This window comes from Coenobita brevimanus, chromosome 64, assembly GCF_032717465.1.
Source record: "Coenobita brevimanus isolate Jiangsu-jjx chromosome 64, ASM3271746v2, whole genome shotgun sequence".
NCBI lineage: Eukaryota > Metazoa > Arthropoda > Malacostraca > Decapoda > Coenobitidae > Coenobita > Coenobita brevimanus.
The window spans coordinates 9,793,207-9,932,809 of record NC_137017.1 but is presented as its reverse complement, the minus strand read 5'-3'; the positions used below and the strand labels follow the sequence as shown (position 1 = coordinate 9,932,809).

At 42.0% G+C, this 139,603-nt stretch overlaps 6 protein-coding genes and 1 non-coding gene across 7 annotated transcripts in view; 3 read left to right on the top strand and 4 right to left on the bottom strand.

The window, feature by feature from the left end:
- The window catches only part of LOC145404659 (uncharacterized), an 18,693-nt gene extending 5,612 nt beyond the window's left edge, over positions 1–13,081 (top strand). Inside the window, exons 2-8 of the mRNA XM_080276198.1 lie at positions 6,157–6,266; positions 8,038–8,088; positions 9,798–9,919; positions 10,283–10,402; positions 10,787–10,987; positions 11,240–11,449; positions 12,248–13,081. Of these exons, the coding sequence (XP_080132324.1) occupies positions 6,157–6,266; positions 8,038–8,088; positions 9,798–9,919; positions 10,283–10,402; positions 10,787–10,987; positions 11,240–11,449; positions 12,248–12,415 (982 nt within the window). The 3' untranslated portion in view covers positions 12,416–13,081. The remainder of the gene's footprint in view (positions 1–6,156; positions 6,267–8,037; positions 8,089–9,797; positions 9,920–10,282; positions 10,403–10,786; positions 10,988–11,239; positions 11,450–12,247) is intronic.
- A 6,773-nt stretch (positions 13,082–19,854) lies between these two features.
- On the bottom strand, positions 19,855–36,792 carry LOC145404639 (uncharacterized). Its single transcript, XM_080276161.1, has 7 exons — positions 31,529–36,792; positions 31,106–31,252; positions 30,713–30,792; positions 28,327–28,456; positions 27,600–27,740; positions 24,081–24,192; positions 19,855–20,345 (listed from the first exon to the last, which is right to left on the bottom strand). Exons 1-7 carry the CDS (start codon positions 36,065–36,067, stop codon positions 20,260–20,262), a joined length of 5,235 nt encoding a protein of 1,744 aa, XP_080132287.1. The 5' UTR covers positions 36,068–36,792; the 3' UTR covers positions 19,855–20,259.
- A 57-nt stretch (positions 36,793–36,849) lies between these two features.
- Positions 36,850–69,692, bottom strand: LOC145404638 (uncharacterized). The gene is made up of 3 exons (XM_080276160.1): positions 69,468–69,692; positions 36,992–38,829; positions 36,850–36,924 (listed from the first exon to the last, which is right to left on the bottom strand). Exons 1-3 carry the CDS (start codon positions 69,523–69,525, stop codon positions 36,850–36,852), a joined length of 1,971 nt encoding a protein of 656 aa, XP_080132286.1. The 5' UTR covers positions 69,526–69,692.
- Positions 69,693–75,442: 5,750 nt separating this feature from the next.
- Positions 75,443–75,560, bottom strand: LOC145404787 (5S ribosomal RNA). The gene has a single exon (XR_013898242.1). It is a non-coding gene; the product is annotated as a 5S ribosomal RNA (ribosomal RNA).
- Positions 75,561–90,520: 14,960 nt separating this feature from the next.
- On the bottom strand, positions 90,521–94,143 carry Gmer (GDP-L-fucose synthase-like protein). The gene is made up of 6 exons (XM_080276287.1): positions 93,995–94,143; positions 93,276–93,390; positions 92,757–92,885; positions 92,207–92,398; positions 91,562–91,709; positions 90,521–90,846 (listed from the first exon to the last, which is right to left on the bottom strand). Exons 1-6 carry the CDS (start codon positions 94,132–94,134, stop codon positions 90,611–90,613), a joined length of 960 nt encoding a protein of 319 aa, XP_080132413.1. The 5' UTR covers positions 94,135–94,143; the 3' UTR covers positions 90,521–90,610.
- Positions 94,144–99,798: 5,655 nt separating this feature from the next.
- LOC145404637 (uncharacterized) lies at positions 99,799–110,351 on the top strand. Its single transcript, XM_080276159.1, has 6 exons — positions 99,799–100,199; positions 100,725–102,261; positions 105,648–105,893; positions 106,534–106,602; positions 107,718–107,899; positions 110,165–110,351. Exons 1-6 carry the CDS (start codon positions 99,934–99,936, stop codon positions 110,349–110,351), a joined length of 2,487 nt encoding a protein of 828 aa, XP_080132285.1. The 5' UTR covers positions 99,799–99,933.
- On the top strand, positions 109,575–132,987 carry Abcd3 (ATP binding cassette subfamily D member Pmp70). The gene is made up of 16 exons (XM_080276286.1): positions 109,575–109,653; positions 116,055–116,195; positions 116,705–116,777; positions 117,158–117,318; positions 118,866–118,935; positions 119,507–119,604; positions 120,121–120,301; positions 121,075–121,287; positions 122,207–122,276; positions 125,028–125,119; positions 128,688–128,874; positions 129,653–129,858; positions 130,657–130,758; positions 130,903–131,076; positions 131,379–131,540; positions 132,832–132,987. Exons 2-16 carry the CDS (start codon positions 116,071–116,073, stop codon positions 132,907–132,909), a joined length of 1,992 nt encoding a protein of 663 aa, XP_080132412.1. The 5' UTR covers positions 109,575–109,653; positions 116,055–116,070; the 3' UTR covers positions 132,910–132,987.
- The last annotated feature ends 6,616 nt before the right edge of the window (positions 132,988–139,603 follow it).

Genomic DNA, 139,603 nt, shown 5'->3' with positions numbered 1-139,603 from the left:
ACTCATGAGCTCCATGTACTTATTGATTATGGACGGTGGGTATTAGCCCTGCAGTGGTGACATTTGAAAGTGTGTGGCACGTACGAGGGCTGCTGGGTCTAAACCTAATGGAATGAGAGGTTAAGTCTATGGCCAGAGTGGGTCAAATATAATAATAATAATAATAACAACAACAACAATATTATTATTATTAGTAGTAGTAGTAGTAGTAGTAGTAGTAGTGGTAGTAGCAGTAGTAGTAGCAGTAGCAGTGTAGAAGTAGTAGCACCAGCAGGAGAAATGTCATGCTTAGGCTAAAACGAAGCCTAACGGACGATATTCACTGATAGCATGAGACGAGCGTGTGAACTTTGTCAGATTCGGTTGTCTTTTTAGGTTATAAATAGTTAGTTTAATAGTCTTAGTATATACTATTAGTTGATGAACCATATATGATTTGTACATAGCTAAGACTACGGTTGAGAAAAATTTTAGGACCCAGTTGGCATAGAGTTCAGTCTTCTTCGGCTCATGAGTGTGCAGTGATCAATTATTATTATTATTATTATTATTATTATTATTATTATTTGAGCTGGAATGGCAATAACACAGGGTGGACCGTAAATACCCTCCACTAAAAATTGATCTAGCGGTATGACTTGTGAGGAAGGCCCAGTCTGCTGGTGTGGGTATGAAAGAAAAATAATAAACCATGCAAGGTGGACACTGATGACAGTTAATGAATCGTCACTTTAAGGTGTGAGAAGTAGCCAGGTGGAGTGTCAGAGGAGCCTTATCTAATAACGGACCACCAGGTATATCACAATTAGTTCAGAGCCAAGGACGCATAGAAAGATAATTTAGCACTGTTTTTCACTGCACCTTTTCCACCTTAACTTGGTCCAAATTTTCCTCTGTTTGCAGCCTAGTCCACGCAGCTCAGTGGCAGAATAAGACAATGCTACGGTTCTGCTTTCCTTCCATAGCATTCCTACAGGACTAGCATTATTTCCTAGTGAAACTCTTACAACTAAGCATTCAAGATGGACAGATGGAAATTGCAGGCCAAGTTAGAATTCAGTAGGAATACAATAAGCCTCTGTTTCTAGCCCACCCATGTCTAAGAATTAGTGGATTTCTCAAATTTCGTTCTTTCTTTCTTTCCTTTGCATTCTTTTCACAATTTTCTTATCGACGCGGGCATTGCACAATCGACCACACAACCTGATGGATCATGATATTCGAAGACTCATCAGTACCTCTACTGAGGGCACTAACTGGCCACATTAGAGTTGTCTTTCCACACAACTTTGTACACAGTTGGTTAATATAAAGACAAATCGAGGAGACAGCTTGAAATTCTTGAACATGATGCAATTAATACCATTAACCCTTGAAGGAGGCGGGTATATCTAAATGAATACGGTAAAATAGTGTGGTGTCAGCTGGTTGTAAATCCAAATTTAAATTCATGGCAGCGTGATAATTGGACGTTCTTCACATTTAAGCAGCGGTTGGTTTCTGAGCGGAATAAAACCGCTTGACGCTAACAAGTTTCGTAGTACTCCAATGCTGCTACAGAATTGTGAAGATATTGCTGAAAACGTCGGGAGCTTACCAGATTCATTTCAGGTGGCAAAATTGGTATTAAACATTATTTTTATTCTACAACACCGCTGTCTCGAGCAAAAGTAAATGATTTGCCGTAAATGACGATTGTGCTGTCGATAGATAAAAAATAAATAAATAAATAAAATACGTCATGTTTCAAAACTCTTCTCCCTCTGTCCGGAAATGGTCCCTCACCCTTTATCGTTATCGTTTTTCTCCTCGATTCACTATTCCCCGTTTCCTGTCAGCAAGGTCCTGTGCGTGTGGAGGGGACGAAGGGGGGAGTGGTGTGTGTGTGTGTGTGTGTGTGTGTGTGTGTGTGTGTGTGTGTGTGTGTGTGTGTGTGTGTGTGTGTGTGTGTGTTTTGCCATTTTTGGGAGAAAATATTATCGTACAGCAATTTTTTCCCAACTCTCTTCCATTCATTTAATGCCCGCGAATCTATTTATCCCTGTCACACGTACACACCTGTTAGCCATAACGTGCGCACACACACACACACACACACACACACACACACACACACACACACACACACACACACACACACACACACACACACACACACACACACACACACACACACACACACACACACACACACACACACGGCAGAAATGTGTAGAGTTTAATTCCAAATCCATCTCTGACAGATGGAAATGTTGCCCATCATTCCGATTTACCAAGAGATCCAGAAATGAGCAAAAATACTTGTGTGTGTGTGTGTGTGTGTGTGTGTGTGTGTTACTAATACAAGATCGAAAGAGACTTTGACCACTGCCTGTTAACTACAAGAGGGCCATTAATACATTCAATCAGTTTTTGCTAATTTTCCGTCTTCTCCTCTAACATGACCCGCAACGGTCGATGTTATTTCACGGTCCCTAATTATACAGATAGATTAACAGGGACGGGAGGAAAAATTAACATCTCACCGGCCAGGCAGTTGAACTTTGGTTCTATCAGTTGCGAGGTGGACATAATGGTCAATACACCAGGATCTCCAAATGTCGTTATTGGTATTGTGGCCTCGGACTCATAGTGAACACAGTGGACTGCAGTCTGAAGTTTCCTGGCTGCAATAGTTAACCATCTTCTTTTCAGGGGATAGGAAGGAAGCTGAGGAACGTCTGTGTAGCTGGGCAGCTCCACCGCCTGATTATATAGGTGCCACGACGTGAAGGCTTCCCTTTCCAACACCACCTCCATATAAAGGGCATCAGATGGAAGACCTTGTACCTTCGATAAAAAAAGTATGGGCACCCTTTCAGTGTGAGACATTATGATACACGGACTATGATTTACGGGAAGTGACACGGATATGGTGGTGCTGCTGTTGTGGAAGAGTTGCCAGTTAATAATATCAAACCCCACACGATACGGTATCTCATTATAATTAGCATTGTGCACAATACGCACATGTGTGATTAACAGTAACCAGAGACGAAGCATTTCACATCTTGTCCGACCCCAGGATGCCGATACTTTTTTAAATCGAGGGTAGTGTACCACCGTCTGTGTCATTCCATATTAAGTCCAATACAAGACCTGATCTTCACCCCGCAGGAAGGGTGAAGAACGGATGGGGAAGAAAGACCTCAAACAGAATGCCAAAACGACGACGGTGTAGCGTAACAAGGCTCGTCAGAACTGATGTGTATTCAAACCTCATGACCTGTTTTGTGTGTGTGTGTGTGTGTGTGTGTGTGTGTGTGCAAACTCATGACTTGCTTTGTCTCTGTGTGTGTGTTTTGCCTCGGCGCGGTGACCTGTTGAGAAGAAACACCGTTGGATTCTGCTCGCCTCTTACTACGGTCCTCCTCCTCCTCCTCAGTATCATCATCATCATCATCATCATCATCATCTTAGCCCTATTTATTCCACTAATGCACGGAGGAGATAGGATCCAGAAACAGTAGCAGAACAATCTTATCTCTCTATAAGACGATTAAAAGAAAAGAAAAAACGGCTTTCACTCTTCCTTCCACATCCAGACATCCTTATTCGATTTAGGAGTGGCTTTGAGTGTTGAAAATAGCCTCCAATATCCGTCTGACAATGATAGAAATTTCTGTCTATCTGTCTGTCTACAGTATAGTCAAACGTCTCATCTCCGTGGAGGATGGTCACAGACAAATTGCTTCCATGTCACCCTCTCCTTCGCCGTCATGCTGTCCTCCCTCTAGCACACGGCATCATCGTTCATATACCTTCTATCTCATCCTCGGTCTCCACCTTCCCTTCCTTTCTTCCATCGCAGTTGCATACACTTCGTTAGTCTCTTATACTCCATTCTCTTCGTATGGCCAAACCATCTCAGGGTATTTCTCATAGCATTTTCGATTTTATCTGTCTACCTATCTATTCCTCTTGAGAGAGAGAGAGAGAGAGAAAGAGAGAGAGAGAGAGAGAGAGAGAGAGAGAGAGAGAGAGAGAGAGAGAGAGAGAGAGAAATAACATGTTAATAGAAAGTGTAAATGAGGTTGGTGATGTGGCATAGAGTCCCGTTCTGTCACCCACAAAGTACGTTGCCAAAGCGGAACTAATTTATGCAACGCTGTTTTGTTGTGTTAACGAACTGTTGTGTAGGGATGGGGGTTAGAGAGAGAGAGAGAGCTCTGAGTGGCACGATGTGGTGTTATGTGCTATGGGTGTGGTATGGTAAGGTGTGGTATTGTGGTGGTGTGGTAGGGCAGAAATTTGGAAGATGTGGTAGGTGATGTGGTGTCAAAGTGGTGTGGCGTGGTGTGATAAGTGAGGTAGGGGTGTGGCACGCTTAGTAGACAGATGTGGTATTTGTGACTGCGATGTGGCAAAATGTGGGCGCGTGATGTGGTAAGTGGTGTGGTAGGGGTGTGGTACTGATGTAGAATATGTGTGGTGGGGGTGCGATAGAGGTGTGGTAGGAGTATGGTTGGTAGAGGTGTGGTAGGGGTGTGGTAGAGGTGCAGTTGAGATGTGGTAGAGGTGTGGTATGAGTGTGGTAAGGGTGTGGTACAGGTGTGGTTGAGGTGTGGTAGGGGTGTGATAAGGGTGTGGTATCGCTGTGATAGGGGTGAGGCAGAAGTGTGAGAGTTGTGGTAAGGCAGGAGAGTGCATTGCCAAAGTAATACCAGCTCTTTACCTCGCTACCTGCCTCCCTGCCTACCAATCTAATTCATTGCGTGTGGTAGTGATACTCGTATGTTGTGGCAAAGGTGTGGTAGCTTTGTGGTAGGGGTGTGGTGGGTGTGGTAGGTGTGGTAGGGTAAGGCATGAAGGGGGGGTTGCATTGTAACAGCATCACCCCCTGCACCCACACCCTCTGCCTACCTCCCTGCCTGCCTGCCTGACCCTGTCTATGTATTGATTCAGGCTTCCTCAGGTCCTTCCCTCCCTCTCCCCTCCTCTCTTCTTCCCCTCCCCCACTCCTCTCTTCTCTCCTCTTCCTTCTCCGCTTCTCTCTTTTCTCATCCCCTTCCCCCCTCTCCCCTCCATATCACGCTTTCCCTTCCCCTCCTAACCCCTCCCCTCCTCTCTTCTTCCTTCCCAAACATCCTTTCTCTCTTCCCTTCTCTCCTCACCCCGCTGTTCTTCTTTCTTCCTCTTCCCTCTCCTCTCCCCCTTCTCATTTCCATTCTTCCCTCTCCAGTCTCTTTCCCTTCTCCAACTACCTTGTTCTCAACCACCTGCACCTTCCTCCTCCCCCCCTAACCTCCTCCTCTCTTTTCTTCTTCTCCTTCCTCTTCCCTCACTCCTCTTCATCTCATCGTTTTCATCTCTCATCTTTTTCCTCTCTCTCTCTCTCTCTTAAATTATTCTTGCCACCAGAATTGAGTGTCTGACTTCCTTCCCTTTTATTACATAATTAAACTGCATTGAGAGAGAGAGAGAGAGAGAGAGAGAGAGAGAGAGAGAGAGAGAGAGAGAGAGAGAGAGGAACATACAAGTTTCATTGCCATCGGAATGTGTAACTGGACGGGTGTTGCATGCCCGCAGAAAAAGGAAAGGGGTGCTGGTAGAGAATTAGGGTAGGGTAGGTTATACTGCAGATAGGCATACATACAGACAGACTGACAGACAGACAAATAAATGAATAAATAAAATAAAAACAGACAGATAGATAGATGTATGGGTGGATGGATGGGCAGATAGATAGATTAGTAGATAGATAAATAGATAGATGGATGGATGGATGGATAGACGTAGGTAGGCAGACAGGCAGACTGACTGAATGACTGATTGATTAAAAGATGGATAGATAGGAAAACAAACAGAAACTGATTGACTGATTAATTGTTTGACTGATTGATTTAATACGCCATGATGTTGATGATGATGATGATGATGATGATGATGTGCATTTACAGACTAGTGATGTCGAACGAGTGAAGGACGGTGCAAATTCTGATGATGATGATGATGATGATGCACGTACAGGTTCACATCGCTGCCACCGACGATGATGATGATGATGATGATGATGATAATGATGCATTGTTTACCTACAGGCTGGCGATATTGTGCAGGCCACATACACCGTTACATTGATGATGATGATGATGATGATACATTATTCACCTACAGGCTTGCGATGTTGAGCAGTCGAGGGGCGGTGCAACTTCTACTGCTGGTGGTGGTGACGGTGGTGCTGACGTCACTGGCAGTCATATCCTTCGATGTATCTCCTGTCTTGTGTGAGTATTCCACTGTGATCTACTGTTTTCACTCTAACTTGGCCTAAATTTGCCTTCTCTTCGTCTTGAATCCTGAACTGTTAGATTTACTTTTGAATATTATACTGGTACAAACATCAGTGGCAGTCATATCATTCGGCGTATCTCCAGCGTTGTTTGAATATCGTACTGCGCAATGCCCGTTTCGTTCTAACTTGGCCTAAATTTGCCATCTTTCCTTCTTGATTCCTGAAGTGCAGCAAGAGGTCAACACTAGAATATGACACTATACTCTTTTCACTTTAACTTGGCCTAAATTTGCCGTCTCTCCTTCTTCATTTCTCAGTTGTAACAGGAAATCAGTACCACAGTATGGTAATATGCCCTATTCACTGTCATTTGGCCTAGAATTGCCATCTCTCCATCGTGAATGCATTGTTGTAACTAGATATTAAAACCAAGTATTGCATTACTTTTTCATTTCTTTCTTCATCTTGAATACTTAGTTGTAACAATGCATTACACTAAGCTATGATACTAGTCACGAAGAAGAGCTAAGGAAAGGATGTACAGCTGGGACATTGACTTTTTCTGCCACTGAGCTGTCCATAATATGTTGCAAAAGGATGAAAATTAATCTGTACCAAATTAAGGTGAAAAGAGTTTAGTTGGTATGGAAGGTAAGCTGGTTGTGGTGCTGTGTTAGTTGTGATATAGCTTTTACAGAGATAGTCCGAGAAAATTGTGCTTGTGATGTCAATTGTTGTAGCTGTTGTGATTTATCTGGTATGTTTAAGCACTATGACAGCTGTGGTACTAGTGGTGATAACTTTGGTAGTCATACGGCTTCCTTTGACTACTGCTTTAGCTTAAAAAAAAAAATAATAGTAATGCTAAACATGGCCTAGGCGTCCACAATAGCAATCCGTTCCAGAAGACAGTTAAAAAAAAAAACTCAAGGCACTGATATCGAGATGTCTGGACATATTGCGTTTAAAAGACAGCAAATCACAGTCAAAGAGAAAGACAGACTGAGGAAGACAGTTTGAGTTGACCATTTGTTTCCGTAAAGGAGTGAGAATATCGGTTAACTCTTCCATTAAAAAGTTGGGCAGAAGTGGATGAGAATTGGTGGCTAAACAGATGTTGCTTGGCTGCCGCTATTGAGGAGGGATACAATAAAAAAGTTAAGAAGAGCAGTGACCAATGAAATAGTTACAGCAGTGAGACATAAGGTTAACGGGAGTTAATCGACGAAAGGGAGTTGATAACCGAAAAGTCCTTGATCCCACCCTGTTTAGGCCAAGATAGGCTGTATGTGGTGAGCTTCCGCCACATGAGAGCCGTACTCTAAGTAGAGTCAAATAAGATCCTTGTACAGAATCGGAAACTGTGCAAGGTTAAAAAAGCACGTTGTTTTAACACACCCACTCTCGGAGAAGCCGATTTCGCAATAGATGTAATCTGGCCTTTAGAAAATAGATCATGAGAAGAGTAGACGCCATAGTCATTAAGAGATGGAGGACTGATCTGTGTACTGCTGAGGGATAGTCAGGTAGAAGACTGCTGAGCTGATTGATAGGAAAAATATGAGCGTAAGAAAATTTGATTGCCTGCCAGTATAATCTTTGCACAGTCGACAGACGTAAATTTAACCTTCTGCCCAGCAGTACAGTAAGTGAAGTGGATGTTAAAGGACTAGTTTGGATGATGTTCTTAGGGAAGAATGGGACTGTCTGCTCTGATGTACCTTTCACACATAAATTCAATCCATAATTCTCTTCAATTGCAGCCCAGGTTATGAACAGAATGGAGGACATGGAGAAGAACCAGGTGGCCATAGGTAAGCCGCAATACAGGGTGGTCCACATATTACGCATTACAATTCTCGTGTGTTGCTGATGCGGCACAGCCAGTGTTACTAGCCTCAAGCCAGCATCATTTTCTGCTTCCCATAATGAATTTTCTGCATGTGGTGCCTGCTCTTCTCTATGCTAAGTCGCTTGCTGCAGTCTAATTCTCGTGCGTTGTAGGGACGGCTAACCCAGCGTTACCCTTACCAGCACGGCATCGTGTTCTACTTCCCATAATCCGTTTTCTGCTTTATAGTGTCTTTTTTTTTTTGTAACCACACACACACACACACACACACACACACACACACACACACACACACACACACACACACACACACACACACACACACACACACACACACACACACACACACACACACACACACAGAGTTGGTCTCTTGCTGTGACACCTGACACGTGTAGGACTGTCAGGTGTTTTTACTCTCTCTCTCTCTCTCTCTCTCTCCACCGTAACAGGTGTGTTTTGATTTGAGGGAAAGCTTTTCCTGAATAATAATGTGTGTGTGTGCATTTGTGCCTAAAAAAAGAAAGAGAGGGAGGGGGAGGGAGCGCTGCATGACACCTGTGTAGCCCCCCCAATACAGAGAGGGAGGCTCATGACACCTATAACTGCCGCCTCCCTTTGCAACAGATGCGTGTGTGGTTGGGGGTTGTGATGACGTGGCGTATGCTGAATCACACCACAGATGTTGACGATATTGAAGAAATAGTTTGGCAATTTTGATAAAACCTGGTACTTTGAAGGTAGTAACAATGTTGAGGAAGAGTTTGCTATTGTCAGAAGAACGATTTTGTCAGACAGCGATTCATAAAATATATATATATATATATATATATATATATATATATATATATATATACAGTAAATATACCGTATGTGAGGAGAGAGAGAGAGACAGACAGAGACAGAGATGCAACCGGGGAAAAAAATGTTTCGTAGCTGCAACAAAGAGACTGCATACACGTCCACATCACCGTACACCTATTACATATTTACACATATTTTCGATCATACGCTGTATGCATCAGTGCTTATATATTATTCTTCCGCTTAAAGTTAACATATTTTTTTATAAATCGGCAATGCAGAGTTAGTTTCAACCCTTCTCATTTCGTTTTCTCAGTATTTCACACATGCACTCATACATGATACACTTCTTTCTCTAACTTGGCTTAAAATTGCCATCTCTCCAACTTGAAGGCTGAGATATACCAATAGACAGCACTAGAATGTGATGGTAGTAAAGAGGAAGTGATATGGAATGAATGCAGAGCGGTATTGCTTTCTGTCATTGAGAAACGAATAATAAGCTGCAAAAGACGAAAGTCTGGGCCAGGTTAGAGTAAAATGGGTATAGTAACTCTCACCCAAAGTATAGGTGCTTAAATCTTAATGCTCTGACTCACGCACCTCGTCGTGCACCTTGTAATATTCACCATCATGCACGCTGTACCATTCACTCTGTCTGTCTGTCTGTCTGTCTCTCTGTCTCTGTCTCTCTGTCTGTCTGTCTCTCTGTCTCTGTCTCTGTCTCCCTGTCTGTCTGTCTGTCTGTCTGTCTCTCTCTCTCTCTCTCTCTCTCTCTCTCTCTCTCTCTCTCTCTCTCTCTCTCTCTCTCTCTCTCTCTCACTAGAAACATTACCTAAGCCTCTTTCTTCTTCCCTTCCCCGGCAGCAGCCCCCCTGGTGGGAGTTGGGGGCAGCAACCCAGTAGGCCCTGACGAGGTGGTGGTATCGCTGGAACAGATCATGAAGGCGCCGGTCTCTCTCAACCAGGATGATCCAAGACTTATTAGGGTAATGTATATAAATAAATGAATATATATATATATATATATATATATATATATATTTATATATATATATATATATATATATATATATATATAGATAGATAGATAGATAGATAGATAGATATATATATATATATATATAGATAGATAGATAGATAGATAGATATATATATACGTATATTTATAGTGTAATGAATCCCGCCATATTCTAACGATAATCTTTCGCTATAGCTCAGAATTCAAGGTAGGAGCTTGGCAATCTGATGCCTAGTTAAAGTGAACAGTATAGTCAAATATCAAGTCCATCAGGCAATTTAGGAAGAAGCTGGCGATTTTGTCGTTTCACTTTGCCTTTTCCTCCCACCAGAGAATCAGAGAGAAATACCTTCATCCACCGGCAGACAAGCCCTACAATTTGGCCGAGGAGGATGACGATCCTTCTATGGGACAGTCTAAAGAAATAAGGCATATTTTTGGCGACGATAAGGTGAGAATATTGGTGCTTTGTTTCTTATATACTCATACTTTGCTTTATGTTTTGTGTGTATATGTGTGTGTGTATGTGTGTTTGTGCGTGCGTGCGCGTGCGTGCGTGCATGTGTGTGTGTGTGTGTGTGTGTGTGTGTGTTCGCGCGCATGCCTTGTTTTGCTCTGAGTTGCATGTGTTGTTTATGCTGTGTCTGTTCATTTTGTGTATACTGTGTGTACATTGTTTGTGTTATGTGTGAACATTCTTGGAAGGTATGCGTTGAGCCCAAGGAAATACAGCTTATTCTGCGACATACTATTATCGTCATCCCTATTGTTATTATTATGATGATTATTATTATTATTGTTGTTGTTATTATTTTCACGATGCAATTTTTAACAGGTTCAAAAAGGGGGCTTCTTCGTGGAGTGTGGTGCCCTCGATGGTGAGACTCGTTCCAACACCCTGGTATTCGAGAAGAAGTTTGGGTGGAAGGGCGTCCTCATCGAAGGCGACCCCAAGAACTTTGAGCTGGTGAGGACGAAGAACAGGAAAGCTTGGACTGTGGACGCTTGCCTCAGTACTCAGCCCTACCCCAACACTGTAAGTTATAGTCCCGAGATACCAGGAGTCTTTCCATAGGCCTTTCATGTTAACTTGGCCCAAGTACTCGTCTTCTTGCAGCTTAATTCTCTCAGCTCTGTGGTGAAAAGAAAATTACGACTCTTGGTTTCCGTAGCACCGCCTTGTGACTAGCATCATATTTTAATGTTGATCTTTCTTTGCAACTCAACTTTCCGTATGGAGTGTGTGTGTGTGTGTGGTGTGTGGACTGTTTACCTCCGTCTCTTTCAGGTAATGTTCAAGCAGAGTTTCAACGTCGGGAAGATTAGCAAGTTTGAGCCAGGACGCAAAGTAGCAGGCCACGCAGAGGTACAGTGCCTGCCCTTCTACTCCATACTGCTAGCCCTCAATACCACCACCGTTGACTACTTCAGCCTCGATGTGGAAGGGTCAGAGTTGGGAGTCCTCAGAACCATACCCTGGGATAAAGTTGATATTAAGGTGACAACATTTTGTGTATACGTTCTGTGGTGATGTGGCTTTGCTGGAAAGTGTTAGAAGTACCCTGTGGTGATTTAGCCACATGGAGAGAGTGGGGATTGTGACACTGACTTTACTTCTCAACAACCAGCTTGACAGTAGAGTCACTCCTTCTCCTAATAGTCACCTTTGATTGGCCAAGGTAATTTTCTTCCTACTGTGTCACATAGTATGTTCATATTTATTTGTTAATTCACACTGACCTTCAATGAGTCTCGGATTGTAGCTGTACGCTTGGAGCTCGAACAAATTGGCTGGCGCGTAGTAAAGGAGAGTGTATGTAAGTAAGGTGGAGAAGGAGAAAGGTAAGGAAAGCCTGAAGATGAGATGGAGCGAGGAAGTGAGAGGCATGTTAGAGGGTAGTGTCATTTAGAGAAAGTACAGCCAGATGGTGAAGGACAGGATGATATCCCCCCCACCTTTCTGGAGGGCTCATTGGTGCACAGTGGGCACCTATCATATAACCCAAAATTTGAATGGGGGGGAGCAGTAGAAGGAGCAAGGGTCCAACTTGTGAGGTCCACACCCTCTTCCCCCCTTGTCAAAACCGCTGCCCTTTTCTTACTTCCTGTACACTAATCTGTTATCTTAAGTTTTCTGCAGTCATCTGTAACGTTTTTAGTCATCTATCTAACGAGCTTAACCAAAATGTTTTTTCAGGCATGTAACGAATATTCTAATGAAAAATTTATTATTCTTAAGATATCATTATCATCATCGTATATCGGGTGTGCTAATGAAACTTATATTCTTTCCCAGACATTATCGGTGGAGTTCATACACGGTGGGGAAGGCAAAGCAGCCCTGAAGAAATACATGGAAGACCACGGCTACAACGTTTACACTCAGGTCACGCACCGAGGATGGCTGGCCAATGACTACATTTTTGTCAAGAAGGATCTGAAGCCTAGTACAGCAACGCCTTAAAGTTAATTACTGACATCTGCCTGAACTGAAGGGCGGGTATTTTTTTTTTTTTTTTATGAGTGTTGTGTGTATGTTTGTCTGTGTTTGTGTGTGAGTTATGGCAGGGTTGTTGGGTCTGCTCATAATTTTTGTGGAGAGCAGCCATATTTTTGCATAGTTTGACACATCTGCCATCGTGAGACGGATTATTTTTCTAAGCTATAGTTGGTGGTGTTTTTACTTGAAAGAACTGGGCTTTTCGCGCATCTTCGATATCAAAATCGTGGTTGCATGAAATCTAATGAGACTTAGTTATAAGTTAGGAATGAGAGACCTTAGTTACTAGTCAAATTCACCCTCCAGTGAGACTACACTTGGCCACCAGATGTCCTGAGAGGGGTAAGTGATCTTTGTCAGGTTAAAACGAATGCACTATAGAAGGCTTTGACGATTAGATAACCTCGTTGATACTTCAGATTTTTAGATACAAAACTTTTTGTAGTATGGAAATATAGGATAGATTATTTTTGTTAAAGAATGTTATTTTGATTAACCAGATTAGAGTGTTGTCAACGGGCAATAAATTTCACTGTAACATATAATGTAAGGCTAATTGTGTATGTTTAGCCACTTCACCGCAATGGCATTTTCATTCTATATTTGCTAACTTCAGACGATTTTCATCAACTTGGGAGAGATATCTATTTGTGAAGGAGTTAATGAAGGGTGTAGCTAACCCTTTCGTTTCGTAGCATCTCTCCTTAGGTAGGTAAAATTGCCAGATGACTGTGAATATAGAATAGTTAATACGCCATTGCATTGAAGGAGTTTTGCTATCGAGTGGCATCTTTTGCTTTTATTGTGAAAACCCAAGCCATATTTCAGGGCCGATATCACTTTGCCTAAGCCTGAATATGTGTACATTTCTGTGATGTGTAGTGATGCAAAGTAGGTAATATTATTGCAGGTGATATTTAAGTAAGATGGTGATATAGAAAAATACTGTTATGGTAATTTGACAACAGTTTTATACAGCTAGTCTTTCATCATCCAAACATACATTTATTACATTCAGAATGCATTTTTACTCTGCATGGTTACTCGCAGTGTTGTTGTTGTTGTTTTTTCATCATGATTATGATCATCGATTTCGTTTTAACGCCTGTTTTCAAAAATATATATATATATATATATATATATATACAGTATATATATATATATATATATATATATATATATATATATATATATGTCTGTACTTTTTACCACATGAAGCATCTCGCTTCATACTGAAGGCAGACCAACCAAACCAAACGTAACTCCCTTGCTCTGTGGCAGCAGGTACAACATTCAAGATCTGATTGCATAGGAATATACGGATATTTATTTTACAATGCTCACCTTCCAAATAACTCAGATATTTGTTTGCCATTACCATGAAGCATAGTCATAGCTTTAGGTTGATCAAGGAAGTTTCTTGCATAATCTCAGTCACTCCAGAGATTCTATCATATATATATATATATATATATATATATATATATATATATATATATATATATATATATATATATATATATATATATATATATATATATATATATATAATATTAATTTAGTAATTACTGAAGTGATAGAGCAGGTGGAAGGAGGTGCAAAAAAATAGACGAACATGGTTATCCTCATGAATCGGATGACTATTGTTAGTTATGTCTACCTATAACCAGACGATTTTATAAAACTATTGAGATATTTATCGTACAGGTATAGACCTTGATTCACCTTTAAATTACTGATAAATCTTCCAGCTGATATAAAATGGCTCGGTGGTACTCCGAATTACTTGAAAATTATGTCATCGGATTGAAGGAACTGAAGCAAGCATTACTTTAGTTTTTATTATTATTAGTAGTAGTAGTAGTAGTAGTAGCAGTAGTAGTAGTATTTATCGACAGTAGCAAGAGGAAGAGACTTATGGAACATATTAAGGCCAGCATTGTAGGTTTCGTAACACCTTCTTGGCGATCTATTGCTCATGCAGGGATAGAAATATTACCGACATAACTGCAGCAGTAATACACGAAGATAAGAAATATTAAAAATAATTCGCTGAGAAAGTGGTGTTACGAAGTGTGCCACCTACAATACAGTCATCAGTCATATCAGTGTTTGAGTCAGATCGTGAGCAGACAGAACATTTGATGAATGGTTTGGTAACATTTTCTTTGGAAGAATGAGGGACTTACACACATCAAACTTTTACAGACGAATTTCCACGACTGTTTGAGAATGTGGGAGGACGTGCGTGTGTAATGAGGCTGCGAGATTATCTGTGTTTGGTGGTGTTTGCTTTACTTTTGTGTGGTGGGGTTATGTGAATGTGTGTGTGGTATTGCTTTCCTTTTGGGAAGTTAGGTTCCGTCGTTTTGTGAGGGTGTGTGGGTGGATGGTTTGCTTGCTTGTTGTCGTGGGAGATAGTGCATGTTTGTGTGTGGTGTTCAGTGCTTACATGTGTGGGTAATGTACCTGTGTTCATAAGGTACCGAAATTAAATGTTTCTAACCATTCCATCATCATCATTATCATCATCATCATCATCATCATCATTATCATCATCATTATCATCATCATCATTATCATCATCATTATCATCATCATCATTATCATCATCATTATCATCATCATTATCATCATCATCATCATCATCATTGTCATCATCATTATCATCATCGTCATCATCATCATCATCGTCCCGCCTATTGCCACCCATATGTGAGATGAGTTAGGTCAGGGAAACTATAAAAAGGAACGATTTATGACAGCGAGAGAACTATTGGACATCATGCCTAGTGATATGGGCCACACACTCATTCACTCACCATTCAAGCTTCAGCAATCCTGGCACCACATAAGCCCTCTTTTCATGTGTCATTCTTTACACCATACTGAATGTGCCATAGTGAGATGTACAGTAGTTTATAAAAGCACTGCAACTACATTATGTTTTCTGAGATATTGTGTGTCTACGAATTATAGTATAGTGTTAATCATATTAGAGTCCTGTTATTTATATATTTTTTTTATCTCAATTGCTTGCTTCTGTGTCCGATAGTTGGAAAACTTTACACTTTTATTATTACTGTAATTTACTGACATGTCACTTCCATTTCATCTTCACTTTTGTACATAGAGCTATGGTGTATGAGAGAGAGAGAGAGAGAGAGAGAGAGAGAGAGAGAGACCAGCCTATCGAAGGGAATGGAAACTTTCTTCAATCACATAATGGTCCTATATTAACTTGCCAACCATTTGAAATACCAGCCTGAGTAAACCCTTCACTTTCATGACATTTTACGTTTCATTCTTGCTGCCACCTGAAGATTTTAGCTCCGGAGGGATGCCTAGTACTGGCAGGGTTACATATAAGCTTCATTATAACCATTTTGCTAAGAAATGAGGCCCCTTAGACAAATAATGTTGTCTGGGAAGTGTAGGTGCTTCTAAAAGGAATTACTGTATGGAATGGGTTAAGACTACAAAACACATCTGATATTTCAAGGAATTCTGAACAAGTATGGAAATATCATACAGAATCAGTAGCCTTATTAACAAAAAAAAAAATCGCTTTCAAAATATCACCTTCGAAATATAAGAATCCACACTTGGGTGACCATAGTTCAAATAATTGCGTTGTCATGAAATTGTCAGCCACCTCAGAGGGTTTGTTCAGGCTGGTATGCATTTATAGGTGAGGAAATTAGGACCTGTAGAGACTCCAGCCAATATTTAAGCCTTTCAGTCCCATGACGTATTTATTAGCTTATTCTTGCTAAATCCACATGATTTTATTCACCTATGGATAAAATTTTCGCGCTGTGAGGGTTACATGCGGTCTTACGTTAACCTCTTCAAGGCAACAGATCCATCCTAAGTTAAGTCAGATCCTCTGGTGGTGGCAATAATGATATACATAAATACGTCATAGGAGAGAAGGGTTAAGAGGTAAACCAGAATTCTCATAAATGCCACTGTAACCAACTATTGTGACCGTGTTTCTTTGTACGTTATCTATCTATGCACTTTATCTATCCGAGCACCTCCATATCGTCACCTACCATGCACAAGCCCTCAGTGTGTCAAATGCTAGAGTTGCTTCACTAGTTTTCAAGAGTAACTTTTTTAGACAGTGCAAAGTGTAAGATACGGTGACTTATTTAGTACCTCCTCGAGAGATGTATTTGTCTATGCAGATTAATATTTCGAAAGATGTTATGTATAATATGTCTATGCAGATAAATATTTCGAGAGATGTTATATGTATATGTCTGTGCAGATTAATATGTTTCAAGTTGTGTGCTAATATTCATAAATTAAATGTACGACTTGTTACTTCTGTTTTTTCTGTTGTATAGCATGTACTAAGAACGCCAACTTTTAAAATCTTATGTTGTAATTAAGGATAGGAAAAAATCTGTACTAAAGCTATGTTTTAATCAGGTATCTATAATATGGCTTAATTATTCTGCAGTGACATTGTTATTCAGTGTGGCAGATTTGACTACCTCCCTGACCCAAGCAATTGAGTGAGGGACAGTAAAAATTTGATTCCATTCTGACATACAAAAGCACTCTCGATCAAATCAGTTCTGGTGCACAGTTTGCTAGAAACGGTCATACCACAGACGATGGCTATTACAAAAAGCCCGAAAATTCTATCCTACAACGATAAATCTGCTTAAGAAGCTATATAACGCTTGCTTATAACGTAGTCAATAATGCTGTTATATGCCAGTTCAGATAATGATAAATTAATCTTGAGACATTACTATCTGTGTCAGTTGGATTATTACTGGATCCCACCTGCGTGATGTTTTGTTGATCGAGTGTACTTTATTAATACAGAAAATGGTACGAGACTCATCAAAATGTGTTAGTGTAAAGATTAAAGATGCTATATTAAGCGAACTATATGAAGACTTAAACTGATGTTATTTACAGTTCACTCAGTCCAAAATGAGTTACCGGTTGTCAGTTAACTGGTGGCAAAGTAACGAGAACTTTTGTAACTTCATCTATAATGGATATGGGGTGAAATTCACAGACATATTAACTATCGATTATCTGAAGCAACCGTGATATTTTTCCAAGGCAGCAGTAGCAAAAGAGAGTACATAGTCTTTCCATGTCTCTTGTTGTTCCTACAAAATCAAACCATTTTTAACAAAGGAAAAATATCGTAGGTTTATAATTTGTTTTTAGCCGGAAGGAACGAGAGGGGAAGTGAAAAGTCCTCCCATGGCTCTAATTCCTCCTGGGAAAAAAAAAATCTTAGTTACTGACAGGGAATCCATTGTACATATGTTTGTCATCCAGATCCCTGTGCTCTACAAAGCGACAATTAATCTGTTCAACCGGTGAGCATGCGTTGAGGCTGTGTGGTTAAGGCACCGAGATCTAACCCGGCATATTGCTGTGGCATGTCACTAGTCACTCTAAATACAAGAGGAATTATCGAGAAACTGCATAATGCCCTTGATTACATACTGCAGCAGTACTAAAATACTGCACTCATCCCCTCACACATCAACTACAGTATAACACAACTGTACTACAAATTATGTCCTCATATCAGCAATCTTATGAAGACTAAAAATGCCCCCCTAATATCATTACGTTCATTAAGTACTGGAGACAAAACAAATGCATATTATGGCTGAGGTATTCAATTATCCAGCAGAAAGGGGATGGGTAATGTCGATTATAAAAGCTTGAACTACTTGAATGCTAAAAATGAACGTCTGCATCGCTAGACTTCTGTGCCCATCACGCCCCTCCCTCTGTCATTGTGGTAGTTGTGGTTGGTGGTGGTAGCTGTAAGTTAGTGGTAAGACTGGTAGGTGTGTGTGTGTGTGTGTGTACTGGTAGGTGTGTGTGTGTGTGTGTGTGTGTGTGTGTGTGTGTGTGTGTGTGTGTGTGTGTGTGTGTGTGTGTGTGTGTGTGTGTGTGTGTGTGTGTGTGTGTGTGTGTGTGTGTGTGTGTGTGTGTGTGTGTGTGTGTGTGTGTGTGTGTGTGTGTGTGTGTGTGTGTGTGTGTGTGTGTGTGTGTGTGTGTGTGTGTGTGTGTGTGTGTGTGTGTGTGTGTGTGTGTGTGTGTGTGTGTGTGTGTGTGTGTGTGTGTGTGTGTGTGTGTGTGTGTGTGTGTGTGTGTGTGTGTGTGTGTGTGTGTGTGTGTGTGTGTGTGTGTGTGTGTGTGTGTGTGTGTGTGTGTGTGTGTGTGTGTGTGTGTGTGTGTGTGTGTGTGTGTGTTTTGTAATTAGTTGTGGTTCCTGGTGGTATGTGATTGTGGTTTAGAATACTATGACGGTGATAGTGGTCGCTTACGGTGTCCTGGTAGTAATGGGAGAAGCGGGGCGACTGTCTGGCCATGCAGTAACTTAGAACTATTAACGAAAGATACCTGTAGTGCCACAGGAAAAATCATCTACTTCATTCCTTCTGTACTGTGCCAGGATCGAGTTCCATGGTGTCAAGTGAGAGTTTGGGGGTTTAATCACTGACGCAGCACAGGTGGATCAAAAGTAACTGAGACATTTCTTGTTGGTTTAGGAGGCTCCGTGACACCTTCCGTAGCCATAATTTCATGACGCCATCATCACACCTCAGCCTTCTCTCTGTACATTAATTGCATTGTTATAACTACAGACATAGCTTATCAAAGTAACGTACTTATACAGGTGTTCAATTTATCACATACGAGATAGACAGGTAATGAAGGATCGTTTGGGAGCCCTCTAACCTCAAGAGAATACTAATCATTCACAACAATAACTTTCCTAATGCGTTACAAAACTCTTACAAAAAATTTTCATCAAAATCAAGCTGAGATATTGAGACTGATCTAAACAATTTTTTTTTATAGAGATAGCATTAATGCCCAAACTGGTTTTTTAAATGCTCCATATATCCCCGACTTATTGACAGTGGGAATACAAATGCCCTACACATGCACAACCATTTGACTGTAGAAATGCCCGAACTCTATTCACCATTAAAATAGAGGGTAATGATTTCCCTCAGTTTAAAATATTCTGACGTCCGCTAAAATGTAATGCCTATAACTGGACCCATTTTCTCATAACGGTTTCAGCCCGAGGACGTCATTTATATAATTCTTTCTTCATGTCATTTCCTGGCAGTTTTTTTCGGGTTATAAGACATTGCTTGAACTGAAGGGGTCAGATAAAGCCCTCATCAACATCTTTACCACTGAATAAAATCGTCTAGTAGCAGTAAAGCTAAATGGATATAAAGTTCACTGGCTGAACGTATTTTTAGGTCAATTTCTCACCATTCCTGGAGACCTACTTGTTTTTCTACACAGCATTAAGCATGAAGCGAATGTGGAGAACAGTCTTGATCAGTCAACTGTGGATGTGTTGATCTACTTAGAACACAGATCAGCATCCAAATCTTCTCTTGGATATATTTTTTCCTCTCCACCTTCTTTTTCTCCATCACTTTTTTCCTTTCTATCCTGTATGTCGTCCTTTCCCTCCCTTTCTTCTTTTCCTATCATCCACGTTTCATCCTTTCTGTCTCTTATCCATCTTTTCTCTCTGTTCCTTTTTCCTTTCTCCTTTCTTCATCCTTTCTTCTCTTTCTTCAAGTCGTCTTCCCTTTCCTCTTCCAATTTTCTCCCTTTCTACACTGTTCTTCTATTTTCCTTCGTTCCTTTTCAACTTTTTTCATTCTTCCTATTCCTTCGGCTATATTTTCCCTTCCATCAACTCTTCTCTCCCTTCCCTCAATAATGCACCACCAGATACTCGTAATTATTATCATTCCTTAGACTTCGACAGCTACAGCCTATCCCAGCAGTAGTCTCCTGATGTGAGGGTAGGCGTTGGACCTCATGAAGGCTGTGTAGTCGCGGGCATCAAACAGATCGATCACTGCAAAAGAAAAGAAGATTAAATAAGCTTGCTGTATAAGAGTATGCTACAACAATATAGAATACAGGTTATATAATAAAGAAACTACACATTGCTGCCCAAGATGTATTACCAGGCTACATCAGTATAGATCAAAGGGTATGAGAAGACCAAAGTTGTCCTCCTTCTTCAGTCCACCATCATCCTTTCAGGAGCTAGTAATGGAATTGATGGACGTTTGTATAGCAAGGGAGCTCCATCATTCGGTCATATTGGTGCCACTGAGTTAAGGCGACTTTCCCATTAACTAACAAGACTAAATCCACCGAAACATCGTACTGAACGGGTGAAATTTTGAGTATCATTTCCTTAATCTCTCCGGCCTGTGGACGTCTTTTTAAAATTTTACTTTGGCTTACGTCAACCCATTAATTCAGCGTAAAAGATATCCTATGTAGAGTTAATGAAGGTGATATTTAACCTCACCAGTTTTAGCAGAATAAAACAATGGATAAAAGCTAGAATAAAACAATGAATAAATAAAATAAAAGAAATTAGAGGAAATAAAATGCAACAGAATAAGTCGAAAAATCAATAAAATAGAAACGTAAGGGTAAAAAAAAAAAAATAAAACGGAAGAAAACTCATAATACGCCCTCCAGCCGAAGTGGTAAGATCGGAGAATGAACGCTTTACAAGTACGGATCGCCATGAACCCTCTTGTTCGAACCTGTTGAATCACAGCAAACCCCGCAGCCTCCCCAGTCTTGGTGATGGGGTGAGAGAGGCCACGTGGAAGAAAAACTGGTGAATTCGTTTACATCAGTGTTAAGCTTGTAATTAGTTTTACGTGAGTGTGTTTGTGTTTATAGCTATTTAGTTTCAGTACTGACATTGGTGAGAGGCTGTAACACTGGTAAAAAGTTACCATATTGTTAACACCAATTTAGGAAGTTGCTTGACATCCACTGGCCCATCACTTCGAGCGACTGAATGTGAGACAAACGATTGCAGAGCAGTGGCCAAACACTCTCCCCTGTGGATGCGGTTCGTGGGAGAGATGAGGACGGGAGAAGGGTGGGGACGGGAAGAGCAGGTGGAGACGGGTAGGAGCTTTCACTGGAGACGGAGCATATAGCGTCACTGGACAAAGTACTGTATTATGAATCAAGAGGTACAGTTGGCCGCACTCCCGCGAGGGCCACCTTAGTGTTGTCAACGCTGGCCGAGGTAGTAACCGCGAATCATTAGTAGTGAGCTCTGATCGAAGCATTCACAGGACTGAGGGAGGGAGCGGGTTTGAGGTGGGTAGGTGGGTGCCTGTACACGAGAGGCGAGATATGACGATTGTTGAGGCGACAGAAAAGTGTAATATTTATTAAAAGAAAAATTTATTTTTTCGGTGTTACTTTTGCCATCATGAAAAGTAAAAAGATCAACTTTAAATATTATACTGCAAAACAAAGACAACCGATCAAGATTCATAATTGTAGACTTTAATCGTATTTTATTTTATTGTCGTTTCCAAGCAATGGACGCTGTAAAATACAGACAAAAACTGCCTGAAAATAATGAATCAGAATGCTGTTTATTAATCACATGTAACAAATGTAAGTAACTTCATCCGGAATGTGGCAGCTGCTGACACCACTGGCACATATCAACATCGCCCATATCTAGCGTTACCTAACAAGCAGTTTAAAATCGCATCATCGCGTCATCGCATCGTGGAGTTATCAGGGCTCCCATTCACCTTCACATGATAGCAGATTAAATATATATATATATATATATATATATATATATAGATCAGGGGTTCCCAACCTGGGGTAAATTACCCCAAGTGGGGTAATTTGGTCTTTTGTGAAGGGTAATGGGGGAAGTAACAAAAAAAAAAAAATCTAAAAATCATACCAGTTATGATAGACTTTCAGACCTATACTAAAATTCAGAGATGAATGTTTAAAGTCATGTTTATTTGGTATCAGTGTTAATAATAAAAATAAATTACTCCTTGCAATAACTCTCTTGGTTTTAGCCTAACCTTTAATTAAGTCCTACATTCAAACTAAAATCTAGGCATCAAAATGTTAAGCAGCTAAAATGCAATTGTGGAAACATAAGCAATGAGGGGTAATGAGTGAAGGGAGGTGTGGAAAATGGGGTAATGGGTAAATAAAGGTTGGGAACCCCTGATATATATATATATATATATATATATATATATATATATATATATATATATATAGAGAGAGAGAGAGAGAGAGAGAGAGAGAGAGAGAGAGAGAGAGAGAGAGAGAGAGCAAGAGCGAGAGAGAGAGAGAGCGCGAGAGCAAGAGCGAGAGAGAGAGAGAGAGAGAGAGAGAGAGAGCGCGAGAGCAAGAGAGCGAGCGAGCGAGCGAGAGCGAGAGAGAGAGAGAGCGAGAGAGAGAGAGAGAGAGAGAGAGAGAGAGAGAGAGAGAGAGAGAGAGAGAGAGAGAGATCACAAATTGTTTAAAGCCTCATTGGTCAAGACGCCCATAATTTCATTTTTACAAACAACCATCTGTTGCCATCGTGTCCGTGCCTCTTTGCCTATCTCGTACTATGTAAATTTTTACATAGCAAAATCTGACTATAGCATTTAGCGTTTAGTATCATTAATCAGAATGTAGAAAAAAATTAAGTTTCATCCTATACGCTACAGACAATACTCAAGGGTACGGTGTCTTAGCCCTGAACAATGTATTTTACTGTATGAAAGTTAACACATTCGGATACATTACAGTCAATTAGGTGCTAAAGAAATAGTAATAAGTTGTAAACAAGCTACTGTACTGTACGGTATCTAGAATATGACACTCCTGTTATCATGCGAGAGATAAGCGAGCCAATGTTGTCGGGTGTTAGGAAACGCTTGATAAGGAGGATACGGAGGTGTGTGCTGGGGGTGTCAGCAATTACCGCATGCAGTATTAAGGATTCACATTTGCTATATTCAATAGCATTATGCTTTATGGTTTCCAAGCATTAACTGTGCCACTTTTCACAGCGGTAATAACTTGACAATAAAGGTATTAAAATATATATGATTTGTTACCAGGTATTGTAGATTTATATTATATATAGCTTCCAGCCTTCCACTCATCTGTTACAGACTTCATCCCTCACCTCTCGTGCATTGGTATCCCCCCACTCTCCTCAAACCCCCTTCCTCCCCCCTAAACTCTCTCTGTACGACTCTCTCTTACTGGCTGTGGATGCTTCGAACGCATCTCTCTACTAGTGTTTCAGAGTAAATATCTTGGCCAGCGTTGACAACGCTGTGGCCCTCGCGGGAGTGCGGCCAGCTGTACATTTTAGGTTTTGCACAATGGATCGCACCAGGTCCCCCAACCCTCTTCCTCCTCCCAGTAATTCATGAGTGGTGACAGGACAGGGTGCGAACATTAGGCAAACACGTGACAGTACGGATTGCCAGCATAAAATTCTTAATGTTCGACACAACTTGAGTTGACTTTTAAACTCGGTGGCATACGCGGATCACTGTACGAACATGCTGCCATCGATGCACGGTGGTAGACAAGAGAAAATAGTAAAATGTTTGTTTATACGCTGGAAATGAAAGAAAATCTGGACCAAGTTAAGATGAAGGACCAAAGCATCATGTTCCTGTGCTAATCTATTGTTGTAAATCAGCATTCAAGATGGAGAGACTGCAGTTTCAGGCCAAGTTAGGGTGAATAAGGTATAGTTACTATCACCACACCAACTCACCCTCGATATCTGCCTCGAAGCCCGTGGGGAAGGACTTGTTAGTATCCCCATCGTCGTACACTGTGATGCGGACCTCAGTCTTGGCGAAGATCACGTGGGGTCGAGAGCCAGCCTGGGGGTAAAGAGACTGTTTGAGGGAGGTAAGGTGAGTACAAATCTTACGACCTTATTTCCACTGGCATTAGAGGTTCCGTAGCACTCTTCCTTAGTGATTTATTTTCCATCCAACTGTATATATTATTATGTTATGTATACTCCTGTCTGTTTAATCATGTGCGGTCGACAGCCAGCCTTTGAGACATTGAGACTGAGAGGTAAGTTGGCAATAATCCGCGCTAACCAACTTACCCGTAGATTCACACGTTCTGGAAACTGTTGCCTCTTATTAACGAATATAAGTTTCTTTCTAATGATAAAATGGTGATTAGGCCATATATATTCGTATATTTCACACTCTTCCATGCACCTTTGATGGTGGCTTAGAGGGTATGACTCCACAGACAAGGTGGCTTAGAAATATACTGTCTTAACATCTGAGTCTTTTGCTTGTGTTGTAGATGACATAGGAGGTTTCGTAACGCCTTTTTCTAGGAGATGAACTCCGCATATTGCACTTCAGCATCCTCTTGTATGCTCGATATATCGCTTTGAAACCGACATATTTTGCATCAAAAATGGATAGCCGATATTGAGGCAGTTTTGAGAATATGTTGCTAAGGAAGAGGTGTCACAAAATCTCCCGGGCGAGTTACAATTCATTAGGAACTAAACTGATAGCTGAATAAGACACATTAGAAAATTACCGTAATGAATATAAAGGTGAATTTATAGCATTTCTCTTAATCGTCTTTTCTCGAGGGGACGATTTATTTATTTATTGTACTCTTGATAACACTAGCTATTGTACTTTAGTTAACGTCAGATTATTATATTCAGTTAATCCCCAGAGTATTATTCTTTAGTTAACCCTAAACTCTAGCTTCAGCCAACGTCACAGTGTTCTGGTTTAGTTAATCCCAGACTATTATACTTAAGGTAACCCGAGACTATTATATTTTAGATAATGGTAACCTATTATGATTCAGTTGACGCCACACTATTTAACTCTCAGCTGGAAGTCTGAGATTAAGAATCGATCTTAATTCATATACTTTAATGCTGCTTATGAAATGCGGTTTTTATTCTGAACGTTTGTGGATGTGTGTTGAAGGGAAACGATTTCTATTAACTTATAATAATAATAATAATTATTATTATTATTATTATTATCATTATTATTATTATTATTATTATTGTTGTTGTTGTTGTTGTTGTTGTTATTGTTGTCTTTGTTGTTTTCTTCTTGTCGTTTCTGTAACCTCTGATGATTCTGTCGCAGAAAAGTGGCCGATATTAGTAAAAACCTTCGGCTTCGTCATTACACTGAGAATGCATTATGACAATGGGATGCTAGTGTTGATTATGAAAGACTGTTCGTAACATTCACTAAATGTAAGAGATAGATAGGAAGGGAAGCAAGGAGGGAGGCAGGAAGGCAGGCAAAGAGGGTGGTAGGAGGGCAGATAAGCAGTATTGTAAACAGGCAAGGAGAGAGGCAGGAAGGCAGAGAGGCAACAAGCAGTAAGGCAGACAGATTGGTAAGAGGGGAAGCAAGGAGAGAGCTGGCATACAAGGACTAAAATAGGCAGACAGATAGGCAAGCAGACATACGTACAGGTAGATAACAATAACAGAAATAGGCAAGCATCAAAACAGACAAGCAGGAAGGCAACACGTAGGTACTGAGATCAGGACACAAGCATTTACGGACACGGACAGGCAGATAGGATGACAAAGGAGCAAGCAGACAGAAAGTGTGATGCATGAAGGCAGACAGGTCAACAACGTATAAGCACTGAAACAGGCAGGCAGACAGGCAGGCAGGCAGGCAAGACGGAGTGATAAACAGGTAACTCAGGCATAGACTACCGGTAGGACGGGTCTAGCAAGTGAGGGGCTAGTGAAGAACAGAAACATTGACCTTATGTGAGCGATAATTACGGTCAGTTTATGGGCAGGCAGATGGGGAGTGGGTAAAAAGAGGATTGTTCTTAAAAATGTGTAACGAAAATAAAAGTAAAAGAATATACTACACAAAATTACTATTCCACTGGAACCTTTTTCTCTTCATTTATTTTCTTTATTTTTCCTATCCTCCCATTCTCCCATCTCCCCTCAAATTCCTTCCGATACAGCGCAATATTATGACCTACGCTGCCGATTCTCTCTCTCTCTCTCTCTCTCTCTCTCCATTTTTGTTCCTTGTATCTTCTTCATTTCTTCTTTGCACGCCCTTTCTTTTTGTCAGTTTTCATTTCAAATCTTCCCTTTTTCTATCTTTCCTCTCTTGCTTCTTCATTTTTTTTTTCCTTTCCTCTTCCCTACTCCTCATCCTATTCCTCTTTTGTACGCTTCCCCTTCTTTCTTCCTCCCCTCTTCCACCCTCCTCTCACCACTCTTCATTTTCCATTTTTCCTCATCCATTTATATTCCTGTTTTCGCCTCTTCTCTTCCCTCTCTCTCCTAGCAGCTGACCAAATAGAATTCAGCATAATTCATTTAGTTAATTTTTTTATTTTTCCATACTATCTCATATTGTCTTCCTTTATTGTCCTATCATTGTTTTTTACTATATTGTCCTCCAAGCTTTTCCTGCTGTTGCATCCTAACAATTGTCCTGGCATTTTGCCCTGCCACTGTATCCTTCCATCTTGCTCTGCCATTTTCTCCTACCATTCTCCCCTGCCATCATATCCTGCCACTTGTCGCGTCCTCTCCACCACCATACCATGACGGCACCAAACACAAAACGACACGACGTAAAAACCCAACACGACGTAAAAAGACGACTGGATACGATGCCATAACTCTGCTACCTGAGGGGTGACGGCAGCAAAATGTTTTGATCTGGATTGTAGACGATGAACTCTCACATTTTTACTGCCTTGGAGGAGTTAGTTCTTTTAGCACAACCTGTTAAACTTGCTTCCTGTAATAAGATGTTTCAAGGGCCGTGTGTAGGAGCTTCGTTGTATCTTAATTCGGTCATAGGAGCATGATGTACCCTGTGCTAAAATTCATGGCTTCCAAAATGATCAAGTAAATAGGACGCAGTTGAAGGACAGACTCTGTGTCACAAATGACAAGCACCACAAACTCTTGTGTTGGTGTTTGAAAGATATTCCAAAGTAGGGTAAAATGCTCGGGCCGGAGGTAGCCCATGGAGCCAATAAATGTTAAAATTTATATGATAATGAATTTGTTATATAAAAACACACACATACAAACAAACAAACAAGGAAGCAAGCAAACAAATAAACAAATAGACAAAGCAGCATACACAAGACTATGCTGTGATGAATTGTACGTCATAATAAAAGGATACCCAGGTTACCAGAAAAGTAGCCTTCAGCCAAAATCCTTAAAGGTGTTTAAGATTTCTCAGATTATCAGAAAAATGAGATGAAGAAGCATACAGACCTGTGAGACCCTGTTGCCACACCACCTTGCATCGTATCCGTTGTTCTCGCGTTCCACCTCGATGTAGGCCCCGTGGCAGTCCACTGTGTACGGCGCGGACAGGTTGTGGAATGTCATCAGCAAGTACAAGCCCTGCTCAGTCTGCGGAGAGGCGTGGATGAGAGTCAGCTTGATGGATGGTTACGGGTTAGTTTGCAGAGAGAGAGAAAGAGGGGGAGGGGGTATCCCCCTTGTAATATGATTTTTTTCCCCTTAGTTTTTCAGCCAAAATATATAAACTTTTTTTTTCGTATGCCCTTATGATCAGAGGAAGATTTTTTCTTAAAATGGTGATATTATTAATATACTTTGCGGTGGCTGAGTGGTCAGCGTTGCTGACTGGGAAGCTGCCGGCCCATTAGTACCAGAGTTCCCATCCTGGTGCGGGCAGCTGGAGTCACTCTGCTCAATTGTCCACCCACCAGTTATGGGTTGGTACCGGTAGTTTAACTGAGTATCTAAGGTAACACTTAGAGGAGGTAGCTGGTAGCCTAGATGATGCAGTGGCCGTGTATCCCAAGATATTGAGTGAAAACCCACCACAGGCTTCAAGGCCTAAGTTACGGATTTTAGCATCATGGCTAAGCGTCTCGTAATGTCTGTCCTCACCGTTACCATGATTCTGAGAGGGAAAAGGAATGCTATCATGATTCTTACGTAAAGCACAGTGAGCGTTTTTACAACTTACCTTAATGTTCCACTCGCAAAAGATCTGCTCTCCCGGGCTCGTTGTCTCTCTCTTCCGTCTCGTCAGCGGGGTGCTAGGACTAGGATCCAGGAACCCACGTTGCATAGACGGAGACATTTCGCTCAGGTACCTAAGAAAAGGGTGGGAAAAGTATGACATAGAGAGAAATGGAGGAAGAAGAAGGCTTGGACTAATCCCTATCGTCAACGCGAGAATCATTAAGGTCTGTAGTTGATTATGTACCGAGGCTCCATCTTCGCCTAAAATACGTAAGGCAGATATCGAATTTATACCAGAGGTAACCAATTCTTACTGATGGGTGAACATATAATGGGAGACAGGTTAGGTCTGGTAAGGTTAGGACATATTTTAATGGGGAGAAGGGTACTGTAGGTATTTATCAGTAGTGGAGGAAAATGAATTGACAGCAACGAAATGAGAAGAAATATCTATATATTGGTTTTCTCACGGCGGAGTGAGAGACGGGGGGGTTCGTGCTTCCCAATGTCAGACGATTTTATTCAACTTTGGAGTGACCTCGATTACAGTGAATATATATATTTATATATAACTCCCAGTGCATCCATTTTCTTCAACTTGGGAAACCTCTCGTAAGCAAGAATCTGTACTTGTAAGACCAAGGCCTATGAGTAGGATGAATAGAATCGTCTGGTGATAGCCGGAATTAAAAGAAGAAACAAAAGACGTTACCTGGCTGAAGTTTTTTTGAAACTGTTTTTGAGAAGTGTTTAGTGAGCGGCTATGACCCCTCCATCAACCCGTACCGCCAGCCCTCCAATCCACCATCTGCCTCACAGGGTCAACAAATTCACACCCGCCTACCCCCTCCCCTCCCTTTTTACCCCCTCAATCCTCTTCTCTTCTTCCCATTTTTCTTTCCCTCCGCTTCTTCCCACATTCCGTTTCCACTCTACCGACCCTCTTTTAGTCTTTACAACCTTTCCTGACCCCTCCCCTCTATCCCACCCCTTCCCTCACCCTTTGCCGTTCCCTTCCATGGTTTTTCCTCTCCCCCCCTATCCTCCCCTCCACTTCCGTCTCCCCTCTACCTCCCTTCCCCTTTCCCGCTCCCCACCAATCCCCCATCCCTCCCCTCCCCTACTGTCTCCTTCCTCTCCCCTCCCTTCCGTCCTCCCCTCCCCATCACTTTGCACCTGCTCTTCAACAAACCCTTTCTTCCTCAGTAGTAGCAGGATCGATACCGCTAACGCACAGAATGTATAAGTATCCATTGATTTTAGCTTAATAATTCACCGCTGCAATGCATTTCACTGATTAGTTCTTAAATCCAGTCAATCAGTCATGCATTTCCTGTAGCACCCCACGGGATGCATAGAGCCTCGATGAACTCTCTCCACCAATATTTGTCTCTTGCCATCTCCTTCAGGTCCCACCAACACTCCTCTCCCGCTTCTCTTTTCATTGTCCTCAACCATGTTGCCCATACAAATTTATTCTGCTTCTGGGAGATCAGTCATTGTGAAGGAGTAAATGAAACATAAAATCGTATAGCTAGCCTCCGTGGGAGTTAAAAAAATTACCTGTCGGAGGGATGACTAAAATGACAACAACATTATCGATGAGAAAACTTTAAGACAAGCAGTCATTAACCTGCTGTTCGATGACGTATTTATTTTTAATTATTATCGCCAGATGACTGTATTTAGCCTGTGAGACACTTGGTAACGACGTATATATATATATATATATATATATATATATATATATATATATATATATATATATATATATATACATATATATATATATATATATATATATATATATATATATATATATATATATGCAGAGAGAGAGAGAGAGAGAGAGAGAAAGAGAATCGGTGTTTGTTTACTTGCCGTGAGCTTGTGTTCATTTTGTATTTGCAGAGATGTGTGTGTGTGTGTGTGTGTGTGTGTGTGTGTGTGTGTGTGTGTGTGTGTGTGTGTGTGTGAGGACAGGACATTCACCCACGCATATTATTCAACAACAGGTGTCCAGTTGACACCCCCCACCCCCACTCTGCACACTCTCTCGCCTTGCTGTCATACCTAATCCTTCACTTTTGTCTCACTCTTGACACTATACTGCACACACACACACACACACACACACACACACACACACACACACACACACACACACACACACACACACACACACACACACACACACACACACACACACACACACACACACACACACACACACACACACACACACACACACACGGTCATAAAGCACACATAATAAAACTCCCACACAATATTAAAACTGAGACCACCTCTATGCACCAAGGCTCAGTCGTTGCTCCCTCACCTCCCTCTGAGAGAGAGAGAGAGAGAGAGAGAGCGCTAGCACCCACCTGAAGAACTGCGGTCCTAGTACATGGTGGTCTGTCTGTGGTCGATTTGGTCCACGAGTATGGCCATTATTTCCAGCGATCTGCAAGAAGGATACACACAGTTAGATAGTGATGAGGGACTTGTTTTCTCTCTCTTTATAAGTGTGTCAGTATCTATCTAGCCTAATTTGATAACATTTCAGTTACTTGTTGAATAGGCTATTAGTTTCATTATTTATCTATTTGTCTATAAATCTATTTACCTGTCTAATTGTCTAAATGTTTGTTTTTTGCACTTTATTTGTTGATTCTCTCTCTCTCTCTCTCTCTCTCTCTCTCTCTCTCTCTCTCTCTCACACACACACACACACACACACACACACACACACACACGCACACAGCTTAATCTCTCACCTTCCTATAGCCAAAGTCCCTGGGGTCAAATCCTGGAATTTCCATGGGTGAATAAAATGCCCTGTAGACTGGTTCAGGGGTGACGTCAACCACCTTATACCTTGGGTCCTCTGGGGGTCCCTCATGACGCTGGGGGAACGACCACAGCTGGGGGAGAGGGGGTGTGGTTAGATCTGAGAGAGAGAGAGAGAGAGAGAGAGAGAGAGAGAGACGTGCCAGACAACTTCATATTTTCATTGTTTTACTGATTTTAGGTAAGTATCTTAGTATTTTATGAGAGATAATGATGGGTTTTGACTTTCAAGTGAGTGTCTTGTTCTCCTGAATAATAATTTGGCCTGTCATGCTGAATAAAGTCTTGCTCCGTCAGTTAATCCGAAACAGCAATGAGAAGGTTATACGAGTAAAGTTACATATTCTTACTTGCTGATGCGCTTCGAAGTCATATGGTGGTGACGGGTCCTCGTTTTCTATGATGGCTCCCGTCTCATCGGAGAGGGGAGCTGCAGACGAAGTGGTCGTGATTGTAATGGTGGGCTTTGTAGTGGACGAGGTTGGCACGGCTTCGTCTGAGATCCTTAAGGGCGCTGCGGATACCTGCCTGATGTCTGTGTGGACGATCCCGCCTATTGTCCCGCCTGAAGTAGATAGTACAGGTGCTTCTATGACCTTCGGGGGATCGGAGGAGAGGGAGACTATGGCATTCTCGTTGTCGTAGAAGTATTCCGGGACGTAGTCGGAATCGTAGGAGTCGTCGAAGTTGGAGGCCGGGATGGGTGAAAATTCCATACTAGCTGGGGTTTTGGGTGTGGATGTCTGGGTGGAGGTACTGGTGATGTATGACGAAGCACTGCTTGTAGTGGTGGTGGTGGTGGCTTCTGTGGTGGTAAGAGGGTCTGACTCCGCTGTGGCTTTAGATCGAGGTGGATTGGTGGTAATAGGGAAGGGTGTGTACTGTGGATTCATGCGCTCCTCCATAGACGGTGTTGGGGGCTTAGTGCTAAGGTCGAATATGGGATTGATGAGAGAAGTCAAATTAATCCCAGTAAATGAGTCATGGATATAGTAATCCCCGGGGTACAGTATTTCCTCCCTATCTCCTATGGGCACGTCCTCCACCACCCCTTTATTTGAACCCCCAGACTGGGCTCCAAACCCTAGCTTACCAGAGACTCGAACCTTGTACCCGTCGCTCGAATCGCCCGGGATTCCAACAGCACCAGGAGACTCAGGATTGCGGGATGGATTGTGGCTGCCCAACTGCGGCGCCTCCATCAGGAAAAATGGATCTGGTGTCTTTACAACAGGCTGGTGAGGAATGAAAGTCTGATCCGTTCCATGCTGAATATTTCCCTGCTGACTTGATCCATGCTGACTCGTTTCATAATGACTAGTTCCCTGTTGACTCGTGCCATACTGACTCGTTCCATACTGATTCGTCTCCGTCTGGCTCTCCCTCTGGTAGTTATTGACGGCCAAAGAAACGTCATCCAGGATACGATAGATTCCGGTCATAAGGGAACTAGCCACAGAGTCTCCTTCTGTTGGCCTCTCTGCAGGGAGTTTTTCTTTCAGATCTGTCCTTCCAAGCGAATCCTCAGACACAGAATACAAACTCTCAGCGTCTCCACCTTCGGTCTGACTTTTTTCAGGGACACTTTCTTGCTGATCAGTCCTTTCTCTCATACCCTCAGTCAAAGCATCCTTCCTTTCTCCTTGTGCTCCTAATCTAATTGGTGTTGGTTCCTGAGAGTTTCTACTGCTGTCACTTGAACCTGTTTCTCCCTGATTGGTGTTGTGCTGAAATTTATCCAAAGGTATGTACTTGACCTGGACCGGTTCGTATTGCAGGAAGACTGGCACAGCGTTGGGACTGCCCGGTAGCTTGATGAAGAAGGGAGAGTCTCCGCCGTAGTTATTCTGTCCTTCGTCGTCCTTTCTGCTCATCGCCGCCTGTCCTCCATGGCTGCCTGGTTCTTCCCCTTCTGGTTTATCCTCCGTGGGATCATTGTTTTCCTCTGACATCCCTTCACTGTACTCCGGTCTGTACTCCGTGGCATCATCTCCATTATACTGAATTCCTTCGCTGTTTTCAGGTCCACTTGCGCTGTACTCCGTGTTAGCATCATGTCTTGAGATGTCTTCACTGTATCCTGGTATGCCATCATATTGTGGTCTGTCTTCACCATAGCCAGGCCTCACACCACCATATTTTGAAACACTTTCGCTATATCCTGGTATGCCATCATACTGTGTTTTTTCTTCACCGTAGTCGGCCCCTAGACTGTCATACTCTGACTCTGCTTCTCTGTACCCCGGTCTGACATCATACCCTGGATTGCCTTCACCATATTCAGAGGTCACACTATGATAATTTGGGTTGTCTTCGCTATACGCAGTCCCATCATCATCATATTCTAAATTTTCTTCACTGTATTCAGATCCTACGCTATCATACTCTGGCTTTACTTCGCTATATTCAGACTTTGTGTCAGCATATTCTGACTTGACATCACTGTACCCTGGATTTGCAACATATCCTGGGATGTCCACAACAGGTTTGGCATCATATTCAGTCCTATCTTCGTTGTATGTGAGTCTGACATCATCGTATTCTAGATTTTCTTCACGATACTCAGATTCTTCACTGTCGTACCCTTCACTATAGCCAGGCTTCTCATCGTATACATACTCATACTCGATTTCTTCGGGATCAGAACTTCCTGCTGCGTACTCTGATCTAACTTCACTGTAATCTTGCCGATATTCGTCAAAGTTCGGGCTGTCGTCATTTACAACTGAGCTCCCTGATAGATGACCAAGGCTGTGTCCATGGTCACTGAGTTCCGTCCTTTCATATGGTGTTGGTTCTTTATATTCAATGTTTCCCTCGTTCAATGAGGGATTTCCATGATCCACGCTTCCTGTTGCACCTTCTGTTGCATCCCTGTTTCCAGGAGTTTTTTTAACGCTGTAGTTTGGTGGCAGTTCGATCACGTCTGAACCTTCTTCCACACTAGTAGCTGTAAGTTCTTCTGACCCTTTGTGATTATGGCCCAAATACTGAACAAAAGAGTAAGGGATGAGTAGGGTAGCTAGTTCAGTTTCGGTAGTGGTGACCGTCCTTCCTGCCTGTGACGTTTTTGGGGTGATTGTTGTAGTTGGGACGTCTTTTTGTGGTTGATCAGTGGTTGAACTTGGCGTGGTTTCGGCTTCATTTATAGAATCTCTGAGGCGGCTAGATCCCTCGTTTATCTCCAAGCCACTGGGACCAGGGAAATGGCTTGCTTCTATTGGAAACAGCTCTGTTTTTTCGCTGTTCGATTTGTTTGGCTGATCCGTAACTTCATGGCTAGATTGAGTAGCATCCTTTTGGTCACCTTCTTCCTCCTGAAGTTCTTCCTTGTTACTAGTTTCTTTGAGGCTGCTTGGTGCTTTACTTGTCGTTGGAAGTCCTGTCGCCTGGGTAGTCATTCCTTCTTGTTTGATGTCATTTGAAGACTCAGTATTTATTTTCGTTTCAGGATCGGATTCACTGTCACTTTCTTCTTTATGTGTGGTAGTTAATATGTTATTTTTGTAGGAAATGAACACAGGAACTGGACTGATGAGTTGCGCTGTGGCCATAGAAGTATTAATGTCACTTGACCACTGAGTTGTAGTGATTCCATCAATTGGGTCTTCTGTCGCAGAGGTGGCAGAGTTAATAGACACTCGGCTGCCCTGCTCAGTGATCACCACCTTGCTGCTCTCCTTATTTTGGTTGTTCAGCAGGTTGTTCAGCATTTCCTGGTTACGCAAAACAACCAAGGGCACAGAGAAGGCTGTTGTAGAGTTGGGAGTAGTAGTAGTAGTATTGCTTGCATCATCATCACTACTGGCTGTAGTAGCGGTGGTAGTAATGTCTTTAAATTCAGCAGGAGTCACTGTGGTAGCTTCTTCCCCTGTTCTGACACCACTCTGGAAGTTGATTGGGTGATAATTTCCTTCGCTCTCACCTTTACCGGACGGAGCAGAGTCACCTGAGGTAGACTCCAGCTCTGGATAAACGTAGCTAAACACTGTAGTGGGGGCCTCTGTATGGTACGTGATGGTTGTCGATTGTGCTGTTCCACTGTTGTCCTGATATGGCCTATCCTTTGCCACCAGAGAGTCCACCAAGTCTTCATAGTAGTCGTAACCCTTAAAGTCCTCCTCCTGCGTAAGTTGTGGGTATTCATACACAGGGGCCTCCGTTGTTGTTGCTGGTATCTCGGTAAGGTCATCAGTCACACTCAAAGTCGTGGTCGGCAAGTCATCTGCAGCCATCGTTGAATTCGGATCACTGGTACCAGATCCCCCATTTGGTAGCTTCTTACGATGTTCAGCTGGAAGCACCCATGTGGGTGTGTTTTCATTGTTTACAGTCAAACCCAAATCACCAACACTTACATTTACGATGTCGTTGAAGTTCAGGATTCCAGCATCTGATTCCGACTCCTGTGCTTCTGTGAGAGGTTCCTGGAGAGCTGCTGTCAGTCGGTCTATGATGTTGTGGAAAATGTCCCCTGGGTTACTGGGAAGGACTGGGGCTGTTGAAGGCTTCACTGTACTGCTTACAATTGCTGGATCAGTCTGAGAGTCTGCTTCGGGATATGCATCTTGAGTCAGAGCATCGGTTGTCTGTTGGCCATCGTCGTGGATGTAAATTGGACTTATGGTTGTTGGTCTTTGTTCTGTTGTTTGACCATCTGGGGATTTTTCTCCTTTTGCTACTGATCCAATACCTGCTCCTCTCGTACTCGTGTCCACAGCATTGTTAGTTTCTGTGGCATCGATGTGCTCTGTGGCGTATTCTATGGCCTCGTTTAGGATGTATATGGACTCGGTGGTGGTTTCGGCATTGTCTGAGGCCAAGATTTCAGTCGGGCTCTTCGGTATTTCTGTTATCGCTTCTGTGTTGCTTACAGGTTCGGCTTCCATGGCCGAACTCTCTGTCGTTTCAGAAGTGCCACTAGAAGTTTTTGTAGCTCCAGGTATTTCTGTTTCCTTGGGGATGTCTGTGACAGCCAAAGGCGTTTCAGGACTGGTTGCTTTAAATGTGTTCTCAATTGCTTCGGTAGCGCGTGTTGCAGTGGTGGCTCCTTGTGATTCAGGAGCAGGTGTTTCGGTAGCATCCCTTACAGTTTCAGGGGTAAGAGTTTCGGAATCGATGCGTAGACTTTCAGGAATTGACGTTTCAGTGGCTTCTTTTTGCCACAGGGGAAAGGGTGTTGCATCAGCCTCCCTTTGTGTTTCAGGAGGTGCTTCAGTAGGCGTATCATCGGCATCTCTTAATATTTCGGAAACGGATGTTTCGGTAGGTGTTTCAGTAGCATCTCTCAGAGTTTCAGGAGCATTTGTTTCAGTAGCTTCTCTTTGCACTGCGGGGCTGGATGTATCAGAAGGTATTTCAGTAGCATCCCTTACAGGTTCGAGGACAAGCGTTTCAGTAGTTTCTCTTATAGTTTCGCGACCGTATGCTTCAGTATGTGTTTCAGTAGTATCCTTTTGAGCTGCAGGGGCAGGTGTTTCAGTAGTCTCTCTTAGTGTTTGAAGATCGGATGTTTCAGCTGGTGTTTCAGTGGCGACTCCTAGTGTTTCGGGAGGGGGAGCTTCAGTAGCGACTCTTAGTAATTCGGGAGGAGGAATTTCCGTATGTGTTTCAGTAGATGTTTCGGAAGATGGTGCTTCAGTAGCTTCTCCTAGTGCTTCAGTTTCTATTCTTAAAACTTCAGGACTAGGAGTTTCAGTAGTGGCCGGGAAAGTTTCACTAGGAGGTGCTTCAGTTGCAGCATCTTCTAAGGTTTCAGAAGTTTCAGTTGCACCATCGTGTAATGTTTCAGATGATTCAGCTGTCTTGTGTACTGGCTCAGAAGCTGCAGCTGGTTTCTCTGTCGCTTCAGCCGTTTCAGCTGTCTTTTCTACCTCTCCAGAAGTTTCAGTGGTCTGTAACCTTTCCCTTACAGCCTGAGGAACTAGAGTTGTTGTTTCAAGTTGACTCACTCCCTCAGCGCCTTCTGGTCCGTGTGTTTCAGTTTCAGTCTCTGGTATACGGAAATCTGCGGCTGTCGAATCGTGGGATGATCGTATTGTGGTAAACAGGTCTTGCTGTGGTGAAACTGTGGTGGTTTGATCGTGATGTGGTGGAAATGTGATGGTCGAGTCTCTATGTAATGGCATAATGGAGGTTGGAGGGTCTGCTGGTGGCGGGGTTTTGGTTGAGGAGCCTTCGTGTGGTGACATATCGGTGGTTGTAGGATTTTGTGGTGGCGTAATCGTGGTTGAAGATTCCCTGTTTGATGGCATGATGGTGCTTGAAGGGTCTTTTTGTGATGGCAGACTTGTAGTTGCAGACTCTTTATGTGATGACATAACTGTGGTTGGGGAGTCTATAGGTGATGGCATAGTGGTGATTGAAGAGTCTCTATGTAATGGGATCATGGTGCTTACAGAGTCTTCGCTTGATGGTGGGATCGTGGTTGCAGAGTCTTCGTGTGGTGGGAGAATTGTGGTTGCAGATTCTTCATGTGATGGCATAATTGTGGTTGAAGAGTCTCTGCGGGATGGGATCATGGTGCTTTCAGAGTCTTTGCTTGATGGTGAGATCGTGGTTGCAGAGTCTTCGTGTGATGGCAGATATGTGGTTGAAGACTCCCTGTTCGTTGGCAATATATTAGTTGCAGAGTCTTCGCTTGACGGTCGAATGGTGGTTAGAGTCTCGCCATCGTAATCTTCAGCTAAATAAGGATTATCGGGAAAAGAGGCTTGGCTTGGGTCGTGATGGTGAACGAGAATGCCAGCTACAGTATTTGGCGGCAATACTGTCTCCTCCTTGTCGTCCTTAAAGTCATTCTCTCCATGTAGATAAGGATTCTGTACTTCTTCTACTCTGTCCGGGTCGTGGTGGTGGTAGTCGTCCGTCTCTTCATCCCCAGCCGAGAAGTCGTAGATGATGGAGTCGTCCAGGAATACCGTGTTGACGCTGGGTCTCTTTTCTCCTTCGACTATTTTTTCAGTGTCGAAGATTTCTTGTTCTTGATGTTGTGAGGTGCTCTCCGTGGCTTCTGTGGTGGTATGGCTGATGTGTTGGTCCTCTTGTTGGTCCGTTTGTTGTTCCTGTTGCTTTTCTTTCTGTTCTTGTTGCTGTTCCTCCTCCTGTTGCTGTGTCTCTTGCTGCTGAGAATCAGTGCTTTCTGTACCTTGTCTAATGCTGCTACTATCTGTATTTTGTCCCTGTTGTCCTTCTTCCTGCTGACTTTGATCCGGAGACCCGTGTCCATCAACAGCCCCTCCCTCGCTACTCCCTACCCCTTCCCCGCCCACTGAGGGAGGAAGTGTTGTGATCCTGGTGCCAAAGCCGTAGTAAAGATCATTTTTAGTCTCCACGTCCCCGTTTACATCCCCATCCTCAGTTCCGGTTCTCAAGGTGTTGCTGTCATCGAAGTGCCCAGAGGATGAGGTACCGCCCCCTATTCCATCCCTAATACCAACCTTATCCCTTATCCCGCCTCCCTCACCCCTAATACCACTCTCTCCATCCACTAAACCACCCGGTTCATTGCTCTGTCCCTGCTGGCTCCCCCCTTTCTTGAGCTTCGATATCACGTCCACATTGAGCAACTCGTCCTCGGAACTCCAGAACCGCAGCACCTTCTTCTCTCCGCGCTTAATTACAATCTCCTCCCCACACTTGAGCGACAGACCTGAGGAGGAAGGAGAGGAGAATATTACTGAAATGATTTTGTTCCGGTAGAGTGGGAAAGGAAAGAAGTTACTGACACGAAAAGACTGGGTAAAAAAGTAACAAATATTGTGGCATCGAATTCTTAGCATTTTCATTATCATCATCATCATCATCATCATCATCCTTTATCCTACTACTGTGAATATATGGGGATGGATTCAGAAACAGAGAAAGCAAAAAGCCAGCTCAAATAGTCTACACCTTCATTCAACTATCATTTAAGCCGGCAGGAAAATCTGGAATTCACACAGATATATAATTAATTCAGGGATATGTCATGAAATTTGAAAGTTACATTATATTCGACTGACACTTAATTGGTTTCTTAAATACTAGTCCTTGAAATGCTTAACTGTAAAAGTAAATGTTAGTCGTTCTGTGTTCATGTAGGTTGTGTGTGTGTGTGTGTGTGTGTGTGTGTGTGTGTGTGTGAGAGAGAGAGAGAGAGAGAGAGAGAGAGAGAGAATCAAACATAAACAAAGATTAAGACTGACAATCAGGGGTAAGGCTAAATAGGCAACGGACAGGCGTGTGTGTGTGTGTGTGTGTGTGTGTGTGTGTGTGTGTGTGTGTGTGTGTGTGTGTGTGTGTGTGTGTGTCTGTGTGTGTGTGTGTGTGTCTGTGTCTGTGTCTGTGTCTGTGTGTGTACTTCTGTCAGTTTATGTGTTGACTCAGGTGTGTAAAGGGATGTGTGAACAGGGATGAGAGAGAGAGAGAGAGAGAGAGAGAGAGAGAGAAAGCGTGACACGGTAAGAAAATATGTTGCCAGACAAACAGGGAAAACGAAATAATCAGACAAACAGACAGAGGCAGACAGAAACAGGGATGGGATAAAACAGAAAAAGTAAGGAAGAAAGGAAAAGAAAGAATTTGGTGGAGAGAAAGAGGGACTGTGTTAGGTTTTGGTCATTTCCGCGTCATGTTTCCATTGCCCCTGTGATTCCTTCGTTTGTTTTAAGTTACCGTGAGAGAGAGAGAGAGAGAGAGAGAGAGAGACCCTTTGCTTACTCAGTCGTGGGTCATCAGTCACATTTCCCTGGTTTTCTCTTTGTCTCTTCAGCCTTTGTCTCTCTCTCCCCATCATTGTTTCCAGGTCCCCTTACAAGAATTCCCTTCTGTTTTTAATGGTTTTGCTAATTCTTTATATTAATACTCTTTTTAGGCCTTTCGGAAATATTGTGGAGGCAATGTAACGTCTCTTCCTTGGCGATTTACTCAGCATCTTATACCCTGATATTCTTCTGTATGTTATTTAGTATCTGCAGCACCAACAAACAAGGGGATATACTGAGATATGAGATGCAGAATAAGCAGCCAAGAAAGGTGTGTTACGAAATCCCCAGGTCTTTTTCATTTCCAATTGTTCTATCTTCCTGAACTTCATTTTCTCACTAACACTTCCTTCCCTTCCTCTTTCCCATTGATTATATAACGTCCCTCAACCCATTCAAGCCGTTGACGCACTCATGTAGGAGAGACTTATCGAATACGAGGGGTCTGTTGCAGCCTTCATTAGCCCCTCCATGACAAGGGGTGTACATTGAGATAGACAAAATCATCTGGAAATATAATTAAAATGAAAAAATCGTCGTGGTGAAAGGTTTGTCAGTGTCACTTTCGGTGACGTTGTTGTGGCACTACGTTCACATGAAATGTGAAGCCGATGGACTAAAGGCTGAAATTATCCATTTCCTGCAGTCCACCATCCTTCCTTGGAGGATAGGGAAGTAGCTGTGAGACGTTTGTGTAAGCAGGTAAAGAAGTCGGCAAGTCATATTGGTGTTATCACACAAAGGCCATCCTCTGCAGCACTCACCAGCAGTGTGAAACTTCATAACATGCCATTACCTTCAACTCTGTTTTCTGTTACTTTTAAAATCACTCTCAGCCAACTTCCCATTTTCATCCCTCCCGTTGTATCCTTCCCCTTCCTTTCCTCCTCCCCTCCCCTCCCTTCCTGTCCCGTATCTTCCCATTCCCCCATTTCCCCCCTTCCTATCCCTATCGTCCTTCTTCCCTCTCCTTACATTCCGTTCGTCTCCTTCATTCTCATCTCTCCTCTCCCTCCTTTTACATCTCTTCTCACTCCATCTACTTCTCCTCTCCTTCCCCTCCTACATTCCGTTCCTCTCCCTCTCTCGTCTTCTCCCTCCCCTCCTCCTACCCTCCCTGACTTCCCTTTCCCCCGACATTCATCCTCTGCCGTTGTTTTACCGTCTCCAAACACTGATCTTTCTCCCTCTCCCAACAATGAACCACAGAGGTCTTGGGAAGTCAAATGATCGGGAAACTTTTTGACCGAATTGCTTCCACAGATCTTTGTTATTCCTAAAGTTTAAATTCCACGAAATTCGTCTTATAAATAGTAGAAGTAAAATGCCAGTAATTAGATGATGGTGATGATAATGATAATTTTATTGTAGACATTTAGAAATACGATCAAAACGACTGGAGTATTAGGATTTAACTATACCTACTGTGAGAAGGGGTCTTAACTGAAAAAAAATCACACCCATAGATGGTTATTAACTTCGCCCCCCACCTCTCCCCCTCCCCCTCTCTCTCTCTCTCTCTCTCTCTCTCTCTCTCTCTCTCTCTCTCACACACTTTTTTTCTTTTTTTTTTTACTTTTTTACCCATATTCTGTTCGGTGTTTTGTCTCCTTCGCTTCACCTCCTGTGCTGTCATCCGTAACCTCTTCTTCCTCAGATTTTTACTCACTTTTCTTCAGTTCCCCTTCTTCCACTTTCTCTGCGTTTTTTTCCCCTCAGTTCGTTTTCTCTCTCTCTCTCTCTCTCTCTGCCCGCAAGTCAATATTAGGAGTGTAACAGGACTACCCAGTGCAAACACCTCGCAGTAAAAGTATATTAGTCACTGTTTTATAACAGTTCTCCTTCGCTATGTTTGTTCATCTGGGAGTGTGTAGGTGATGAGTTTGTGGCAGAGTTTGTGCTTTTAACTCATTAATTACGATACCATATTTTTTTTTCATTTTTTTTCCACCCAGCATCATATTATTTTATTCAACCTACAGTAGGACAGCCCTCTTGTGGCGAAGGGGTTAATGAAGGCTGTGTTGAACCTCCTCTGTTAAGAAAGTTTGAAGCTGAATAATATCGCATGAGGATAGCCGGAAAATTACGCCATTAGAATGAAGGATAATATTTCTACTGTTCTCCCCCACCCCTCTCTCTCTCTCTCTCTCTCTCTCTGTTTATAGGATACCAAAGAAAGCACTGAAGTAGATAAAACTGTGCGAAATTGTACTGTCTGATAATCAGGAAGGCAAGCAGTTCACAAGCCCTCAAGAACAGGTTTATCTGGCTTGGTTGAAGCTGGTAATATTTTGATGGTGTGCTTCCTGTCATTTTCTCTGATATCACTATATTTTTAAGACCATGTGTAGACCATTGCAGACGTATTATGGCTCGAAAATTGTTTAACACTTTCGGTCCAATGACGCATTTTCAGTTTATTCTTGCTCTCCAGACAATTTTATTAAAGATGGGAGAGACTTCTCGAAATGGGGATTAGATATAGCCATCGTGAACCCTTAATACTTATTGAAATTATTCCGTAGTTGAATATGGTTGTCTCGTCAGAAAATTTAAAAAAAAATGGTTAAAGGTGACAGCGTCCTATTGATTGGAATTTTGGGTGATGGGACGGCCATAGAAAGAACCCTATTTGGCTAAGTTATATCAATATTCTTTTTGCACTATCCGTTTCGTGATTCCTGCCATTATCACCTGATTTGCTCATAGAGGTTGATCCAACCGTATACCCCCCCCTCCCCCCCTTTTTTTTAGAGCGCGGAAGACAAGAAACGACTTGCGGGGGGAAATGGTTAACAGCATCTCATTATCCGGAAACGAAGTGATGCTAAAGCCCCCAAGTACAGTTCTATATTGATGATTTAAGTGATTCACCATCAGTGTTCTGTGCCTTCTAATAAGTAAAATATGGTTAACTCTTACTTGATACTGCTAATTTGGGCAGTATATGATGATCTAAAAATTAACAGACCAGAGAGCTCTTAAAAACAGCTTGGTATAGGCACTTTGAGGCTCTTTGTAGTACTGAGGGAGGACTGGACTGACTTGGGATGGAGAGAGATGTAGGGTGGATGGAGTGTGCTTCCCTGCTTTTGTTTCTCTGTTGTCTTGGAGTATATATGTCTGTGCGGTCATGTGTGTGTGTGTGTGTGTGTGTGTGTGTGTGTGTGTGTGTGTGTGTGTGTGTGTGTTTGCATTTTGGTATGCGTGCTTATTACTGCGCGCACGCACACACACACACACACACACACACACAATTAACACTAGAAAATTCAAACTCTCTCTCTCTCTCTCTCTCTCTCTCTCTCTCTCTCTCTCTCTCTCTCTCTCTCCAACAGTTACAATTCTTATTTCTTATCTAAAGTTTTTTTTTTTGGTAAACATATTACATTATTTAACTGTGAAATATTTACATCCATGAACGTAAGATCTCTGAGTGTGGAGAGTTTGTGTGTACATGTGTGCGTGGAAGTTTGCAGTGTGTATACATAATCAACAGAGTGTGTATACGAACTCATGTGGCTTGAAAGAGAAAATGAAAGGAAATGGAAGAGAAGAACGAGAGACGGAAGGAGATGGAAGAGGAAAAAGGGAATGATGATGTTATAATAAGAAAACGAAAGAAGGGAGAAGAGCAACAAGAAAAATTATGATGAAAAATGTTGTAGAAAATGAAAGACAGAGGAAAGGAAGAAGGTGGGTGTATCGTGGGAAGAGGGGTCGTTACTGAGTAGGAATATTTTGCACTCACATGGTGGGTGTCTGCTGTTACAGATATTAATGTCCATGGCAACACTTGATTAAATCTTTCACCATTAGGCTATCTCTGAGAGGAATAAAATAGTTTGGAGTTAGCCTGAATGATGTAACTAAGAACGTCCTTTTCTGGGCAGGTCGTGGTAGCTGTTCAAAATCTCACAGGAATTCAGTCAAGGTAGGTTTCAACTGTCATGTTAGCCCCCTTCTAAGTATGCCTCTTCCCCTAATCCTCTCCTTTTGCCCATGTTCCTCTCCCCTCCCCATGTCCCTACTTACTCCCTCATTCCCCTCTCCCTCCCAGTAATCTTCCTCCATCTCACCATGATTCCTTTCCTAACTCCTCCTCCATCTTACTATGTATCTCTTCCTTCCCTTGTCCTCCTCCTCCTCTCCTTTTCCTACATTTTGCAACCCATTCCTCTCCCCCTTTTTTCCTCTCCTTTTCTCTTCCATTTTCCTTTTCTCTTCCTCATTCTTTTCCATCTCCCTCCCTCTTCTCTACCTCCCCTTTTCCCTCCATCTTTCCAGTGTTCCTCCCTCTGTCCCCCTCCCTCCAGGTGAGTCTGGTGGCATTCCTGTGGCTTCACCTGTACAGCTCAGATTGGATCATCTCCCTCTAGTCTTGGGCTCGTATCCTAGGTGGCTCAGGAGGCTTCGAAGCACCTTTTCTTCATCGATTTATTTTGTCCCTGATGCAAATAATGTCAATGTTAAAGTAATATAATTAACACACGAGAGATTACTAAATCATTACTAGAAAGGAAAATAAGTCGCTAAGGAAGAGGCGCTACAAAGCCTCTTATGTCATTAAATAATATGGCTTTAGGCTTAGCGACGATCAAGTGTTAATTTACACTGACACAAAACTACTTTAAATCTAACGAGATGCTTCTGTACTGTCCTTTTTCTTCCCTTTCTCATTCATTCCTGCCTTTCTTTCTTATTTCATCTCGTGTCTTGCTAATCAGTCAGTTTGTCAGTCTTTCCCTGCCTTCCTCTATCTACCTTTCATCCCTTCCCTTCTTTCTTTTCCCCTCCCTTCTTGTTTCCCTACTTTCCATCTTTTTCCCTTTTTATCCCATCCCCTCCCTTCCCTTCCTCCCTCCCTTCTTTCTTATCATCTTGCAGTTTGTCCCTCTTCTTTCCCTCTCTCCCTTTTTTCCTTCCATCTTTTCCTTCCTGCCTTCTATCGTTTCATTTTCCCTCCCTTCCTCCCACTCTTCCCTCGTTCCCTTTTTCTTTCCAGCCCTCCTTTCTACCCTTTCTTCCTTACCTCCCTTCTACCTTTCCTTCATGCCCCAATTCCATTCCCTCTATCCTTCCCTCCTTCCAATCCTTCTACCCTTTCTTCTTTCCCTCCCTTCCCTGTCTTCCGTCGACCTTGAGCCTTATGCCTTGTGAAGACGACTTGGATGCGTTCTTCACAGCGCATTTGTTAACTCCTCCCCTTCCCATCATCATCCATGCCTGCCCCTTCCTCCACTCCCATCTGCTCTCACACCACCATTATCTCTTCTGTTGTTGTTTTTGTAGGTAGATCAGTAGTTAGCCTTATCTATCTGTATCTTCTCTGTCTATCTGTCTATTTATCTGTGTCTTCCTGCCTCTATATGTGACTACACTTCCGCTCATCTAAAAATTCCTAGAGGGAGAAAAAGTCTCAAGGTGATTTCCCATAAGAACACCTCGGCCTTCTTGTAATTTGTTCTACATCCGGGTTGAGATCCGGGAACAGAATCGGATTTTAGGTGACATTGGAGGCTTCGTAATGCAACTTCCACGGCGATTTACTTTCCATATTACCCCTGAGCATTCTTTTTTATGCTGTTTATTAGGGCTTTGATGTGCCTCCTCAACAGCAGTTTATTTTGCACCCTATATTTCCAACCTTTAGTAATATTTGTTATATATTTTAAAGTTGCCATGTTGCTTCAGTAACTTACAAAAAGGTAAAAAAAAAAATGGCATAACAAGCGAAATAAGTCACCAAACAAGAAGTGATAAGAAATTTCGAAAGCCTCTGAGATAACAAGCAACAGATTTACAACTTACAGTAAATTTCCTGCCTTAACTCAGATTCTTTCTTTTTTTTTAGGACAAACAAGAGGCACAATGATTCTGCTCTCTCCTTCCCTGTATTTCCTGCAAAAAAAAATCTCACATACATACGGAAACTGACTTCACGATTTTCTATACCTTAATTCTCTCTCTCTCTCTCTCTCTCTCTCTCTCTCTCTCTCTCTCTCATACACACACACACACACACACACACACACACACACACACACACACACACACACACACACACCGCCCTGAGCCTGAGAGATGCTTGCCTGTGTAGGTCCCAAGCTAACCGTGTGACCTTGCCTTCATAACCAGCCCATTACTGCCTCGCTCTCATCCCTCCCTCTCGCTCTCTCTCACTCTCCCCTCTTTTCCGCCTTCTTCATCTCTTCCGATCCCCCCCTCATCTCCTCCGTTCCTTTCCCTTCTCTCTCCTCTCCTCTCCTCATCACCCTCCCCTTCCCTTTCATCTCCTCCTTCCTTTCTCCCCGTCACTGCCTACTCTTCCCTCCGCCGATTCTCACTTTTCTCCTTCCTCCTTTTTCACCTTCTCCCCCCTTCCATTTCTCTCACCTTTCCTCTTACCCCTCCCTCCCTGAGCCTCCCTTTCCCATCTCCCCCTTCTCACCCCTTTGCTCTCCCCCTCTCCTCCCCCTTCCCTTATCTTCCCTCTCCCCCTCCCTCACTCTCACTGCTCCTAGATTTATGTTTCCACCCACCTCGATTAGCGTCATTTCTCACTTTTCTCTTTAACACCAAGACTCCCCAGCACGACCCCGATGAGAGAGAGAGAGAGAGAGAGAGAGAGAGAGAGGTGGGGGGGGAGAAGGTGAAGAACCAATGGGTTAAAGAAAGGAAGAGAGAGAAACAGACGGGAAGAGAAAAATGACGCCCTTTTTAATTTTAATATATACTCTTCCAGTTTAAAATTTTTCTCCTAATCTGAGTCAAGTTTCCTAGAGATGATAAGAAGAAAATTCGAAGCGCCAACGTAATGAACAAATTAGAAAATAAAAAATAAAAGTACTTCACATGACCCGTTATGGCGTTGCGAGTCATTGCCATTATCTTCACTAATTTCTCGTTCCCTCTGCTTGATTGCCCCGTCTCGCTCCTTATCTCGCTCTCTTCCTTGTGTTTGGGTGTTCCTCTTCCCAGTCTTATTTTCCCTTTTCACTGTGTCTTTCATTGCCTCTTTTTCTTTTCTGTTCCATCCTCCATTTTATATCTGATTTACACATGGAAGAACTAGAGTTTTATTCTAGGGCCGATCAGACTGACAGACTCATTTTGTTTCACTTGTCCCTGTTCACCCAGCGGGACAAATGAGGACACAACCAAATTCCTTCCTTTTCTTCCTTCCCTACCTGCCTCACCTCTCTCAGTCAACCTTATCCCTTCTTTCCTTCATTTTTTTCACCTTTCACCTCTTCTTTCCTTTCTTTTTCTACCTTTCTCCATATTCCCCTCTCCTCTTATATCGTCTCTTCTTGTCTCCCTCATTCCTTCTTCCATTTCCCCTCACTCCAGTCTACATTACCCAACCTTCCCCTCGCTTCTATCTCCCCCTTCGTTTCCACCCTTAAAATTTTGTCCTTTTCTGCCTGCCTCCATATCTCCCCCAGCCAACCTCACCCCCATCATCCCTTTCATCTCTCACCCTCCTTTCTTCCTTCTCTCCCCCCTTCCCTTCCTTTTCCTTCTCATTTCTTTCCTTCCCTCTCTTCCTTTCCTTTCCTCCTCCCCTTCTTTTCCTTCCCTTCCCCCTTTCCTTCCTTCCTTTTCCTCTTCCCTTCTTCTCTCCCCTTTTCCCTTCCGTTTCCCCTCCTTCTTCTACCCCAGTCCAGTGAAGAAGAGTTCACAGACGACGATGACACTGCCTCCCCCCCTACCCAAGGTCACATGGCCCCCCTCCCACAGCCCCCCTTCCTCCACCTTGTCCCCTTCCATGCTCAGGTGATCTCGCTCCCACCCCACAATCCTCAACTGCCTCTCCTCACCTGCCTCCCCTGGGGGAATGTTAGCTGGCCTTCCCACCCTCAATAAGAGCCAGATTCAATCATCCACGTCAATTGCTTGAGGAGGAAATGGAGGAGAATGCTAACGTGAGGGATTTTTTTTTTTTTAATGCTTTCGTGCATTAGCTTTCCACTTGACTTACCGTGGGACTTGTCTAATTACTTCGATGACTGTGGGATTAATACAGAGGCTGTTTTTCCAGGGTGTTTATAAACCGATACTAGCCTATACTGAATAAAGTCATCTCAAGGCTGCAAAACTTGATCAAAATGATGCCATTGTAACTGATTACCACACTGATTGCTGGGAGAACGTCTGCCAATTCAGTGACGCATCACCTTTTATACTATGATTATATATATATTTTTTAAGTCTTGCTACCGCCAGGCAGTATAATAAGCTCAGGAGGCATCTCTTAGGGACAGGGTAATCAACAATGTCCATTAACCACTTACGAACGATGATTTACATTTTATTTTCCTTTCACTGCTATTTATTTTCTTTCACTACCACCAAACAGCATTAACACTTATTAACACCGCATAATAGACCTTCTCGTAGTGAATGAGTTAACAACACTCTCCATTAACCTTTTATGTGTGGTGATGGATTTTTTTTCCCCGCTCCCACCAGACAAAATTGTGGGAGGTTCTTACTGATAAATATATAAGGATTTCTAACCTCAAGTAGTAACGTACACTCATGAATCACAGTTTTTGCGTACCCTCTCCCTACCACTAGCAGGAGGGAAGCTGTAACCAGGTTTTCACACCGAACAAATACCTGCTGTTTAGAGACAGTGTCATAGTTTGAACTTTGTCTATACTACGCGAGGAAATACTTCACGGTGACACTGGGACTCATGAGGCCTAGAGAAGTTTCAAGTAATAACAGATCTTCGTTCGGTAAGAAGCCATGGCAAAATTAAATAAATAAAATGATAGATGAGTCGATGTATAGATAGACAGACAGACAGATATTTAGAGAGAGAGAGAGAGAGAGAGAGAGAGAGAGAGAGAGAGAGTGAGGGGAGGGTAATGGGGAGGAAAAAAAAAATTTTCAGCCAAAGCTAGTAGTAGAGACTGAGCAGCAATTATAGCTTACATGTGTACAGCAGTGAACCCTGGAAGGTGCTTGGGGGACGGAAGAGGAGACGATGGAGAATGGAAACCTGTTAACTGAAAAGTGCCTGAGGTGTGACTGGGAGGGGTACCTTGATAGACTAATGGACTTTGTGTGGGTATGGGAGTGAATGGTGTGTGAGGCTGACTATACTGATTTTTTTTTTCACATCTTAGCCTAAAGTAAACATCTCTCCACCTTGAATGCTGAGCTATGACAGGAAAATAACACAAGAACATAGTACTAGACACGAAGAAGTGCCATGGTTAGGGTGCATAGAGTCGACTTATTGTCTTATTCTGGGGGGTCGGAAGAAGAAAAGCTAGATCAACAAAAAAAGTGTGGAAGTGGATATGCATAATATTCTGTAAGCCTTGCTTATGGGGTAGGAAGGATTCTCCTTGGTTAACTGTCAAATCGACCTCCAATCAGACTCCACCTGGCCATCAACCGAGCTGAGAGGGTTTAGCGATCTTCGTCAGGTTAGAACAGACACGGTATATCTAACAATAGAAATACTTGGAGATTCTATATCAAAGCCAGTCTCATCTATGTGCGGTCGGACAATAATAGAATACACCGAAATAGAAGAAATACCTTACCTTTCTCCAACTTCTAATTCCTACTTTATGCTCCTACTGCACATTCCTACGCCACATTCCATCGTTACGTTCCAACATTCTTGTGTTACATTCCTACTGCCCACATAATATTCCAACATTTTTACATCACACTGCAGCATTTCTGCGTCATATTTCGACATTCCATCGTCAGATTCTACCATCCTCACGTCACATTCCCACGCCATATCCTGCCACATACCTGTCGAGAGGGACAGATCAGACTGAGGCGTGAGAATGACTGCGTCTGGCCCAATCATTATCCGCACATCACGATGATCTCATTACCTCTCACCCACACATCGCTCTGAATTCCCACACATCACTCTGCTCTTAGTAGGCTTGTGAGAGACTTCACAGGAATTCCTCCTAAGCGATTGATTTTGCATGCAGGTTAATATCCTCCTGAGTGCTAATTTTATCTTTTAAATATCACCATAGTTTCCATAAGGATCATACAAGAGGATTTTAAGATCTAATGGGCACAAAACATATGTCTTTGGAGGAGGCGTTGCAAAAACTCCAGAGGACACAAATATACAGACAACCTCAAATCGTAGCACACATTTCCCCCCGCAATACGTCTCTCTAGCACTACTAACCTAAGTAAAGTGACCTACTAAGGAAAATCTGTTCCATTACTTTGACAACATTTCTCTCGTTAAATATACTGTAATAAAAACAGGAAAGCTGAAAGTCTGCAACAGGTATTCCTTTCAGACGGTGTAGAACAAAATAAAAATAAAAATAATTTCAGAAGACGTACAGTACAGGGAAAAATACTGTTCCGGAATTGGCTTTTTGTTAAATGAAAGACAGAACAGATGTTAGTATGTTTTTTTGATAGAAAATTGGATGAAGAATATACAGGAGAGAGAGAGAGAGAGAGAGAGAGAGAGAGAGAGAGAGAGAGAGAGAGAGAGAGAATGTGTAAAATGTCCATGTGTGCGTGCATGTGAAAGGTTTAGGCAGTAACACACACACACACACACACACACACACACACACACACACACACACACACACACACACACACACACACACACACACACACACACACACACACACAGACACACACAAACACACACACACACACACACACACACACACACACACACACACACACACACACACACACACACACACACACACACACACACACACACACCACCCTAATCACAATAAATATTCTCCACTAATGGCAAACTATCATCACATTAATTAACGGGCAGAAAGTTAAATTGTTATATGCCTTCCAATTATACGAATTTTACGGATCGGTTGTCATGGTAACGGTGAGGTATTTTTGGAGGTGGGACCAAGGTGTAATTAGAAAGGTAATAAATGATAATGACGATTCTGAAGAGTACCGTAAGAAAATCCAATTAGCCTACTCGCTCTTTCCATTTTTTATTACTCTTTTAGTTAACGTAATTGTTGAGAAGGCGTATAGTTTAAATTTTTCGGATGTAGCCAGATTTATCATTGAAAAATGAACGTATTAACTATATAAGATTAATGAGAATACACAGGCATTACCATTTTTTTTTTTTTTTTGTATGGGAACTTGCCTAAATATTAATAATTATTTACATTTTCGCAGAATTTCGATAAGAGGATAGCAGTGTTTAGGATTAGCAAAATTTATTGGAAGGATGTGATAGAATTAAAGCGACTCAGTAAAGTGCAGCAAGAGCAAATTGTATAAAAGAAGGGTGGGAGGAGAGAAGTAGAGAAACTGGAGGGAGAAAGGTGAGGGAGGAGGGAGAGGCGTGAGAAGGGGAGAGATAAACTGGGTAACAGAAGGTCGGAACAAAGGTAACTGTGGATTTTAAAAAATGAGAGAGAGAGAGAGAGAGAGAGAGAAGGGGGGAGGGGGTAAAGGAAAGAAAAGAGGGAGGTAGATGAATAGAGGAGGTCAGAATGCGAGGAAGGACGTGTTGTATGGAAAAAAATTGATGGAAGAGTGGAAGAAAGAAATAAAAAAGAGAGGGAATGAGGGTGAAGGGAAGGAGAGAAAAGGGGGATGGGAGGAGGGAAGTGAAAGTGAGAATAGGGAAGAGGGGAGGAAAGGACAGGGGGGAGGTGAAGGAGGGTAGACATGGGAGGGAGGAAAAGGAGAAGGGAATGAGAAGAAGGGAGAGAGGGTAGGAAAAAAACTTTGATGGGAGGAGGAAGGAGGTATAAAGAATGTGGCAGGTCATAACAAAGAGCCTTGAAGGTCATGGTCGCTGGTACTGCCCTTGTCCTTCCATCCCATAATACCTCCCTCCCTCCATCTCTCCTTCAGACGACCCTTTCTTCCCTCCTTCACTCTCCCTTCGTTCTCTCACGGTCCTTCCCCCTACCGTCTTCCCTCTCTTCCCTTTTCTCCTTCCTCCCCCCTATTCTCATTTCTTTTCTTTCCATGTACTCTCCACCATCCCCCACTTTCCCCTTCCTCTTTCAGATTCTACCATTCCTTTCTCTCCTCACTATCTTTTTTCCTTATTTTCTTACTATCTTACTATCTTTCCTTCAACTCACAGATTAGACCCACAGCCATGGCTTTGCTGTTTGCTTTCCTTTGTACTCCCTCATACTCATTCTTCTCGTCTCCTTCATTTTTTCCCACAGTCTCCTTACGTTTCTCGGTACTGCCCTCTTCCCCCCCTCCCTCCATCCTCCAGACACCGCCCACCACCTGTTCTCTCCTTGTTCTCTCCGTCTCTCCACCTTGCTCTTTTTCTCTCTGTCTCACTCTCACTCTCACGCCCTATCACTTTCATCTTCACTCCCTTCCCTGTATTGTGCTGGTGTATTGTACTTTACATTTACGTCTGGGAATAGATTATTTTTTGTTATAAATAATGTACAGTTCCCCTCCAGCCAGAGTACATTGCATATATTGTGGGTACCGTCAGACTGCTTAAATTCCTTTAGTCCCAAGATCTGTTTCCTTCCTACTGATTTTAAGAGTGTGCCACAGTACTAAATAGGCTAATGAGGGCGATCTGTACCTCCCCAGATTCAAATGGTCTCTCCAAAGATAAATCAAATCGTCTGGAAATAACAAGAATAAACTTAAAATCATCACCGGGCAGAAGGGGTTAATCACTTTAGGAGAGCCCGCAAAAAACGACACATGTGAGTGCTATAAGAAATTTTGGATTCCCCGCTTCGTAAGATTTGATAGGCAAAAACATCAATGTATATGTCCTCGTATGACCCCAGCGTTTTAGATTCCTGTGGTTTCACACATCGTCTTCAATGCTCTCTCTCTCTCTCTCTCTCTCTCTCTCTCTCTCTCTCTCTCTCTCTCTCTTTCACACACACACACACACACACACACACACACACAACAAGACAGGCATTTAGTATCATTTGGAAAGACAAATATCTCGCTTTTTAGATTCCTGGTTGTTTTCTTTTTCTTTTATGAGGAGTAATTTCTGTCGTGTGTGTGTGTGTGTGTGTGTGTGTGTGTGTGTGTGTGTGTGTGTCAGGAGGAAACATTTCCATTATGGGAAAACACTTACACATCTCATGTATGTGCAAGTATATACACAAAAGTCAGAGAGAGAGAGAGAGAGAGAGAGAGTATACTAACCCTCGCAGTGAAGAATATATCACTAAAGAGAGAGCGAGAGAGAGAGAGAGAGGAAGATGAGAAGGGCAAAGTAGAGGATAGTATTACATCGGAAGTTAATAAAAAGAGGAATGTGGTTAGAGAGGCGGGAGGTGACCTAGCGAGGAGGGGAAGGAGTAATGGCAGTTTTACACACACACACACACACACACACACACACACACACACACACACACACACACACACACACACACACACACACACACACACACACACACACACACGCAAATATACATACATACATTAGGAAGGAGAGGAAGAAGGAAGGAAGGGATGGAGAAGAAAGACTTATCTCTGAGAAATCTGATGCAGAGTATGCTATGATAAAGGAAGGAAAGAAGGAAGGAAGGAGAGATAAAGAGAGCTGGTAGAGGAGGAAGTACGAGAAGGAGGGAAGGAAGGTAGGTTTGAGGTTATGCCAGGACACGGTGGGTTGGGATGGTGGTGGTGGTAAGGGATGGAAGAGTGGTCAAGATAAATTTGCTGTCAGAGAGAGAGAGAGAGAGAGAGAGAGAGAGTGTGGGGGTGGGGGTAGGTTCAGTCACCCTTGTTTAGTCACCTTCCTCCCCTAGGCCTGTCTTTTGTAGTCTCATGGTCACCTGTCATCATAAACACCATATTTTTCACTTACATTAAGCCTAACAATATTCCCGGATACGCAAAACATATACCTTTATTTATTTATTTATTTATTTATTTATTTATGTAAAAGTCATACGCTCCCTCAGATTTCTCAGAGATAAGACCCCAAAATATTATATTGAACTCAGGAATATGTTCATGGAGAGAACTGTTGTAAATAAAACAGAGACGAGTAGACTATAATCATGTGTGTGAGTCTGAGCGTGGATGCGTAAAAGCCAAACAAGAAGACGGTAGGTGGATAATGTACCGTAAATGTGCAAATAAACGAGGTGTAGAAGTTAAGGATGTGAAGGAAATGACAGTCGGCAGAAATGAATAACTGAATTAAGGATGAAGACGCACATAGCCAGGCCTCCACCCCTATTTTCATTTGGCTTTCGACCCAACTGCTCTATGTCACGGGAAGTATGAAGCGAATTTTTTTGCTGATCATTTGGCCTGTGGAGTTACAGAATTTCGAAGGATTCAGTGTTGAGTGTATGAATTGTGGCCTATTTTTCCTTCCTTTTTTTTTCATTAGTGATACCTCTTCTACTTTTGTATTTTCTTTTTTCCTGTTTTTAGATCCCTTCCACCGTATGTGGAGAGAGAGAGAGAGAGAGAGGCGCAGAGAAATCACTACTAATTCGTGTTTAATTTAGAGGTAACCGACTACTCGAAAAAAGTATATATTTTTTTTTTCCTCGATATGCTTTTTTTTTTTTTTTTTTTTTTTTTTTTTACACGCTTGTGATTTCCGTCTCGGACGATGAGTATTTAACGGTGAGATCTTGGCCGAACGGCAAGGAACTGCAGGGGATGACCAGGGGAATGTTAAGATGCCTCACATAACACGGAAGATTTAGGAGACAGAGCGTAGGGTTGGCGTGAAGACTGTGTGAACGAAGGATTACGGAATTCTGAAGGGCACTCCTAGGGCAGAGTTCTGAGATGTTAAGAGACAGTCTGGGACGAGTATGGTGTAAAATATAGTGTGAATTAAGAAAATTTCAGTTATCGTCATCATCATCCAGACCACTTTTCCCACTGAGGCTGGGATATGAGGTAGGATCCACAGAACAAGAAAAAATATAATAGAATAAGAACTAGCAAAAGTCTGATTAAATTGGCCAGGCTCTCAACTACTCACCATTCAAGCCCTCGGAATCCAGAGACCACAAGAAAAATCATCTAACTTTTATCCACCTGTACTGTGCCGGTGATCGAACCCAGGCTCTCAGATGACGGCCAGGCAACTTTTAGCTGACCGTGGTACAGTGAACCGCTGCCCGACTGCCACCTGATAGCCCAGTGTTCGGTCCCCTGCACAGTACAGGAGAAAAGCTAGCTGCGTTAAAGACGACTTGTGACTGAGTTGGTACTGAGGCTTAAGGACTTCGTTGGTAAGGCGATTGACTCACGTAATCATTGTTCCTTGTCAGTAGTTTTCTTTTCATATCTTTATTTTTTCACGTTCTCGTGTTTTTTTTTTTAACGTTTTTTCTTGCACTATAACTACTGTAGCTTACTCTTATATGAAAGAAAACTGCTACCTCCATATCAAATTCTGAGTGATTATAGGAGCCGGATAGTAACGTTCTTTGCTAGTTACGACGAAATGTTAAAGAAATGATCCATTAGCCTTGTATAATCTAATTCTGCCATTAAGTAATAGGTAATCAGCTAGGAGGGGATGCAAATCCGTCAGGTAGGATCAAAATGACAATAGTAACTGCCAAGTACATTACATAATACTGGCTGTTACAGTTTCTTCGCCACCACTAAAGAGTCTAAGTTTCCTGTTTCAACCTTCATACAATACAAACCAACTGGAATAGGCTGTGATATTTTGAATCCCATCCCTGACTCAAGATAAGGATGTGATGAGTATGGGTGACGAATAAGGTGAGTATGGCTGGCTTTCTCTGATTCACGAGGGATGTGACGACCAGCTAAGCTTCCCTCGCTGTATAATTTCTGGTTAAGTTTCCAGTGAGAGAAGAAATACGATCGCCTGTCAGAACCGTTAACTCTGGGAGGATAAAACTGTCATGAGGAAGTGTGTGAGTTCGGGAAAGACGAAAATGGCAAGACAAGACATTCTGGGGGAGCTGAAAGTATGACTCTCAGGAGGAAGAAACTGAAGAGAGAGAATTGTGAATTAGCGTGAAGAATCAGTTACAGCGGTTTGGGAGGACAGGCGGGCGAACGCAATAATAGGGGGGACTGGAGGAATTTGCGGAGGCGTGGGGAGAAGAGGTTAGAGACGAAGGAGGGAGGAAGAGAGATTGGAAAGGGAGGGGAAGAGGAGAAAAGGAATTAGAAAGGGAGGAGCAGAAGGAAAGTATAGAGAGGAAGGAAGAAGAGAGGTTAGAGAGGAAGGGGTAAGAGGGAAGAGTTAGAGAGGGAAGTGGAGAAGGAAGAGGGTGAATCAGAGAGGAGGTAAGAGATATTGGAGGAGGAGGAGGTAGGAGGACGAAAACGAAGAGAAGGAGGAAGCGAAAAACGGCTGGGTGGTCAGAAGTAAAAACCAAACCCATACGTATCAAGTCACCTTCCCTCCGCCGACAAGGTGAGAGTAGGGGAGGGGAGAGGGAGGTATAAGACGGGGAAGGAAGGGTTGAGGAAAAAGAGGGAGGGAAAGGAAACAGAGCCAGGAGGAAAAAGAAAGGAAGAGAGAAAAACGAAAGAAATGGATGGTAATGCAGGCAAGGGAAGAGGGAAAGTAAAGCCTGAAGAGGAAAAAAATAGAAATATTAAAATTAACAAGTGGTATCGAGTTTAATTGTTCATGCAGAAGGCTGCATTTAATAATCCTCGCTTCGTAGAATTTCTCCTACGTAAAAAAAAAAAAAAAATCGTATGGCCTGTAGCACGAATAGATCAAATAAGGGCGTCTTACTGCTTGAGGGGCGAAAACTGAGAGCGCAAAGCTGTGTGAAAGCCCTCGAATTCTGCCTCTCATTTATGGTACATATATGAACACTACATATGGTTAGACTGTATGCCAAGTTTCGGAGCGCATTCAGTTTCTAAATAGCCCCCCTCCCCCAATCTCTCTTGCAGGGGATGGAGGATTTTGATAATAATGAAGTTTGCGATGAGGATGATTAAGACAAAGAAGATGACGACAACACTGATGACGATGACAAAAGGGCAAGAACAAGATATCAGAATGACAAATGCTGAAGAAATGTTAAATGCCAAAAAAGGATATGGAAACAAAAAAAGGGAAATGAAGAGAGGAGGGCCGTAAAGGTCACCGAAGATAAAAGAGACAGACCGAGCGCCTATGAAAACAAGGATACGGAAATGATGCGAGAAAAACGAGAGGTAATAAAAATTACTTGAAGGAACGTGGGAGTTAAATACATATATGTTCGAGAGAGAGAGAGAGAGAGAGAGGAAGCTGGGTCATAAAATACTTATCCGGAGAGACAGGGGGTGAAGGAGCAAAAGAAAGGAGGCAGTATACTTACTCCCTAGGCATGGAGAGAGAGAGAGAGAGAGAGAGAGAGAAGAGAGAGAGAAAGAGAATTCTAATCCTCACCACGCAGCGACCGAGAGGAAAAAGAGCTACAAAACACCTCGGGGAAAAAATTTCGGATAAAACACAAAACGCCAGGTATGCAGACATCGCGGTCAGTGAAGTGAACGGACATGCACTAAAGGGAACGGTCAGGCGCACGCAACCTCCTTACCGTATTTATAAAAGATCCTAAAGAATTTTTAAGATAATGGTGCCTTCAAACCAGTTCACCGTTATCACAGATCGATTTGTTTTTCGTATTTTGCAACTCTAATATTCAATCTGGTTTGGTTATGAAGAAGCATGGTGGTTGTGTATACGGACACAGATTTAGAGGATTCTTACATATATGTTAATCCTACAATAATCTCAATTATTGTTACAAGCAATTTAAAACTGCATTTTGATTTGGTTGCCTAAATAATTTTAGTGGAAATTCCTCCACGAATCACACCGCTGCACCTGACTTTTCCAAAGTGCTGGGTGCAACCCTGCTGTACAAACATTTTTGTGTTAAAACTTAAGCTTAGGAGAGTTTATACATAGGCTCTTTATGTCCGAGACCCCTCGATGTTTGAGGAAGTCTCTGGTCCGTCTACCTGCGACATTTAAGGCTCTAAAGCATCTCTGTCTTCTCAAGACCCGCATAAAATTGTCATAACTAATAACACAGATTTGGAATATTGTTTGAATCTAAGCGATTCCATTGCAACCATCGAAATCTAGCGCAATGTAAAGGTAAATATCTTTGGATCTGGCGTCAAGTGATAAATTGGCATGCTAGGTTTCGGCTCGCTTCCTGTCCCGGTCCCCCTCAACAGCCACTCTAGGTAGCGGTCGTACATCCTGTTTTTGATCGTCACAACCCGCGGGCCATCCCATCCAGCTGCTCGAGAAACTGTGAAATTAAAGTTACGTGTGTTTGCTGTGTGGTGATGTTTTAGTGGCGAATGTGAGTGGGGGTTGTAAAATTCGTTCTTGTTGGGTGAGCTTGAGGAGGAAAATAAACACTCAATATCGTCATTTATTTGTTTTACTCGACGATATTTAACTCTCTCAGCATTCTAGATATTCGTTGTATTTTTATGATAATGTTAAATATATTACTATTATATTGCAGGTGATGGCATTTTTATTCAGAGTACTGAAAGTGTAAGATTTGAAAGCACTAGCAGCATCACATGTTTTATTCCCTCTTCCTTTGACCTTCACTGTTCATTCTTTTCCTTCTCCCTCCTCCCCTTCCTTCTTATCTCCCCACCTTCCCTTTTCTACTTTCTTTTTCCTTCCTGTTTCTCTTAGTTTCCCTTCATTTTCTCTCAGCATTCTTCTTGTTCCTCCTCCTTCTCCTCCTCCTCCTCATCATCATCATCGTCATCATCATTATCATCATCATCATCATCATCATCGTAGTAATAATAATAATAATAATAACGATGATGATGATGATGATGATGCTAACAACAAAGGAAGACAGAAACGCAATAAAGCCACGATTTACCTCAGTTCCTTTATTACTTATGTATGTCCACAAACTATCTCGAAGAATTACAGTCGAATTTCGATTAAATTTTCTGGAGAGGTAACCCACTGGGTAAAGAAAAGTTGATCAGATTTTGAGGCGGATCCGGATCAAGATGTGGATCCAGGATTTTTTTTTTTTTTTTTGGTTGGTTGGTTAACATTGCGAGATAGGGCAGTTTTGCGTTCTTTTTTTTTTTTTTTTATGTATATGAAGAGTTATGTTTTTGTCATGGCTTAGCCTGAAAACTACAGCCTGATTTCAAAAGTTTTGCTTACAGTGGCGTTGGAGGAGGTATGCACTCTCTGCGTGCTTTATAGTTAATGTTTATGGTGTGTGTTGTACCGCGGTCCGAGGAAATGACTGCAGGCATTTGTAAAAACGGGTTAGGATAGCATTTACCAGTTTTGTTCTGTGTGTGTGTGTGTGCGTGTGTGTGTGTGTGTGTGTGTGTGTGTGTGTGTGTGTGTGTGTGTGTGTGTGTGTGTGTGTTTCTTCAAGCATGTGCGTGTCCTTATGTATTTATTACTGTGTCCGTGTATACGTGCACGTTTGAGAGAGAGAGAGAGAGAGAGAGAGAGAGAGGAGACTGTTTTGTAATGAAAATTTATTTCTTGTACGTTTCCACCTTTTAGTTCTTTGTTTTGCATTGGAATGTACATAGGCCTATATGGGTTGGAGTACAGTACGTCAGAAAAGACAGGAACAGACAGTCAGATAGGTGTGTGTGTGTGTGTGTGTGTGTGTGTGTGTGTGTGTGTGTGTGTGTACGTAACGGGTGTGTTGAGGTGTAGGTGAACTAAGTGAGTGTGGTAGCGGGGGTGTGGATGAGATATACCGTACCCAGGGATGCCGTGGCGGGGAGGAAGGCACGAGGGGTACAGCACCAGACAAAACAGTACTTCCGCGTCCTCGTGGCACACAGCAGAGGGTGCAATGTACACTCAGGGATAAAAGTTCGTCTTCTCTCCCCGTGATATCTGATAGTATTTAGCTGCAACTTGGTCATTCGTCAAATGTTCCCCCACTTCAACCGTTCACCTTCCTCTGCTGGCAAATATTCAAATTTTATCCTAATGTTTCACCTCCTATACTTCACACTTCCCTTGCTGACTCGTGTTCTTAAGCTGAGAACAATGTAGTAGTTTTAATGTTTTTTTTTTTTGTCACTTCCTTCTAGCTAGTGTTCCTGAGAGAGATTTGTTAGTTCTCCAATTGTTTTATCTCTTCTATTTTTCACTTCCCCTTACCAGAAAATATTCCTATGCTGAGAGAAATTTGGTAGCATCCCTAAACTTTCATCTCATCATTCTAACTTCTACGTTATAGTTAATATTCCTATGATCAGTGAAATTTGGTAATTCGGATGATGTCTTTTTACCTCTGCCACATCTTAACTTGCCATCTGCTAGGTAAAGGATAGATAACAGTAAGAGGTGAAGGATATATTACAAACACTAATCAAATGCCCATCACGGCTTGGGGTAGACGCACAACACTAGACGTCCACGCTGTTACTACAACTTCAAAAAGACAGCGAAAAACAGAAATTCAGTAGTGTGATAACTAGGGAAAAAAGGAAAATGCAAAATAAGTCAAGGGATGTATTTAGCGAGAAAAGTGAAAGGACGCTCACAGACGGCACAACCCCCAAACCACAACTGACGCTTCAGGGTTTTGTGGTAATGGTGGACTTCTGTTTGTGTGTGTGTGTGTGTGTGTGTGTGTGTGTGTGTGTGTGTGTGTGTGTGTGTGTGTGAGAGAGAGAGAGAGAGAGAGAGAGAGAGAGAGAGAGAGAACAAAGGACGACAGGTGGTGAGTCCCAGTGAGGCAGGTGAAGAGGAAAGCAGGGAGGGAATGAGGAAAGTACATGAGCACTGTAGGTAGACAGGTAGGTAGGTAGGAATGTAGGTAGGTAGGTGGGTACATGCGAAGGCAGATATATAGGTAGCTAGATAGATTAGACGGAGGTAAGTAAGTAGGGAGAAAGATAGGCAGACGCACGTGGGTAAGTAGGTAGATAGACAGGTAAACTGAATTAGTAAGCAGGTAGGAAGGAGTACAGATATGGAGGGAAGTAGCAAGACAAGAAGGTAAAAACTGACGGAGGTAGGTAGGTCGGTGAGAAGTTTGGAATGTTGAAAATCAGGTACATAGGAATTTGAATAGGGAGGTAGGAAGATGGACTGAGACGGGGGTGAACAGGGAAGGCAGGATAATGGAGACCTGTAGAGGAGGTGAATGAGGTGGTAGAGACAGAAGAAGGAAGGTGAATAGGAAGGTAGGAAAATGGTGTGGGACGAAGGTAGATAGACAGGCAAGGAGAACTGCCATAAATAATTCTTTTACACGTTACTGAAGCCTTATGAAAACCCAGCTACATCTTGCTAAATTAATCGGTAATAAACATAAGCGGGTTGGAAGGTGCTGAGTACGGCAATTTTAGTCCCGACCTCGGACGTGTTAAAATGTTGTTGACTGTGGCTGTACATGAGAAAGAAAGAGAGAGAGAGAGAGAGAGAGAGAGAGAGGTAGGAGAGAGTGGGTAGGGCAAAGGGAGGAAGGCAGGTAGTTGGGAGTTGGGAATGTAGGAAAATGGGTAGGAAGGTGGGCGGCTGGATCAGCAGGCAGGTAGAGAGGTGAATGAATAGGTCGGTAGGTAGGTAGAAAGACAGGTAGGTAGGTAGGTAGAGAAATAGGTAAGAAGGTGGAGGGTGGGTAGAGAAGCAGGCAGGTGAATATGTAAATAGGTAAGGAGGTAGGTAGGTGGGGAAGGAGAGAGGTGAATAGATAATAAGGTAAGATAGGTAAGGGGACTGGTTGATGGGAAGGAAATCATGTGTACAGGTGAAAAGGTCGATAGGTAAGGAAACATGACCAGGTAGGGAAGCAAGCAAGTAGGTACGGAGGTAGGTGGTTAGGGAAGGAGGGAGGGAGATAGGAAGAGAGGCAGGTAGATACGCAGGTGGAGGGGAGGGAGAGAGTGAAGAATGAGACAAGCAGGTGGGAAGGATAGTATGTGGACAGGTAGGCAGAACAACTGATAAAGAGGGAAGTAAGTAGACAGCAACGAAGAAGGAAGGAGAGGGAGAGAAAAGAGAGGCAGAAGTAAACAAAAGATCAGATAGAGTGGTGGGTAGGAAATAAACGGAGTCAGGCAACCGAGGCAGAAAACAAGGAAAAGGGAGTGAAAAAGTGGCGAGCAGGTGCTTAGCTAGTAGGGGGGAGGGGGAGTAGCAAGTTCTGGAGGGGAGAAGGCAGGGAGAGAGAAGAGAAGCAGGGAGAAAAGAGATGAAGAAGGGAGGTATGAAGGGAGGAGATGAGGTGGGATGAAGGAAAAGAAGAGAGAAGCAAGAGAAGAAGAACAAGGCAGAGAGAGATGCAAGCGGTAAGAATGAACAGGAAGAGGAGAGAGGCAAAAACAAGGCAAGGAGAGACGAGAGAGACAGTGGGAGAGGCAGGAGGGACAAAAAAAAAAAGAAAAGGCAGAAAGGTAGATCAGAGGCGGTGAGGGAGGGAGGGAGACCAGAGAGAGAGAGAGAGAGAAAGAAAGGCAGAGAGGTATAAGAGGAAAAAAGAGAAAGGAAGAGCAGATGGGGAGGAAAGGATAAGCTGGAGAGAGGCAGCGAGGGAGGAAGGAAGAGGCAGGAGAGAGAGGAGGAGAAGAAAGAAGGCTCGAGAGAGAAAACGCGGGGAGAGATAGGAGAGGTAAGAGGGAGAAAGGAGAAAAGATATACAGGTGAGAGAAGAGAGAGGAATGAGGCAGGGAGAGAAAAAGGAAGATGGAAGGTTGGTAGGGAAAGGCGAGGGAGAAAGCAAGGAGACATGTGACAGAAGAAAAGTGTGAGCAGAACAGAGAGAAAGAAGTGAGCAAAGGAGAGGTGAAAGAGAAAAAGAGCAGCCAGCAAAGAAGTAAGGAAAGGCTGGTGGGAAGGAGAAAGGAGAGAAGTTGGAGTCAGGGAGGCAGGAGGAAGACGAAGAGAGTGGCATGGAGGGATGGAGGGAGTGAGGCAGGGAGAAAGAAGAAAGGTGGGAGGCATGGAGAGAAGGGAGGGAAGGTGGAAAGGACACGCAGTGAAGGAAGGAAGCAGAAAGAGAAGAAAGAGGAGAGAAATCAGGGAGAGAGTGGCAGTGAAGGAGAGAGGAGATTGGCCTGAAAGGAGGGAGAGATGAGAGAGGCAGAAGGGAGAGATGAGAGGGAGGGAGGAAGGGAGAGATGAGAGGGTGGGAGGAAGGGAGAGATGAGAGGGAGGGAGGAAGGGAGGGAGGGGGGGCATAACGGTGTGGCCTTATACGCAGCCCAGCCGGGGCATGACTAAGACTGACCCACAGGTGAGCTGAGGAGAGGGAGGCACCTTGGTCACTGGAGAGAGAGAGAGAGAGAGAGAGAGAGAGAGAGAGAGAGAGAGTGACAGACAGACAGACAGACAGACAGAGACAAAGAGAAAGAGAAAGAGAAAGAGAGAGAGAGAGAGAGAGAGAGAGAGAGAGAGAGCAGTAGTTCAGATAGACCCGGTGACCGCGAGTAGGCAGATGCTAAAGGGTGGAGGGGACGAGGGGTGAAGGGAGTGCACATACCCCAAGTTGGCAGTGAGTAGGATCGACTGAGAGAGAGAGAGAGAGAGAGAGAGAGAGAGAGAGAGAGAGAGAGAGAAAGAGAAAGAGAGAGAGAGATCCTTTAAACTGATATTCATAAAGGACATGTTACTGAATGCAAATTTCGAGTAAGTACAACAGTCATTGCATAAGTAAACTATATAAAAATTAAGCCAAGGAAAGTTGTAAATATGAGGCCATTGATCGTCGTAGACTGAACAGAGATGAATAAAAATCACATAAACAAGAAAGAAATAAGCAACATTAGGCCAAAAAAAAAAAAAAATGAAAGCCTTCAGCGAGAATGCTTAACCAGAAATCTGAAAGAGAAGTAAGAATGTCACAAATGAAACTTTTTTACAAGGCAGCGGAACGAAAATTACTGGGAAGGAAAAAGATATTAACCCTACCAGAGGTTTTCTCTGTAGCAGTATAATTTGGTATTAACAACAGTTAAGTATTTATGTCATCAGTATTTTTTTTTTTTTTTTGTTAAGATAAATACTTAGGTCATTAGTAATTTCTTGTGATTTAATAACCAACAGGTGAATAAAAACTTGTAAAAGTAAGCAAAGAATACTAGACACGAGTAAAGAAAAATTATCAAGCTAAAGTAAAGCAAGGAGATAACTTATAGTTACAAGGCAAACAGAAGTGTCAAAGGAAAATATATTTGATAATAAAAATAAAAAAATAATACCGACCGAAGGAAATGGCTGCTGGAAGAAATTAAAAAAACATTTCTGACTAAGCCAATCACAAATAGGAAAAGCAATGAGAAATTATTTTCTAAAAAGTGTACTAAATTCCATAGAAGATACTAGTCATCACAAAACAAAACATAAAGCCAGATCAGGAGGAACTCGAACATTCCATCATAAAAGGTGGGCTACATTTGAAGGGTGATATGAAGCCCCTCTCTCCCTCCCCCCCGTGTGTGTGTGTGTGTGTGTGTGTGTGTAAGAACTGATGTGCATATATGTATGTACGTATGTATCCATGAAAGGTGTAAAGGAAAATCTCAAGTAAATGGAAAAAGAGAAAGTATCCTACGTGGACAGTGAATCAGAGAGAAAAAAGTCTGAAATGAATGAAAGGTGAAACGTCGGTCAAAAGAGGTACTGTACATAGAAGGGAGAAAGAAAAAGAAAATAGTGAGACACATTAAGGATCAGAAAATGAACAAAATCAGCAGTCCATAAGTGGGTGTGAGAAATCCGAAGTGCTTGAACCGTAAGAGAATGAGAAAACAGTGGAGAAAGAAAACAATATAAAACAATGCATGATCGGTAGGGTAATGAAAAATTGAAAAATAAAACATGAGAGTGCATGAACACAAAGCGAAAGAGAAAATATGAGCATGCATGAACAGTAAGAGAAAGAGAAAACTAGAGGCCCCCCAAGCGGGGAATCACACCAGCAGCGAGCCGATACATATCTAGCGCGAGTCGGAATGTGACCTTGACCTTGACCTATTTTTTCCAATTTCGAACGCGTAGAAGATTTTCATCCCTACTAAACACCTGTAAAATTTTGTGATGACATCTTGAGCGGTTGCGAAGTTATCGTGGTAAAGGACACACAGACCTTGAACTACTTTCGCCAATTTCGAACTCGTGATCGATTTTTTTCCTACTACACACCTGTAAAATTTTGTGGTGAAATCTTGAACGGTTGCGAAGCTATCGTACTAACAGACACACACACAGACAGACAAACTGAAAACAATACCAGCTTCGCTATCGTGGCTGGTAATAAGAGACAATGAACTGCAAGAGAATAACAATGATAGTGCCAGAAGTGCATAAGGAAGATAAAACAATCAGTAAGAGTGCATGAAGGTTAAGAAAAATAATCAGAAGCTCATGATGTGTAAAATAAACCAGGAGTGCAAGGAAGGTGAGGCAGAGAAAGTATTTAAAAAGTAAATTATAAAAAAATACTAACAAGCGAGATACCGGTATGTATATATATGTAGGATATGTAGGTAGGTAGGTACGAAGACAGAATGATAGGTGTATAATCATGTATGTATTGTATGTATGTATGAATATATATGTATGTATGGATGCATGTATGTAAGAGTGTATGTACCGTCTGTATGTACTATAACAGCCAGCTTGCAAATGTCTGACGTAGGTGGTCATCTTTATTACTAACCCGCAAGAATTCTTTTACGGATTTCAAGGACAAGGCCGAAGAACACCATTTCTGTCACTGGAATAACGACATTCTCCAACTTAATGCGGGCGTAGGTGTGAAAGTCTTTTTGAATCTAAGGTGAGAAGTGCATGCGTAAGTTCGTTTTCTTGGAGTGGCTGTGTTGATGATTGAGACTATATATCACCGAGGGAACCTTGGCAAAGTGCAAACCACGAAAAAAAAGAAAAGAAAAAAAGATGAGAGGGGGAGAGCACAGAAAGTTGCACCTTTATAATAAAATGGGACTGAACTCAGGTCAAGGATATTGGCATGAAGAGAGAAAACAGAAAGGATAAAGAATGAGAAGGAATGCATGGTGGACAAGATGTATGGGAAGGTTTATGTGAACGTGATTATGTATGGGAAAGATCTGCGTTGGCGGGTAGAGCATGTGTGTATCTATGTATGTACAGGAAATGTGTGCATGCATGTACGAGTGTATGCCATGGACAGGTAGTGGTGATGATAGATGTGCTCACCTGCTCTAAGTCAATATTATCCAAGCAAATAGATTTTGGAGTGTTATTCAGAGGGGAGAGGAAGTCGAAGAAAGGGGCAGGAGGAGGAAGGTAAAAAGAAGAAAAATATGGCAGAGGAGGAGAAAGAAGAGGAAGAGGGACAAGAGTAAGAAGGAAGATGAGAAAGAAAAAGAACTGAGAGAGAAAGAAAGAAGAGGAGGAGGAGGGTGAGCAGGAAGAGAAAGAAGGAAGCTGGTGAGGAAAATAGGAAGAAAAAGAGGACGTTAAGAAAACAGCATAAAGAGGAGGAAGAAAAAGAGTCGGTAGGAAGACAGGGAGCAGGAGAAGGGTGAGATAAAGGAGGAGAAGAAGGAAGTAAGGCAAAGAAGAGGAGTAGAAAGGTAAGAGAAAGGAGGATAAGAAGGTAGGAAGATAAAGAGGAGGAATAGAAGGGCAAGGGGGAAGAAAATTTGGGGGAAAGGAAAGTAGAGGAGGAAGGAAAAGAGTTGGAAAAGGAGGAGAAGGAGGAAGAAGGCGATGGAAGTAGGTGAACAGGCAAGAGGAAGAAAGGTAGTTGCAGGAAGGGGAGACGAAAGAAAAAAAAAAGAACTGAAGGAAAGATGAGTGTGTGGGCAAAAGGTGAAAAGAGTTGAAGGAAGGGGGAAAAGAAATTAATATAAGGTGGAGAATAGAAAAGAGGAGGAACATGAGAAGGGAGAAAAGAGGCTGTGTAAGGGAAGAGGAGGGACATGAAAAAGGAGAAAAGAGATTAAAGAGGGAGGAGAAGAAACTGAATGAATGGAAGAAAAAGGGGAGTTAGAGGAGGGCTAAAAATAATAATGATAATAATAATAGTCGGTGGTGTTTGTAGTAAAGGAACTGGAGTAGTAACAGCAAAAGGAATAACAAAGGAAAAAAAATAGGGTGGAAGAGGCAAATTAAGAGGGGAAGCAAAAGAGAAGTCAGATGAAGAAAGAGGCACATAAGGAAAGGAAGAAGTGCAAGAATTTAAAAGAGGAACCAGAGAATGTAGTGAGGGTGCTAGATCATTGCTCAGCTGCATCGAAATCTCTCGACAAAGGAGTTCAAGTCAACAGCTTGCGTTTGTTTATCCTCGAGAACGGCCTTTTTATCAACCCTCTCGACGTGATCTCAGTTGCAAAATCCTCCACAGGCGCAGTTTTTCTCCTTGAATCAATACCTCGAAGGTAAATTTGGAGATAGAGTCTGAATATATTCGGTGTGATTTTTTTTTTTTTTTTTTTTTTTTAGAGAGAGAGAGAGAGAGAGAGAAGACGGCAAACTCTTATTTCATGGTACTATTTTTTTCCCTCAATCCTTAGGATTTCACTCCATCTAAATTAAATCGTCTATTGCTAGCCTAAATACAGGCCTTAGCGAATATCTAACGGGAGAGGTGAAATGAGGTGAGATTTGTCTAGGTCAGATTGTTAGTTTGTTAGGTTAAATAAGAATAGGTTGCTGTATGTGAAGTTAGGGCCTGGCTAGACAAGGTTCAGTTAGACTAGGTTAGATTAGATACTAGAAGAAAGTTATATTTTGTTAAGTTAAACAAAGTAAGGTTGGGTTAGAGTAGTTTAAATTGGGAGAAAATTTGTTAAATTTATCAGTTTATTGTCAAAATCAGCCAAGTGACGAGGGTTCCCTGGGGCCAAACTCTTCCAAACCCGAGCCTTTGATGTGGGTTTCATTAGAGCGTAACTGATGGCGTATTGTCGGCGTGTGGAAGAGTTTAATCTCATCCAGGGTTCTTCGTTCTAAACCCTCTTGTGGTGGTGAAGCAGGTTAAAGTGAGGTTTAAGCTTTGAAAGTCTTGATTGCCTTTTTGCCTCTACTTTGTTTTCATGAAATATTTGGCTTCCTTGCTTATATTTCTGTGATTTATTTTCTGAGTGATTGTTAAATGGCTACTATTGCAGCCCATGAAGCATGAGGATTTTGTTTTTAATTCCTCTCAATAAATAATTTTATTCATGTTAGGAGAGACTTTTCGAACTGGAGGAGTTAGATGTAGGGAGGTGTACGTTGAATTAAAGTAGCAGCAAGACTGAAATACAGGGTGGCCAGAATATAACGCTCCTCAACAAACTCACCTAAGGGTATGTTTATGTGCTGTGGGGACGGCTCAGTCTGCTAGTGTGGGCGTGGATGTGGCAGAGAAGAGTTACATATGGGCCACCATGTATTATATGACGTCATTGCATTAAACGGATTAATGTTGGCCTTTTTTACCTTTTTGCCTCTTTCGTGTTCGTGAACTTTGTCCGTTACTTATTTTTGTTGCTAAGAAAATTTTATTGCGCAGTCATGTAATGGCCAAGTAATCATTTTTTTTTAACTCTCTTGTGGTAAAAAGTTCGTGAGGAGCAGATGACAGCTTTGACTGCAATTTTCCTCCGTATCGTGTTGGTGGAGAGACTAGATTTCGTGTCTTGATGATGAGATTAGGGTTCGTTCAAGCTCAGACTAATGGCATGGGGTGATGGGGAGATTTAACCGAGAAAGTTAGATTTTTTTTTTTATTAATATATGAGGAGGCTACAAGTTACAGCCTCACATTGCCGCTCTTTATCCGCTTATCTACCTTATCACTCAGTATCTCTGCATGTCAGTTCGTTTGTATCTTCGTCTAACCATCCATCCACCTATCTATCTATTTATCCACTCGCTTATCATCTAACCATCCATCCATCCATCCATCTGTTTACCCTCTAACATCCATCCATCCACTTATCCAGCCATCCACCCATCCCTTCACCCATTTCCCTATCCCTCCATACCTCAGCCCCGAGACATGAGACACCAAATCACAGCCTCACCCTATCACAGCTTCTCCTTGTCAACTTACCTTACACTCATGCCCTCCTCTCTCCTCGTAGCTTTGGCTGTAGATGTGAAAGTTAAATGTTTCTGAAGTAAGGGTAATAGGACGTTTCTGTACCTAAGAGGAACTTCTCGATCTCTCTTTCTTAGACTTGAGATTCTGTTTCTAGTGTGGAATATCCAGTAAGTGGTAATCTTCTTAATTTGGTCTCTGAATAAAAAAAAAAAAAGGGGGGGGGGAGTGGATACTTGCCCTAATCGTGTGACTAGCATGGGTCTTCTGCTGCTGAGTAAAATCGTTTAGCTTGAATAAAATTTGTAACAGTGCAAAAGTTGGAGAAAGAGTTAACTTACTGTGCTGAAGGTCTCCCTCAATTGCACTAACTCATCCAGCGTTAGCCTGCGAACCGCATGCAGACAACTGACCTTTTGTATACATTACTACTCTCTTGTTGTTGTTGTTGTTGTTGTTGTCAAACGGTTTCATTCAGTGTGAGAGAGACCTATGGGACTGAGTTTGTGTTATGTAAGGAGTCTGATGTGTTTAATACTGACCGTAGAGCGATGTGGTGAGCAGTGCAATGATGAGAGCAGTGATCCCCCACCACTCCATCCCGACGGCCAGTCACCTGCCTGGTCCTGCCCGGGTCATCTAGGGGTCAGGGGCAGGGTCAGCGGTGGGCGGCGTCTGGGCGGGAAGCTGGTCGGTCGGACGTAGAGGACAGGGCGGGCAAGCGTCCTGTGGCGCGATAGGAATCCTTTTCGCGTGAGCTGCCTGGTCGTACTCCCGAATTTTTATCAGCTTTCACAATTTTTTTTTATTGCTTTTACGTCCTAAAAGAATTCAGAAACCTTTTCACGCTAATTCTCTCGATTTTTTATAAGTCTTTACACAAATCTTTGTTGATCTTTAATATTCCATGTTAGGGAAAGAAACTCCTGTGCAAACTCTTTGGTCCTGCTTCCTACCTGCTTTGCAAGTTTTCGCTTATTTTCCCCTTAACTTATTGGAATCTTATCAGCACCCATGGCAGCTCACTCCAGATTATTATTTTTTTCTAACACGATTGCATACACAACAGTTTTTCAGGTTATAAGATTCTTTTTTTATTCAAAGTAAGAGTTGTAAGTTATTAGATCAGCTTTTCAAAAGGACTGGCCAACACGTCACTGTTCTCGTTGGTTTTACCAATACAGGGACAAACACACCGGCCGGAGCTTTTCGATCGGTGCCTGAAATACATAAGTGTGGTTTTAATCACAGTCAGATACTTTACACTGATTTATTATGGAGAAATAATGAAAGAGGTGAAGGACACAGAGCCTACCAAATTCAAATCATAAATTGATAGTGGTTATCCGCCTTAATGACCTCTGTACAATCGACAGCCATAGTACTGCTTCAACTGACTTCAGGAAATGTATCTGACTTCAAGCTGGTCATTTCGGTAGTAATTATATGAAATCATTACTAATTCTATGGGTCAGTATTTAGTAACAATACGGAATATATCGACTATATCAGAATGCAGCCTATGGATTCTGATATAGTGCTTGTAGTACGTAGAAATAAGCCTTCAGCATTGCTTTGAAACTTCTATCTTCGATCATAATAAAGAAATAGTTTTGATTCCGCTTGCAATAGAGAATACAGTTTGATATATATGAACTCAGCTTAACCCTTTCACTACGAAGATCCTTTTTGTATTTCATATCTGATACAGCCGAATGTTTTTATTCAACTTACTGCATCCAACGGCGTGTTTCGTAGCCACCAACCTTCACGCATTCGAATCTACTTCAAACACAGCTCAAATGCAAACGCTTTTTCGTGATCCTATCTTAGGCCACGAAGGAAAGCCTGATGGAGCGTTTCGTAGCCAAGGGATGCAGTGCATTCGCTTCTGCTTGGCCCTTTTGCTGCAATGGGCTTCTCCGCTAAGGAAAATCTTATGGAGTTAACTGAAAAAAAATAAAAAAAACAGCCCTACTACATCTTTTATATCATAGGCTAATCAACATCAGACGATTTTACTCACCGTAGGAACGACTAAGGGGTCTGGTGGGGTTAAATCTAGCCCTTATTAACCACCCCAGTAACAGGTAGGCTCTTATAAGCTGAAGAAAATCGTTTGGTAGCAGCAGGAGTAAAATACAAGAAGACGTCATCACACTGAAAGGATTAAGAGTATTTCCGTTCCGTAACTCTCTCTCTCTCTCTCTCTCTCTCTCTCTCTCTCTTACACTCACTACCCCCAGACAATTTAATTCAGCTAAATAGAAGGGTTGGAAACAGGCCTCTCTAACCCCTTCAGTACCATGACGTCTTTCAACTTTAATTCTTGATATCTGCAGACGATTTTATGCAGCTTGTCAGAGTACTGCTAGTCTCAAATCCTTAGCTCTGAAGTGAAGTGTTCTGTTTTAACCCTCACACGGAAGTATCACATCTCAACCTTCAGATACCAATGTTCCATCTTAAACCACGCGTATAATCAAACTTCAGATCATAACCTCTGACAATGACACAAATCCTTGTTAATACGAGTATACTTTTGCAATTACCAGACGACACTATTTAGCTGACAATTAGCATCTTGTCTATGGGATAAAAAAAAATTCTCCACAAACCTTATAACGAGGATAGATTTCTTACAAATCAAGACTGTATCTAAACTGGACCAAAATGTAACTTAAACAGGCCGAGATAGTAACTACCCTTTCCAAAATCTGGCAAAGAACGAGCCAGAGCAGTCACGAATGTTGTTAAAATTCCAAGAACGTAGGTAGAACGACCAAAAACGAAACTTAAACAGATAAACGGATAAAAGATAATCTAGAAGAGACGGTTAATAACACTCAATAAACAAATAAATAAATAAATAAGTAGCAAGAACGTAGTAAATTTCCAATAACAATGCAGAACAACCAAGAACGCAACTAAAACGGCCAAGATCCTAAGTAGAACGGCTGGGAATGGGTGAACGTACAGGTGACCGTGGCCGTGGCCGTGAAAAACAGGGGAGGCCACAGAGGCGGTCCGTAAGGGAGCGCGGCTGAAGGTAAACTGCTGCCACCTCTCTCTCTAGGCTCTCTCTATCTCTCTCACTCTCTCACCTGTCGGGAGGGAGGGCGAGAGGGTTGGTTGGAAGGATGGTGCGAGAGGGAGAGGCAAGAGGAGGGTGAAGGAGGAGAGGAGAAGGAAAGGGACAGAAGGGAGGGAGAGTAGGGGATTTGAGTGGGTGAGGAGGTGGGAGTTACAGAAACTGGAGAGAGAGAGAGAGAGAGAGAGAGAGAGAGAGAGAGAGAGGGAGAGATTAAATAGAAACAAAGACAACATAGACCTGGTCTCTTCGGATTTATCTGACTTTGATATTATAAAGACTTAATTACAGACGTTCAACAACACTATAGCAAAGCAGAAAGGTCTCGCTCACCTTCCAAACCCTCGGGCAATAAGCTGAACTTACAAACAGGCAGAAGCAAAATCTTGTAGGACTGGAAGGGGTATGAGAGAGGGGAGGGGGGGAGATGCGTGAGAGAGGGAGTGGTGGAGGAGGAAGTGGGTGGGTATGAGAGAAAGAGTAAGAGTGGTGTAAGAGGGGTTTATGGGCAGACAGACAGACAGACAGGCAGATAAACAGAGGATGGGAAAGAGTGAGAGAGATCAGAGAGAGAATGCTAGTTATGTGGGAGGTGAAGAAGGTGTGGCGAAAGGAGGGAGAGCGGGAGGTGGAGAGGAAGGGGGAGAAATATGTAGGAGGGAGAGCAGAGAAAGAGGGAGGGATGGGGATAGGGGAGTTGAGAGGTGGGGTTCAGGGGAGAGGAAGGGAGAGAGAATGTAAATGAGGGACGGATGGAGGGAAACTTATGTGAGAGGAAAGGTATGAGTTCAGGGAGTAAAAATGAAAAGCCAGCCAGCAGCTATGAGGAGCCAACAGCTTGCCAGAGCCGGGGTAAAGCCACATGAGAAAAGAAAACTACATACCAGCTCCGCAAAGAAAGCCACAGGTAGGAATAAATGCTGATAAAGAAAACCACCTGAGGCAATACCATTTTCAAAAAGGCTATTACAAATAATTAACAAAAAAGAAATCACTGGAAAGCAAGTCATCAAAATTAACCCAGCGACCGAGTACATCCACTCGACAAGGAAAACCAACCTACCCAGCACGCAGAAAAAAAAAATAAAATAGACATAAACATCGGAAGATCATAATTGTAGGTGGAATTAGAGGTTTCAGTATGTAAACAAATAGTTGTGGAAGAAGTGATACGGTATCTGTGAATCGTTGAAAATAAACCCTGAAACCAGAAAAGAAAAGCTACCCACCAAAATTAAAGCCACCCTGAGATAAAGCCACCTTGTCCTTCTCCCTGATTGTGGTGGTGGTGGGTTGGGCTTGGGTTCCCTGACCAGTTCCTGCCAGATCTGGTGTTGGTTGGGGGGGGAAGGGGGGGAGGTTTCCTTTTGGGTTAGCTGTTGCTTTTAGGATTGTCTGTGCCGCATTTTAAGTCATTTTTATCTCTTAATTTCATTGTGGTTCTCATCAATTCTATTCTTTACTACAGAGACATGAGTAGTTTATTTTTGTGTCTTTATCTTCATTCCTTTGTGTTGTTCTGCTTTCTGTAGCTTCCTTTCATCTTTTGTAATTTCTCTTCGTCGTTCGTTTCGTCTGCATCTTGGCCCATATTGTTATGTATCCTTCCTTATAACTTGTCATCATTCAGTATCTCGTATTATTTTGTACTTACGGTACTAAAGTTTTGCATAGTTTTGTAATGGTTTGGATGATGGTGTGGTAATTTTACATACTTTCTCATAGCTTTGTTTATTTTGTATCGTTTTTCTAAACCCCCATCTCTCTCTCTCTCTCTCTCTCTCTCTCTCTCTCTCTCTCTCTCTCTCTCTCTCTTTCTCGTTTTGCATCTTTTCTCACTATTTTTTGTTAATTTGTGTCGTTTCTCAGATTTACTCCTCGGTTTGTATCTTTTTATGTCAATACTCGTTTTTTTTTTTTTTTACAGTCTCTCTTCAGTGTCTGTTATTATCATTTCTCTTACGTACCCTCTCCTTTTTTCTCATAATTCCAAAATAACTTCATATTTCTTCTTGCACTTTATCTCCTACTTCACATTTTTCTTCGGTCTATGATCTAGAGAGTTCTTGGATGCTTTGTGTCCAGAGTGTTTCGTATTTATGTGGTATTTTGTCTTATTCTTGTCTCTCTGATTTTCGCTCGGTTGCAGACGCCTTCCTGATATGAATGCTTAACCTTTCCTCCCCCCCCCTTCTCTCACTCTCTCTCTTAACCTTCTTCGGTCCTAACTCTCCCTCCTCTCTTGCCTCTTTCCCTCCCTCCCATCTATCCTCCATTTATGTATTCCCCCTCCCCCCTCCTTTTCTCTCCCTCTTCTATTTCCTCCTCACCTCTCTTTATCTCTCACCTCTCCCCTTCCGCCTTCTCTCACCCCTCCTATCTCATCTCCACCCCTCCTCCAACTCTCTCCCTGCCAATTTTCTCCTCCCACGCTCTCACTCTCTCTCTCTCTCTCTCTCTCTCTCTCTCTCTCTCTCTCTCCATTCTTTGTACTCTTCGTCTTCCCTTTCTTTCATCTTTCCCTTTCTTTCGTCTGCTCAATTTTTTTTTAGTCACCTATCTCATCTTTAGTTATTCTTTGATCGATTTTTTTTTTTTTTTAATATTCCTTTCTGGCACAACCTAACACACACACACACAAAGAAAACACTTAAAACTCCAGTCCCTTTTCCACGAATTTCTATCCGCCATAATCATCATCATCGAACCCTTTTTTTTTTTCCATTATCCTCAACGCAGTTAAAAAAAAAAAAATGAAAGAAAGAAAGAATTATAATCATTAGTTTGTATAATATTTAACCTGAGCGAAATTTTCCATGTGTGTCCATGTGTCCGGTATGTCTAATAATTCATGGTCTCAAGATACTGGGCTTGAGTAATATTTCTCAAACTGGTTCGTAATATTTGGTTGCTGGCTTACTTGAAAATGAGCCAAAACCTTTTTTCTGTTTGTTTACTGGTACTGAACTTGAGCGATTTTTTTGTATTACTGGATATGAGCAATGGTTCATGATGTCCTTCAGTCTCTTCATTATACAGTAAATAACTTAATAATTAACTCGAACTCTTTTACCGGAGAAAAACTGATGAATTTCTTTGGGATTCCCACGCCATGTTTCACGACCAGCTCCATGAATCATAATTTCAGCATAATCACCACCATCATCATCATCATCAACCTAAACATTTTAGCGATTTTGACGAAACGTGACGAAGGAAAAAAAAGGGGGGTCAGAACATACCATAGCATACGTACTTGGAAAATACATATGATAATCAGCTACTATAAAGTTAGCCTTCAAAATGTTATTTTTTCATTCATTGCCAGACGCCATGTATCCCAAACGGGGTGGCCAAGGGCTTAGAGTTAATTGTTTTACAGGGAGGGGCACTAATCCTCCACCAACCCCACTTGACACGTAGGGATGCCAACAGCATCTGGTGTTCCCAGGCGGTCACCCATCCAAGTACTAACCAGACCCAACGTTGCTTAACTTCGCTGATCGGACGGGAAGCGGTGTACTCAACGTGGTATGCCGTTATTACTGGTGTTATTTTGATTACCGCCATTATATTATTTCTTAACATTATCATTACTACTAACCATACCACTAACATACAGTACGTGAGTTGGGGGGATCCAGAGGTGAAGAAGGGCGAAAAAGATGGAGAACTACAGTATCAACAGAATTCCTCGTGAAATGGGTAATATATTCCATGTTCATGTTTTTGAAAATCCTGGCTCTACTTTACAGGCCATATAGGAATAACACACACACACACACACACACACACACACACACACACACACACACACCGAAAATAGTGATTCCAGAATAATCATCAAAATGGGTCACATTCTATTCACTTATCATCCATTGTGCATCATCATCATCACCTTTCTCCATTTTTTCCCCCGTCTCTTCCAGTTCTGATACTCCATCTCTTTTTCTCTCCTCCCTCCCTGTTTTTGCCCTCATTACTTTCTCTCTCTGCCACCTTTTCAGTTTTTCCTCACTCTTTCTTCTTCCTTTCTCCCTCCTCCCCTCCTCTTCTTCCCTCCCTTCAATCCTTTTCTTCCCTCTCTCTTCCTTCCCTCTCCATTTCTTCTCACAATCTTCTTTCCTTTTTTCCTTCCTTTTAATCACCCTCTCTTGCTCTCACATCCCCTCCGCATTTATTTTTCCTCCTTCCCTCCCTCATTCTCCTTCCGCTTACTTCATATCCTCTCCCATTCTTAGCGAGAGAGAGAGAGAGAGAGAGAGAGAGAGAGACAGAGAGAGGGAGTCAGGGAAGATGGCGACAAGCATCTTTCCCTCTCTTTCGTTTCCCTTTTCCCTCTTCATCACGTCTCTCTTTCTCTCTGTCACATCCCTTACATGTCTGTATTTTCCTTTTACCTTCTTTTGTTATGACTGCACCGAAAAAAAAAATGGATGGCCGCCATGCCTCCGTCAGAGAGTGAGGGTAGAGGGGTGACTCCCACACCGGCTCCTGGGGTAGAACGCTGAAGGTCGTGAGAGAGGTCAGCTTGAGAAGAGACGGAGGGTGGGGGGATGTAGCAGATGGAATAGGAAGGGTTGGTATACTGTAATGAAGAGAGATGGGGGAGGGGGAGCGCGCACACACACACACACACACACACACACACACACACACACACACACACACACACACACACACACACGTCTACCGCTCCCTTTTCATCTCATTGTTCCCGATTGTTCCTTAGCCCTCTCATTTTCTATATTATTTCTCTCTTTTCTTCTTCCTCCTTCTCTCATTACATCCTTTCATCTCCCTCTTTACTGCTTTCATCATTCCTCTCTCCTCTCTCGTTATCCACCTTCCTTCTTACCCTCCTTGCCTTCCTCTCCTCGTCACCCTCCCTTCCTCCCAATCACATACAGCGTAATTTTTAGGTGGCACAGGAGGCTTCATAATACCTCTTCCTTAGCTATTTATTCAGTATATTACACCGTAGCATTTCTCTCGCACAAAGTTTATATCATTTTATTACAACACGTTTGTATCAGTATTATCCAAGAAGATACCCAGATGTAATATGCAGAATATATCGCCAAGGAAGAGGTTTATGAAGTCTCCATCTAAAATATAACCTTTATGCTTCATCTCTGTTATTCTCTTATTTCCAGTACTTCTATTAATTCTTCCACTTTTCCCCTTCCTTCCTTCCATCTCTCCCTCTTTCCCCCTTCCTATTCCAGCTTCTTTCTTTTCTGCTTCTCACTTTCCTTCTTCCCTTCGTCAGAATTGATTTAAGTGATCCTCCACCTGACCTTGCAATATGTCATATGAACACCACTATTACTGCCATCACACCAATCCTGCATGAGACATCCGTAGCTTGGACGGTGGATATTAGTGCTAAAGAGGTGACAAGTGATGATGTGTGGCACGCAGGACTGCTTATCATGAGCGTCCGACATATACATAGAAAAATAGAAACACTTTGCCCTCTACTTCCTCCCTTTTCACGATCGACTCATTTTCTCTCCCCCCTCTCTCTTCCTTCGCTCTCCTTCTCTCTTATTCTTACTTTCTCTCTCATTCATTTTATTCTCTTAATCCTTTTCTTCATTCTACTCTTTTATTTACCTCTCTTACTTTCCTGTCTCTCAGTCCACTCATTTACTTGCCACCATCCCTCACCCTCCTCTTCTCTTCCTTCTTCTATCTCTCCTCCTCCTCTTCCCTCCTTTCCTCTCTCTCACTTTCCTCTCTTTCCCTCCTCTCCTTCTCCCCTTCCCCTCCTAACTGCTATTTATCTTCTATATTATGTTTCTCTCTCACACATTAACTCTCACCCTGTTCCCCCCCTCCTCTCTCCCCACTCCTTCACCTTTTCCTCTTCCTCTTCTTTACCATAGTCCATTTTTCTGAGCATGCTGTCTCTTCTTTCCCACACTTTTCCATTTCCTTCCCGTCTCCTTCCTTCCTTTCCTCTCGTCGTCCTTCCACTACCTTCATTGTTTTCTCTCCTCTTTCCCTCCATCCGTCTTATCTTCCCCCTCTCCCTCCTTCTTTGTGCTTCTCATTTCCCTCCTCTTTTCCCTCCCTCCCTTTCCTCCTTACCTCTCTTCTCCCTCTTCTTTCCCTCCCTTCCTTCCCTCTTTTCCTTTCATCACCATCCACTTTTCTTTTCCTTCCTTCTTTTGCACTAATCTTTCCTCCTTTCCCTCTCATTCTTCTCTTCTTTCTCTCCTTTTCTACCCTTCCTAATTACTCCCCCCCCCTTTCTCAGTACTTTCTTTCCTCCTCTTTTGCTCCCTGTCTTTCACTTTCTATCCTCCTCCAACTTTTTCTGTCTTTCCTGCCGTTCCTCTCATTTTCCTCCTCCTCCTCTCCTGTCCCTCTCATCTCCTCTTTCCCTCACCTCATCCATGCATTCTCACATTCTTCTTCTTCACACCCTCAAGCACCTTCCCGTTTTCCCCGAGGGGGCTAGAGAATTCAAGGGCAAACACTCGAAAAACTCCGCTGTCTGCAGAGTGACGAATGGGTTACAACTGAGATCTCGCTCCCTCCTCTCTCTCACTATCCCTCGTGTTTACCATGCAGGAAAGAAAAGCTGGAAACGTGACCGGCGAATCTCGTGAATGGGCTCTCAACGGGTAACCACAGCCGAAGACGTTATTCAAGGGGCCGTTTTTATAAAGGATCCAAACCAACTCAAAGATAAACAAGTTTCTATATTATTTAGGTATTATCAAAGATCGTTTTACATTTCGTATCTTTCCACGTTAATGTTCACCCTGATTTGATTGTCAAGTATTTGATAGCTTTAGAAATGAAGACAAACGTATATGCAAGCGATCTGATACACGACCTGAGTAAAGGAAGGTTTGTAGATAGAGTCCGTGGTGTTGGTTCGGCGTGAGATGACGATTTGGCATCCATACATGAACTGGATGGAGTTTTTGTGGCGGGAATTATTGCTTTTGACTCCTGTGGGATCCGGCGGGAATGAGGAAATGGTTGGCGTGGGAAAATGGACGCACAGAAAGAGTTACTAAAGAATTGGTTTGCCGAAGGAGGACGCTTACGGTGAACTTATGTTTAACTCTCAAACCTCAGAGTGTTTTCCAGTGGTGTATAAAACTGTCTTTCCTTTATCAGAGTAAAGCAAGTAAGTCGTCTCCCGAGAATCAGGAGTTAAATCTGGAGTTCTTAACCCCCAGACCTTCAGAGGTTTCTCGGTGATTGATATTATCGTTTGTAGTTTAGTGATGTAAAATATATAAGTTTTTCCCCAGGTTTGAGTTTAGGAATTGTTTATCTGAGATAGCCTTTAATCCTTTCGATGGTGGTGGTAGTGAATTTACCACCAACAGTTTAGGGCAGCGAAGTCAAGTGGAACAATTTATGACAATGAAATCAGAACTACTGTAGAGTGGATTGCAGTGGCGAATAACGTCTATGTTAAACAGTATAAGTGCAGGGTAGTTCATACGTCACACTCTTCTTGCACTCTGTCGAACAACATTTCGTGTGTTCGGGGACGGTTCCATCAGCATATTTTTCACCTTCAACCGAGCATCATCTATTCATTTCCTACTTAAACGACCACACCCACGCAACCGAGCTGTTCCCGCAGCACCGGTACCCCAGGTGAGTTTCTAGAGAGGCGCTGTTTACGGACTACCTTGTTAATTAGTTGTTCCCTAAAATTTAGAGAGTTAACCCTTCTACTATTTGACTATCATAATTTCGCTCACTTGAATAAAACTGAATCAACTCTGACTATGACACCGATGTTCTCTGCTTCTCTTCTGTATTCTATTCAGCATCTTTAGTCACACCATCTCATACGAACCGTAAAGCCTGTGTGATCTGTTTAGTATATGCATCCGTCTGTCTGTCTGTCTGTCTGTCTGTCTCTCTCTCTCTCTCTCTCTCTCTCTCTCTCTCTCTCTCTCTCTCTCTCTCTCTCTCTCTCTCTTCCTGCTGTTGAAGAGAATTGTGACTAGTGATGCTGCGGTTCTCATAATCTCCTTGCACCACCTTCTTTGTCATGCTGATTATCTCTCTCTCTCTCTCTCTCTCTCTCTCTCTCTCACACACACACACACACACACACACACACACACACACACACACACACACACACACACACACACACACACACACATACACACACACACGTGCTTAAGTTTACGTGTCAGTGGTCAACTAAGGTTCCCTAATCGTGGGGTCAGAGAGAGAGAGAGAGAGAGAGAGAGAGAGAGCGAGGTTGACAGCCTTGCCTTTGGTGGTCTGGGGCTGGGCTGGTCAGACTCAATCACTAGTCAAGCCTGCCTCTCCCGTTACACTTGGCACCCTCTCCTCTCCTCTCCAGTTCTCTCCTCCTCCATTCTGCTCTCTTCCTTTCATATCCCGTTTCCTCGTCTCACCTCACATTCCATTTCCTCTCCTTTCCTCTTCATTTCCCTCTTCTTGTTCTTTCCTCTCCTCTCCTACCTCTTGTCTTCTCTCCTCATCTCGTATCCCTTCTGCTCCTCCCTCCCATCTTGCGTCTTCGCTTCTCTCCTCGTCCCTCCCTCCCCGTTTACTCTCCATTCCTCTCTACCCTTACCCTTCCCTCTCCTCTCCTGTCTCTCTCATCCCCTCCCCTCTCCTCCTCTTATCCATTTTTCTCCTTTTCTATCTTCCCTTGCTCCTGCCCGAACTCTCTTGTCCCCTCCCCTCACATCTCACCTTATCTCATCTCCCCTTATCTCATCTACTCCCCTTCCTTCTCTTCTCCTCTCCCCTCCCCCTCTCCTCCTCTCATCTCCTTCTGTCCTCTCCTCTTCTCTCGCCTCATATTTTCTCCCCCTTTTCCCCTCCTCACCTCTCCTCTCCACACTCAGCTCCTGCATTTCACGTGTCTTGACCTTTATTTTTTTGACATGTATATTAAGCCTTTGATAACTGCATATAGTGTCGTAACCCTTTCACATGGAAGACATCTGTTGTAAATTAAATAAAACAATTGTTCCCGAATATAAGATAATTTCCTCGCTAAATAATATAAATAATGGTTACTTATATTTATTGACTCGTTTCTTGTCACTTGAATTGTATTTTCGCTCATCAGCTTGCGAACTTGTTTTCTTAAGCTGAAGAAGATCGTCTGATGTAGGTAAGCATAAAATAATTAAGATGTCCTTGATCATAAAGGGTCAGTTACCTCCAAACACTAATATTCATGCCATCAGTCAGAGTTTACGGTATACTGTACACTTAAGGATCACTCCTGGGTTGAATACAATACTCTGTCCTTACTGTAACCTAAATGCAAGACCTGAATTTAGCTTGGCTTGGAGGGGTACATGGTTAGTTTTCTTCTGTTTTAAATCATTTAATATTTACGGAAATCTTATTCTTGTTTAGCCATTGACTTGAAATATAGATCAATTTTTTCTTGATTTACTGTTCAAGACCAATTGACCTTTTCGACAGTACGATGAAACTTTTTTTTTTCTCTCTTTCTTCCTACTGTCACTAGACCATTTCATTCAGTTAACTGAGACCTCTCATAGTAAAAGGGTTGCAAATGATCTCCGTCCAATATACAGTATTTAGGGGAGATCATATAAAAAATAAGAATTACATCATTTTTCTCAGTGTTGAATCTATTGGACATTACTTCTGACTTCTTCTGTTTGGAGGACATATCATTCTGAAATGTAATAATCCCACATCACATCAGAGCAAAAAAAAAAAAAGTAATGATATTGAACGGGCTAAAACACTAGGCCAACACAGAGGAAGAGTGTTTGTGTTATTCTTGTGCCTGATGTATGAGCAAATATGACTGTGATCTTTGGGATATTGAAACTTTTGTTGAATGAAGGTGAGGGTCGATAGAGTGCACTTGATTGAAAAGTAAATCTTTCTCTCTCTCTCTCTCTCTCTCTCTCTCTCTCTCTCTCTCTGTTTAATATATATATATATATATATATATATATATATATATATATATATATATATATATATATATATATTCATGTATCTACATCATCATCATCACCACCCTCATCATCATCATCTTTGGGTTATTGTTCAGTGAAGTTACTGCAGTTATCCCTCAGTTTCATATTTTATCAAAGACGTGACTTGCCTTAACAACAGCCCTACAATCAAGATATGAAACCTGGAAACCACATTTCTATACTGAGTGATAACACACCACACCCTCAATCACTTTCAAAATCTTTCATTAGGTGTGTCAGAATTCTCGAGAAGGGAAAGCATCATGGTGAACTTGAACTTGGGCGTGATGTTGGTGGGAATAGGTGGCAGGTAGTTATTTTTTTCCCTGTATGTCCTGAAATTGGCTAACTTTGCAATCATTCCATCTCAGTGCTAAGCTTTAAGAGAAAATTAACATGAAAGTATGATACTATACTAATAAAGAATAAGTGCAATGCAAAAGATTGTATAGTGTTTTAGTACCGTCTAATTCTGCCACTGAGCTTCAAGAAATTGGCATAAAAGGAGGAAACTCTCCACCAAGTTAACGTGGCCGTGCCTTAAGTGTCAGTGAATACATCATTACTGAATATACTGATAAGATGCAGGAATAAGCTAATTTTGCGAAGAGTTGAAGAATATCGACAGGGATGCGTTTCCCCGAATTTTTTGACAGGGGCTATTTGATCCTCTCAAAACGTGGTAACTAGAGACTTGTATTCTACAGTGGGTCTTTTTTTTTTTTATTGGACAGAATGGGGTCACTCCCAAAACTTGGATATGTCATGGTTGCGTAGGATTCGATGACCCTTAGTTATGAGGCAGAATGAGTATCCCTGGTTGCTAGTCAAACTGACCCTCCAATTTGGCTACACTTGGCCATCAACAGAGCTGAAAGGGTTTGAGATCTTTCCCAGGTTTCAGTTAGCGGGCTGTAGTTACTAATAGACAGTTATGCTGTTTTGTAGCAGTTTCCAGTCATATACAATTGAAACAAAAATTCGAGTTCTAGTTCATTACTTCATAGCTCAAGCCCTGCCTCCGGAAGTACATAGTTACGGTATTTAATTTTGGTACAGATGCATGTGATGTGAGAGGGGGGAGGTGCACTTTCTTGAGGTGTGGGTGGAGTGTCGGCAAGAGGAAGAGTGTGAGAGAAAGGAAGAGTGTATGGAGTCTGAACAGAGGGAGGGTGAAGTGTGGGCGAAGAGAGGGTTGAGGGTAGGGTGAGGGTAGGATGTGGGTAAGGGGAAGGGTGTAAGGTGTGAATGGAGTATGAGGTGAGCGTAGGCGATGAGAAGGGTGTGGGTAGGATGTACACAGTCAGAATTCCATGTGAGGTATGGGTAGGAGTCTGGGTAGGGAATGGACTATAAGGGTAAAAGTGGGTTGTGGGGATGGGGTGAGAAGAAGGATGTGGGTTGTGTGTGGGTGGTGAGAATAGGGTGTGGCGAGTGTAGGTGAGAAGGTGGATGTGGGTGGTGTGTGGGTGGGATGTGGGTAAGGCAAGGAATGTGTTCTGGTTGTGGGTAGTCACGATAGGATAAGAGTGGAGTGTGGGTGAGGGGGAAAGGTGTGGGTAAGGAGTACGTACAGCAGAGCGTGGAAGAGGGGCGCTGGCAATATGGATAGGGTTAAGCAGGGTGTGGGTGCAAGAAGAAAGTGTATAAGGTGTGAGTACGGGGTGTGCAAGGAAAATTATTTGGGAAGGGTTTTCGTTGAGAGTACACAAGTGAAAAATGTGTGAGGAGAGTATAGAAGAGCATGTGGGTTGGATGTACGTAATGAACTGACGAGGAAAGGATATGGATAGCATATGAAAAGAGTGTGGACGAGAAAATGGTTGTGGATTGAGTGTAGGAAAGAAATTTTGTGTTTTGGGTGGAGAAAGTAAAAACAGACGAGAAGAAGGTTTTATACAGAGTGTGAACAATGTAGGCAATGGAAAGGGTGTGTTTAGGGTGTGGACAAGTCATAAGCAACGAGGGTTGCAGATAAGATGTAGAAGACTGGAAAGGTGTGTGTGTGTGTGTGTGTGTGTGTGTGTGTGTGTGTGTGTGTGTGTGTGTGTGTGTGTGTAATTCACCGGGTCGGTCAGGATCACTTGATGGTCGTGATAGTCAGCTTTTTACCCTCCCGGAAGCGAGCTGAGAGCTCATATAGTCCGGTCTAAGGGCAAGGCTGTGACCTTCACACACACACACACACACCCGTCCCCTTGCTCCAGGGGGACATTAACCACCCACTTCGTCAGTGAAACTTTTCGCAACCTGAGCGAGGCGCAAACTCCTGTCCACCAGTTGGCAAGGGAGAACGTTACCACTGCACCAGCGAGCGGTGTGTGTGAGTGTGTGTGTGTGTGTGTGTGTGTGTGTGTGTGTGTGTGTGTGTGTGTGTGTGTGTGTGTGTGTGTGTGTGTGTGTGTGTGGATGTGGGTGTGGGTGTGTGTGTGGGTGTGGGTGTGTGTGTGGGTGGGTGTGTGTGGGTGTGTGTGTGGGTGTGGTTGGAGAGAGAGAATATGAGCAAGATAGGTGGGGTTGGAACGGTTCACTGAGCTCCTGTAGGCGTGACTCCACACCTGACTCACACATTACTATACTTTTTTTGACAGCAACAATGAGCAGTCTCGTATTCAAACCTCCTTCTGGCTCAGTCACCCCCACTTTGTCTCTGAATTCTGCTGGTAGTTCTTTTAACTCTGCAGTGGGAACGTGGAGGCTTCCTGCAAACTGTTTGCGACATGCTAGAGTGATATACTGTGACTGCAGGGAACAAAATTAGGGTGGATGTACTGTAAAAGAACAAACTTAGGGTCCACAAAATTAAATATACATTGTTCAGCAGTCCTGACTATATTGTGAAGTATATGGTATACTTCAAAAAGTGGACAGATCCAAACCAGTCATTTAACAGCCTCTCAGCTCATGCAATAAAGGAACCGGGACCTGCTTCTCCTTTTATTTATGTTTCAGACAAGTTTAAATAATTTTTCTGGCTTTCATCACCCCTATATGAATGCATACAACAAAATCAGGGTGATAAAGTAACATAGCCTAGGTTTCTGGATATTAATATATGCAATCTTAGTACTGCACAATAGTACAGTACTTATTTCTCACATGTAGTCGCTGTGGTGGGTGGTGATGGTGTATACACTCACTTGATGTATTGCTATCTCCTGGTGACTCCACACTGAATGATAAACCAAATAGTTTCCCATAATCCAGGAAACCACTTACTATATTGGATAGTAATCAACAAATCAACATTATGTGGCACACAATCAATGGCACAGCCTGGTCTCAACGGAGGGAGGGGAGGAGAAGCCCAATTTTAAGGAGGCCCAATGCAGTACATTATCCACACATTGAATAATCCAACATTTCAAATAGGGAAGCAAAGGTGTGACTGGAAGGCCCCTCATAGCTACGCAACTGTCCATAATGACTTAAATTCAAGAGCTAGTGAGGTTTTATTGCTTACTTAATGCTGGTTAGGGAATTGTGACTAGTCATGCTCCTTTTACATGTCTTGAATGGATAATCTAGGACTAGGCCTCTTTATTTTTGATGAGGAAAAACAGGAGTTTGTAGATTATGTGTTTGATCAAGAAGATGAATCAGTATGGTATATATATGTGATCAAGTAAGATAGCAATAGATACAGAGAAACCAAATGAATGGACATAGTATTGAAAAGGATGGATGGTGTATGGAGATGCTCATTCAAGTTAACAAAATTACGTTATTCACGGTTGAATGTAAATTGCATCTAAGAGGAACACTACAAAAAAAAAAAAAAAAAAAAAAAAAGGGCAGATTTTTTTTTGCTTGTGAAGTGAAACCAACATATTGGAGGCATGTTTGATGTATGATTGTGGGGTCCATTTCATTGGACACACTGTTTTGATAGTTCATCTAGTTTTGCACCTTATTGTTTCTGGATCCCACCTCACCTTATCTCTTAGGAAGGAATGAGGACTGAGATATTGATAAGGATGAACTATCAGTCTATAGCCAGAAACCTTAATCCTGGAAAAGGTGATCATAAACGAATCACCTACATGTTACTCCATCCTCGGTCATCAGGGTGTTCTCTTTCCAACTGACACTCTTCTCTTATACATACAGTATATTTCTTATACATACAGTATATTTCTTATACATACAGTATATTTCATCCTAAATCTCCTTTCCCTTTCCCCCTCCACCTCACTCATACACTCTCCTTATCAGTCTCTCATTCCCCATTCTCTCCATGTGGCTAAACTATCTTAAAGTAGTGCTTCTAATAATTTCCAGCACATCTATAGCAGCACCACAATGCTGCCTCCACTTCTTCATTTGTCTGTCAGTCTCTCCACGTAACTCCGCATGCTTCTCTCAAATAACTCATATCCACTGCTCTCTCTCTTGTTTTGTGTACTTCCAAAAGGGTTCTACCTTAAATTTCATACTTTAGTATGGGATCACAACACTGTGATGTGATGACTAGATTTTTTGCATATTCATTTCCCTGTTCCCTATCTTTGCTCTTAGTGATGTGAAACATTACAGTGGTTTATCTCTGCATTTGTAGGTAAAATTATAGACAACATATCTTGTTGTTCTTTGAAAAACTTATTATTTAAGAGTCAATACATCCATCCATCCATCCATCATCCAGTCATATGTCACCCAACGAGGAGCGTAAGAAGGTGTTTCATGAATGACAAAATTTTTGAGAAAATTTAGTATTGCAGGTCAAAATTATTAGTTTCATTATTATTATGTCTTTAATTCAACAAGGAGGTTTAATTCTTTTGTATTTCCCTCTCAAAACTTCATTTAAGATAAATAAGAAGATTTGGTGCGCTATTAAAAATGGAGCTTAAACTCAAGATCAGTCTTCAGAAAACCAGCCAAACAGTCGCACATAACCTATCTGCTTTAATAAACATGAAACAATCACTCTCCCTGACACTTGACACATCAGACACTGAGGAATGGATCATGAAAAAAAAAAAATGTCCTGAGTTTTATTTTTGTATGTGTGTGTGTGTGTGTGGAATCATAACAATGGACCAAAGTAAAACCAAACAAAAGTTAATAAGGTACTTTTCACCATAAAGGCTAGTGGGCCTCAATTTTTTTTTTCTAAACTGTAGACTTACCAATCAAAATAGCCTGTCACAAAAGCCTTTGCCAATGTCAAATTCAGACCTTAAGTATGACACAAAGCTTGTGAAAACACTGAGTATACTTAGTAATGAGTACATAACCTGCCTTAAAAAAATATGGAAGTCCACCCAATCCAAGCCTAATTCATGTGTATTCCACAGGTGTAGAAACAGAATCCAGTGACTGTAAAACTTTACATTCAGATCATGAGGGCTCAAACACAGGACAAGGGTAAGTGAACAAGAATTACGTCCTGCTTAAGGGTTAAAGTGAGTGATTAAAAATATAAGAGCAATGGTATGGGTTCTGATGGGTCTTTTGGAGCAATGTATTACTATCTACAGATACATGTGTCAACACTAAACTTAACGTTAAACATTACTAGACAATTATTTTGTAATTTGCTATGAAATTATTAGCAAAAAGGTGACATAGAGAGGACATACTGGTAGCTTGGACTCATTATTCAAGTTCAGATCCCCAGATGTGTAAAAGACTGAAAAGTGTACAGTACATGTGTTTGAGGGATGGTTAGAGTGAATGGAAAGACTGGTTAAGTCTGGGTATAAATGTTGTCATCATGGTTGCTGCATGTGATTTTTCAGGATATGGCATCAAGGGGAAGATAAAGAAACAGACAAATAAGTAGTATTTAATTGAGCATTACTTCAATTAGCAAAATCATATATTTTGTAAATTACTAAAATACAAAGAAGTTCAAATTTAGTTTACTCAGCATAATAAAAATAATGCAGTTTCTGAACCGATGCCTTTCCTTCAAATAGAAATGTAAAACAGAAGTAGGGACACTATCACTGTTTGTACTGATAGGGCAAGCTCACAATAAAAGTTACAACTCATCTAACAGTACTAGCAATGACAGATCTCAATCCTCATATGAAAGGCATATTTTTCTATATTCATTACCTTGCATCTAGATATTACAGATGTCAAACACACTTATACTGGAGAAAATCACAAAAACAATGATTCAGATCATTCAAATATCTGTGAATACATAATTATGAGTACATACTTAACTGCTATCAGCAAAATACCTGAAATTAGCAGTCAGACGTGCAAATACATGTTCACACAAACAGCTCTGTGCAGTGTTGAAACTCACTCTAAAATTCATTTAAGTTTGGTGAATAACATTACTCAACTTTGCAACCTTGTACAGCCCTGAATACTCTGACTAAAGCAACCTATGTATTAAAATGTACAGCCACAGTGTTGTTTTATACAAAACAAATATGGAACCATTATTTATTAGTTTACACATAAATTCATGTCCTGTAATTGTATGTTCATTTGTTCTCTCATACACATTTTCACATAATTTTTTTATATCTATATACAGTAGTTCCAACAAACTTGTTAAGTATATTTATACAAAAAAGGACACTTTACTGTGTTACCTTTGGAGATATTTGATTATCAAACATCATAGTAATTGAAAAAGCTTCCCATGTTGTTGTAAACTGATGTCATATATATGATAAAGGTTTGTTTTCACAAAAATTCAACTGCTGGTATATACACTTTGCTCTAAATTTAAGGATTTTTTGTATTTTTTACCTAATATGTATAAGTGATACAAAAATTTAGTACATTTTAAAATTTGAACACTTCCTTTATCAGGCTGTCTGCTATTAGCAAAAATCTCAATCAATGGTTAGCAATGGATGATACATAGGCTTCTTTTCACAGATCATTTCATTCCCCTCTATTACGATGGTAGCTCTTACACTGCTGGTATTCTTGCTACTTTCAGAGGATTTTATTCAGTTTAGGGGACTTTGTATCCAAGGGGTTAAACAAAGACTTCCATAACCTAAATAACTTTAAGTTGAATAAAATCCTCAGAAGGTATGAAGAAAAAAAAAAAGTTCTCACGCTGATGGGGTTAACAATTACAAACAGTTGCTCTGATACAAATTATCACTTCCACTCTCCAACATTACCCATAGTAAATACAAAGAAAGACTACAACAGGGTACCTCAACGTGCTGCAACAAAATTTATTCAAATGGCTCTACCAAACAAATGCCTTGCTTTGATATGAATGGTTATCCGCAGACATTAATTGTTTGTTTCTGAAATATTCATGTACCTGGCAAATGCTTGGCCTCCAAAATATGATATAATGGAGTTGTGTATCTTAGTTATTACAGTATACTGTCTTCCAGACCTGCCTGTAACCCCTTCAATCTCAAGGCAATTTTTTTTCTCTCTCTCTCTTGCTACTTTGAGATTTTCTCTTTTTTAACTTACAACACACCTTTGGTGGTGACGGGGTTACCGAATCATCCACAGATAGCAAAGATATACACAAAATACACATCATCAGACTCAATAAGTGTAAAAGTCTCAGACTGACATGATGATGAAAGGCTTAGTGCACGTTCAGATTTTACTGCACACAAGTTATAGCATAAAGTGTACTATAAAACTGTTTTACTAACATACTGCTAACTTAACAATGCATAATAATATAATGTATCTCTTTTTCACACACTGCAAAAGAAAACAGCATCCGAATACAGTTATGATTTTAAAAAGATGGCATAATATATACTTCACTGGATGTGGTGACTGAGAACTTAGTACAGTATAAAGAAAACTAATACATGCATCACACAAGCTAGGGACATTCAATCAGTGAACACTGGTAGATAATGAACAAAGCAAACGTTTGAAGACACAAAGTGCACATGACAAAAACACTATATGGTGGAAGGAAACTTAGTGGTATACTGGTGAGAGAGAATGACAAGGAAGAATGTCTGACAAAGTGAGAGAGGTAAATGAGGATAAAGTACCATGGAGGCAGTACTGTCATGGTCTTCCCCTGTCAAGGGTTTCTAAGCGGAAAGGAGGGCATCAGAGATGAATATCATATAAGTTAGGAAGGAATGAAGGAATGACATTATGCCATAGTAAAGTGGAATGGCATAGGATGTAAGGTAAGCTGGGATGGAATGAAAGATGGCAGTTGTATGTAGAACTGGAACGACTAATCCCATTGACATCTTGGTAAAAGGTCAGGTGTACTGAAAGGAAGCTTTAGAGAGATTAAAGATAACAGCTAAACCTGGATAAGGCTATGTGAATGTGTTTTGGTTGCAATCATTAACAATGAACTCTTAATACAGTGTCAATAACGGTTACTTAGATGATGAATGAACAGACAGACAGCAAGAAAGACCACCACATATCTGAATCCCTTCAATATGATGACATATTACTCATTTTAATCTTGTCGCTGCCGATGATTTTGTTAAGCTTTGGAAAGACCATCTGTACAGACATGGTTAGAAACAATTTCAGTTAACCTCATCCCAACCTGAAACAATGACCTGAACATAGCAAAAATAAACTAATAATTACATCAACAGACTGAAGGTATTAAATACATGATAACCATGGCTGCTCAGCATGTCAATGAACTATCTTACTTCCTGGCAATATCTTGATTCTGAACAAACCATTCAACCGTCTCTTTAATTCCCTGTCTGATGGGTGTGAATTTAAAGTCAGGCAGGTATTTTCTAAGCTTGGTGTTGCTGGCGGTTTTCTTGAACTGTCCGTCGGACTTGGAGGTGTCATAAATAACTTCTCCCTTGAAGTCAAAGGCTTCTATAACCAAGTCGGCTGCTTCCTTGATTGATACTTCTTCTTCCTCGCCCACTGTGTTAAGGGTCATAAATCATAATCTGAACATTTGTTATTGAGAAACAGGGTGACAATGATGATGGCATTAACCCTTGCTGAGCTGAAGACCTCATATGAGACACAAGGTAGGTCTGCGTGGGCCACACTGCAAGTCACGTATGAAGTATAATTTATATTGGTTATAAAACAATGACTCAGGGGAGGTAAACTAATTTACAAATAATCAGCACGGCAGGGGTTAATGATGATGATGGTAACAACATAGGCTAAGTAATATATATCAAATCAAATCAAATAATGTCATTCCTCCTTTTAAGGATGGTTAGCCATAGTACAGCTGATGTTTTCTATGGACTGGGAAGTAAACCAAGGGCTAAAATTAGCAGACTGCTTCCAACTAGTTACTGGAAACTGTTGGGAGACGAAAAAAATATCAAAGATTTCTAAGAACAGTTACATCAATATATGAATCTCAGCTTGATCTTTAACTGTTACTTCCTGCCTAGTAGTGATTACTGTGTGGTTACTTATCAAGATTGCCAAGCTTGTAATTATACTTTTCACTCTTATGGTATTCCTACAAGAAAAAGGTATACAACATGAATGACGTTGTTTGATTTAATTCATAACTGGCTCCCCTAATCTAAGCCTTAATACAGTAAGCATTACAGAACAGCTAAACAAAGAATGACAGACGTACAATTAAGCTGTAATAAAACAGACAGCTTACCTGAGAGAATGATAGGAGTGATTTCTGGGTATTCCCTTAGAGCCCAGATCATAAGCTTGGCCAGGTCACGTGAGTAAATAAACTGTCTGCGAGGCTTCCCACTGCCCCATACACAAAGGGTGGTGCCATTCTTCTGTGATTCGTGCACCTGCAATAAATGCTGATAGTTAGAGGCTATTCTCACTCTTAAATTTCAGCATCCAAGATACCCATACCATGATTTAAAAAAAAAAAAAAAAAAAAATCTTGATCAGTCCAAGCATAAACATGCCCATCATATAATCACACTCAAATTTAAGGTGAAAGAAAAGCATACTAGCTATAATCATAACTATCCACTTGGAGACTGATGTCCTTTCTTTCTCTTTGTTAGTTTACTCTTGAGGCTACCAATGTTATTCACTTTAGGAAAGGCTCCTTGTATTCAGACAGGTTTACCAAAGCTTTAACTAAACCCTGTAGTCTGAATACTCTAACCTACTCTAAACAAAATTATCTGGAGATGGCAAGAACATAATGGAAAAGATGTTTCTGGCTGAATAGGTAAATATATATACCAGTATATATCTATCTATCTATCTATCTATATATATATATATATACTTATTTATCTATATATAGTATATAGCCTAATTAAACAGGAACCTTATTGATTAGTCCAGGCAAAACGTGTCCATCCTCCAGGTTGAAGTTGTCATAAGGCCCATAAACATTTGTGGGGATGACGGAGGTGAAGTTGCAGCCATATTGTTCATGATACACCCTATTCATCACATCGATCATGCGCTTGGCCATGCTGTACCCATAGTTAGAATGGTGAGGAGGGCCATTATGAACCTGTGGCAAAGATTGTTCTTATTAACACACTCAGTCACCTATTACTCAATCTTTGCTGAATAAAACTGTTTGGCACTAGCCTGAACAAACTCCTGGTACCAGAGGTGCCCTGATCATATGAGAGGTAATGGCACCAATTAACATTCTCAGTTTTCTAGGATTAGCTCCCAGCTGAATAAAATTATCTTGAAATAGCAAGAATATGGTAAAAAAAAAAATTAATAATAATAATAATAATCAGAGGGGGGTTACAGTGGCAGTAATCCAATAATCAAAGTCCTAGCAAGTGAAAGACCCTAGGAACATTTCCAAATTGTGGACATTACAGCTCATAAGGTTTCCACACCAATTTACAAACCATTGTCTCATCTATTGGGTAGGTGGTCTTGTCTGGGAAGATGCAGGTAGACAGGCAGGACACAACCTTCTTCACTTTCATTTCTTTACATGACTCTAGCACATTGTCATTAATCTGCAGGTTGAAGCGCTGCAAAACGCAAAAGAGGATTACATAAAAATGTGCCGTAGAAACCAGCAAATAACTTGAATTAATCATGAATCATAACAACATATTATCGTGTAGGTATCTGATGAAGTAAATAGCTAAATTTTAAAGAAACTGCATGGTTGCTTTCATTAACTACATTATTACATGTTACAATTAAGGATAAATATCTCTAGGCTGTGGGTTCAAATCTCAGTTTTATACCTCAAACAAAGCACCGTACATGTACCGTACACCTACTTTATAAAGCTAGTATATACAGCATATCCTGTACAGGTACCAGCTACCTGCAAAATATTATTTATCACTTATAAGAAAGTGAATCCTACACAGCCAAATCCTGAATACGGAATCCATTAATATGGCACCTACAAGAAAGTCACAGTTATACTTCATATTGCGGTACAGCCCCCCAACCATGGCTGCCAGGTGGATGACATGGGTTGGCTTCAGTTTCTGGAACAAGGCCCTCGTCTCCTCAGCATTTCTGATTTAAACAGAGTTACATTACTTTGTACTAAATGTCCATGGTGTCCCTGCCTTTCATTAAAAGACATTAAAATGACATGATTATTTCATTTCTGCAACTGGTAGTTAAAATATATAAACAACTAAGTGAAAAATTAAGGCACAGTATCATCCAAAAGCCAAATTAGTTTAACTTTACAAATATAAAAGCATATAAAATATGACTTTTAAGTACCACTGAAACAAATGGAAGCCTCCTATTCTACTGACAGTAGCACTATACTATTCTTCAATGACCTTCATTTAACTATAAAACTCCCTGTCAAGCAAAATTATCCCATAAGAGATATTTAATGTAGCTAGGTCTTTTAGAGTATCATAGCTACAGGGTTGAAACAAACTGTAATTTTTAAGTTGAGTGGTAGAATACGTTTATCCCCTCACGGTATTCTTGATTCTTGGTAAAGTGCAGTATACAGACAGCATGACTACAGAGGTTATTAATATAGTAATTTATAATAAGTTTATGATAAACCAGAGATTGTACTGCCCATAACCTGAACAACTAATATTGCAGTACAGCATATGACATTACATACACTTTCAAAAACTATTACACTTACTTGAGGTCAGCATCTTTTGAACTGAGGAATATCCACTTTTCGTTCGGGGGGTTGGTTTCCTTGATAACTGACTGGATTGCCTGACCTACCAAACCAGAGCCCCCTGTCACTACCACAACCATTCCCTCTTTGCTAGCCATCCTTACAACCTGAAATATTAACGATAATAATAATAAGTACCATCAACACCAATAATCAAATGATAATTCTGTTAGTCCTACTACATCTAGCCTGTTTGTTTTCTTTAGGATATATCTGTACTTCTATTTTTACCCTACGTATCTAGTCTATGAGATTTAATGTCACACCATATTTAGGTTCTTGATAACTAGCCTACAGAGTTAGTTATGAAGTAACCTACTGGTGTATTGTGTCAGTCATAGCGACAATTTTCCATGGACAATCAAATTTTACTCTCGAAAAATTATACCTGTCTGTCAAAAGCACTCATTTAAAAAGTGTGCAATAACTCAAGTACAGAATGAATCGGTCTCAGTCAAGACATATTAATTTACTTACCTGGATGTCAGTGGAAAATGAAAATTAAAGTCTCCTTACAGCTGCACCCTCTATCCTTCTCTATCGAAACACTACAAGTGTTCGCCGCCGGATTTGTTTACGTGGTCTTTTCGGTTCAGACCGTCTTCCGTTATGTTCTTTTTATATTCTTTGAAACTCTGCAAGTTAAGGACTGAGCTTTAAAAATCTTATATACAATGCAACGAAACTAAAGATTTTGAAAGATGGTTTAAAATGTTTCACGCATTAAAATGCAGTACGGGATTGAGATTAGATATTTGCTCCACAGCTGTTGTTTACGTGGTGATTTAAATTTTATCTCGTTGCAGCAACTGGCTGTGGCTTCGACTTGTTTCTCTCGACTATTTCCGTGGCATCTAAAGACTTCTTCTTATTGTTTGGTATCATGCTTTCTCAAACACACAAAAAATTTACAATTTTGCCCATCTTAAGTGAATATCCCCACAATTTAGCAATTATAAAATATTTTGAATTAGAGGAATCTCGGATGAAAGCTTCCTCCTTTCACCTTACTTGGGGGTAGGGTGGCTCAGTGGTAGAGCGTCGAACTTGGGATCGGGGGGTCGTGAGTTCGAGCCACGCCCGGTAGTTGCTATGCCGAAAGGGGTAGCGCCCTCCTGTCACCTAGTAGGGCTATTTATGATCTTATAAAGTCTAGATCGGGGCTTCCTCTTTCACCTTACTTTCACTCAGATTTTCGTCCTTTCACGGCTTATTTCACGTTGTTCATGTAATCTATCTATCTATCTATTGCCAGACACCATAATCCCACAAAGGGTGGCCATTTGACACTGAGTTAGTTGTTTTACAGGGAGGGGCACCAACCCTCCACCAACCCACTTGTTGACACGTAGGGAGCACGTATGGTTTGGTTATATGGTTACCACCCAGCGTTGTAAATGGTTTCTTGGCTTACAGGAAACCATTTGTCTTGTCACTCAATGTAAAGCCACCTGTAAAGGAAAGAAATGGAATAAGAAGTGATAGGAAAGATAGGAGAAATAGGAAGAGAGGAGGGCAGGCACAGAAAAAGAATGATAAGAGCTAAGGAAGTAGGCGGCACTGTTCATGTAATATATATATATATATATATATATATATATATATATATATATATATATATATATATATATATATATATATTACGGTTTTACATCCTATCCATGACATTTCTTCGCGACTAGCATCATATTTTGGTGCTAATTTACTGGCAGTGTTTGGCCAAGTTGACAAACTCATGCTACAACCACTGGCGTGGTCAGCTGGCGATGGATGGCGGGATCAAGGTGGAGGCAAGACTTTAAGGAGAGAACACTATCGACACGTTGAAAAATGTGAAATTTCTAATGTGATATTGTAATAGGAAAGAAAGGGATTACTGGGTCAAAGAATGAGGATGCCAGGATGCCCCTGGCCCCTCCCGGACGCAGTATCCCCTCGTATATGTATATGCGAGGGGGAACTGCATACCCACATTATTTTAACAGGATGTACGGCGTACTTCCACTATTTTATCAGTAGGTGCAGCGTGCCCCACTGCCATAGGCGTAGATCCTAGGCTGAGGGAGGAACATAGCTCCCCTAGCACCTGGGTCTGGGGGATGACCAGTGTAATCATCCTTCCCTCCCCCTATGCAGTTCAAGCAATCCAAAAGAACTGCAGTTAAACCTATAATTACCCTCAAAATATAGTCTATGAAAATGTAGTTCCAGTCGTAAGATAACTCTAACTTTTTATCATATTTTAACAAAACTAGGTGGAAGGTTTGGGGGTCATCGAATGAGGAAATCTGTCGTCTTTTTTTAAAACAATACGTTCAAGGTCAGGGGCGTTCTTCCCTCAGTAGTTGCCGGCATAAGAGAAACAGTTTCTGTCCTATTTTAACCAGATTGGTAAAAGGGTTGAGTGGCAGCTCCTGACTTTTTTTTTTTTTTTTAAGAAGGTCACATGAAAAGGTCAGAGCTGATCTAGCCCTGTAGCCTTGGCCTTTAACTCGCTGTTATTTAAAAAAAAAAAAAAAAAGTTTCGTCATGGTCTAACCTCAGCCTTTCTGCCAAACTGAGTTAAATTCGAATAAAAACAGGCGTGAGGTAAATCGAAGTTTTTATCCGATTTTAAGCAAACTTGGTGGAAATGAGTATTCTTCAGTGAGGAAACCTATCGCTTTTGTTAGAGCAAAAAATCAAAGGAAAGGTAAGGGTAAGATCAAGGTTGGCCTTCCCCTGTGAACTTAACCTTTAACCTATTGTTCTTAAAAATAGTATAGTTACGTACTTGGCTACCCCTAAATCCTTCCATGAAATTTGGTTAAAATCGGATTAAAACAGTCGGACTTATCTGATTCCTGGGACGATTCTTACGGCATTCCTCCCGTAAAAATGATTCTTGGTAATGATAAACAGCATATATCCTAATTTAACTAACTATGGTGGAAAGATTGAGGGGCAGGCCATGATGGAACTTTATTTTTTAAAACAATAGGTCAAAGGTGAAGGTCACAGGGCAAAATCAGTTTTGACTTTGTCCCATGATCGCTACGAAACCTGAAATTTAATTATGGTGGAAGCATTGAAGGGCAGGCCATGATGGAACTTTATTATTTAAAACAATAGATCAAAGGTCAAGGTCACAAGGCAAAATCAGTTTTGACTTTGTCCCGTGATCGCTACGAAACCTGAAATTCACAATTAGCGGAAGAACATGAGGCACTACCCGCTAGCGCGGCCAACGTGGCAAGATAATATGGGAGATGGGGGGGGGGGGAAGGGATGAGTGATGAAGACAGGGAGACCAACTGAGAAGAGACAGAACGACGTGGAAACAATTTGCATGCGACCATTCCTTACGAAATTAAGGTTTCTATTGACAGATACAATGGACAAATACTCAAGTATTTTTCCAATAATATGCACTGTAGTAGGAGAGGTGCAAGTGAAACTGGAATTGCTATAGTAGTAGTAGTAGAAGTAGTAGTAGTAGCAGTAAGTAGTAACAGTCGCAACCTCAGGTTCATCAGAATTTCAGCTCGGTGGATTTCAGACCAAAGTTACCGTTCTTCCGCAGTCCACCATCCTCCTTTCAGAGGAGAAGGAGAATTCTGAGGGACGCTTGTGTAACTGGGGAACTCCACTTCCCTGTTATATCGATGCCACCACATGAAGGCTGTTATGCTTAGGTTCATTTCCCTGTCATAACTAACATTACTTTGGCAAGAAGAACAAAAAGAGGAGAGTGTAAAATTTTCCCCCGATGTTTGTTCTCCCAACAATAACAAATCATGGTTAGAAAAAGCATGTGACCATACGTCTGTGAATATTTGGCCTGTGTGGTCCATATATTGCACATCCATTACCCCTAACGCGCTATATTGAATCTCTGTTCAGATTAGAATGTTTTATTACTGTTGACCTAGGGTCATCTGGACAGGAACCAGGTGGACTGCAGACCGAAGTTATTTTTTCCTGCAGTCCACCACCTATTCCGTGGGTGGGGGAGGGAGTCCTTGAGTTTGTATAGCCGGGCAACAGAGTCGACCAGTTATACCTGTGCCACCACGTGAAGTCGTCCCTCTTCAGCACCTTCGATCAGATTGCGAGAGGTATACACGTAGACATACACACATGAAGCGGTGATCAATTCTTGCCCTTCTCGTGACATTTACGAACGTGTGTGTATGTGTGAGTGCGTGTGCGAGGAAGCAGTTCTCGCCCGCGAAGCGTTTAGTTCAGCAGCTTCCTCATTCTTCTCTATAAACAGCTATTTTTCACATATCCAGTGCGTTACATTACTAACAAAGTGGCAAAATTTAACAACATTTTATTCCTGAAAGCCACCCCTCAGGGTGGTATTCAGTCCTATGTCAAAGGCACTGTGGCTGTCTTCGACAGACATGGAGCTTTAGAAATATATACGAAACATTTGTGGAACATTAAGTTTTAGTAATGTCACAAAATCCGGAAGTTCTTGCTGGGTATGAAGAAACAACGGAGACATGGCTAAGTGATCCAGATGAAGCAATCGTATATGTTTAAAATTAACCTTCAATTGTATTTATTCTGAAACAGCAACCCTAACAAGAGAAAAATTGCATGCAAAATCTCCTGAACTTGCCCGCAACAGAAGACGACCAGAAAGGAATGCCTGGTAGTGTTGCGCAATCAATATCACCTCAGAGTATTATCGCCGTTTGACGCAGCCCCTCACCCCCTCACACACACAGCCTTGGGATAGGAAGAGAGCTGTCTATTAAGTTCACGTGAAAGCTGTGGAAGAAAACGGTTTATTATTTTCTCGTGAACGTTGTGGAAGAAGAGAGCAGTTCACTAGTTCCACGTGAAAGTTGGTGCAGAAAATTTCACGTGCAAGTTGTGGAAGAGATTAGTTTATTAATTTCACTTGAAAGTTGTGTAAAATAGTGATTATCTTTTCATGTGCACGTTTTGAAAGAGGGTTCAGGGTTATTGTTATTTTCACGTGGAAGTTGTTTAAGAAATTGATTATTTTTTCACGTAGGCTACAAGTTGTGAAAGAGAACTCCGATTATTATTTTTAGGTGGAAATCATAAAAGGGAGAGGTTATAAAGTTGTGAAAGCAAGCAGTTATTATTATTACGTGGAAGCTGTGTTTTACTGCTATGGCACGGATGAAATGGCTTTTAACTGGGGTATTTCAGCATATATATTTTTAGCATACTGCATTTTTTCACCTTATTGCGTTTGCAGTTTGGGCTTTTCTTTTTTTGCATTATTACTAGAAGACGGAGGGATCACATGAAGCAGATCAGGGAAGCAAGAAAGGAAACAATGCGTTATCACTAAGCTGACTAAGGCGAAAAAAAAAAAAAACTAGTGGAAGACATAAGGGAAAAGCACTAAAAGGAGTTGAGATGGAGTAAAGGAGAGAGCTGAAGCAAAACTTGAGAGAAGGAGAAAAGGCGAGAGAGAGAGAGAGAGAGAGAGAGAGAGAGAGAGAGAGAGAGAGAGAGAGAGAGAGAGAACAGGAAGAGCAGAGCGAAATACAGTACAAACGATAAAAGTCCATCAGCACCAAACCAAATGTGAGAGGAAAGAACAGCAAACAAGATAAGGATACAGGATAAAACACACACACACACACACACACAGGACACCGAACCTTGAGTGTTGTCCTTCTAGACGTACTCTCTTGTGAATCAGATGTTCATAACTGCACACTTTTGATTTTAAACTTCATCTCATCTGAAACCAGGTCACTATGCCCAGTACTTAAACACATGATAAGAAAAGGAAGAGGACTCCATTAAGCAAGGTCGTCATCCCAGTGTGTTCGTACCGAGAGGAAGAAACTGTTTAAAAAATTAAAACAAGGAAGGGGGGAAAACTCAAAATCCAATCTTACCGCCACTCCGAATCCTCTCCAATGCCCACCGCAACTATGTTAGACCACCCCTCCCTCCACAACCTACCGGGCTCCCAACAGTCAATCGTTCCGTGGGCCCAGTCTGGAATGTCCCTGGCTGTGGTGATGGTGGCGCTGACGGTGCTGCTTCTGAGTTGCTGTGGCGCCGCTGCCCTCATCCTGGCAGCATGCTGCAGCAGCAGACGGAGGGATGCTGTGGGAGAGAGCAGCGATTCAAGATGGCTGCCTGGAGTGGGGATCATAGACTACGTGCCTGTTTCTAATAGGTGAGTGTATTTTTAAATTCTCGACCCTCGGCATTTGACATTCTTGGAGGATATTTTGAAACAGACTTTTACTATAACCAGACTACTGATCCAGTTTCACTTATTATCACAGGGTATACTTTCCTGCCTCAGCCTTCCTGCCTTTCACCCATTCCTTTACACGACACGCCCTCTTTGTTACTCCCATTCCCTCTCTTTGTCGATTTCATAATTTGGTGCAGGTCACTCAGTCGACGAGCCCCATTTATATCATATCTTTTCATTCCCACTATCCTTAATGTGATCAATTTACCTCTTGGTTTCATAATATTCTTTGTGTATTTTCATTTTTATTCTCAAATTCCATAATGTATTAACTTTATCTCTGAGACTACTATTTTGTTCCTAACTTTAATCGTATAGTGCATTATCATTGGTTTTCATTCTTACCATCAATAATGTGTTTTGGTATTTTATTCTATTCTTTGTTTATTTTCATTCGTGTCCCGTTTCCTTCGTCCATAATTTTCTTCTCCCATGCATTAGGTCCTCGGTGCGGGTGTCCCTGGTTCTGTCAGAGGGGAGCCCCGACCTGGACGCGGCCCAAGAGCTGTCTTCCTCCACCGCCGCCCCTCACGACGCACTGCTGTCCCTCAGCGTCGTGTCTTCTCATCCTTCCTCTCAACCCCCGTCACCAGCATCCTCCCAGCACAGCACCAGAAGTCTTATCGAGGAGGTGGACGAAATCGCAGTGGGCGCTGACTTGTCTCCTGTGTCCGAAGCCACGTTGGATAGTTTTGTGATGTTTACAACGAATATCCCCATAGATTGTGCTAGTTCAGCACCTGCTTCCCTTGCAGTGCCAAATAATTTGTTGACCAGAAGTCTTGGAAAGGAGGGGGAAAGAATTAAAGAAGGCATTGGTTCGTCCCATATGTCTCAAGCTACAGTGGATAGCTTTGTGATGACAGCAATGAACGGCACCATCGATAACAGTGATGCAATACCTACTTCCCTTGCAATATCCAATAACTTGTTGACCAGAAGTTCAAGGAAGGAGGCCGAAGTAACTACAGAAGATGCTGGTTCATCTGTGACATCGAGTAATTTCGTGATATCCACAGTGACTAGATCCACAGATGATATTAATTCGACACCTGCCTCCCCCGCAACGTCCAGCAGTTTCTCAACCTCAACGACAATTACGTCATTAGACGACATTGATCTGACTCCCATTTCCCCTGTCTCATCAAGCAGTTTTCTTACTTCGATGACAAATACTCCAACAGACGACACTTCCTTAATATCCATATCCCCTGTGATGTCAGCTGATTTACCTGCATCGAGTTTGAGTACCCTTACAAGTGACACTAGTACAGTTCCCTTGATCTCGACAACAAATGTTTCAGTAAGTAACATTAATTCTTTTCATTTAACCCCAAATTCCCCTACAACATTGAATACCGTCTTGACGTCGATGTTAAATAGCTCCCAAGTTGAGCCTGGCCTACCTTGTTCGACACCAGTTTCCTCAGCGATGTCGATGGTGAATACCCGAGCAGATAACACCGAATCGACATTCATTTCACCAGCAACATCAACTGTCACACTGGCATCAACTATACATATTCCCACAGACGATTCTTCTTCAACATCTATTTCTCCAGTGACATCCTTTAACACAGTGAAAGATTACAAGGATCCAGCAGTGTCCAGTCTTCATCAGCAGTCCTCAGAATCATCAGAGCTATTATCAACGACTGTCTCACCATCCTCCTTTACATCAGTGACGATTCCGGCCAGTGACAAGCCTTCCCTTGGTAGTAAGACAAGGGATTTCAGTGATTCTCCTTTGCCCAGCCTTCAACAGCAGCCTTCAGTATCACCAATCTATCTATCTACGACAGTCACACCATCCCCATCTCCGTCGATGATGGTTCTAGCGAGTGACCAGCCTTCCTCTTCTCATGCTTCATCACCCGCTTACTCAACACTCTCAGGGTCAGTAGTGCAGGTAGAATCATCATCATCACCCAAATCAAGCCCAGCACCACCGCCCAAACAAAACTCATCACCATCAAGAGCATCACCATCACAATCATTGCCAGCACAGTCATCACCACCGATGATCAACTCAAAATTTCCATCACCAAATTCATCACGACAATCACCACCACAGTCATCGTCTCTATCACAAATAAAATCATATTCATTGGAATCAATATCTTCACCATCACTAGCATCTCAACCATCACTTAAGTCACCACCACAGTCATTACCACCACCGTCACAACTACCACCACGATCATCACTACGACAACTATCACTCTTATCTCCAAAAACTTCATCACAATCACCACCACCACCACCACCAGTACGAATGTCATCACTATCATCATTCAAGCCTTCATCATCAGTACTACTTCCATCACAACCAAAGATATCACCATTACCATCAACGCCACCACCAGCACCACCACCACCATCTCTGCTGTCCAGAATGCTTAATAAAAAGTCACGTATTCTCTCCTCTAATAAGAATGAAAATAAAGTAGATTCATGGACAAAATCGCCTCTAAAGCAAAGAAGGAAAGTTTGAGAGCCGAGTAGATTTGTTAAGATGCATTTGTGGTAATAATAAAGGTGTTTAATATATGAAAATTGTTTTGATAATAATAAAGGTGTTTAATTTATGAAAACTGTTTATTTGCCTCCAAAGAGATGGTATGGTATTGTGGAGAGAGTGGATGTCAATAGCATAGTAAACGGGAAGCGTTTGAGAGAACCTGAAAGTGGAAGGAGGCGTGATAGACCAAGAAGAGTGGTATGGCAAATGAGTAAGTGAGAAAGCGCGGTACGGAGGTTGATGAGGCTAAGAAACTGACCGTGGATCGAGCTTGTTGGAAGACTAATGAACGGAGTACTGTACATGACAACGGTTCCCAAGGTTTTCAGGGTTGGGCCCGTCGTAACCATGGTCCGTTCATCCATGCCCCCCTCCCCCTTCTTCCTGCCATCATCAGACTCTCGAAAACTACTTTCTGAATTATTGTTGTTATTACTGAAGCCGCAGTTTCAAGTGGACATTAACCCAGCTGAATACAGACTAAATTAACCCTTCTGCAATCCACTGTCATCTTTTCAGGGGGAAAGAGGGCAGGTGAGGGACGTTTATGAGTATATGACCTGATGTTGGACCCAGGTTTGGTGCCACCATCGGAAGGCGTCCCTCTTTTGCACCTACCTATTTGAAAGAGGAAACATAATAACCTTGTTTTGGTTTTAATTAATTTGGAGCTAATACAAATACATTTCATTCAGAAAGGAAAAACAATAACCCTATTTTGGTTTTAACTAATTTGTAAAGAAAACAGGTACACATAAGCAACCACGTACCATAATAGCAGTTATACTGATATTTTGTTGCTGATTTTGAATGCGAAGCCGCGTATTAGAGAGGACCATCCAGACCACCATAGTATTCATTTTTTTTTTCCAGTGTTTTGTCATGAAAGCAAGCAACGCAGAAAGTGTCTCCAGAGATAATTATTTATGGACACCTTTGGATCTCCACACACACACACACACACACACACACACACACACACACACACACACACACACACACACACACTTACTTAAGTCACTATTTTTCCTCTTGGTCGTCGCTCCCCAGGCTGAGAACCATTGGAGAATGACAATGGTTTGGCATCCATGTTTTTTTTCAGTGAAATGATAGTTGACGGATTTATTCCTTCATTAGTTATATGAAGCGTGTGTGTATATTTATGTCTGTGAGGTGGTGTCGGGATTCCGTTGGTTTGAATGATGAGTGAATGAGGATGTAGCCCAGTTAATAGTCCTTCTTGCAGCAGAAATGCCTCATTTTCTGGTGCCTACCCCGTCCCATCCAAAGGTGGGAAAAAGTCTGGACGATGATGATGACGGTGATGATGATTCTCTGAGAGAGAGAGAGAGAGAGAGAGAGAGAGAGAGAGAGAGAGGTGATATAGAGCGTTTCTTATCGTCTGACTAGAATCTCTCATTCTTTATCAAATGATGGCCAAGTGTTGCAAGAGTAAATGATAAATTTGACTAGCACAAGGAGGCTCACATTCCTACCTCACCGAACTGCATGAAATCACAACTTAATATTTAAATTGTAGAAGTGGCCTAGTTCCGTCAGATAAAAAAAAAAGACTATTATAAGTCTCCTAAGCTGACGAGAATACGATCTTAAGGTCAGTGCTCTAGTCAGTTAAGAAAGATTCCTAGCGCCTCCTCCTTAGTGATTTATTCGGGGTATTGCTTCTTCCTACTCTTTTTTATGTTATCTATGTCTGTTTCATATCGATACAGTATGCATAGATAACATACAAGAGAATATTAAAGTTTGGCAGTATTACTAAGGGAATGCAGGTTGGTCTCCACGCAGCTACAGTACACAAACATACGTCTGTGCAGATTGCCATGATGGTTAATGAACATACAAGAACATAGGATCCCTTAATTTGTGTTTGTATGGGTTGATCTTTATCCCCATAAAACCCTTACAAAAATATAAAAATGAAAAGGCTTCTGGGGAATATTTGCCCAAGAGATATTTGTACCAAGTTTTAAGCGTACTGATATAATAATGATGCAATGGTACCCAACTGGCAAGTGTTTGGAGGAAAAAGAAAGGAACTACGCACATGTAGTCTGAAAACTTGACTGATGTACAGTAATAAACAGAGATATAAGCTCGTAAGGAAGTGGTGCTAGTAAGCCTCCAAGACAATGGTAATCGAACCTCAGAAACTAACTAGATTTAAGAAACTATCTCGATGTATCCCTAAAAGACTGGGGATGGCATACTTGTTATACACTAGCCACCACCAGATGATAATACTCTATACCCCTGAAACTTCGAGGGACGACTTAGGCTATTTGTTAAGGCGATTTTGCTTTATTTACACCTTAACCATCGAGGGACGCCCTATTTTATCTCTGGCTAACATCAGAACGATTTTGCTTATAACTGGGAACCCTCTCAGTGTCTTAGGTCTTAGTAATTCGATAATTCGATGTCTGAGTGTTTAGAAAATCCAAAATCGTCCATTTGGAGGGTAGAGAAGGAACTGAGGAACGTTCGTACAAGTTGGTGGTGGAGCCGCCCCTTTACATCCACGGCACCTCGTGCAGGTGTTCCTCTCCAGCACCACCTTATCATAGTGAAGGGGTTAAATGTCGAAGGCCGACTTATCTGTTTTCCTCTCACTCCTTCTGGCACTGACTTAGTGTGTCCAATTGCCTGGGGTGCATGACTAGGTGAGCAGGGGGTGTGGCAGAGTGTGATGGTGACTCACATGGAAAGGTGCTGGAGTGCTCTGTCATCACACAGCAGCCAGCAGGGTCCGTGTAAGTCATATGTACCCGCACACTCCCTGTTGTATGCACTAGCCCCTTATAGGATGGGTCCGCCTTTAGCTTCATCCCCACAAGAGGCTTCCCCTGCAAACACGGGAGCCGCGCAGTGTGCCCGCCCTTCCAAATCACACCTACGCCCCACATCTACACCACTTGCACCCAAGGGGAGCAATCCACAGACACGGAAGCCACCACACCCCAGGGGAGGAAAGCCGGATGGTGCAGGAGTGTGACCACATCCCTCCTCTCTTTGACAACCCGCATGCACCCTCCACCCTCGGCCAGGCTGCGTACGAGAGCTGGGAGGTATAAAAATCTACCAGTGGACTCAACATTAATCACTTCCGTTGCAATGCTCTTCCCCGCCGCCACCAAACTCTCTGTGAAATGTAATTTTGGGATGCTCTCCTTGTCCCACACCACCACCAACTTCCCACCCCTTTTTCTTACCATCTGCTATCCATAAGATAACAGGGAGAGCAACTGACAGCCATCTTTCGTGTCATGGGTGGTGTCGTTGTAGCAGTGTCGACACCCACACTTGAGCAGCATTACGGTAATGGATGTAGATGGTAGGATAGTGTCCGGGTCGTCTGCAATATCAGTCACCGGGTCACGTCGCTCTGTGCACACTACCACAGCCACTACCGGCCGTGTTTTATTTTCACTCACTCTTTTCCCAGACCTTTTTTGTGGCACAAATATTAATTCTACTGTCGAGGCACTCTTTTGATTGAAATATTCAAAGTTTAAGAGGAAGGGGCTGTGAGAATCTGGAAGGATCATTGTTTTTACTGTGGGAAATATTTCCTTGGGGAAGAGACTGGTCGACCAAGGGCACGGACGAGGAGGCATGTTCATAAACAGGACAGTTGTTGCCGACATCGGTGGAAAGCCTAAAGCATATGACATCTGACACAACAACTGTCCCACCTTGAACCACTAGGGTGTGCGTGACATCCCATTCGGCCAAGGCTTCCATAGTAGTATACTGGATGCATATCCAGCAGCGGCAGTAAGTAGCAGGTGGGAGTGAAAGTAGCCATTACGGTGAGTGACACATACACCTGTCACGTAACAGTGGTGGTGTCGTGCAGGCCTACAACACTGGCATTGTCTGCAGTGCCAGGCATCAGGGGACACAGGGAGGCAGCACAACTTGCACCATTTCCATGTCACTGCAACCTTGTCCTCCGGCCTTACCTCACCAGGATCCTTTACCTGCAGAACCAAATTCAAACCCAAGCCAACCACTTGAGACAAAATGTACATAATGTCTGGAACAAGAAATACCATTGTTGCCAGTACCTCTATTTCCAGGAGAAACAGTAAGACTGGAACCGTGAAAACCAGACATCCTATCGAAGCTACGTGTACACATAAATAAAGGGCGAGGAGGGGCAGATTGTCGTTTAATCTACCTGCTTAAGATGCTACGTTTTTCCAGAACTCTTCACTTTGATATACCAAGACTGATTCACGAGCAATTATGCAGGAAATCATTGCAATAAAAAAGATGCGCCAAAGGGAGAGACAAACCTGACGACATATAGTCTTGTTACTCTTTAGCTGAGCTGGCAGAACTACTACCCCTGGCAGTTGTGTTTCTGTCTCGCTCACTCCATTCTTTGTGGATGAAACCGGGGCAAGATGAGGGACTGTATTTGAGGATCTGAGGACCTCCTCTTTGAAAACCTTAGTTCCAAAGATTTCTTGAGGTTCAACTGGCTGAGGCTTCTCATGGGATGAAGTAGAATCTAAATTTGAGCATCTGAGGGACTCGGTTTTGAATCTCTCAGTTTCAAAGTTTTTGTGGGGTTCAACTGGCTGAGGGTTTTCTTGAGATTGATCACCTTTCTCCAAAAGGGATGTATCGCCTTCATGCTTCCCCTGCGGAATATCAGCCACTAATTTTCCACTGTTTAAATCAGGCCTAAGTCTCCAGTTAGGGGAAAAAAAATTTTCATTAGGTAAATTATCACCATGTTCTGCCGTGGCTATACTTTATGTTTTGATTGTTGTTAGAGCTGGTTCTGTTGTTATTTTTCGTGTTCCAGTTTTTGTTGGAGGTGTTGGTGTCAATGACTGGGCTGATGTCCCTGGGGGTGTATCAACTCCTACATTCTTCAGCTGGAATATTTCAACCTGGCTTTCTTGATGGCCATTATCCACACGGTTCTCATCTTCGTGTTACACATGGACGGGAGTGCGGGCCCAAACCTAATACTCGACGGGTTTGTCGGCCAAAACATCACACTCGATGGATTTGTGGGTCAAAACCTCATATTCGACAGAGCAAGTGGCGGGCGGAGGTGGGGTCCTCGACTCCGTGACTGCCACAGTCTTCTTTCCTATAGTCCGTTCTTCGACCTACAGTTTAAACTGTACCTACCTAGTCGCCGGTACGGAGACTTGGTATGGTGGCATGAAGGTATAAGTCATATACCGGGTTCCATCAGCTTCTGTCCACCAATTCCAACTCTCGCCGTCTCTCTCGCCTCGTGTTGGACAGGCACAGGGAGTATAACACTTGTCGAAACACCTTTATAGCCCGAATAACCTGAAATATTTTGAAAGCTTGCCCGTCTTTCTTACATTGACCAAAAGGTGGGTCGGCAAAGGACCCTCTTACACCTTTGCTGTTACACTTTTTATCACCAACTTTATTTCATCCATTATTTTTTTTGTTTGACAGGGCTAAGGTACACTATTAAAAATCTGATAGTCCTCTGTAATTATTGTGATCAATGAGATTAATGAATAAGAGCTGTAGTTTGGAGACAACCTAGAATGGTGATGGTTGTGATGGTGGTGCTGATGATTTTTTACAGCGATGGTGATAGTTATGGTAGCAGTAATGACAGTGGTGGTGATGGTAGTGGTGGCGATGACAGTGGCCGTTGTGGTGATGACAGTAATTATGGTGATGGTGGTAGTGATGGTAGAGGTGATGGCAGTGATGATGACTGGCGGTGATGGTAAGTGATGGTAATGATGGTGGTAATAGCAATACTGGTGATGGTAGTTGTGATGACAGCAGTGGTGGTGATCGTAGCGGTGGTGATGTTAACAGAGGTAATGATAATGCTGGCGATAACAGTGGTGATGATGACAGTGGTGGTGATGACTGTAAGAGGTAAGGGCAATGATGGCAATGACAGGGGTGGTAATGACGGTAGTGATGATGATGGTATTGGTGGTGATGATTAGTGCTGGCAATGGTAGTGCTGGTGATAACAGTGGTGATGATAGTGATGATGATGGTGGTACTGATGATGGTTGTGGTGGAGGTGATTGTAGTGGCGGTGATGATAATTGGCTTGGATGATGGTACCGATAATGGCAATGGTGATGGTAATAGTGGCGATCGTAGTGGTGGTGATGACAGTGATAATAGTGGTTTTGGTGATGATGGTAGTGGTGATGGTAATATTAGAGATGACGATGGTCGTGATGGCTGTAATATTGATGGTGGTGGTGATATACTGGAGGTAGTGGTGATGACGGTGATTGTGGTGATGATAACTGATGGATAATCATCTCCCGTGGTGGGGTGACACGACGTCATTGTGAATCCATTTCTTTTTGACCTTGAAAAGCTCATTTCGACTCTGTCGGTGTATGTTTTAGTGATAAGGCTTATGATATCAGTTAAAAAATACATCACCATAAATGAGCTTATTTTTATTTTTGTACCTAATGGAGAAAAATTGACATCATGGTTAGCTATCCATTAGTAAACCAAAAAAATACATAGTCTTTACGGTTAAAGGATGCAAAGCAAGATGAGTTTTAAATGTTTAAGCCATTTAAAGTTATATTAATCATAATAATAATGGGTATTTAAAGAACCGAAAACTCCAAAGGGAGGACAACACCGTCATCAGCTGATTATCGTCAACATAACCGGTGTTACGACATCCACGACAAGATGAACGCCAGTGTAGCCTACTAAGAAAATAAGTTACATTAGTTTGTGTGGCCGTTGTTATCTTTGTGAATAGTAGCCCATGAAGTTCTAAGTAAGGGAATCTCGCGAATAGAAAGTCTGGCAGATTTATACAAGGTAAGGATTACAAAGCGTTATTTTACCGTTTGTCGTGAATAATTTCAAGGAAGCAGTTTAATCATGCAGCCGTGTGTTAGTGGAGTCAAACACGAGTTTGCATGCGTAATGCGAATAAGAACCTTAAAAAAAAAAAATGGCAGGGATGTCAAGTTCTTCCAGTCAGTAGGAAAGAGGCTTGTTTTTCTTAGTGGAATGTCGGGGGGGAAAGCGAGGACTGGTTTCTCTGCCTTTCACGGTTCTAGACCCAGTGACTACCTCGCGACTTGAATGATGTGCTAAAAGTGCTAATGTGGGTGATTATTTGGCTAGCTGCAGATTATTATTGTGAACTGTATTGCATTTGTTGAAGCCATGGTATCCTGCATGATTACTAGTCTTTCTGCCAGTCACAGTAGGTCCAGACCCAATGACTAGCTCTTCATTTAACAAGAGTTGTTTAACTGCTTGTTTGTGGTATTTCAAGGTGCCCTTGTGAACTATATTGCATTTACTGCATTTGATGTGGCAGTTATACACTGGTTAAGGTATTGGCAGTAGATTTCTGTATGGTACAATACCATAGAGCAGAGTATTTTAACTTGATGGTTGAAGATCAGGTGCATGAGAACTGCATGTTTCTGGTATTTCAAGGTGCCCTTGTGAACTATATTGCATGCACTGCACTTGATGTGACAGTTATACACTGGTTAAGGTAGTGGCAGTAGATTTTTGTATAATACAATACTGTTGTGCAGAGTAATTTAACTTGATGGTTGAAGATCAGGTGCAGTGAAATTGGAGGGTCAGTTTAATGATAACCAAGGAGACTCATACCTGGCATAGAATGAAAACTCATTGAATTTCATGCAACCCTGACCTAGTTGCTACTCAAGTTGTCGTAGGGACTTAAGTCTATCAGGTAAAAACAGTCCACTTCTTGGTACAAGCAGAAGACAACAAAATTGCCTTGTGACCTTCAGATGGTCGTGAAGCCATGATTCTATGTGGCTGTTAGATGATCATCAAGCAAAGGGCCTTTGTGCAGACTCTGTATCAGATCTTTCTACTGCTTTTGAGGCACTGTTGAGGACCCTACACATGGTAGCACAGTGCACCCTTTGTAGAGCAGATCCTGAACCAACTACCTCATCGAGACTAACTTTGGGGTGGCCTTGGTAAGCTAAATGGTAAGCTAAGGTGTCCATCTGAGCCAAGCCTCCTTGTATTTTTCTGTACTTCGCTGTGGGGGACAGTGGCCCTGTCCTGGTGAGGCCATGTCAAGTAGCCTACAAGGGGGCAGGCACTGGATCCCTGAACGGTGTACTGTATGTAGCATACTGTACTGTACTGTACCTGCAGGATAGCCCCACAAAAGTAGTTGCTTACCCATTGCCTGTGGGTTCACATAGCCAGACAGACTAGAAGTGAGTGACATCATCATCTGCTTGTGATTGCTTCCCTCTTTATATATATATATATATATATATATATATATATATATATATACTGTACCGGTATATAGAGTGGCCAGTAGGTCTACAGTTTTGAGGGTCAAAATTGCAGTATGTTGTCATAAAGCACAAGTAGGATGCATGTTACTGTAGCTACGTAGTCAGAGCTCAGTAAAAGTTTTATGATCACCATGGGCAAAATCCAATGAAAATTTTAAGAAATGTAAGATGCATGTATTACGGTATTTATTATGAGCCCAGTAAAACAGTATGAAGCAGGCTAATATGCTCATCTACGACACCACTTCACTATACTTGAGACAACAGTAATCTCTATGCATTGGATATGTGAGTACTGTCTGCAAGTATCTCAGCTGGTAGAAGGTGGTAGGTGGTGGTGACCATCATCCACTCACTTGATGTGGTGCTGTCTACTTCTTCACATCATTCATTCTGTTTTTGTGTCTGTCATCCTTTCTTCCTACTTCTTCCAGTCCGTCCTGTCACTTATTACGCTCCTTTTCACTTGAGGTGGGTCTTCACTGAGTGACAAACCTAATGTTTTCCTGCAGCCCAGGAAACAATTTACAAAACTTGGTGGTAATCATATACCGGTACTGTAATCAGAGAATGAGGTGATATGGAGCCTGCTACAGTGCCTGTGCTAACTGGGTGGAGAGATGCAAATGTGGCATCCATCCAGGAACCAAACCTTCACATATTTTTCCCCACGACTTGCTGTTGTGGGCTGCTGTCAGCGACATGGGAATATCAGTTCACTGCGCAGGACAACCCTAGAGGGGCAGTTGCTTGCCTGTGGTTGATGGATCTGCTCAGCCAGACATACCAGGGTTGATTAAAAACAACAGCAACAGCTAGTAGAATTGTTCAGGTAGGTTAGCATTATAGATAACACATTTCGGATTTGTTTTGTCTTCTTTCAAGGCAAATGCTGTTCAATACATGCCTGGCTTTATTTATTTACACTATTTATTTATTTTTTTGTGTAAGGAAGAAGGACCCAAAGGCCATGGACCTGCAAATTGTTCCCTCCAAGAAAAAAACAACCTACGGTAACAGAAAGCCAAATTCAAATACCGTATAATGTATAATTATCATAGTCGTTTGTTGTATGGCTAGTGAGGGAGTGATCGCCCTCTACCTACACAGATCAAAAGCCCTCGGGAGCAGGGGGGTGGTTGCTTTCTCAGGCAGAGGAACTCCTTGAGAGTGAAATGGCTGGGAAGCATGCCGGCACGTGACTGGCTACAGCATAGCTGGGTCTTTCGGGTGTGGGCAATCAGGCAAGTTAGCTGCCTACTGCGACTGCAACACATTGGCGAGGTGTTCAGGAAGTTAGCCAAAGAAACCTTGATGGACTCTGAAAGAACAATAATGGCCCCCAGTCCCATGCAGCCCTTAAATGGGCAGGGGGTGCTAAGAATCTCACGGTTGCCTCAATTACAATCGAATTCATTTGTTAATGCAAAAAATACAATTAAAATTGGTAACTGGAATGTGAGAACGCTAAATCATGACGGTAAAATCGATGAGTTAGTGAAGGTTTTTCAAAATTACGGACTTGATATTTGTGCTCTGACAGAAACTAGGTTAACTGGAGTCGATAAGTTGGATTTGGAGGATGGTATACGTTTATTGATATCTGGCCGACAGGACGGAATGCATTATCAGGGAGTAGGATTGTTGCTGGGTTGTAAGGCAAATAAGGCTTTATGTGAGTGGGATCCTATAGATGAGCGATTGTTATACGCACGGTTTAAATCAAATCATGGCAACATCAGTCTGTTTGTGTGTTATGCACCTACTAATGATGCACTCGATGAAAGGAAAGACACATTTTATGAAAAGTTGCAAGAAGGAGTAGGAAGGGTACCTAGACATGATGTTTTGATCTGCGTTGGAGACTTTAATGCAGTGATGGGCTGTTCAAATGAGGGATTTGAGGCATGTATGGGTAAGATGGGAGTTGGTAGTAGGATGAGTGAAAACAGAGTGAGGTTTGGAAGCTTCTGTCTAGCAAATGACTTAGTCATCGGGGGCACACTCTTTCAGCATTGCAGTATACACAAGACAACTTGGGTGTCGCCGTGTGGAAAATATAAAAATCAGATTGATCACATTGCTATCAGTAGGAGGCATAGAAGTTCTCTGCTAGATGTTCATGTTAAACGGGGAGCAGATATTGGTAGTGACCATCAACTCAGCATTGCAAAAATAAGGTTTAAACTTAAAAATCAGAAGAAGGAAAAATCTGGTGTTGGTAGATACGATATTGTTAAGCTTAGAAGGGAAGGAGAAGAAAAGGAGGAATTCAGATTAGAATGCAGAAATAGGTTTTTGGTGTTGGAAACGTTGGAAGAGGGTGAGAGAAGTGTAGATGAGATGTGGGAGGATGTGAACAAAGTTTTGCATGAGACTGCTGAATGTACGATTGGAAGGAGACATAGCTTCAGGAGAAAGAAATGGATATCAGAGGAAACGTGGGATATGATAAAAAAGAGAGGTGAGGCTAAATTGAGGAGTGAGATGCAATGCGTTGATGAACAAGAGATTGAATTAGCAAGAGCTGCGTACTGGAGTTTGAATTCAGAAGTAAGAAGGTTAGCTAGGAGAGATAAAAGAAGATGTGTGGATGAAAAGGTTGCAGAGACTGAAATCTTAATAAACAAAAATGATGGACAGAGTCAAAGAATAGCATATGAATCGATTAGAGAACTGAGTGGTAATGCAGGTAAACGCAAGGAAATACCAGTTAGAGACAGGGAAGGAAATTTATTGACCAAAGATGGAGATATTAAAAATAGATGGAAAGAGCATTTTGAGACAGTTCTTAATAGACCAATACCACCAGAAGAGGATATACCGTCTGCTCAGGAAGATTTAAATATAGAAACAGGAGAGTTGAGGCTTGCAGAAGTGGAGAAAGCAGTAAAACAGTTAAAGAATAATAAGGCACCAGGGGAGGATGGTTTATTTCCGGAAATGTTTAAAGTGGAGGGGATAGATTAATAATGATCTTGACCAAGCTATTCAATAAGATATGGGTGACGGGGTTACTACCATCAGTTTGGAAGAATGGTGTAATTGTTAAAGTTCCGAAGAAGGGAGACCTGAGTGAATGTGGTAATTGGAGGGGAATCTCTTTGTCACCGATAGCTTTGAAAGTTTTCAGTAGAGTGTTGCTAAATAGGTTGGAGCCGGTGGTTGAGGGTATTCTGAGGGATGAACAGGCTGGTTTTAGAAAGGGACGTGGTTGCAATGATCAGATCTTTATAGTTAGGCATTTGATGCAGCAAGTTAATGAAATGAGAGTACCGTTAAGTCTTTGTTTTGTTGATTTTGAAAAGGCTTTTGATAGTGTTTCGAGAGAGACTATGGGGAAGATCATGAGACATTATGGAATACCAGAGGAGTTTGTGAGGGTCATTATGAACATGCATGAGGACACATTTTGTAAAGTGATGGTTGATGGTTGTCTGAGTGATTCGTTTGAAGTCAAGTCCGGAGTAATTCAAGGTGGTGTTCTATCGCCTTTACTATTTATATTGGTCATTGATTACATTATGAAACGCGTTGGAACAGAAACCGGTGCAGGTATACTTTGGGGAGAGAACAGGAAACTTTTGGATTTAGATTATGCAGATGATATAGTTTTGATTTGTGATGGGCCAGAAGAGATGCAGAGAGTGTTGGACTGTTTGGTGAGTGAAGGTCGCAAGGTGGGTTTGGTTATTAATTGTGGAAAAACTGAAATAATCAATATGAATATGGAAAATGCGCAGGAATGTGTAATTGGAGGTATGGTTGTAAAGCAAGTTGATAGGTTTAAATATTTAGGTACTTATTTAGCCAAGGATGGTTCTTTGAACTTTGAATTCGAGGAAAGGTTAAAGAATGCTAATCAGGCAATGGGAATGCTTAAAAATATTTGGAATAATAACAATTTTTCTGTGCATACAAAAATCAAACTTTATAAGGTAATGGTTAGGAGTATCTTAATTTATGGACACGAGTCTTGGTACAGCACAGTGACTATGGAAAATAAATTCTTGGTGTTTGAAAATAAAGCACTTAGAAGAATAGTAGGAGTTAAGTGGTGGGAAAGGATATCAAATAGTAGAATTAGAGAAATAACGGGAGTGCAGCCGATCGATGAATATGTTAGATTCTCACGATGGAAGTGGCTAGGACATGTGTATAGGAGACAGGGAATAGTACGAGGTACACCAGGGTGGGTGGCACTTGGTAGGAGAGGTAGAGGAAGGCCAAAAGAGACGTGGGTGAGGACAATGAGACGGGAAGCTGGAGATGAGTGTTGGGGAGATCTTGAGGAGTTAGCACAAGATAGGATGTGGTGGTGTGAGTTCATCGAGGCCCTATGGATCCCCGAGGGTGCCACAGGAAATGATTGATTGATTGATTGTTGTATTAAACAGTGTGCTATGAATAAAAGCTCTCCAAGCTAAATCGTTGAGCATTTTTCAGTCCATATTTGGGCAGTCTTTGGTCATAATTAGGCACATTTTGGTCCAGTAATGGACTTTTTCAAATTGGACAAACAGGTACATATTACACCTTAGCCTTCTTTTGGAAGTTAACCACTTAACTTGTTTTAATATTGCCATATCTGGTATCCTTAGCATGCAAGAAGATATTGTTCTGCAGTGTGTAGAATGATGGTAGCTATTCAAGGAAGAAGTGTTGCAGAATCTCCAAAGTCACTAAAAGTATGGCCCTTAAACCCTTAGCTATGGGATACATCTGCTTGCATTGCCTTACCTCACTAGACTACCAGGCTTCCATTTCAGTCTTATTATTAAATGCCAGAACTATACCTAGGTTTGTAATAAGACAGCATTATTTTATCCTGTGTTTGTGTTAATATCAGCAAACACACTCAGAAAAAGAATTACTGTATCATATTAATCATTCTGTATTGTTTCACAGCCAGAATTGAGAAATCATGGTAGTGCTGAGCAAATTGTCAGCCATATCTCAGTCTCGGGATGTGAGACTGTTTGGAACCACTTCATTACTGGCCTTCCTCTACTGGCTGTATTGTGTCTCAAAGTCCAATAGCCGGAACAGGTATGAAACCTATTTATTTATCTGTCTGTCTGTCTGTGCATGGTGTATTTGTTTATCTATCCAAGTATTTCTCTGCCTGTATATTTGTCTGTCTGACTATAGCCAGATGCCTTAGCAATCTTGGATGAGGTAACCATAGACAAATTGTTTCCATGTCATTGTGTCCTCCATCGCAGGTTGTCCTCCCACCATCTCCTACCATGCTTTCCTGTTCCTATTTCTGGATATGGCCCATCCCATTGTTAGTGGCACTGGTATGGTTAAAATGATAGTGGTAAAATGTTTCTGATGGATTTGGCATGATTACTACCATATGTATTATAAAGAATTTATACAGATGAAATACTGCTGTTTGGTATTACCTTATTAGATATACGAGTAGATAACAAATGAGTCCTTTATACCACTGCATGCTATATTCAATAGTGTGAGATGGATTGTGAACTTTTAAATGATGCTGACACTATTTTCTTCATTCACTGACGGTTCCTAAATATATTTTTTTCTAGGAGAGCCTCAAAAGATGAAGTTAAATTCATCGTCAGTGAAACCAGTGGGACTGGTGACAAAAAGAAAGCACAGGTAGGTGGCAGCTACTGATATATATTTGTGCTAATTGTTATAAAAAAAAATAGCTTCAAAGTCACTGATGTGTCAGTGCTATGAAGGCCTTGAAATAAGTCAAGGACATAAGTTTGCCAAATATGCCACCACTTTGGCCTTCTCATGCCTCTGCTGGCCAATCTTCCTAAGCTGAGAGAAGCGTGACATGTATCTCTGAACATATATAATCCTCTTTGATATGGTGTGTCAGCAAGGAAAGTAACTGACATGCTCTGAGTGTGAAGTAGATACTGTTGAATAGTAGAACTTATGTCTGTAACCACTAGGTAGAAGACTGTACATAGGATCCAAGAGTTTATTGCATTTTCACTTCACACAGATTTTAATTATATTTCCAGGTGAACAGAGAGTTCTTCAAATCTCTCCAAGGCATCCTCCGAATCCTTGTGCCAAGATTTTGGAGTCCTGAATGTGGCTACCTCGTTCTTGTTGCCGCCTCCTTGATTGTCAGAAGCATGTGTGATATTTGGATGATTCACAATGGCACACTTATTGAAAGGTGAGTGTACCTCATTGAATCATTCTGCAGATATCATAGCTGTATGCAAAGTCTGCCAGTGTAAATATAGCCTGGGGCCTTTATCCTGGAAGATATGGCTGTAAGCAAAATGCCTCCATGTTGCCCTATCCCCCACTGTCAGGCTGCCTTACCTGCAACTCACACCACCCTCATTCATATCTTTCTGTCCATATGTATGTGAATTGTATAAGAAAAGTAGCTGCCAAAAAATCGTGTGCAGATGGTTAGGACTGTAAATGAGTGCCTAGCCCTTTATCAACTCTATCTGTAAGGGTACCTGTATGTTAAGTACATCTGTAAAGAAAAACTACCACCAAATAGTCATGTTCAGATGATTAGGTTTGTGAGGTGGAGCCAGGACTCTAGGAGTTTGATTATGAATTAGTGTTTGGCTCATTTCATTAAGCATGCATTTCATAGATTTTCCTTTTTTTTTGCTTTGTCTTTTCATTTTTTGCTGGTTCCTGCCTCACTTCATTCGTGATGGTGGTGAATGGTTTTGTATGAAATAAACTGTGTACAAGTACAGTACTTTCTTTTTTCTTAAGGCTAATGAAACTTTGTCATTGACTTATTCAGAATATAGGCAACTGCTTCATTGTAGTATGGGGTGTGTTATATTATGCAGTCTGAAGGGTTGGGTACCGGTATATGTTGTCAAGTACAGTGACTTGTCATACATACATACATACATCATCTAAACCTTTGTTGCCCAATGAGGAGCGTAGAGCCCAGGGCTAGGCAAGTTTGTCCTGACATTTAAGACGAAAGTGACCAGCCTCACTCATCCCTGAGTGGCATTAAATGAGCAATAAATCCCAAATGAACCGACACAGGTTCAGTCGGGTTGGACTGCACTAAGTACCCACTATACCTCCAGGCACCATAGTTTGATTATATGGTTACCACCCAGCATTGTAAATGGTTCCCTGGTGTACAGGAAACCATTTGGCATATCACTCAGTGACTGTAGTCATCTGTAGACAGGAAGAAATGGAAAGAATGAAGGAAAGAACAACATAAGAGGAAGGAAGGAAGAGAGGAAAGGACAGCCACCCTAGAGCAGCACTATATCGAGTGAGTGGATGGTGAGCGCCCCCACCAACCATTTTTTTAAATTTCATAACAGAGGAAGCAGGAACCAGTGGTTGAAAGTCTGCAATAATTATTGATGCCCCTGGAATATAATAAATGGATGAATTCCTAATCATGTTACATATGCACGTCCCTCTCTACCAGTGAGGTAGAATCAGGATGTCAGAGACTTGAATGATGAATGAATGAGTGTGTGGTCCAGTACATTGTGCATGCTGTTGGTTAGTTCTGTTCTCTCTCTCTCTCTCTCTCTCTCTCTCTCTCTGTGATGTTTTATCATTCCTTGCTTTTGGGGCCCTGCCTCACCCTATCCTTAGGTGGTAAAAAGAGGTTGGGGCGATGATCATAATATCAGTCATTGAAACCATGTGAAAACTAGGCTAATATTTTTTTTTCTCTCTCTCTCTCTCTATCTCTTTCTTTTACTGTAGCTCCATCATATCAAAAGACCTGAACCATTTCCTGCGCCATCTTATGGAGCTGATGCTTGCCATGCCGGCTGTGAGTATGAGTGATCCAATATCCTTTTTAAATTTTTTTTTTAGTATGATTTGACGATGCCATCTCTCCATCGTCAGTGCTGAATTGTAGCAAAAGATGAACACTAGAATATAATAATAATCACAAAAAGTGCTATGGGAAGGATGTATAGCTATGTCATTGTCTGTTTCTGCCACTGAGCTACCTGGAAGAAATTGCAAAAGAATGAAAATCTTGACCAAGTTTAAGTGAAACAGCTATAATGGGAGAGATAGACAGTCATTTACTGAATAAGATATTAATGCATTTATTTTAGTTGTATAGTTCTCTGTATAAAATTATCCTTGGTCTACAGGAGGCTTATATACCAGGTCTTAAGATGTCAGCCACCACCCTTTTAAGACAGTTATAGTGACAGTATACAAGATAATAACATTTTGTTCAATTAAATACTGTAATTTTCCTCAGGTTAACCCCTTCACGGTAGTGATATCCCTCATTAGCTTAATAAGAATTGTTATTACTCCAGCATTCATGATGATGATCATCATCATCTGGCATTGATGACCTTACATTTTTGTTTCTCTTGCAGATCTCACTTGTAAATAATGTTCTCAAATTTGGTCTCAATGAACTGAAGCTACGTTTCAGGACCAGACTCTCCAACCACTTATATGAACATTATCTGAAGTAAGTTTAAGTTCTGTTGTTTCTTCTCTCTTCCAGTAGCAAGCACAGTACTGGTATAATAAGTGAGCTTGAAAGTATTGTAGATGCAGTTATAATATAATGCCAGCACCCCTGCTAATAGGCTCAGAATATAAAAATGCTTTGTCATGTATTCTACAGCCAACCAAGGGTCGCATCTAGCACAGGATGTATGATTTGCATCACCTGTCATTTGAGGCATAAAAGTACATGCAACAGTAATACTGTACATTATTAGTAATGGGTCATGAAGTTCAATAATATCTTGAAGTGTGCCATTTTTGATGGTGAATTTCATCTTGTTTTAATATAATTTGGCTTCTGTTGTTGGTAATGGGTTGAATTTATTGATTTTGATGATAAGTAGAAGATTAAGAAGATTTGCGTGTGGAATGTCTAAATAAGTCGTACTTGCATCTTGGTAATGGTTTAGAAGTTTGAGCACTTGCATTGTGGAAGAACCTTTTGCTTATTTTGTTTTCTTCCCCATGCCACCAGGGGCTTCACTTATTACAAAATGAACAACCTGGACAACCGCATCAGCAATGCAGACCAACTGCTGACTCAGGATGTGGAGAAGTTCTGTGACTCTGTGGTGGAGCTCTACTCTAACATCAGCAAGCCAATTCTGGATATCCTTATTTATGTTCAGAAGCTCACTGAGGCTATCGGTGGTCAGGCAAGTTATTGGCTGTCCGAGCTTGTACTCGATTAAGGTTTCTGTCAGTTGTTTGTTGCAATGTAATGATATTATCACTGTCCAATGTTCCCCAGCACTTCCCTGTTGGCTGTGGCAGTTGAAAGTGTTATTTGAAAAAAATTATTGGTGATAGCAGTATGGAGTAAACATCAAAAGAGTATGAGAAGGAAGGATACTCTCTGATATTGGGTGAGAGATGAGAAATATGGAAAACAAGACAGTGCCAGCAGGGGATTCTCCATGAAGTTTGTTTGATATAATAAAACAGTATCTTTGCTGCTCATGAGCATAGGAGTTTTACCCAAGGGGAATGATATTTATCAGTAATACTCAAATAGAAGATAAAAAGAAAAGCGATGTGAAATTTGCTGGGTATGTCAGAAAGGTGGTCAGTTCTATAAAGGCTTTGTTATGATATCTGTGTGTGTGAGTAATAGTTTACATGGATATTTTTTCTTTTTCTGGCTGTGGTCACCCAGAATGAAAGATTGGATATTAAAATCAGGCACTAGATGATAGCTAGATCAGCAGATTGATGGACTGAGTGATTGGAAGGTTAATAAATGAGGACTGTATCTGTATTATCTGATGGATTAATTGACAGATAGAGAAACAGTATATACCCTATATTCTTTCAGTAGTACCATGGCCAACCCCAGCATAGGAGTTCATAATTTTAATGATGGAGATGCATAACAAGCAGGTAGAGAAAATTAGATAACATTTTATAATGACTTTCACAATCCTTTCAGGCCCCAAGTGTAATGATCCTGTACCTGCTGTTGTCTGGGACCTTGCTTACTCATCTCCGTCGTCCCATCAGTCGCCTGACTGTCACTGAGCAACGGTTGGAAGGAGAGTTTCGTTACGTCAACTCCCGCCTCATCACCAACTCTGAGGAGGTGGCGTTTTATCAGGGCAACCGCAGGGAGAAGAAGAATATTGACTCTTCTTTCAGTAGACTTGTGAGTTGAAGGAAATTCATTATTATTGCATCAATATGGAGAATGTTTTGTAATGTTTTGTTGTAATAGACTTGAGAAAAGAATGGAGTTTAGGATTTTTAGCAGCATGAAAAGTGTTACACACCTTAATGGCATAGCTGATGGTTATGGTCACAAGTCAGAGTAGACTGTGGGTTATAGGATTACAGTTCATATCAATGAGATGGTTGTAGGTGTTTCGATCATAGCCATAAAGCCTGCCAGGGACATGAGTTGATCTATTATGGCTCAATTAATCCAGACTGTTATAGCATAGTCTTAGCCCATCCTACAAGGCAAGGCTATTTCTGTTACAAAGAGTGTTTTACAGTATTCTCTTTCAGTAGAGTTTTGTATATTTGGGTATATGATGGAGTTTGAAGTTTATATCAGTGTTATGACCATTTCATAATATTTTCTTTACCAGGACCTGTAGCCAGTTTTTGGATTTTTGTTTGGATTTTTATCAGTTAAGAAAATTTTCAATACACTTCTCAAGTACAATGGGTAGGGATTTGGATCATTTGCTCTGTGAAATGTAAGTTATTATGCTTTCTTTCAGCAGGGTTGATTTTTTTTTTTTTTTTTTTTTTTTTTTTTTTTTTAAATGGATGTTACTGTACTCTTTAATATCCTCCTGCAAACTGTATTAGTAATACTTCCTGTCAGCAAGGTTGATTTTTTTTTTTCTTTTTAATATGGATATTACTGTATTCTTTAATATCCTCTTGCAAACTGTATATAAGGATGCAAACTGTGACAGTATTAAAGCGGTAGAAATAGCTTACAGTACAACAAAATGCTAAGGAGTACTGTGTTAGTTAAATCACTGAGGAAGAGGTGCTACAAAGCCTCCCATGCCACATAGAATAGAACACTTATTTTGTGTGCCTATTTTCAGGTCAATCATCTACGCACATTCATAGCCTTTCGATTCAATATGGGCTTCATTGACAACATAATTGCCAAATGTAAGTAAAAATAGCAATAGCCATTCATTTTCTAATGTTATCTGACCAAAATTAACCATAGCAAACTAGAGACTAACATTCCTTGTGTTGCAGTATTGTGTGTCTTGTTACAGTCTATCTATCAATCTATCTATAGCCCAATGCCTTAATCCCGCAAAGGGTGGCTGCAGACAAATGCCTCCAAGTCGCTCTGTCACCCACCATTTGACTACTCTCCCCCCAACTCACTCCCCCCTCCCTCATATACCTCTCAACTCCATCCCTCCACCTCATCCTCGGTCTACCCTTTCCTCTCCCTCCCTCCACCTCACCTACATACACCCTCTTAGTCAGTCTTTCATTCTCCATTCTCTCCACATGTCCAAGCCACCTCAGTGTATTTCTCCTAATCTTCTCAACCACATCCACATCAACCCCACAACGTTCCTTTACTTCTTCATTCGTCAACCTGCCCCTCCATGTCACTCCACATGCTCCTCTCAAGTAACTCATTTCAGCTGCTCTCACTCTTAACTTGTTCCCCTCTTCCAAGGTCCACGCCTCGTTTCCATGCGTCAGGGTAGGGATCAAAATACTACCATGCAGTGACCTCTTAACTTCCATACTCACCTTCCTATTTCTCATCACTGCTGTCAGTGAACTAAAAACCTTCCTTCTCTGCTGTACTCTTTCACGCACTTCATCCCCCAACGTTCCATCCTTACTCATCACACTACCCAAGTACTTGAATGCACTCACATTCTCCATACCCTCACCATCCAACCTCACTGTACATTCTGTGACTTCATTTGTCTCAAACACCATAACTTTACTCTTGTTTACATTAACTTTCAGCTTCCTCCTCCTACACACTGTCCCAAATTCATAAACCAAATCTTGCAACACCCATTCATCTTCACTCAACAATACTGTATCATCAGCAAACAGCAACACCGGAATCTTCCAAATCTCACCCTCATTCATTAGAGCCACCCCCACAACCACTGCCCTACCTTGCACCTCCTTTACAACCGCATCCATGTATATATTAAACAGCCAGGGAGACATCACACAACCCTGTTTCAGTCCCACATTGAGATCAAAGAACTCACTCAGCTCACCATCCACTTGCACTGTAGCCCTAGCTCCTTCGTAAATACTCTCTCACAGCACTCAACAATTTCCCTTCCACTCCATATATTCTTAATACCTTCCACATACCTTGCCTGTCTATTCTGTCATAAGCTTTCTCCAAGTCCATGAAGCTAGCATACACTTTATTTTCCTTCTCTAGATACTTCTCCACTAGATATCTTAGAACAGATATCTGATCTACACACCCTTCCTTTCCAAAATCCCCCATGTTCTTCTCCAGCTAGCTCCTCTATCATATGCCTAACCCTATCAATGAGTATTCTGCAATATATTTTTCCAGTCACACTAAGAAGGCAAATACCCCTATGGTTACCAAATGCTTCTCTCTCCCCTTTTCCTTTGTATAAAGGAACAATTATACCTGATTTCCAGTCCTCTGGAACCCTCCCCTCTTCCCAAGCCAATCTACAAAACTTCCATATCCACTCCACAACAATCTCACCCCCATGCCTCAGTATTTCACCACACACTCCATCAATTCCTGGGGCCTTTCCCATCTTGATCTTCTTCATAGCTTCCCCTACTTCCGCCCTACTGATCTCTTCCTCCCTCCACTCATCTCTTCTTCTCCCAGCCATTCCCCAACCACTTATACTCGCACTGCTCTCACTCTCTACATTCAACAAATCCTCAAAGTGCTCCTTCCATCTCCTCAATTTCTGTGTCTTCTCCAACAACAATCTATTATTCCTATCTTTCACTCCCCTACTGTTTCCCCTTTCACACTGTCTTACTCTCTTTACCTCCTTCCAAAGCAATTTCTTACTCTTCCTCCATTTCACACTCAGATTCCTCCCAAATTCTTCATCCACTTTCGTCATACTCTCCTTCACCAGTCTCATCATCTCCCTTCTCCTGCTCACATATACCTCTCTCTCTCATCTTCTCCCTTACCTCTACCCGCTAGCCATTCACTAGATGCCTTCTTCTTTTGTTCCACAGCTCATTTCACCTCATCATTCCACCGTGCTGTCCCTTGCACATCCTTGCATCTCCTCCTCACTCCACAAACCACCTCACACGCTGCGCCTATCTCTTCCGTGAATATCTTACATACGTCTTCCACCCCTTCCATCTGCTCTAACTCATACCTTCCCAGTCTTTCTTCCACTATGCTTTTATACTCTGCTTATACAATGCTTTGGTATTTAATTACTGTGCAGTCCTGTACAAGCTATTGTGGGACTGGGCTTCTACATTACAGGGGGTTACATCTGCAAAACCTTCCCACAGTGGCATAAGTTGAGTTGGTAAGGGGTGTGTAGGGAAGAGGTGTGGTGCATGTGAGATAGTTGTCATATACTGTACAGTATATGTTTATGTGCAATAGGATTCTGTATGGTCTTCCCCCAAAATGCAACCCACCAAGTCAATATTCATCCAGGTTCATATTTCAGTTATGGGTATGAACAGACTCTGGTCAAGGAGACTGTCTACAAAGGTCCTGTGGTCAGCCCTGGAATTAGACCTGGGACCTATTGCTTGTAAGGCAAGCATGCTTCCAGTTGCACCACCCCCAGCCTCTTAATTATTGTACTTAATCTTTGATAGTCATTTATCATTTATCATTTAATTACAGAATTATTTTTTGAAGCAACATTATTTGTATAATTTCAGATTTGGCCACTTGTGTTGGATTCTCAGTAGTGTCCTATCCCTACCTCACTCCAACCAAACTGTCGAGCAGTGAATACAAAATACGCATGCAGGTAAAGTATTCTTGGCGACTATGTTATGTTCACCACATACTGAAATCATTTGTATAATTGAGTGTAGCACTTTTGATGCATACTGTACTTCAGATCATTAATAATTATGATGTAGTTCATGGGTATGTGTATGTTCATAAAGGAAATAATGTATCTCTGCAGAGAGAGAATTGATGTGAATAATTTTAATTTTTTGGATGATGTTGATGTTGCCGCTGTGGTTGCTAGCTGTATTTTGTAATGATGAATATCTTAGTGCTTTGATACTTCAGTGCTCTCCGGGTAGTTTATGTTTTGAATCTTTTTTTTTATTTCTTTTTTTTTTTTTACTGGAGGAAGGCAGAAAGTTGGGTTAAAAAACAGACTTCGAGTAGAAAGGGGATGGCCAAAATAATTATTTTGTAGGTGGGGGCACTCACCATCCACTCACTTGATGCAGTGCAACTTTGGGTGTCTGCCCATTCTTCTTTTCCTTCCTTCCTCTTCTGTCTTTCATTCCTTCCTCTTCCTTCTGCCTACAGGTGACTTTACACTCCCTCTTCTGTCTTTCTTTCCTTTATTCTCTCCTCTTCCTTCTGCCTGTGGGTGACTACACTGAGTGACAAGCCAGATTACTATGCTGGCTTGTAACCATATAACCAAATTGTGGTGCCTGGTGGTTTGCTCATCCCTGAGTGGCATTACATGAGCAATAAACCCCAACCACCCCTTGGATATAAACCTTCACCCCATGAGCGCAGTAATTACCCACTAAACCACCAGGTGCCAATATTTGGTTATTTGGTTACCACCCAGTGTAGTAAATGGTTTCCTGGTGTACAGGAAACCATTTGGCTTGTCACTCATTGTAGAATCACCCGCAGGCAGAAGGAAGAGGAAAGAAAGACAGAAGAGGGAGTGTAAAGTCACCTGTAGGCAGAATGATGAAGAAAGAATGAAGGAAAGAAAGACAGGAGAGGATGGAGGGAAAGAAGGATGGAGGAGAGGAAAGGGCAGACACCTGAGGGCAGCGCTACATCGAGTGAATGGATGGTGGGCGCCCCCACCTACCACACAAATAACAAAAAATACAAATTTTTTTACTTCAAATCATCTTGATTTAATCACAAGCATGTTCAGGTGAATAATTGGTGTTAATTCACTAGCAGCTGGATAATAAAGCAGCTTTAAATGAAACAATTACAAATCTATCTATCTATCTATAGCCCGACGCCCTAATCCCGCAAAGGGTGGCCGCAAGCAAAACGCCTCCAAGTCACTCTGTCACCCACCAATTGACTACCCTCCCCCCAACTCACCCCCCCCCTCCCTCATATGCCTCTCAACTCCATCCCTCCACCTCATCCTCGGTCTACCCCTCCCTCTCCCTCCCTCCACCTCACCTACATACACCCTCTTAGTCAGTCTTTCATTCTCCATCCTCTCCACATGTCCAAACCACCTCAGTGTATTTCTCCTAATCTTTTCAACCACATCCACATCTACCCCACAACGTTCCTTCACTTCTTCATTCGTCAACCTGTCCCTCCACGTCACTCCACATGCTCCTCTCAAGTAACTCATTTCCACTGCTCTCACTCTTGACTTGTTCCCCTCTTCCAAGGTCCACGCCTCGCTTCCATACGTCAGGGTAGGGATCACAATACCATCATACAGTGACTTCTTAACTTCCATACTCACCTCCCTATTTCTCATCACGGCTTTCAGTGTACCAACAACCTTTCTTCCCTGCTGTACCCTTTCACGTACTTCATCCCCCAAAGTTCCATCCTTACTCATCACACTACCCAAGTACTTGAATGCACTCACATTCTCCATATCCTCACCATCCAACCTCACTGCACACTCTGTGACTTCATTCCTCTCAAACACCATAACTTTACTTTTGTTTACATTAACTTTCAGCTTCCTCCTCCTACACACTGTCCCAAATTCATTCACCAAACCTTGCAACTCCCATTCATCTTCACTCAACAATACTGTATCATCAGCAAACAGCAACACCGGAAGCTTCCAAATCTCACCCTCATTCATTAGGGCCAGCCCCACATCCACTGCCCTACCTTGCATCTCCTTTACAACCCCATCCATATATATATTAAACAGCCATGGAGACATCACACACCCCTGTTTCAGTCCCACATTGAGATCAAAGAACTCACTCAGCTCACCATCCACTCGCACCGTAGCCCTAGCTCCTTCGTACATACTCTTCACAGCACTCAACAATTTCCCCTCCACTCCATATATTCTTAATACCTTCCACATACCTTGCCTATCTATTCTGTCATAAGCTTTCTCCAAGTCCATGAAGGCAGCATACACTTTCCTTCCCTTCTCTAGATACTTCTCCACTAAACATCTTAGAACAAATATCTGATCTACACACCCTTTTCCCTTCCTAAATCCCCCTTGTTCTTCTCCAACTAGCTCCTCTGTCATATGCCTAACCCTATCAATGACTATTCTACCATATATTTTACCAGTCACACTAAGAAGGCAAATACCCCTATGGTTACCACATACTTCTCTCTCCCCTTTTCCTTTGTACAGAGGAACAATTATACCTGATTTCCAGTCCTCTGGAACCCTTCCCTCTTCCCAAGCCAATCTACACAACTTCCATATCCACTCCACAACAATCTCACCCCCATACCTAAGCATTTCACCACACACTCCATCAATTCCTGGGGCCTTTCCCAGCTTAATCTTTTTCATCGCTTCCTCTACTTCCGACCTACTGATCTCTTCCTCCCTCCTCTCATCTCTTCTTCTCCCAGCCATTCCCCAACCACTTATACTCACACTGCTCTCACTCTCTACATTCAACAAATCCTCAAAGTGCTCCTTCCATCTCCTCAATTTCTCTCTCTTCTCCACCAACAATCTATTATTCCTATCTTTCACTCCCCTACTATTTCCCCTTTCACACTGCCTTACTTTCTTTACCTCCTTCCAAAACAATTTCTTACTCTCCCTCCATTTCACACTCAGATTCCTCCCAAACTCTTCATCCACTTTCTTCTTACTCTCCTTCACCAGTCTCTTAACCTCCCTTCTCCTGCTCACATATACCTCTCTCTTCTCTCTCTCATCTTCTCCCCTACCTCTACTCGCCAACCATTCACCATATGCCTTCTTCTTTTGTTCCACAGCTCGTTTCACCTCATCATTCCACCATGCTGTCCCTTGCACACCCTTGCATCTCCTCCTCACTCCACAAACCGCCTCACACGCTGCGCCTATCCCTTCCGTGAATATCTTACATACGTCTTCCACCCCTTCCATCTGCTCTAGCTCATACCTTCCCAATCTTCCTTCCACTATGCTCTTATACTCTGTCATTTTCTCACTATCTTGCAGTTTCTCCACTCTTCTCACAGGAGCTGCTTCCTCCTGTCTTCCCCTTCGTCTCCTTGACCACTTTCTTTGCAGCTCTACCTTGGCCATCACTAAGTGATGGTCCGAGACTCCATTCCCCCACCCTCTCCACACTCTTGCATCCACCACTTGTCTTCTCACAAATAATGACAGTATTTTGTTTTGATATTCTTACACCCCTTGCCAGGACTACTATCGCAGTGGGCGAATGCTAGTGAAACTGGCGGAGGCAATAGGACGGTTGGTGCTGGCAGGTCGAGAGCTGACCCGCCTTGCCGGGTTCACAGCCAGGGTGCAGGAGCTGATCACTGTGCTAAAGGACCTCAACAGGGGCATATATCAGCGCACTATGGTTGACAACAGAATGAGCAATGGTGAGGGGAAGCCAAGTGTTTTTAGAAATGGTGATGGCTTTTTAAGTAAGTGTTTTCGTGGTGTACAGGAAACCATTTGGCTTGTATACCAGGAAACCATTTACTACGCTGGGTGGTAACCATACAGCCAAATTTTCGCACCTGTTGGTTTAGTGAGTAATTTCGGCGCTCCAGTCAGATTGAGCCTGTGTAGGTTTATATCCAAAGGATGGTTGGGGTTTATTGCTCATGTAATGCCACTCAAGGATGAGCAAGGCTATACCCACTGCCAATAAACTTGTCTATTATGCCCCACCCCTCCTCACCCGACGCCAGTAGAGAGTGAGGAGGCGCGGAGACATGACTCAGGAAGGGGGCGGGGCATAGGAGACGTTGCGTGGCGAGGAGTATAGTCACTCTCATCTGAAGTGTCAGGACCAACTTGCCTAGCCCCGGGCTCCTACACTCCTCATGGGGCAACATAAGACTGGAGGATGAATGAATATATATATATATATATTTATATATATATACCGGTATATATATATATATATATATATATATATATATATATATATGGATAGATAGATAGATAAATATAGATATATATTAGTTTAACATTCTCTTGTTAGCTGTTTATATAGTTCAAATGTTGACATAGTTTGTATCACTAGCAAACAAGGTAATGTTATGGTGTAATGTGCAGAATAAATTGCAAGGAAGAGATGTTACAGGATCACCAGAACCACTTAGAATATGACCCACATTGTTAGTTAACTGGTTCAATAATGCATTTCAGGTGGAGTGAAGCCAACCCTGGTCCCAGGCACAGGCAAGGTGGTAAACGAGGATAATGTGATCCGCTTTGAGAAAGTCCCCCTCGTGACACCCAATGGAGATGTCTTGGTCAAGGAGCTCAACTTTGAGGTGAAGTCTGGCATGAATGTCCTTGTGTGTGGACCCAATGGCTGTGGCAAGTCTTCTCTCTTCAGGATACTTGGAGAGGTGAGTTGGAGGTGTGGTAAATCGTTGTAAATTGCATATTTTCTTTTTTCTATTTTTATGTTCTCTTCATTCATTCATGTAATCCAGTGTTTCCTCTTGAGGAGCGTAGGACCCCGAGGCTAGGCAATTTGGTCCTAACATTTAAGATGAGAGTGGCGAACCTCACTCGTCCCTGAGTGGCATTGCATGAACAATAAACCCAAGCCACCTCTTGGATATAAACTTGCACTAGCTGAGTCCGATTGGAGCACCTTAATTACCCACTAAACTACCAGGATGTCATAATTTGGTTATATGGTTACCACCAAGTGTAGTAGGCTAAATGGTTTCTTGGTGAATGGAAATCATTTGGCTTGTCACTCAGTGTAGTCACCCATAGACAGAAGGAAGTGGAAAGAATGGAGGAATGAAAGACAGAGGAGAAAGGAAGGAAAGAAGGAAGGAAGAGAGTAAAGAGCAGGCACCCAAGAGCAGCACTGCACCGAGTGAGTGAATGGTGAGCATCCTCTCCTACCTCTATTATATTCTTTGTTTCCTCCAAATCCAGTCATACAGTATGTTGAATAATTATGTTCTTGTGTTTGAATCCATTGGTTGTGGCAATTCATCTTACATCAGAATCATGAGAAAGTGAGTTGGAATTACATTTCTCATTTCTGGAATGAATTTTGATACAGCTTAATTCTGTATATTTTTGATGGACCCTTATGAAATGCTACATGAGTGCCTGTTAGTATTACATTTATGATGTAGAAGTAATAAGAACTCTTATCTCCAAATGCCTGTCCTTTACTGCAGTTGTGGCCTGTGTTTGGTGGGTGTGTGACCAAGCCCAGTGCCGGAAAGCTCTTCTACATCCCTCAGCGGCCATACATGACCCTCGGAACACTCAGAGATCAGGTTTGTGGTGCCACTGGTATTTATGCAGTTTTTAAAATTTTATTTTAATAAATTCTTTACCATTTTCCTCTTCCAAACCCAGTTTAACCATAGGTAGGAAAAGGTCAGGATGATGAATGTAACACTGATGATCTTATGCTCTAGGTGATCTACCCTGACTCATATTCTGATATGGTTGTGCGAGGGACCAGCGACGATGACCTGAGGGAGCTCCTGAAGCGGGTACAGCTGACGCACATCTTGGAGAGAGAGCGAGGCTGGGATGCCATAGCTGATTGGATGGATGTGCTGTCGGGTGGAGAGAAGCAGCGAATCGCTGTAAGATTAATTTGGTTCTAGTACATTTGATTGGAGGGATCATGATTCAGGAGAAGAGAAAAAGCACACCTAACAGATTCTTCACATTTTCTTACCCACTAAATATAAAGATTAGGTGACCTTTCACACTCACAGGGAGAAAGAAGGGAATGAAGGTTTGGGAAGAAGGGAAAAGCAAACTTGCTTCATCCTTCATATTTTTGTACAGACTGATTCTTCATAGTTTCCCACATGCTTATTAAGTTATTATCATTTTCCAGCTACTCATTCCACATCTAATTATGTATTGTGCTTCAACACAGATGGCTCGGTTGTTCTACCACAGGCCCCAGTTTGCAATCCTGGATGAGTGTACAAGTGCTGTGAGTGTTGATGTTGAGGATGCCATGTATCAGTACTGCCGCGAGGTGGGCATCACACTGTTCACTGTCTCTCACCGCAAGAGTCTTTGGAAGCATCATGAGGTGAGCTTATTTTTTATTGATGTATTTAGCAATTTGTTTATTTTTTTATGTATTTATTTATTTATTTATTGACTGTTGGATATGTTTATGTAAAGCTACAGAATGTGGTGAATGTTTTTGGCGTATCAAATAGAGCCAGGATTCCGGAGTCATGAATGGTGAGTGAATGGAAGCATGGCCTGGGAGATTTGGGCTGTCTGGACATTGCTACTCGTCACGCTGCCCTAGGGTGGGAAAGGAGGTTTGGATGATGATGATGATGATGATTTATTTCTGTGTCTCTAGCTGATAGGTAATATGAAACACTTAACTATGAATGGTTATATCTATAAGGTGTAGTCAGGATTCCAAGAGGTCAAATGGCAAGCGAGTGAGTGTGTGGTCCATTACACTGGGCATGCTGTTGATTAATGCTTCCTGTAACTTGTCTTTCTCTTTCTTTTCTTTTCTGGACCACATGTTACCCCCATCTTTATGTGGAAAAGAAAAGCAGGATGATGATGATGATGATAGTACTGTAATAGTACAGTACAGTACTTGGGTAATAAGTACAGTACTTAGGTAGTGCGATGAGTAAGGATGGACTTTTAGAGGGTGAAATGCTTGAAAGGGTACAACAGGGAAGAAAGTTGCTGGTTCTTTGAAGGCAGCAATAAGAAGCAGGGAAGTGAGCATGGAAGTAAAAAAGTCGCTACATGACAGTACTGTGATACCAGCTTTAACATATGGAAGTGAAGCTTGGACTTAATTGGAAGGACACAATTCAAGAGTGAGAGCAATGAAAACGAGTTACTTGAGAGTAGCATGTGGAGTTACATGTAGAGACAGACTGGCAAATGAGGCATGAAGGAGCATTGTAGTGTGGATGTGGATGTGATAGAAAGTGGTAAGAGAAATACATTGAGGTGGTTTGGGCATGTGGAGACGAGGGAGAGCGAGAGACTAACAAGGAGAGCGTATGGGTGAAGTGGAGGGGGGGAGAGGGAGGGGGAGGCCAAGGATGAGGTGAAGGGATGGAGTGGAGAGATGTATAAGGGAGGGGGTTGTGAGCTGGGAGCAGGGCAGTGAAATGGTAGGGGACCGGGTGACATGAAGGTTATTAGTTTGTGGCCACCCCTTACGGGATTAAGGCGTTTGGCAGTAAATTGATAGATTATTATCCCCACCATTAGTGTACGAGTCCTAGTTTATGCCCCTGTATGTGAAATTACCATACTTACTAGTGCATGTCTATATATTCTTTACCACATGGTGGGGATACGTCTTTGATAAACGTTTGTAAATCTTGCAGTTCTACCTTCACATGGATGGCCGTGGATCTTTTGAGTACAAGCCCATACAGCCAGATACCCAAGAATTCGGCTCTTGAAATTTCAAGATCTCTAAGTCTTGTTTCGTGGCAGGTGTTCAAGTAAGAGAAAGCAATGTTCTGTGGTAGTTATGCAGTTGCACGCACATTTTTTTTTTTTTTTTTTTTTTTTTTTTTTGCATACCTGAATATGATAACTGTAAAATTGGGGGGTATTTTTTACTATCTGATGTATAGTTGTGGACATTAATATTGATCCATGCATCAACTGGTTCATTCCAGTGATTTTTTTTTTTATTACATTCTTGACACATTCAGATAGTTATATATAAGTTAGGAGAAGGCATTTTGAATGAAGTTGTGGCCCATTTAAGGCAGACTTAGTTTTTCCTATCATTTTTTTTTCCCCCACCCTACCGTGCCCTATCCTTAGGTGGCAGTAGAGGTCTGGACAATAATTTTTCAAATGTAGGATTAGATCTAGTCTCACTAAACCGCTTCAAGACAAGAGATCTTCCATAACCTTAAAAAGGTCTTCTGAAGGTACAGCAAACCCTCCACATACCAAGCCCTCTTTTAACGAATTTCGGTTTTAATGACCACCTTGAGCTGGCCGAACATTATGTTCACTTAACGAATTTTGTTTGGTAAGAGAATGGACGCGTGGGAAACACCAACCAGCGAAGCGTCTGCATGCGTGCACACATACACACGCATGCACGCACGCACGCACACACGCATGCACACACACACACACACACACACACACACACACACACACACACACACACACACACACACACACACACACACACACACACACACACACACATCTCGTAGAACACCACTTCAATCTCTGGGTGACCAGCATCATGAGAGGAGCCATAAATAGATAATTTATTGAGAAAAAGAACCATTTAGACCTAGGTCTATGTTACTGTGTACGACTCTGTAGCCGAACAATGCTCTGTATTTAATGATCTTTGATTGGTAAAAGCCAGGATGCTTGGGAAATTACCAAACAGCATGGTATTCGGCTTTAACTTTGAGGGTCTGGTATCAATTAGTTCGTTTTATCAAGGGCATACTGTATCTTGATTAAAATGAGAAATATGGCAGTAGATTGAAAAATGAAGATGGAGACAGTGAGCAATGTCTTTTCAAACCCAGTTATGTGGTCTTTGGAGCTCAACCAGCTTTTCAGAGTATCAGATAAAAGTTTAATTTTTGTTCATCAGGTGGATTAGAATGCAAGTGGTGTAGTGGTAACATGCTTGCGTCATAAACAAAAGGATCCAAGTTTGATTCCAGGGTTGTTGGGGTTGCTGAATACACTCCATGTCTGTGATCACATAGCAGCGAGTAGGTACCTGGATGTAAATCGACTGGTAGGTTGTATTGTGGGGGAGGAAACTATAGATTCGATGTACACAAACAAACATAGCACAAGAACTGTCGTGCATGTACCCCACCCCTTCCCTACACACCTATTGCCAATATAACCACAACTTTCATGAGTAAGTTTCCTGGCTGTGACTAACCCTTCTAAATGGAGAGGTTTAGTCCTGCAGTGGACTATAAAGGACTGCACATTCTTTTCTTCAAAAGATGGATCAATATTATTGTAAATGCCTACATGGTACTAAGCAAACTGAAATGGTCACAGATATTTAATTTTATATCATTAACTTTATTACGTAGTATTATGGGTGGTAGCTGTATTATTTATGCATTTACCAAGTTAGTTAATGACCTTTAGAAACTCAACTATTTATGATGGTTGGGCAGCTCTTTATCATAAATATATTCACCCCATCAGTGCAGTGATGTATTTTCACTTTATTTGTGTAGTCTCCATGTGATTTTATGCTATTTAGGAGGAGGCCTTTGAACTGGGGACTTGATAACCTGTTCAGTATGAGAAGTCTTCATAAGTGAATAAAATCATCTGGATGTACCGAGAATAGACTGAGCATTACACCACAGGACTGAGGGGCAACTGCTTGATATTTGTTGAAGTTTTAACATTTTGGCTAGCCCCACGTGTGCGCCTTGCTACACCCCAAGGTCAGATGGTGGTTAACGGGCAGCACGTAGTTACTCGCAAATGTTAATACTGTACTCTTTTCTTATTTCTGACCTTATTTTTCATGCTTCGTTATTCATTTTAGTATCAGATTGTTCGTGATAGGTAGATTTTTATTTAAGGATGTAATGCTTGTAAGGTTGAGTAGAATACCAGCATTACCAATACGATAACAATATTTACGTCATGTGAAAAAATGTAGGCAGTTTGCATAAATATTTAAACTCTTTCTTTATTTTTGATGTTACATTTTGTGCTGTTTTACTCATTTTAGTCTCTCTCTGTTCGCAAGTGTTTGTTCTACAATAATATGTGTATAAAATAATGAGCAAACAACCAGCATCACTATTACTAACACCATAAAAACAGTGTAAGAAGACCAGGCACGCTTCACCGGCACGCCATCTCATAAATACTTATACTGTACTGTACTGATATTTTATTTTATTTCTGACCATATTAAAGCTTGCTACTTTATTCACTTTATTCTCTAATGGGCAGACATTGGTGTGCATTTTAAACCTAGTTCCATGAAGATCAAAGAGTAAATGGATTTTTGGTGAATATTTTACTTCGATAACATAAATAACGTTATTGCCCAGCTTATGGGAGTTTTTTGGAAGGCATAAATAATGCTGTCAGCCGGCCAAAGTGTTAATAAACCACAAACTCCGTACGGAATGCAGGTCACACAGGGTTGCAAGCACATGCGTATTTACACACATGCATGCATATGCACAGATCTTGCACATTGTTGGTCATACAGCTAATACAGATATTTCTATTTCTTGCATAAGCCCAGTCTTGCCTTATGTGTTAACAAAATGTGAAGGACATAATATTATAACTGTTTTAATATGCATTGGCTTTTACTGTAATGTATGTACTGGTAGTTTTGTAAACATCTCTAACTGTTGGACGAGGTGACTACAATTTAAGTAGGTAATTTGTAATCATTTATGAATTTTTGTCAATTCGTGAAATTAAAATGTCCTCTGTTCTCGACGTTCAGTAGTTTGCCATTCCATTTTCCAGTCATGGCAGCTTATAAATGGGATACTTGCCTATGGTTATTACAGGTGAGGCTGTTTGTTTTTGATGAAGTCAGTCCCTGTGAAGTTTATGTGTATTTTGAGGGTTATCTTAAAGCTTTGGCATATGAATAGGAAAACTATTTCCTGTGTTTTTTTTTTTTTTTCTATTGTTTTCAGGTTGTCATTTCTTCCACCATCTTGTCAGAAGTATAACAGAAGGCTGGAAAAGAGTTTTACCATTTCACTCAAACACTGCTGTTTGTATTATATTCCTGCAACTTTCAGATGCTTATATTCATGTTGGCAGAAACTTTTAAACTGGGGAGTTAGATATGCCTTCACTAACCCCTTCCATTTGTGAGGCCTTCCCTTAGTCAAGTACAGGCAGGTCCCAATCTTACGAGCTAATTGGGAGCAAGGATTTTGCTCGTTAGCCAAATTCTTGTTAACTGAAGTGAAGAATTTATGGGAAAAATAGGGTTAGGGAGCAAGGCCTCAGAGTAACCTCCCCCCAAACCACCAAAACTGACTTTCTGATCATTTTAAACTGGAATAAGGGGTTAATACAAGAGGATAATACACCTAACAGCATTAGAAAATGGAAGAAAAACATATTCAACAAGCATTTGGATGTCTTACTTGGGTTCAAGTGTCTTCTGTGACATATGCCAGCTGTGCATCACCACTGCTTGCCAGGCTCATTTCCTCTCTCCCAGGCCTGAGAGGGTGCAGTGGTGGAAGGCTGGTGGGAGAATCAAAGGCCCAACTCCTTCACCTCTTCCTCTGATGACAGAGACAAGAGGAGGCTCTTGAACCCATGGAAATCTTCGTCTTCCTCTTGACGCAGCAACAGTGATGAGGATGCTGGTGGCCTTGGGGTGCGGGATGCTGAAGCTTGGAGGGAGGAGATGTAGGGGAGCTGAACTGAGTCCATGGAATTGCCTTGCTCATACTGGGTTCCGGATTCATTGTTGATGTGCTAGTTGAGGGGCAAGGTTTCTTCTTGAAGAAACTATCGATGGTGGTCTGGGTTACTTTCTCCTTCTTCTGACGGAGCAGCTCTTCGTACTCCAACAGCAGCTTCATCATCCCTGTCTTGAAATTCATAGCCCGGATAACAAAAGGGCCAGCATATCGTCTGCCAGTCACATCGCTTTGTTGATGATGTCGCTGAGGAACTTGGTGGTTAGCTCTTTAACCTCAGGCAGCTTATCCTCCGCCACCGCCTCCTGCTCTTGCTGTTCGTTGAGCTGGAAGAGGTCATCCTCTGACAGCTCCCGTGAGTGGGACTGCAGGAACTCCTCCATGTCCTGCTGGTTAACCTCGTCGAAGCCGGTGTTCTGTGCAAGGGCAATGATGTCGTTCTGTACATTATCCACCAGCTCGGCTGGAAAGCCACGGAACGAATTCACACACTTGGGCCACAGCGACTTCCACACTCTGTTTAGGTTCCTCTCTTTCACCTCCTCCCAGGATTCCTTAATGTTGAGGATGGCTTCCTTAATGTTGTACGGCTTCCAGAATTCCTTTACAGACTTGCCAGCATCCAAGGCGTTGTTATGTTTCTGCATACACCTCCTGGTGTAGTATGCCTTAAAGGAGGCAATTACACCCTGGTCCATGGGCTGCAGTAAGGCAGTGGTGTTAGGTGGGAGAAATACCACTTTTACATTCGGAAACACTTCCTCGATGGTTGTTGGGTGTCTCAGGGCGTTATCCAGGATGAGCAAACACTTGTTGGCCAGGTTGTTCTTGTCACAGTACTTCTTCAGGAAGGGCACGAAGTAATCCGTAAAGTACTCCAGAAACAAGGTCCTCATCACCCAGGCCTTCTTATTTGCCCGCCAAACAACAGGGAGGCTATAGAGATATACGCCGTGCAGTGCCCTTGGGTGTTGGGAGTGATACACCAGGAGAGGTTTCAGCCGTGCATCACCTGCAGCATTGCCGGCGGGAAGCAGAGTTAGGCGATCCTTACTCGCCTTGAAGCCAGGCGCCGACCTCTTCTCCCTCAAGATGTAGGTGCAGGAAGGCATCTTCTTCCAGAAGAGGCCAGTCTCATCCAGGTTAAAGACTTGCCCCACATTGTAACTGCCCTCTTCAGTGATCTTCTGCAAATGCTCGGGGAATGCCTTGGCTGCGTCCTTATCAACACTCGCCACCTTCCCTTGCATTCTGATATTGCGGAGGTTTGCACGCCTCTTAAAACGTGCAAACCATCCATCACTAGTTGTGAAGGTGTCACTAACAGGCGAGGGCTTACCATGGGCCTGGCTGGGACCCACACCACCACTGCCCCCAGAGCTAGAATCACCAGTGGGGTGAGCACTCAACACGCTGCCGTCACTGGTCACATCACTCGCACTTACACTAATGCATTACCTACAACATTTGCATCATACTCTTTCTTGCACCTTTCCCACACTTTCAGTGCTATGGCTTGAATCGGGGCCTTTGAGAGAGGCATGCGGTCCTGGGTCTGGCCCTCCACCCAGACTTGCAACAGCCTCTCCATTTTCTCCATCACACAATCACAGGCACGGGTCTGGGTAGCACTCACAGGCACGCTGGATGAAGCAGCCAAATCAGTATGTTTCTGCTTGTTCATCAGGATGGTGCACACGGTTGAGGAAGAGAGCTTGTAGGGAGAGCAAAGCTCCGCCACACGCACACCACTATCATGCTTGCTAATTATCTCCAGTTTCTGGGCGACAGAGATAGAAAGCCGAGCATGCTTAGCACTGGGAGCACTAGAGGTTGCAATGGAATGCATAGAAGACATGGTGATACAGTAAACCTGGGCACAGAAAAAAAGCACGCTTCAAAACCGACCTTAACTGGGCAAGCTTGGCTGGAAGAATGTTTATGAAAATAAAGTGGGAAGAGGCTCGCAGAGCCAGCGTGCAACTTGTTTCCTAGCCGCTGAGGTAAACACGGCGAACAGCTGCGGCGCGACCCTCATCTCGATTCTCATAATTGTGTTTTTTTACCTGCTCGTTAAACAGGTGGTGATGCAAATTCCAAAACCTCGTATTAGCGAATTCTTACCAAGAAATTGCTTGTTAACTGGGACTTGCCTGTAAAACCATTTGGAGATTGCAAAACTAGACTAAAAAAAGTATATATATATTGGAGTGAAGGGATTAGTATGTGTTGGTATAGTATTACCAGTCTAGCAGATCAACAATATAAGAGTCTGTGCAGGCAGTATGTATGTTGGATCAAATTGTTGTAGTGACAGTGCTGATGAGGGATGCCATTGCAATATATGATTGAACACCTCCACACCCCACTTGCACAAGCAGCCCTTATCACCCTCCCCATCACTGAAAAGGAGGATGGTGAATTATAGAAATGGGACAAGTTCTTCTTGGAGTCCAGTAGGTTAACATTCAAATGAGCCAGCATCCACTACAATAACAACTACAGTGACATTACTCTTTCTCTTCTTCCAGACACCATTCATATAAGACTTGTGATGCGTGAGGTGTTGTTGTACCAGGATAGGACAGTGATGAGGTTTGCAGGCATCTTTCTTGTAACAGTATTCCAGTTGATGCTGATTTGCTTTTATAGTTCTAATGTTATGATACCACCATAAATTAACAGCACACAGTTTTTTATTTACCAATAA

What these genes read in the sequence shown, in the direction of transcription:
- LOC145404638 (XM_080276160.1), bottom strand. Translation starts at nt 69,525, where the DNA reads ATGGAGTGGTGGGGGATCACTGCTCTCATCATTGCACTGCTCACCACA. An exon ending in GCTCACCACATCGCTCTACG is followed by an intron (nt 38,830 to 69,467) that starts GTCAGTATTAAA and finishes CTTCCTCCTCAG; the next exon opens with GTCTGTCGCTCAAGTGTGGG. An exon ending in CAGCTGCAGCTTCTGAGCCA is followed by an intron (nt 36,925 to 36,991) that starts GTACACAAGACA and finishes CTGAAACCTTAG; the next exon opens with AAGATGCTGCAACTGAAGCA.
- LOC145404639 (XM_080276161.1), bottom strand. Translation starts at nt 36,067, where the DNA reads ATGGAAGCCGAACCTGTAAGCAACACAGAAGCGATAACAGAAATACCG. An exon ending in CTAGGACCGCAGTTCTTCAG is followed by an intron (nt 28,457 to 30,712) that starts GTGGGTGCTAGC and finishes CCCTTTTCTTAG; the next exon opens with GTACCTGAGCGAAATGTCTC. An exon ending in CTTCGAGGCAGATATCGAGG is followed by an intron (nt 20,346 to 24,080) that starts GTGAGTTGGTGT and finishes TTTCTTTTGCAG; the next exon opens with TGATCGATCTGTTTGATGCC.
- Abcd3 (XM_080276286.1), top strand. Translation starts at nt 116,071, where the DNA reads ATGGTAGTGCTGAGCAAATTGTCAGCCATATCTCAGTCTCGGGATGTG. An exon ending in AATGGCACACTTATTGAAAG is followed by an intron (nt 117,319 to 118,865) that starts GTGAGTGTACCT and finishes CTTTTACTGTAG; the next exon opens with CTCCATCATATCAAAAGACC. An exon ending in GAGAGAAGCAGCGAATCGCT is followed by an intron (nt 131,077 to 131,378) that starts GTAAGATTAATT and finishes GCTTCAACACAG; the next exon opens with ATGGCTCGGTTGTTCTACCA.
- LOC145404637 (XM_080276159.1), top strand. Translation starts at nt 99,934, where the DNA reads ATGCCCACCGCAACTATGTTAGACCACCCCTCCCTCCACAACCTACCG. An exon ending in TACGTGCCTGTTTCTAATAG is followed by an intron (nt 100,200 to 100,724) that starts GTGAGTGTATTT and finishes CCCATGCATTAG; the next exon opens with GTCCTCGGTGCGGGTGTCCC. An exon ending in CTGCGTACGAGAGCTGGGAG is followed by an intron (nt 105,894 to 106,533) that starts GTATAAAAATCT and finishes TTGAACCACTAG; the next exon opens with GGTGTGCGTGACATCCCATT.
- Gmer (XM_080276287.1), bottom strand. Translation starts at nt 94,134, where the DNA reads ATGGCTAGCAAAGAGGGAATGGTTGTGGTAGTGACAGGGGGCTCTGGT. An exon ending in AGTATAACTGTGACTTTCTT is followed by an intron (nt 92,886 to 93,275) that starts GTAGGTGCCATA and finishes TGCGTTTTGCAG; the next exon opens with CGCTTCAACCTGCAGATTAA. An exon ending in CACTCCTATCATTCTCTCAG is followed by an intron (nt 90,847 to 91,561) that starts GTAAGCTGTCTG and finishes CCCTTAACACAG; the next exon opens with TGGGCGAGGAAGAAGAAGTA.